Source organism: Syngnathus acus, chromosome 1 (assembly GCF_901709675.1).
Source record: "Syngnathus acus chromosome 1, fSynAcu1.2, whole genome shotgun sequence".
Classification (NCBI taxonomy): domain Eukaryota; kingdom Metazoa; phylum Chordata; class Actinopteri; order Syngnathiformes; family Syngnathidae; genus Syngnathus; species Syngnathus acus.
The window spans coordinates 15530757-15674935 of NC_051087.1; the positions used below are offsets into that span (position 1 = coordinate 15530757).

Below are 144179 nucleotides of genomic sequence, written 5' to 3' on the forward strand. Positions count from 1 at the left end.
CCCTCTTGCCTCCCCTTGCACTGGTCGGTCTCGTCGAACGGCCGTGAAGTTACAGAGCTCAGTGGTGTTGTCTTTCGGCATCAGTTTTGTTTCTTGGATACACACTAGGTCCGCATCTGTTGCTTCAAGGAGATCTTGTACCTGTCCAGGACCAGGAAACGCGCAAGTAACATCTCTACAGACCCTTCTCACCCAGTTTGCAGTCTGTTCGAACTACTCCCCTCCGGACGGCGTTACAGAGCTCTGTACGCCAAAACCAGCAGACACAGAGACAGCTTCTTCCCCCAGGCTGTCGCTCTGATGAACTCACACCACTCTTAGAGTCTCAGAGACATTGCTGTGCAATAACATCATGCTCCCGACGCTTTATTTTGAATTATCTGTATTATGTGTACTATGTGTCCACTCTGCATCCATTGCAGCCTGGTTATCCTAGAAAAGGAAGCCTCCCATCTGTGGTCTCTTCTCAAGGTTTCTCATTTCCCCTAGTAGGAGTTTTGAGTTTTTTTCTTGCCCTCCTGGGAGTTTAAGATCAGGGGATGTTTGAGAATATTTGTCAATTTTTGCACATGTCCTGAGTGTTGTTAGTCACCTAAATGTCGAACAGAGGCTGAGATGTACCGAAGTCAAATTCCTTGTTTGGCACGCTCAAACATGGCCAACAAAATTCTTGAAATTCTTGAATCTTCTAACAGGGGCAGCTCCCTGTGGATGCCATTGGCGTTCCACTGGAGGATACGGATCTGGGGTTGGCGTACCTCGCGGCTTTTGTTGTTTGATTCAGGGCTCGCTTGTTGCCCGTCATCAATCTGTCTTTGGCTTTTTGGTACAGTGGTTGCAGCGCCATTTCTTCAGCTCCTTCGTCTTCTCAGCTTGAAATCGGGTCCTCATCATACATCGGAAGTGATATAGGGTTCTGCAAAGGCAGCATACCAATCTCTGGGGCCCCCTTTCAGATCCAAGTGGTACACGCTGCGCACTTTGCTCCGCTGAGCAGCGGTTGGTGTATACTCATGGCCTGGTTGGTCTCATCTACTATTGCATTGTTAGTCATCTATTCTTCGTTCATCTGGGTCAGTGGCTTATCGGGTCCTTGTAGTTGATTTGCTTTAAGAGAGAGCATGGTTGCTTCTGCTCTGTTCGCTTAGTCTGGCACAATTGGGTCTTCTTCGTATTGGCTGGTTTGGTCCTCATCAACTTCGACACCTGCCTGCTGGGTCTGGACTACTGGGTCACTCTCTTGGCTTTGGCTGGTCGTCGATCGTCTACTATCTGAGGAATGATTGTGTCTGGGTTGAGCGTTTGAGGATGGAGGTGGGGCTGTGCCGCAGCAGAACCACTGTCCGCAGCCATCTCGAATGCTCTCGTACTCTCTTCGATGTAGGTGGGTACAGGCTAGGTGTTGTTGTTACATCGCACGCAGGTTGCTCTTGGACTAGACGTTTTGATTACTCTGCGGCACTACATCTGGGCTGGGATTATTGATGGGCACCACTAAGCCCGTCCTCTCTGGCAGCTGGTTGATTTACTTCAACGGGGTGATTAGTTTCGGTGGGCTAGTTTGTTTTGGGGTTGTTCAATGGCGGCGGGTTGCAGCAGGTCCATGTCCTATGGCCTTGTCTCAGCTTTTCTCGCTTCATTCGTGACAAGCCTGCACAGGCAAGGTGTGCATTGGCAATGCAGACCCGGCAGGCCGCCCTGCTATCGAAAAGGTGGAAACCTTTGCCACCTTGGCAGCACTGATTGGTATTCAATTGCCGCGGGCGTTAAATTGGACATTGAAAGGCGTCAGCAACAATCCAACAGTTCATCTTTCAGTCAATAAGGGTTCAAGGGTTTTCTTATTCAGCTCTTCAGAAACAAAAAAGGAGAAGAGTTCTCAGGGTTACATGTTTAAACATTTGCTTGGTAAAAGCAGTGAATGAAATAATTAGGTTGCTCTGTCTCCGTCCAGGACATACCGCTGCAGCTTTAATGGATTGACTTCGAGCAGGTGATGCACTTCAGTGCCTTCATCGTTGTGCGGACATCACAGGGCTGCGTTGGTCCGGGGTTACGTTCAACGTCTCCGGCTCATAGGATGGCAATCTGTAGAACTCTTTTTGGCATCTCGTGGGGGAAGGTGAGAAGGAGGGTGGGTAAGAGGGGGCGAGTTGGGTGGGCTCTATTGGTGGGTTGTCTGGAACTCAGAGCCGAGTCCCAGACCTTGGAAGAAACCCCTTATGCTTGCTTTGCTGTGGCCGAAGAATCTCCGTTGTGCCCAGCGTAAAGGTGTTCCTCGAAGTCGGGCTGCTACTACTGCTGCTGCTGCTGCTGCTGTTGTTGTTCGTCTTGCTCTGGGTCTGTAACCTCACTCACTGATCTTTTGTTCCTGCAAACTCTGCTCTCACTTTGCTGCATGAGTTGCATTTGGATTTTCTAGCAGGGCAAGTATCATTATATGCTTTTGCTTTCCCACATTTACCACACTGTCCTCTATTCCCCTCTCTTTGCTCAGCGCGTTGTTTGGTACGACAGTTGAACTCATATGTGACCTCACAAACCATCCCGGCAGTTTCCCCCTGCATGCTGATTTGAGACGCAACCCCCTCACACTGCCTGCCTGTCTCAATAGTCAGCGCCAGCGTCAGGTCGTTCGTCAGTTGCAGTTTACGCGACACTTCTTTGTCAGAGCCAAACTTAGCAAATGTAGTTCCTCGATGCGCAATGTCTACAGCATGTGTAACTAATGCAATACTGTACACTTGCTTGGTCACTTGAGGGAATACTCAGAGTTGTTTCTGATAACAATTTGCTTTCACCTTTGCAGAATAAATTGGTGCTTGACTTCCGATCTGTGGTCTTACTGATGCACCGTATTGCAGAGCCTGCTGGTTTTGAGTAAGACTTCTATCAAAATGTGTTCCCCTAGCTTTGTTAACATTGAAAAACTGAGGGACAAAAAAATTAATGTTAAATTACAATTTGTTTTAATTTTATTTAACTGAATGCAAAAACACTCTTTTGGGGAAAATATTCTTACGAAAATAATGGGTGATCAGTGATTGTGAGTATCAGTGACAATTATAGTGATCATGTCACGAAGGGCCATAGAGAAAGAAGTGAGGGAAGTGTTGCAGGAATGGAGGCAAGGCAGAGTGACAGATTGCCATGTCAAAGACGACAAGGAACATTGGAGACGGCTGTACTTTGCACCCTTTCTGTTCATCTAGCCATCCTCACCATCCTAATGTGAAAAATATGAATTAGACATTAGGTTCTGGGTATTACAGAGAAGCATGGTGAAACAACATTTGCTGTCAGCTGCCTACCACTCTATGCACCTGCTCTGATCCAGCTACACAAATTTTGCAAGGTCACTTGCAGCATGCACACTAATAAAATTATCAAGAATAAATTATATATTAGAAGATTTTTAGACTTGACATTTTAATCAACTATTCTGTGAGCTTTCTTAAAACATGCACTCTCTGTCTCTCCCGCACAATTTCCCTCTATACTTTGTGTGAATACAGTGTATATATACGTATACAGTATAGTATATGTATATACACACAGACAGACACACACACACACACACACACACACACACACACACACACACACACACACACGCGCGCGCACACACACACACACACGCACGCACACACACACACACACACACACACACACACACACACACGTCACACACCGGAGTCAAAAAGTGTGTTTTGTGTGTGTGGACTGTGAGTGTGTGTACTGCGAGTGGTGTGGTCACAATGCCATCAAAAGAAATGTATCCAGTGCTTTATAATCTCTATGGTTGAACAATACAAAACAATGTTGTGTTTGCTTTTGCCTTGTTTCCGGACAGGAAACACTCTTCATATGCCTCAAAATAGATAACTAAAATATTTTTAATCTAATAACATTATTTTCATATGCACACTTCAAATGGTTCCTGGTCCATATACAGGTGCACTGTAATACAGCATCATGTTACTGCACTGAGAGAAAGATAGGCACTATGGGACTATGGCACTCTTTGGGACTGAATATTAATTTACTGTTGTTTATACAATGCATGTATGCGAGATTCGTTTATCAAGAACAATTTTGATGTCAACCCAAATGACAGTTTTCCCCACTCCCTCACTGTTACTTAACTTGTTAGACAATCTGAGTTTTCTGAATGCTGTTTGAGATGTGATAGAAGTCACATTTGTCTTAACAAATAGGCCAGAGCCTCTTGTCAACAAACTTCCTTTTCCCTCATAGTACGCATCCTGAAGGACACAGAATATCACCCATGTCATTGCAATCTAGTGTCACTCTCCCTCTGCCAACCCCAAGGGAGAAGTCTCTGATGAGCTTTTTTCCTCTTAAAATATATGGATATTATGAGGACCAAACCTCTTTGCATATTTGCATGCTGACATTAGCATTTACCTCAAAGCAATGCTGTGCTCAGTCTCACACAGCCTCTAGCATGACTGTTGACTCTTACTAAGTCCTTTTAAAGCACTAAACAGTCAGATTATATTTTTTCATCTGACTGTGCATGGAACTGTGCCAAAATGTAGCCAAACTGAAGCGAGACTGCATGTTTTGGTTTTTGTGATGGGCAATTTCATAAATGCAACTAATATGAAATTTAGGCAGGCTTTTTATATGGATGTGTTCATAACTGATTTTTGGTAGTCACCACTGTGATATACATACTCCAGAATCTCAATTTGCCCCCATGCAATTTTGTAGAATGCAGCACCATGAATAAAGAGAAGAGACAGTCGTGCCAACTTGTGTGACAGCCTGCTTAACTCGTGGACATAAATAGCATGAAAGACGAAGGAGAGAGAAACAGAGGGAAAATGCATTATTAACTTAGTTCATTACAGCTCACGGTTAAACACCAGAATACAAGGCATAAAGACAACACTGAACAGTGGGAGTTATTTTGTACCATATTAATTGATTTATTTGGTATCTTGTATGTAATTTTGCATTTGTGGCAAATAAATACTATTCCTTCCTGTTCACTGAACTAACCTATTTACAAAGAATGGCAAAACCCTGCTATTTCAAATGAAGTAAAAGACTCAATGAGGCCTATTTATTGGAAAGTTAGAAGAAGCATCAAGCAAATACCCTTTGGTTGTATCAACAACAATCAGCATCAGTGCAAAGATGCATACAATGAGACCGGACATGAATTATGTTATCATCTGCATTTGTTTAATCTATCGAATAACAAGTCATCTCTGTAAAAGAAATGTCAGCAGAGACAAATGATATGACAGACGGCATTTACCCCAAACAGTAAATCCTTCATGCACACAGTGTAGTTAATAGAAGTGTACCTCTAAAGGTGACCTTCCTCTAAGGGCAGATGATCCTCATTCAAGCCATTCTGCAACTGACAGTGAAATGCAGAAAGATGTTATAAATATATGTTGCTCACACGCATGTACTTACAGACATGCAAAGACACAAGCACGCACGCATGCTCGCACGCACAAACGCACACACTTACAAACACACACATTCACATGCACACACACGCACACGCACACACTCAATCATGCGTGCACACACGCACGCACACGCGCACACACGCACACACACACACATGGACGCACACACACACACACACACACACACACACACACACACACACACACACACACACACACACACACACACACACACACACACACACAAAACAGCATTTTTTTCACTAATTACCTTATTATACGAGTACACCACACAGAACAAAACTGGGTGCTTCAACTGTCTGGCAGATTTATTAAAGTTTTTTTTTTTCCAAAGGAGCCAGTAGCCACAATGTACTTTATCATGAGTGACTTACTTCCACCGAAAGCTATCACAGTTTTTATTGATTGCTTTGACCTATCTGAAGAAACTGGGAACCTCTCCGTCTTCATCATCACCATCTCAGATGAGCAGGAGAAACCTCATGCAAATGTGTTCACACGTTCTCATTGGATTGACACAGTTTTCCCACCGTTTGGCAAAACAATTAACACAGATGTCATTCAAGAAGTCCAAACTCCATTGTTTTAGCTGGAGTTACCGAACAGAGACCATATGCTCCGAGCTTTTTGAAACTCCCTGATCACTATGCATTCACTAAAAGCACCTGTCTGACACTTCTTTACAAAATGTTTCATTTCTTTGCAAGCATGGATCGAGGAGGTCTAAAGCAGATGAGAGGTAGAGTGAGAGTAAGAGGTAAAATACAACAGATACAAGAGGTATAATACAACACCGATACTCCTTTAAAAACTACGTGCAATAACTATTTATTATCTACTTTCTGTACAAACCTCATTCATGTTAATACATATACCCACATTGAACATACTGTAAATAAGATTTTTTTTTAACTTTCATTCTTAGACTAATACTGCTATACTGTAAATAAGATCTTTCACTTTTATTCTCAGATTACCTTTTTTAAATTTTGTAATGTTTGCACGATGAAGGCAGCAGCTATCCGAATTTCGTTGTACAGCTAAGTTGTAAAATGACAATAAAGGGCATTCTACTCTATTCTATTCTAAAGGGGTCATAGGAAGAGGAGTCTGTGTGCGAAGTGGAGGTATAGCTGAAAGGGCTCAGAAGAAGAAATGGTATCACTTGTGGCTTTCTCTCATACTCTTATAGTATAGGCGTACTATAGATTTTTGTTCTTTACTGTAAAAGACACTTTTAAAATGTTCCTCATTTCTCACACAGTAATGGATTTTATTTTTATTTCCATGTATTCTATGTGTGAATATTTCATTTGTCAGCCACAGTCTGAAAAAATAACAATAAAAATAGAAAAATAATAAAAAATAATTTGCATCAAAGCTCATTTGATTCTTCATGCATTTTTTGCAAGAGGGCAAATCTGATTACAAACGGCACTGGCATGTAAGGTACGTACCGTCATAGGTTGGAATGGTGCACTGATTCGCACGAGTGCTGTGTTTTGTATTTTGTTGCACATTGTATAATGATTGATTGGTGCTCATACACTTGTGTCAAAATTTAGTTTAAAGGCAAAATTTCAATTTCAGTATTTTAAATGTTTTGGGACAGGTATTGCCTTTTGCAAACAAAATGTGTAATTTTGACCACTGTGGCATGTGTTTAGCCCTCTGCGTTAACTGTTTTGAAAATGTCAATTTTGACTTGACAGCTGTGTCAAAACAATCAATAAAAACTTTACTTCGTCAAAGATAAAGTGATTGCTAGTTATTTGTTGCTTGCCAAATCAGGAGAACTCCAAAGAACTTCCTATGGTCAAGGTGAAATCATAATCACTTCATCCAATGTGAATTTTCTCGAAATCATACAGCAGAAACAGTTGTACTTGTAGCTTAATTTATTTAGTAAAGACATGCTTTATCACTTGGAATGTTTTTCCAAGGATATATTTGGTCTTGTTCTTTCAGAGCTGACAAAGCATGTACAGAGGCAACTAAAACATTGAGTGATGAACTTTCAAAAGGTTTACTACATGTATTGTTTTTTAACCCTCACTGCTTTCCGATGCAATATAGGGGCTTCCTCATCCATGCGGAAGAGTTAATCATTTGCGGGATAGTATCATGCTTCTACTTGGTATTATGTTTCACAGATGTGCTTCCTGTGGAATTAACTATGATATGTCTTTGAGGCCAAACACAGAGGCTGGATGAATAGGTCACTAAAAAAATGGAAGCAAGGATGTCATATGGTAAAATGACCTCAATTGGAATATGAAAAGCTGCTGTCTAATCAAATTTGTCAATTAAGATTCCATGACACAGAAAAAGTCAATCTGTCAACAAGAGCCTGGGTAATTTATGAGAAATTAGTCTTTCTGGTTCAATGACCTCATGACCAATAGTGTAATTGTTATTGTCTTGTTCATGTAATGTAGGACACTGAAATTTCCTTGTTGTCCGAAGAGCCCATACTACAAATCATTGTGATCCTTATCAGGCTTTCCTGGCTTTTACCCAGGCTTTCAGTCAGCTGTGTAGGAGTATGGGGACACACCTATAACAGGCGGGATAGGGGCTCTTAAGGACCAGTTTCCTGAAAGGTTTGAGACATTTTCCATATTTTGACAATTTTTTTAATGTTTTTACTCTTGTAAATGTGTATTCTATAATGTCGGTTTGGATTGTATTTTCTTCATTTGTTTGGTTTTATATAAATATTTCACATTGTGTAAAATGTTTATACTCTTCAGGGTTGCAGGGGTCAGCAGCCAATCCCAACAACTAAGCAAAACAGGAAAACAATTTTGGTTATTTCCCAGTCAAAAAGAAAGTAAAATAAGGAAGAGAAAATTGATGAAAATAAATGTAAAATGCAGAGGAAAATTAGGAAAAAAACGTGATGAATATATGAAACATTTATTGTCTGTGTAATGTGTGTCTATTGTCAAATACTCTTGAACTCGTTCTATTTCCTTATCCTAAAAGCACACTTCCAGGTGAGGCTCATGTTACAAACATTCCTGGATATAGACACGCCCTTCTCTAAGAGGGAGGGAAAAAAGACTAAAGCAAGCTGCACAAGTCTTTATTGAATTCAAAGATCCGTAATAATGTTTTTGCTTTCTTGATGGATTCTCCCACGAAAACAGGGCAGGTTTACTTACAACCTCGCAAAGCTGGCAAAGTAAGTAGAAATTTGTGTGAAATGACGGGGTGGGTTTAGTGATTTTCAAGTGAAATTATGTTTTCGTTTTGACAAAATTAACCTGAAAATACTCTAAAGTTCTGTTTGTATTCATTTATTGAAACTATTCATATCCCACATACAATAGGAGGACCAGCTGTGCTTCATCAGAACCTTAGAGTTAATATAAAAGGTCATTTCATAAGCAGTGTAATTATACCGTAGTGCATGATGCAGTTTGTTCATTGGAATGATTGCTTGATTTAGAGAATTTAAATAGAATAATTTTCATTCTTTCCTCTTTATGGTTAAACACAACTGTACAACTGTTGTGCAAGTGAGCAAGCAGGAGCGGAGTCCAAACGAGGCATGTTGAAACACAACCAGTTTTTGTGATACAGATTTCTGTACAGCAGATACTGTCACACCACAGTGAGGGAAAACCTCATCTCAACTATGATTGGATACTACTTCTAAATGAAGTACTAACTAAACAAACGTAATCACAATGTATTTATTATCTATGTAGTACTTTTCTCTTTCCTTTTAGAAATGGAAGCCTGTGTTGTTGTCACTGGTTCCACCCAGCAACAATGGGGTTGGTCGATTGGAGATTCAGTTTATAGCAGGTACATTCATCTTACTTTTTATCTGCATTCGAGTACCAATAAGCACTCTGTAATTGTCTGGCTAATTCTCACTCAATGACAGTATTTATTTATTTATTTATTTATTTGTTTGTTTGTTTGTTTGTTTGTTTGTTTGTTTGTTTATTTATTTATTTATTTATTTAAATCGGGAGAACACACATTAATGAACATCGGTACCATCCAGCACACCTGCTACCCTAGTAAGGTTACATGAGTCAGGAAATGAATGGATGAGTACCAATACCGTAATTTTCGGACTATAAGTCGCTCCGGAGTACAAGTCGCATCAGCCATAAAATGCCCAAAAATGTGAAAAAAAACATATATAAGTCGCTCCGGAGTATAAGTCGCATTTTGGGGGGCAATTTATTTGACAAACAGTCATGAACGAGCAACAACAGGCTAAATGATAGGTATGCCAACGTGACATAAACACAAACGAAGAGCTGAGAACGGCCCTGACGTAAAATTCAGAGTTATTCAAAAAACTATTACATAAATAACACGTTTATAAAACCGTCTGTGTCACTCCAATTCATTAAATCCATCGATCGTCCTTTGTCAACAATGCGTGCGCGCCGCTGACGGCGCTTGCACTTCAAAATATTCCACAGGCCCATATAACGATATATAAATTAGATATCAAATAACTATTATATAGGCGGCTCGGTGTCGCACTGGGTAGCACGTCCGCCTCACAGTTAGGAGGGTGCGGGTTCGATTCCACCTCCGGCCCTCCCTGTGTGGAGTTTGCATGTTCTCCCCGGGCCCGCGTGGGTTTTCTCCGGGCGCTCCGGTTTCCTCCCACATCCCCAAAACATGCTTGGTAGGCCGATTGGAGACTCCAAATTGTCCCTAGGTGTGAGTGCGAGTGCAAATGGTTATTTGTCTCTGTGTGCCCTGCGATTGGCTGGCAACCGGTTCAGGGTGTCCCCCGCCTACTGCCCGATGACGGCTGGGATAGGCTCCAGCACACCCGCGACCCCCGTGGGGATTAAGCAGTTCAGAAAATGGATGGATGGATAACTATTATATAAGCAATAGTATTATCAAGCCATCTGTGCACTCTAAATCATTAAATCCATCGATCAAATTCCTCGTCCTTCGTCAACAACGCCGCGCGTGCGCCCTGACGTCAGCCTCGTCGTTATTCCACAGATCTACTATATAGTAACAAAGTTCAAGGAAAGACGTGGGTTTGGTAAACGGCTCTTTATTTAACAAAACAAACTTCCAGGCGTGTGGCGGCGTGGACTTCCAGCCACGGAAGTGGAAGAGAGCTCCATAGAATAGGACCGGGCGTGCGTAAAAGCCATGACCGAGCCCCATCCACCGTCCCCGGACAGCCACCCGGCCGAGCGCCGGCCCTCGACTTCCATCCACGGAGGTGAAAGACAGCTCGGTAGAGTAGGACCGGGCGTGCGTAAAAGCCATGTCCGAGCCCCATCCACCGTCCCTGGACAGCCACCCGGCCGAGCGCCGGCCCCCGACTTCAATCCACGGAGGTGAAAGAGAGCTCCGGAGAGTAGAACCGGGCGTGGGTAAAAGCCATAACAGTTTTTCAAACCTTCTGTGTCACTCCAAATCCTTCAAACTCTTCATCCGCCGTGTCACTTAGAAACAAAGCCGCTAATGATGCCGGTAGTACGTGGGGCCCTTCGTCATCTTCGTCATCCCGTGATCAATCTTTGTCCTTTATGTAAACAACCGCCGCGCCACGCCGCGTCGCGCTGCTGACGTCACTTGAAATTCAAATTACAGTAATCCCTTGCTACATCGCGGTTCGTTTATCGCGGTTTCACTTTTTTTTTTTTGGGGAAAATCTTTGAAAAAAATCACATATAAGTCGCTCCTTATTATAAGTCGGCCCCCCACCCAAACTATGAAAAAAAAAAAACGCGACTTATAGTCCGAAAATTACGGTACTTTTTATTTGGGATGTATTTGTCATCTATGGCTGTAGTATAAACTTTTGTATTGGAATTTAACTCCAGTATTTTCTGCACTATAAAACGCAGTGGATTATAAAGCACACCTTCATTGAATTTTTTATTTTAGAAATGTTTTCATATATAGGGTGCCCTGGATTAAAAGGCGCAGAAGCTACTGCATCAAACTGGGATTGACTAGGGTTGCGTTATGCATCCACTAGATGAAGCTGTGCTAAAGGGTATGTCAACCCAGTCAATGAGGTAAAAAAAAGTCCAACTCCCATTCCGTATGAAAGTGATACATGGCGCATGTCTGCCTCACAGTTCGGAGGGTGCGGGTTCTATTCCACCTCCGGCCCTCCCTGTGTGGAGCTTGCATGTTCTCCCCGTGCCTGCATGGGTTTTCTCTGGGCACTCCGGGCTCCTCCCACATCCCAAAAACATGCTCGGTAGGCTGATTGAGCACTCCAAATTGCCCCTAGGTGTGAGTGCGAGTGTGGATGGTTGTTCGTCTCTGTGTGCCCCAGTTCAGGGTGTACCCCGCCTCCTGCTTGATGACATCTGGGATAGGCTCCAACACGCCTGCGACCCCAGTTTTTGCCAATCTTCTAAATTGTGTTTTAAAAGGTATTTTTAATTGCTCTTAAATTGATGACGAGCGTTTTTACACATTCTTTTTGTAGATTTGTCTTTGTTAAAAATGTTCATGTCTCTACAGAGTAGAGTACAGAGAACACAGAGTATTTGTCTGTAGGGTCAAATTAATCCAAGTCATGGATTGGTCCACGCTGCTCTACTCTACTTGGCTCTACACCAAAAAACAGTTCGTCTCTACTGCCACTGTCACTACCCGGCAGCCCCTACTCATCTTGCTAGTTACGTCATGTTACAGGGACCATAACTCACGTGCACTGCGCACACTGACAAAAACAATGGTTTGTGTGGATGAACACCTTTTGGTCTCTCATGGATCTATCCAGCTGCCTCTTCCCATCTTCGTAAACTAATAATGTTAAAAAATCCAAGTATTTATTTACTATTTATTTAAGTAATTATTTTTCCTCTCTTCGTCTGTTAACGGCGTCTGTTTTACCTGGGTGGTGGTTTGCGTAGCCACACATTGATGACAGTTGTCTTGGACCAATCATTGGCCTCCAGAGTATTTCCGTCACGTTGTCACGTTTTAAAACCGGGCTAGTAGGTACCAAAAAAAGCTAGTCGAGTCGAGCCAAGTAGATTTGTAAATGAGACTGGGCTAAATGTTGAGTCGAGTCAGGGTCAGTCAGCACAATTGTCGTGATAAACAGGAATAGTAGTTGGGTTTTATTGGGAAGTGAGACTGCCCTGAACCACAAGTCAGTTATGGATGCATTATTGGATAATGGATGGATGGACGGCCGGCCAGACAGATGGATATTCTTTATGGATTTGTATACATGCCTTTAGGCTCAGTACATATACAGACACAGACATAGGTAGCTACTGGCTGGTGATTAGGTTTGTGTGTGCGTTTGCGTGTTTAAGTGTGTGCGTGTGTGTGTTGTGTGTGCATGCATGTATGTGTGTGTATGTGTTGTGTGTGCATGCATGCGTGTGTGTGTGTGTGTGTGTGTGTGTGTGCGTGCGTGCGCATGTGTGCTGTGCCTGTGTGTGTGTGAGCAACAAAAAACATGCATGCAACAGCAGGGTGAGCAGCAGAAGATGAAAAGTAAATTTGACAGCTTAAATAGACCCCAGGATTGTGGAGATGAAGTTATGTAAGCTCACCGGATGCACATTTTCTCTTGTTATCTGTTTACACTTGCATGCGTGCCTCGATGGTTTACACATTACATATGATGAATCCAATATTCCTGCAAATAACCACATAAGAATTAAAATGTTACTTAAAAATAGAACAAACAAATCAGCCTTGAATTAAAATGCTCCTTTGACATTTGCCAAAATGTGGGCAAAGAATAAAGAATGCTCAAGCTGCAAAAATAGAAGTAGCTCTGAGGCTGGTATATTCATTAGTAGAGTCATTTTGAAACACTCCACACTGAGTTGACCCAAAAAAGTCAAAATGGCTGCCATGATAAGAAATGTTTTATATTCAGTAGTGATGCAAATTATTTCACCTGTTAAGTCAAGTCAAGTCAAGTCAAGTTTATTTGTATAGCCCTAAATCACAAGCAGTCTCAAAGGGCTTCACATAGACAAAAATTGACAATTATTCTCAAAGCATCCCCTGATCTTAAGCTCCCAAAAGGGCAAGGAAAAACTCAAAACCCCTGCCCGGGGAAAATGAGAAACCTTGAGAAGGGACCACAGATGGAAGGATCCCCCTTTCAGGATCACCAGGTTGTAATGGATGCAGAGAGGGCACAAATAATACATAATATGAAAATCAAAAAAGTGGATGTCCAAGTCAGAGCGAAGGGCTGCCGGAGGAGCCCTCTACTATCCTGGCAGTGGAGGTTGAGCTGCAGTTCCCCCAACCTGAATTGGCCCACGAGAATCCAGATAGCCGCTGTCAGCTTGGGTGCCACCTAACCACCTCCCCGGCCGGGGAGGGGGGGGGGGAGAGAAAACAAAACAAACTCCGGCCGAATCGGCCACTACAAGTTAGTTAAAGGCCATGTCATAGAAATGTGTCTTTAAACGTGTCTTAAATGTTTCTACTGAGGTAGCAGTCCTAATATCCATTGGGAGGGCATTCCAAAGCTCTGGAGCCCGGATAGAAAATGCTCTAGACCCTGCAGACACTTTCTTGGCCCTCGGTGTCGCTAAAAGGGTAGCGTTTTGCGAACGAAGGTTACGAGACGGAACATAAGGAACAACTAGGTCGACGAGATACGAAGGCGCTAAGCCATGCAGTGATTTATAGGTTAATAGAAGAACCTTGAAGTCACATCTTAAATGGACCGGGAGCCAATGTAAATTGGCTAATATTGGGGTAATGTGATCAAATTTTCTTGTCCGTGAGAGCAGCCTTGCAGCAGCATTTTGTACTAACTGTAGACTTTTGATGCGGGACTTAGGAAGACCAGAGAATAGTACATTACAGTAGTCCAGGCGCGACGTGACGAACGCATGTATAATAGTTTCCGCATCACCGGTCGAGAGGATCGGACGAATCTTCGCAATATTACGAAGGTGAAAGAACGCAATTCTGGTTATATTCTTAATGTGCTTTTGAAAGGAGAGAGTTTGGTCAAACATTACCCCGAGATTAGTTACAGTATCGCTCTGAGTGATAGTACGGTTATCTATAGTTATAGCGGTTTCCTTGAACAAGTGTTGAAAACGAGTTGGACCAATTATCAACATCTCAGTTTTATCTGGGTTAAGACGAAGGAAGTTGAGAGACATCCATTGCTTGATCTCCGCAAGGCATGCCTCAAGATTACAACAATCCCGCGGATCTGTCATCGATAACGGCATATATAATTGGGTGTCATCCGCGTAGCATTGAAAACTAATATTATATTTACGTATTATGTCCCCAAGCGGAATCATATAAATATTAAATAAAATTGGTCCGAGAACCGATCCCTGTGGGACACCACACGTAACATTATAGAGCTCAGAGGACGCATTGCCATGGACCACTCGGTGCGTCCTATTTGATAGATAGGAATGGAACCAGCCTAGTGCTGACCCTGAAATACCAACACAACTTTTAAGACGCCCTAATAAAATATCAAAGTCTACAGTGTCGAAGGCAGCACTAAGATCGAGTAGTAACAGTACAGATGAAGTGTTTGAATCCATAGCTATGAGGAGACCGTTAGTCACTTTAGCAAGTGCTGTCTCAGTGGAATGATTAGCTCTAAAACCAGACTGAAAAGAGTCATATCGATTATTGGCGACCATGTAATCAATAAGCTGCTGTGCTACTACTTTTTCAAGAAGTTTTGCTATGAATGGGAGGTTTGAAACTGGCCTATAATTACTGAGACAGTCCGGGTCAAGATTTGGTCGCTTAAGTAACGGTTTAATGATAGCGGTTTTAAAGGCTGTTGGCACTATCCCAGAGGAGACAGACAGCTTGATTATATTTAAGAGAGACGGTCCTAAAATTTGAAATAATTCTTTAAGTGGTTTGGCTGGAAGAGGGTCGAGCAAACATGTTGTTTGTTTAGCCGCACTAACCATTTGTGTAAGCCTTTCAAGGGACACGCTATTAAAAGTTGAGAGGGTTGTTGCATGATCATCAGCGTTGGTAAACGGCGGGCTCGACCGAGCGATTGGAATGGTATTCTTGATCTCGTCCCTAATGGACTCAATCTTTTGAGCAAAAAATTTCATGAACTCGTCAGCTGAGTGGAAGGAATTATCGGGGGTCGGCTGGCGTAGAGTCAGCTTTGCCACTGTATCAAATAGGTGTTTCGGATTGTTTTTATTGAGATTAATAACTTGCGAAAAATACAGAGTTTTTGCTAAGATAAGCGCATCTTTATATTTCAGGAGGCTATCCTGCCATGCCTGATGGAAAACCTCAAGTTTGGTTAGACGCCATCTGCGCTCATGCTTTCTACATAATTGCTTAAGCGTACGCGTTTCATCTGTGAACCACGGAGTAGGCAATCTACGGCGAGTTTTCAGACATAACGGCGCCACAGAGTCAATGGCATTTAACAATGTCGCATTGAATTCATTTGTAAGATTATCAACAGAGCCGGTGTACGCGGGAAATATAGCGGACAGTAACTCAGATAGCGCAGTTGCAGTCATGGAGTTAAAATTACGGCTCCTATAATTCCGATTGCTCTCTTGTCTTTGACAAGAAACTAGAATTTCAAATTTTATTAAGTAATGATCAGACAAAACAGTAGTGTATGGCAGTACTGCTATATTTGAGGTTGCAAGTCCTCGGGATAATACCAGATCTATGGTATTTCCATTCTTATGCGTTGCTGCCTGTACGGCTTGCGTAAAACCAAACATATCAGTTAAAGTCTGAAACGCCGAAGTAAGTGGCTCTGACGGTAAATTCATGTGGATGTTGAAATCGCCCATGATAATTATATTATCCGCATTGGTTACTAGATCAGCCACGAATTCTGAAAATTCATCCAGGAAGCCAGAGTAAGCCCCGGGTTACAGGGAATTTGATGACTTGTTGACCAGCTCAGTGGCCTAGTGGTAGAGTGTCCGCCCTGAGACTGGAAGGTTGTGGGTTCAAACCCTGGCCGGGTCATACCAAAGACTATAAAAATGGGCTTCCCTGCTTGGCACTCAGCATTAAGGGTTGGAATTAGGGGGTTAGATCACCAAAAGATTCCCGGGCGCGGCACCGCTGCTGCACACTGCTCCCCTCTTCCCCAGGGGATGGATCAAATCAAAATCACATGGGGATGGGTTAAATGCAGAGGACACATTTCACCACACCCAGATGTGTGTGTGACGATGATCACTGGGACTTTAACTTTAACTTGTTGGATGCTGCTGGAGCCTGCCAAGGACACAAGCTCTGGTTAGATTTGCGCTAACTAGTAAATAGAACGACACAAGCGAATGGATTTATAATTGGACCAAAACAATGACCAGTTCAGGAATTGGATCGATGGTTGGAAGACCACCCTTAGTGTGAGCATATCTCAGGTCCAGGGATGTACATCGGCACACATGGACTATTCCGGTTGGACCTAAACTGAGGCTTTGAGTTCCAAAATCAAGTGAGTCAGATCTCACAAATGAGTAGCTGAAGAGTGTTGCAACCAAAATTGAAGCATAGACCCTCAAATAATGAGTGATGAATAATGTCTGGAAATGTGAAGGCATCATGGTGCTTACTTACATCATAGTGTAATGCAATTAAATTACAGTTTATTTACCAGTGTTTTATATCCATACATTTTCTGAAACACTTTTCACGGGAATTGTGAGCGTGCTGGAGCGTATCCCAGCTGACTCTGGGCAGTAGGCAGGGGACACCATGAACTGGTAGCCAGCTAATTTAGAGTGCTCAATCGACCTACCATGAGTACCCAGAGAAAACACACGACGGAGCCGGAATTGAACCCGCAACCTCTGCACTATGAACCCAACCAGTCGACCACCATGTTGTACAATTATTATAAATGTTCCATAATATACTGTTTTAAAAACATTTACTGCAATTTGTTGTAATGACCGTAGTGACAGCTATTTTTTTTGCCCAGTCATCTGTCTGGGGGTTCTGCGTTTATTTTTTAAAAGAAAACACTCCCTTCTAAGAAATGAGCCATGGTGTATACAGACGCCACTATATGATAATGGACACTATTGTGAAAATTTTCTGTTGCTCATATGTTGCAGGTGGCGGTGGAGCAAGGGAACATATTGGAGGGCTGAAGAGACACCACCAGTTGCAAGAAAGCAAGGTCAAAGTGGTCCGACTCTCTGAGCTTATAAGTGTCCAAAGACTCCCACCAAATGCTGAAGCCTGTCCCATGGTGCCTGTAATTATTATGTAGGATTTCTACATACTGTACATAAATAGCAATAGTTGATTAAAAATGATGTCTGTTTTTAGGAAAACATGTCCGCTTTTTGTGTGGAGTCGCAAGACAGAACAATGGTTTTTGCTACACAAAAAGATGATTGTGTGGACTGGGTAGAGAAACTTTGTCAAGGAACCTTTCAGGTTAGACCACAAATTATATTGTGTTTGATAACTGTCAATGCTTTTCTTTTGCATACACAGTTGTCTCTCTAAACCAAAATGTCTTCGGTCAAGTTAATTGGTGACGTTTCTCTCTCCTCAGAGGAGCACTGGCTCAGACACTAATGAGCTTCGTATGGAGGAAAATCAGATATATGCAACGACAAATGATGGTAATGTCTACTGTAGTGCTTTAATATTTCTCCACCACATGACCCCCCTACCCTTTTCAATAAATATTTTTTTATTCTGGTTTCAATGGGGGACAAAATAGAACAGTCTTTGGGTAAATTATGCTCATAAAGTTTAAAGTGTCATTCATCGAATATTAATACAACTAGCGTGGTAATACATTCCGTATACTCATCTTTTGTCCCCTCAGAGTTCAGTGTGGTGGTGCAAAGGACAGATGCAGCAATACGTTGTGGACTGCAGGGATCATATTGGCTACAGGTTGGACAAAAGACCCTGCTTTTGAAAGATACCCAGAAAGTCAACATTGTAAGACAATGGCCGTATGAACTGCTACGACGATATGGTAAAGATAAGGTAAGGGTTTTCAAATGTATTAATAATTAAAAACATTCAAAGCAAATTGCACATTTAATTGACATTTGAATTGGTTACAGGAACATGTGCAATCATATTCCTGCTTTGCATTTTACGTTCATACATCTGTTGAACTGCTCCTCACAAAAATTAAAAAGCCTTCAAATTCAGAACCGCTTCTGCAATAAACCATGTCGTTAGAGTCTTCTCAATGACGGTACTGACTCTAGATTTCCATCTGGTCCCGGAAATACGATGGAATAAAAGTGTAGATATACAATATAGGAATAAAGTTGTAATTTTATTTTTAAAGTCAGTCAGAGTAAAATAGTCATTTTATTGGGTGAATGGCAAACAGTAAATACAACAGTAAATGTCCAAGACCAGCACCTGCTGTCGCTCCACTGAGAGACCTGTAATTTAGTCATTATCTTAATAAAACTGTTTTAGTGTCATTTATTTTTTTAGTGATGCATTATTATTTATTATTATATTATTATTATTATACCATTTATTATTTATTATTATTATTATTGTTTTTTTATCCATCCTCTAGCGTTTCCTCTTGTCTGTTGTTCAGTGGTCTATTATTTGTGAGAGTAAATGTGCATGCAGGAATAGTTTTCTCTATGTGTGTCTTGAAGTATCAGTGGGATTGGGTTTCTTTAGTCTTCTGTGTTTTATTTGTGTAAAGATTTTTATATTATTGTTTGAAAAATGCTAAATAAATAAAGTCTAATATTAATACTTTTATATCTCCAAAAATACGTTTTCATCATGGCCCTTAATATGTATGAAATTAAAGAGTAACATGTTTGTGTGTGTGTGTGTGTGTGTGTGTGTGTGTGTGTGTGTGTGTGTGTGTGTGTGTGTGTGTGTGTGTGTGTGTGTGTGTGTGTGTGTTTTCTAGTTGGCCTTAACGATTGAAGCAGGAAGAAGATGTGACAGTGGTCCTGGAACATTCACCTTTGAAACACAACACTCTGAGAAAATATTCAACCTGATTCAGAGCACAATCAAGCAAAAGACTTTAGCTGTTACATCAAGTAACCTTCATCAGGAAGAAGATAAAGGTTTAGTTGCCAAGAAACAAGTTCATTCCCCTCTGCCTGAAATACCAGAGATGACCAGTGCGGCCTCCATTCCGGAAAACGCAAATTTACAGATAGACACATCTCCCGGCACAGAAGACAATATGGTATGTCAAGATTGTTCTGCTCACTTATCCGAAAATCAATTACAGCCACCTCCAATCACTCTCATGCCTCTCCCAATGGTTCCAATATTTGACAAACCCTGTCGAGACCTTCATGGTTGCCAACCTGAAGCGGAATATGCCAACCCAGCTGACTGCATCAAAAATTTACCAAAACCTCAAGCTACCATGTCTCATGTGTATGTGGACCCCGCAAGTATTCTTCCCCTTCATCCTCCAACTTCAAAAGAAACTATAAATCCAGGCTCCAAGTCATTCATACCACACCCTTGCTCCATCACCAGTCACCCAGATTCTGTTTATTCAGAAGTGTATGATAAAGTCAATGTGGGCAAGAATGAACAAAATGCCAGTTCAAGTGAGCAACATTTTAAGCATTTGACGGAGGATGAACCAATTTATGCTGTACCCGTGAGCAAGGAAGATGAAGTTTCTGATAAAGATGAAACCAAACCAGACCCTTTTGCCCATCTCTATGCTCAAGTGAACAAAACACCTCCATCATCTAGTCCCTCTTCAACACCACCTCCCCCCTCTTCATCATCTTTAGTTAGCAGCATCGCTGCTGCCAAAATCTCGGACAACCCTCTTGATGATGTAATCTATGAAAACCTGGGCATCATTTAGTAACTCAGTTGTTTGTTGCTGATTGTAAATTCTCAAAGCTGAACAACCTAGTTGTCCAAAATGTCAACTGTACGTTAAGAAATGTACCGTATTGGCCCGAATATAAGATGACCCCTATTATAAGACGACTCCCTCTTTTTCAAGACTCAAGTTTGAAAAAAGACTTTTCGAACACCAAATTTAATTTTTATACAGAAAATAATTACATCTGAAACAAATGATTATAACAATATATTCGAGAGAAAAACCTGGTGGTTTGTTGGGAACGTCTAGCAGTGTCCCCTGTCAGAAGGCATTTCAACTCCCACCTCCGACACACCTTCACTCACATCCCTGGGCAGGGACAGTGAGGCTCAATTATACTGTATTGGCCCAAATATAAGACGACCCTGATTATAAGACGACGCCCTCTTTTTCAAGACTCAAGTTTGAAAAAAAACTTTTTGAACACCAAATTAAATCTTTATACAGAAAATGATTACATCTGAAACAAATGATTATAACAATATATTCGAGAGAAAAAGCATGTTATTTTGCCTCGTTCAAATCATGCAAAAACGGTCTATCACATCTTAATGTCTGAACATTTAAATATGTAAACTAAAGTGCAATCACATTTGTAAATGAATGGCTTGTGGTTTTCGAAATGTAAATAAACCAATCTGTGATAAAACAACAAAATTGCAATAACTGCATTAACCATCAAAGTGAAGTCTAACTGTAGTCTCGAAACAAATCTGAATAAGGAAAAACATTGCAATAAAATAATGCAAACTGCTACCGTTATTGTTGGGGAGCCTGAGGACTGTATAGGGTGTTAGCTCGGATGGTTATGCTCTTTTCGCCCCAGGGTGTCGGGTTCAGCAGGGAAGACGTGGTTCAGTTTTGATTGCTTTACTGAATTATTGGCAAAAATGGATGGATGGATGGAAATACTCTCGGCAACACACCAAACATAAGTCATCGATCGAGACAACAAAATACATTTGCTGGCGACCGTTAGTCGCCGTGTCGCTGCGTAAAGATTCAAGATTCAAGATTCAAGAGTTTTTATTCGCCATGTTTGAGCGTGCCAAACAAGGAATTTGACTTCGGTAAAACACACCCTCTGTTCAACATTTAGGTGACTAACAACACTCAGGACATGTGAATAATGGCAAAAACAGTGTAGACAAATTCAAAAAGGTGTGAAGAGCAGGATGTTATTGCACAGTAATGACTCTGAGACTCTATGAGGCTACTCGTACGATGCGAGGCAAACTTAAATGAGCGCGCCGGAGCTGTCAATCAAACGGCGCGCACACGAAGCAAAACGCGATCGGACAAACGGCACAACAGTGGACAGTAGTAACAATGAAATGTACAGGACTGTCTCAGAAAATTAGAATATTGTGATAAAGTTCTTTATTTTCTGGAATCCAATTAAAAAAAAAAACTTTCATTCTGGATTCATTACAACCCAACTAAAATATTGCAAGCCTCTTATTATTTTAATATTACTGATTATGGCATACAGCTTAAGAAAACTCAAATATCCTATCTCAAAATATTAGAATATCATGAAAAAGTATACTAGTAGGGTATTCAACTAATCACTTGAATGGTCTAATTAACTTGAAACACCTGCAAGGGTTTCCTGAGCCTTGAAAAACACTCAGCTTGCTTCAGTAAACTAAATCGCAAGTATGGGGAAGACTGCTGATCTGACTGCTGTCCAGAGGACCATCATTGACACTCTCCATCAGGAGGGTAAGACACAAAAAGAAATTTCTCAAAGAGCAAGCTGTTTACAGAGTGCAGTTTCAGCACATCCACAAAAAGTCTGTTGGAAGGGGGAAATGTGGCAGGAAACGCTGCACAACCAAGAGAGATGACCGCAGCCTTAACAGCATTGTGAAGAAGAGTCGCTTCCAGAATTTGGGGGAGCTTTTTTATATAGAATGTCACTTTTTTTTAACCAGCCGAAATACCTCTACATTGCTGAAAGCCGTATGCAACGAAATTTCGTTTTGTACACACCTAGTGTTGACAAAATGACAATAAAGTTCTGTCTATGTCTAAGTCTAAGTCTAAGTTCAAAGACAGTGGACTGAAGCTGGAGTCCAGGTATCAAAAGCCACTGTTCACAGACGTGTCCGGGAAATGGGCTATAGCCTTATTCTCATGGTCAAGCCACTTCTGAACTCAAGACAACAGAAGAAGTGTCTGACTTGGGCTATGGAAAAGAAGCACTGGACAGTTCCAGAGTGGTCCAAAGTCCTCTTTTCAGACAAAAGCAAGTTTTGTATTTCATTTGGAAGTCAAGGCGCCAGAGTCTGGAGAAAGGCTGGAGAGGAGCAAAATCCAAGTTGCTTGAAATCCAGTGTGAAGTTCGTACAGTCAGCAATGGTTTGGGGAGCCATGTGAGCTGCTGGTGTTGGTCCACTGTGTTTCATCAAGTCCAGAGTAAATGCAGCTGTGTACCAAGAGATTTTAGAGCACTACATGCTTCCGTCTGCTGAAAAGCTCTATTGAGATGATTTCATTATCCAGCATGATCTGGCACTTGCCCACAGTGCCAAAACCACCAGTAAATGGTGTACTGACAATGGCATTACTGCCCTCGATTGGCCTGCAAATTCCCCTGACCTGAACCCCATAGAGAATTTGTGGGGTATTGTGAAGAAGAAGCTGAAAGACACCAGGCCCAACTATGCAAATGAGCTAAAGGCTGCTATTGAAGAATCCTGGGCATGCCACGCTGCATTGATGCAGTAATCCGTGCAAAAGGATTCCCAACCAAGTACTGAATGCATTAATGGACATTTTCAAATGTGTGATTTTGTTTTGCTGTTTTAAATCTTTTTTTTTACTTGGTCTGTGGAAATATTCTAATTTTTTTAGATAGAATTTGAGTTTTCTTAAGCTGTAAGCCATACTCAGCAATATTAAAATAATAAAAGGCTTGCAATATTTCAGTTGATTTGTAATGAATCCAGAATGTATGACATTTGTTTTTTTAATTGCAGAAAATAAAGAACTTTATCACAATATTCTAATTTTCTGAGACAGTCCTGTATGCAATCTATTTTAAGACCAGATAAAATGTGGATTGATATAAAAATAACAGCAGAGTGAACTTAAATTGACCTTGATTTTCCATTGGGAAGGGGTTGAGCATTGCGATATCTTGTCACACGCTTAAATGTCACGGATGAGTTGAGCCAGGGCGACCAAATGCAGCAGGGTTTATTGAGGCAAAAGGTAGTTGGAAGGCAGGATGAGGGCAACAAACCAACAGAACCGGCAAACTAACATAACTTAACGGAGACAGAGGTAATCGGCGGCATTCGGAGAATCCGGACCGCAATCGGCGGCATTCGGAAGGCGGAGCTGTGCGCAGCAGCAGGAGCCACCACGCGCCGCAGCAGTGGGAGCGGGGCCAGGGACGATCGCGGGTCCGGCGCAGCTGGCAAGAGGTCCGGCGAAGGCCGCGGGTCCGGCGTTGCTGGCAAGAATTCCGGCGACAGCCGCAGGTCCGGCGACGCCTGCAGGTCCGGCGACGCTGGGTTGGAGCCCGATGGCGGCCGCGAGTTTGATGGCGCCGGGAGGAACCCCGCAGGCGGCCGCGGGTCCGGCGTCGCTGGAGTGAAGTCCGATGGCGGCCGCGGAGCCGATGGCGCCAGGAAGAACTCCGATGGCGGCCGTGGGTCCAGCGTCACTGGAGCGAAGTCCGACGGCAGCCGCAGAGCTGGTGGCGCTGGAACAAGCTCCGATGACAGACGTGGATCAGGCGTCGCGGCGTGAGCTCGTGGAGGAGGTTGGTCCAGGCGCTGGTCGCTGAAGTGGTCGGATTGTTCTGTCATGGATGAGTTGAGCCAGGGCGACCAAATGCAGCTTGGACCAGGGTTTATTGAGGGAAAAGGTAGTAGGGAGGGTGAGGGGGAACAAACTAACAGAACCGGCAAACATAACTGAACGGACACAGAGGTAACCGACAGACCAACTTGGAGCGAAACTAACCAAACCGAAAGACAAACCGACGACACTACAGGCGAGAGACGAGAATAATCCGACAGGGGAGTGAGGGGCAGACAGGACTTAAATACACGACAGGTAACAAGAGGCAGGTGACTGTGATTACATTGATTGTGAGGTAACACAGGAGGGGAGGGGCGACGCGATCAGAAACCATGGTAACATACACATAATAAAACAACCGGGGACGAGTCGTGACATTAATAGTACATGTTTTGCACACAAACACATCTGAAAGAAAATATCAAAGGTTAAATGTACTGTAAATGTAAAAATGTACATGTATTATTTAAATGTGTTATTTGCAATTAGTTTCTTTCTATTGTGTGTTTTCAAATTTATTTGTGATAAATCAAATACCAATTTCTTTTCAATAAAATTACAATGAACAAAATTCCTGATTAATTACAGAACTATTAATTAACTATAGAAATTTGTAATTATTATAGAATTATTAGATTTGTTTTTTTAAATTATACTTCCAGGGTTAGGGTTGGCCATGGATTGTCAACGCTGACTTGAACCATGCTATTCATTGCTGGAACTTTCTTCCCTGAAAGAGTATAATTTGTCCTATTTACTGTTTGACAATGTGCCCACCCCTTCTCCCCCCAAAAAGGGTACTTTAAAAGAGAAAGAATTTGGCCCAAGTCATCTGCGCTTAAGAATTATTACAATTAACATAAGAGTAATAATAATAATAATACTGATAATGGATGGATGGGTTGTAATAATAATAATAATATTAATAATAATCATTAAAAACTGAGATGACACTTAAACTGTTTTATTAAGATACAATAATAACAATAATAATTATTTCATTCTTTTACAGTGTTTATTTTGTTACCAATTGTTATCTGAAATGACGAGAAGGCCCGGTTGTAGCCTATGGACGCATTTTGCAATCAGTAGTCGCCACCTGCTGGCCAGTAAAAAATACCACAGGCTGCTCAAAACTGTACGTGCTCCTCACAATATATGTGACTTGTTTCCCATATACAGACAGGACCTCATTTGTCGTTCTTCCTCTTTGCTACAGTACATTACATTTCCAGTTAAAGTAATTACTAATTATTATATACAAGAGTGGTTGATGTTTGTCTGGGTGTTTCAAAAAATTAAATAAAGTAGCTGCTTTTTGCGGATGTGGTACTGTCGTCTTCAAGCCGTTATCTTCAATTCTCACTGGAGCGGTCCGCAGCCGAGTGTGAAGTGGTTGACTTGAAAATCACCACCTCCAAATCTGAGACCATGGTCCTCAGTGGATAAAGGGTTCCAGTTTGGGGATGAGATCTTGCCCCAAGTGGAGATGTGCTTGAGGTATTGTTCACGGGTAAAGGCAGGACAGAGCAGGAAATCAACAGGTGGATCCGACCAGCGTCTGCTGTTCTGCGGACCCTGCATCGGTCCGTCGTGGTGAAGAAGCAACAGATCCGAAAGGCAAAGCTCTCAATTTACTGGTTGATCTACGTTGTTCCTACCCTCAAGTACGACCCGTGACCGAAAGAACGAGATCCCAGATACAAGCGGCTGAAATTAGTTCCCTGCGCAGGGTGTCCCTTAGAGATCAGATAGGTAATTCTAGAGCAGGGGTCACCAACTCCGGTCCTCAAGGGCGCCAATCCAGCCTGTTTTAGGTGCAGCCCTACAACAACACACCTGATTCAAATGATCAGCTCATCAGCAAGCTCTATTAAGGCTGATAGCGATCCTGATTATTTGAATCAGGTGTGTTGTTGTAGGGCTGCACCTAAAACAGGCTGGATTGGCGCCCTTGAGGACCGGAGTTGGTGACCCCTGTTCTAGAGGGACTCAGAATCGAGCTACTGCTCCTTCACGTTGAGAGGAACCAGAGAGGAGGCTTGGGCATCTGATTAGGATTGTTGGATTTTGTCCACAATTTAGGCGCTATCTGCGCCTCACGGCAAAAGCCATTGCCAATCACCTCTTCTCCAATTTACTCACTGCGTGCTCGTTTGATTTCTTCAGATTTAGGAAAATGCTAAGACACTGACGCAGAAATTAGACTTACACAGGTTGGTTGAGTTCAATCACAATTCTAGTTAAGAAAGCTCTGTTTTCAGGAAAGTACAATACAGCGCTGGGCCTTTCGTGCGACCATGCTCAAGAGCAGAAAGTCTCCATTCAGAAAAGGCAACGTTCAAGGTTCTTTGGTCATCTTATATTCAGTTGCACATGCCGGTGTGGGCCGAGTTTGATGGGTGATGAGTCTTTGGGGTGGGGCAAGTTCGCAGTAGAGTTTGATTCCATGGGAGTGGGTGCTGGTTCCGTGGGGTTGGGTGCTGATTATGGGCGATTCGATGTGTGTGGGGGCTGTTGTTTTCCTTTCCGTGTTTCAGCCTTGACGATCATCTTTGGCCGGGTTCTTGGCTGTCTCCCTCTGGCACCTGCTGGTTTTATCTCCAAGTGACCTTCCTGTAAACATTCTCCTCCATTCTTGCACATACACTGTCGCACCTCATCCATTCATCATTCTTTCAATTTTGTCATTTTGTACGGAATTATGTGAGCTTTTGGCTGTGACATCATCAATTTATTAATGTTCCCTGACTATGCAAAGTTTATACTCACCATTTACCATGTTTTTGTTTGTTTGTTCTTTTGATACTCCATGTACTTGCTTACGTCATCATATTCTTAGTTTAATCATGCTTTCAACCATATCTTTTCTTTGTTAGGCAAAATATTTCCCTCTGTCCAGAACGTTCAGTAGTAATCGAAAACTGATGTCTAGCATTAGTCAAAACACAAGATACAATCAAGTACTGAACATTTTTAGACGACTTTGGCAGTGTCCGTGATTTAGAAAATCATCAGGCATGCATTAAACAGTTCCTTAAGGGTCATTAAGCTATTCAGGCCATATATCAAAAAACATTTGTTATTTCAAAGTGCTCAGAAATATATATCAGATCATAAAGTTATAAAAACCTTTGTCATTACCACCTATCCAAAAATGTCTAGTTATGTCTTCTTTATTGATTTGGTGTGTAGGTATAATTATATGCTTAAAATGTTTCTTTTATTGATTTAATATGTGAATATACTTGTCTGCTTATGTACTTTATTCGATGAGGTTTGAGCATATCTGTTTTTGTAGCTAGGCAGGACTTTTTGTATTTCGACCCCATTCCTTCACTATGCTTTCTAGATGCCTCCCCTCCTGAACACCTCGCTGGGGCAGGAAGAATCCTACTAAGATGCCTGAGCCACCTCATCTGGCTCTCTACTGACTCAATACGCCCCAAGTTGAGGTCAGCAGCATCCCATTCACTTTGCAGTCACGTGGTTTTATCACGTGATTTTGTGTTATGCCGCCATCTTGGCGGTCAACTCGTCAGCTCGTTCCTACGTGTTTGTATAGATTGTTTGATTTCTGCGCTACATTTTCACCGATTTCATCCGAATTATGGCTGATTTGCTATCCAACGAAGTTGGGCATTTGGATGAAGAATCCAAGAAACGTTACAGAGAGAAGTTGAACCTTGTTGGCACAACGGATCCGTACCTTTTACCAAGAAGCATGCTAAAATCGCCCGAGCATTTTGCAACAGCCGACCTGCCTGAACTCTCATATCCAGATATTTATAATTACCTCGTCGATTCACCATCTCCGTACACTGAAAAGGACCTTAAGGCATACAAGTGTCTGGATGCCTACAAGTATTTTACAGCAGGTTTTGTGCATGATGGGCTGATATGGCAGATCCTAAACAAGAATCGATTTCTTCTCATGACCAAGGTAAGGAAAAAGCACGCACGTGGCAGTAACAGTGTGATTGTGAAAAAACTACTGAAGTGATTCTAATGAAAACTCACATTGTTAAGCTTTTTTTTATTACAAAAGGCCTCTTGTTCAAAAATGAATGATTCATGAGAAAACTTACCAAATGGCAGGTAAAATATGCATAAATGGACAGTAAGAGGTCTAGGCTTGTATATTATATCCAAATTAGGGACTGATAATAATATAAGGTATGTCATATTATCTGTTTCAGGTAAAACACTCAACGGATGAATGATCCTCCCCTCAGACCTTGGGTAGCAATAGCGAAAGATGGTCAGATCCTGCTGTGCTGCCACTGTACCTGCATGGCTGGATTGGGTGAAACATGTTCACATTCAGCACTCAGTAATTAATATATATATCATAAATAATTTATTGTTCTCCAACCTGTTACAAATCTAATCATAGTGAAAACAATTTTTATTAAAATGTTTTTCAGATATCTGCGGTTGAAGAAGAGTCCAGGGGCCAAGCAACATCAACAACTTGGTTTCAACAAAGAGCTGGGCGAATTACGGCCTCGAATTTTAAGGCAACGACCAGGACCAATGTCTCAAAGATTCTTCATTCCATGTACAGCGTTTCAAACTGTCCTTCAGTTCATCAAGTTCTGCACGCAGATTTTTACACTCTGCAGTGAGGGAATCCATTGCTTCCCCAGTGATAGCCGTCTGTGTGGCAGTAGTCACCATGCCTTCTTTTCGAATCTCAGCGTGCACCACATCTTCACCAGCGGGTAGTTGATCATTTTCACAAGGGACAGACTGGGAAATATTGACAAGTGCTGCTGCTGCTGCCAATGCCCTCTCGCGGTCTCTCTTGCGCTGCTTGAGATTTTGTCTTCTCTCAAAGATCTTCATTGAACATTTGAGTTTTCGTTTGTGAGGTGACTGGGTATGCTCAAATATATTTGGCACATAGTCTGGGGATAGTGGATCTTTGGTTTTTGCACCTGAAACAATTAAACAATCACATTATTCATCATGACTACCATAAATAATTAAGCACGTTGTTGAAGGGGATATACACAGTTCAATTTGTTTTGTAATGGCATTTCATAACTTGACATATTAAAAAACTGAATAGAGTGAAATCATTCAGATACTGTACCTGTCTGTTCAAGTTGCTACCATTTTTATTTTTTGTTTATTTTTGCATGATGCCACATCTGATTGGCTTGAAAACTTAACCAATAAAAATGTTAACCTTGTGCCAATGGCTTGAAAACTTTACCAATGTAGATTTTACCTTGTGCCAAATGAAGTAACAAAAACCCTCGTGTTAAAAAATGCTACATTAAAAAAAAATTGTTTCACAAGGTTCATAATAATTTTTTGGGAAATTTCCTAATGCATTCACTCGAGAATTAATTGTTCAATTCCAATATGAAGTTCAATATTTACATTGATAACGTTTTCAAGCCAATCCGATGAAGCATCATGAAAAAATAAACACAAAATAAAAACGGGGGGGTGAACTGAAGAAATCATCCCATTCCCTGCCTTGCTGCTCTTGCTGCCTTTCTAAAAATGCACCCAGCATTTTCAACAATCATATTTGTATCATCCCATATTGTATTATTTCACATTTTGTGAAACAAATCAGGGGTGAATAGTTAATAGTTTGTTTACATACCTGATATGAAGTCCTCATTGCATATCCTTGTGTAAATCGTAGGTTTCCATCGTTCACGACGAATATCCGCGATCCATTTATCACGTTTTTTCATGTTCGCCGGAAATCTATAGAAGCTAAGATTTGGTTTATCGCCTCGTCTATTGCTACATCCAACAGCACAGCAGGTATCCGGCATTTTTAAGCTCAAATAGCAGCAGATATAACAAGAAAGCGTGTGTGAGTCGTAGACCGGCACTGAAAAGTTGACCGCCAAGATGGCCGCCAAGCTAATGTGGGTAGCTTGATGACGTCAGCTGCAAAGCCTCTATACACAGTGTTAAAGGTGCGCTGCTCCACCCTCTTAAGATGCCAATTGTGAACCAGAATTTCCTCAAAGCTGTGTGGAAATCCTTTTTCTTGACCTCGCCCATTTCCAGTGGTGGGCCGTCAGGGACAGCAAGGCCTTCTTGCTGGCCTAACATAACCATAAATCATAATCATGATAAAGGTTTAATTCATTTTTTAATTTACTTTCCCTAAATATCTATAAGTATTCATAGTCTCTTCATGTTATATTATGGTCCTTCCAGTGCTATTGTTTCTAGGTTAGAGTTTTCATCCAATCAGATTTCAGCTATCTTATGTTGCCAGGCTGTATGAAAGCTGCCCGGGCCTTTAAAATCACCAGTGCGGGCATCTGTTCACTGTAAGTGAATGGACAAATACAGTTGATGGATAGTTGTGATGGCCAATCAGATCACGAGTTGTGTCAGTAAGGCCCTCGAGCTAGCCTCACGTTAAACGTAACATTTATGCGTGATTGGATATGGATACTTTCTAGTTTGAGCAACAGCAGTGCTATGCAGATCAACAGAGTCACACCCCTGGAACTGTTAACGGTTAAAAACATTTTTAACCTACAATGGCCAAAGGATAGCAAGATGTGGTTGTGATTGCTGATATACTGGCAAGGCCGTTTTCAAGACAATCTTTTCAACAAAACCTAGATCTCGTTAGAGGAGGATGGCTGACCCCTGAGCTAGCTAACCTGTCCCAGGCGGGCAAGGGGTTTGTTCACCATTCCCACGCAAGCAACTACGAGCGGTACCCCTGGCTTACGGTTTCTGATGGACGCCGCAAATTGTTCTGCTGGGAATCCCTTTTGTTTGCAAAGAATCAATTTGGTGTGAGAAGCTACACTGGATTTGCAAACCTAGATTTTTTTAGCCAAGGTAGTGAGACACCAAAACACGTCTGGACACTTGCAAGCTACGGTGCTTTTGAAAACTTTGGGCAACACCAGAGTGTACTCACAGCTCTTCGAACAGGTGCGCACACCAGGTATGTTTTAATTGCTGATGAGGGTTTGTTGATTCGGAAGCTTCGTAAACAGACAAGAGCGGGCACATTCACTTGGCCGTGAACCACCTCTGAGCAGGTCATGAGAAACTAGTCCATTTTGTACACAACTGAGATGATGCAATGCCTAGTATTGCTTAAGTGTGTTTCTAACTATTCTCCAGTCCTGGTGTTATAAATGCTGGCATGATGAAAGTTATCTATTGACCAAGTTGAACATCACTGAAGGCCTAGGTGTGAAATGCTTCACCCACCACTGCCCAACTCCTCACGTGCCCAAATTTCGGGTGGGTTTTGGGATTGCCATCTCGACAGGTACCAACCACCTTACGGCCACAGCTCCGATTGACCACCTCATCAATGGATCCATGGTCCACTCATACTCAATGTCCCCCGCCTGCTTCGGCTCGTTGGAAAGGTTCTGCCTGGGGTGGGAGTTGACACTCTATCTGACAGGGGACTCTGCTAGATGTTCCCAGCATGTTCCCAGCAAACTCTCCCAACACGTTTGGGTCTACCAGGTCGGACCGGCATCTTCCCCTACTGTCAGAGGCAACAGAGGGGGTGATCAGTTGACAGGTCCATCTCGTCCATCAAACCGTGGCCTTGGATATCTTGGTGCCAAGTGCATAACCGTGAGCAGTCAGCATTATACTTCACTGCATTATACCAACGTCCCACACTGAGCTTCCGTAAGTGCTAAATCTGACTGTGTGTACCTGAAAATGTTGGCAAAACAAAAACATGTACATCCTTTAAACAATTATACAAAGCTCCACTATTTTGGATTTATTAACTGATATATATTGGACCGAAGAGTTACTTTCTTATGCAAGTTGCCAAATTTGTTTGATGTTTGAAATTCAGCACATTGTGTCATGGCTCCGATGCTTCTGTATGATTAAATTGGGCAGTAGAGCAATGCTACTCATTCATTCAAGGAATAATTTTTTTGTCAGCTTGTTGCATTTGTTGTTACATTTTCTTATGAAATTAAGACACAAACACAATTGTTTCCTTATCAACAAGTACACAAGTGTAATATTTCATTTTATTTATATATGCAAGCAAGTTTATGTCTTTACAAATAAAAAAGCCACTGTCTGCCCAAGCTGTTGGCACAGATATGTACAAAAATGGGGGAGTGAATCAAAGAAAGCCTGCTACTAAGCAAATACAGTGGAGTACAAAAATTCTACTATGGAAATGAAGAAGAAAAAAAATCTCCCTACGTCCAAAATGTCTAATATTGTTGTTTATGTAGTATATAGCTGATAATCATTTTAAGGTTGCAGACTCAGACTCACTTCAACAAAGTTTTAAGTCCTGTGGTGGCACTCATGATGGTCAAGAGCTGAATTAATTCAGGAACAGAGGAGCCGATTTTTCATCTTGTAATTCAGAGTTGACGATTAGAGCTGCAGAACTCACACTGTAAAGTTCCAGTCTTAGATAAAAATAAAATGTCACAAAATGTTGTGAATCACATTTTATGTTTTGGAAGGTTTGCTTTATGCTGAACTGACACATAACCAAAGCTAGAGCTGTGGAAGTGTTGGGAGTGTGAGTCCAATTAAGCACCGGACAGCAGGTTGACAAGAAGGATGCAGGATTGGCATGAGTCAATATAAACATTTTCACAGGGAGTTTCAAACAAATGGGGAGCAAGCAGCTCATGTCCGCTCCTCTTTCTCACACCAGTTGTGACATTTTTGATTCACACAGAAGATTTCCAGTTCAGGAAATCTGTGATTGTTTCTTACATCATTTTGTAGCATGCTACCACAGCCAGCAAAAATCATGTCCCCTTTCAACTGTAGCTAATCAAGATTTTCCTTAATTTTATCTTTTTTTTTTAAAGAGTTGTTGTAGACTTGCTTTGGCTACACGAGCTGTGCAGCATGGGCTTGTTGCTAGGTAACATGTTGATTTAGTGACAACATGGTTTGAAGGACCAAGACTGAAAGTCCTCAGTGCAATTTCACGTTTGCAAAAAGGGAATTGCTCATTATAACTACAAGTGAGAGAAAGAGGCAAAGGGCGTGAGCTGAGGCTGGTTGGTGCATTATGGGTGACCAGAGCAATACATTACGTCATAGCTGCAAATCCAATGAATATGACTTGCAGTTTCATCATGCACGCCTATTCCAGAAATTCAAGGATAAAATGTTATATTTAATTGTAGTTTTGTTAAACTGGTACAATATATTGCTCTGGTGGTAAACAACTAAAGAAGCTAGCTAGCTTAGCAACACCATTAGCAACTAGGACTTCAATACCGCAAGCTAAAAAGTGAGGAACAAAACAAAAATAGCAGAACAGCGCTAGTGGAAATTATTTTTCATACTGTTTAATCATTAAAATTATGACCATTGAATGCATAACCATGCCACAAACAACAACTAGATTCACTGTCTTTTTTCATTAACCTAGAATAAGTTTTTCTTCATTTTTATGAATTAATTCATTGTCATCATTGTTACTTCTTCATGTTATACCAATGCTGCAAGACTATACACAGGTCCCACAAAGGGGACATCAATGCACATACACACCAATAATAAGAGATAGAGAGCTCACAATGGTCAATAAGTGCACAAAACATTTTTTTTATCCGAGGTTAAAAACACTGACAAGACATCCATTGTCAGGCAATGAAATGATATGAAATGAATACTGTTAATGCAAAACTAGACCCTTATAAATACTGACATGTATTCAGCCAAGACACACAAGCACACAGTCACAATCTGGTGAAGGTTGCCTATTGTGCCTCATCCAGGCTGCATTCACACACTGTCAGGACAGGACGCCTTGTCGATTCTAAGTTGGTTTAACTCGATTTCAATATATTCTTTCACAGTACCGTGGTTTTCCACATGATGCAATTCGATCTTTCAAAAGCTCTTAAATGTTGAGAAAACATTGTGTCTAACCTTGTGTTCATTTCCAATTCATAGTCAAGACAATGTCAAAGCGTTGCACCTTATATACTACAATTTGTGTAAGATGGTTGTTTAATTTTACCAAATCACAACATGTCAAAATCTCAACCTTTGTTTTATTAACCAGCCTAATTGTTTCAAAAATATATTTTACATGCTTTTGTCTTCCATCAATATTGTGTATGTGTTTGTGTTTGTGTGTGTGTAAATACACTTCTAAGGGTGAGAAGCTGTACAATGAGACTAAACTTCACCTTTCAGACTGTTACCTATCAGAAATCATTTTCTCGGCTGCTCCCCCCAACTGTTTCACATAAATGTAATCTTTACACAGAATATATGTAGGTGCCGTGCACAATATTTCTTACAAAAAACATGAATTTGCCTTTTTGGACACCCTTCCATAATTATGATTTGACAAAAAAGCATTAAAGGTTCTTACTAAAATAGTGGAATGTTGCTGTGAACAGTAAAAGAGCAGAATTATGGCTCAGAGTGATGGCAATAGTGGAGTTTGTGTGTGCGTGTGTGTATGTGTGTGTGCGTGTCTCTGCTGGTTGTCTCGTCATCAATCTATTAATCAGTCAATCAATCATCCTCATCTCAGCTATTTCACTTTCAACCATCTCTACTGGCAGATAGAGACTCACGTTCCCTCAGCGCTTATTACAATCATACAATCATTTTACTAATCAGTTTCTTGCCACTTAATGCGAACAAAACATGTATTTTCATAGAATTACAATTAAGATGCAATGTAGCTCTCAATCCATAAAAGGGTAATGTGGCATTCTCAAAGGAATAAGCACTAAACTCAAATAAAATGATTGCTGTTAAAGCTATCAAGTATTTCATTCCTGTATCTTCTGAAAAGACACAGTTAGGACTGGAAAAAACACGCACACTCACCCTTACATTGAAAGCTACACACAAAAAAAGCCACTATTAAACAGCCGAGATACCATTCACAGTTATCTCTCCTTGATGCCAATGACGTGTTGTCTGTTGTAATGAGGATCTGGATTAATTTCATTACAAAAAAGCAATTTTGGTCCAATTAAAGCCAGATACACAAAGACATAGCTACTACTGAACATGATAGCAAAACCATAGAATCAAAGTCTCACAATGGCTGGTGTTTATACGTGTACAGATGAATTTTTTAGTGTAGTTGTGTGTGCAGAATCACATGAAAATGTGAATGTGATACCAAGCCCCCACCCCCTACGCACTGCCCTTTATATGTACCCCTGTTAAAATTACACATGAACGATGCTGGTAAAAATGTGGCAAAAATTCCAAAAAGTGAGAAAAATGTAGTCTTAACAGACATGAAGACAATATGACATTGATATGACTTTGTAAAATATTTTGTGCTGCTAAGATGTGCTGTTTCTGGAGTACAAATCACAAGTTTACACAAACATTGTCAGAGAAAGGTAAAGAAGCCCAGTTTCAACAGTTATTTCAAATCATCAACCACCTTTAATGCTAATTGTGACCCAATCTAATCTGACATTACGAAAAGAGTATAAATAACACTAATTCACTATCAATTTACTGGTCCGTGATGCCACCTTATCTAGGCAATATGTTTGGATTAATATCACGATTAACTAGCATCAACATTTTTAAGTGCATTTTGTTTAAAAAAAAAAAAGCCACAGCCTGCTATGCTAATGAACATTGGTGGCATAGGCTACTTGTATTTATTGTAATTGGAAGTGAGTACTGTCAAGGAAGCAACCGATGAAACTGGGCTCCAGATGAGAGTTGAGAAAATATTTGGTCAGGGTTTATGTGAGTCAAGCTACCCATTTGCACTCATTTAAGTACAAACTTTCCCGTAAACCATATTTCTTTGCAATACCAGTCATCATAATGTGGATAAATGACATAGCACAGCATGACACCACCATACGACACTGCCTGCACAACACTGACCATTCATCCACAAATATATGTTTGTGTGTTTTTGTGCATGTGTGTGATCTGCGCGTTGTCGGTATCGCGGTTTTTAATGGCGATTTCTTGATATTACACACCCTCGATGAAAAGATGATCTTACATACAATGAAGTCTTCCGTGTGTCTTCGACTGACTGTTGCTTAGTGTCATGCTAGCAGCAGACATTTCTGATGATAGTTCTTTCATTTAATTCATCTGCAGTGCTTAGCATTTTTATTAAACCACTACCCAATTATATGGTTTATGACACAACCTTTAAATTTTTTTAACAATTAACACCCCAGTAGTTTTTTGAAATGCTAAATTGTAATTACAGTTATCCATGATTTTTCAAATGTACTGTTCTACAAAATATAGTATATACGTATATAGAGAGAGTAAACCACATTATCAGTCACATAGCTATTTACTTTCAATGGTTTCACTTGGTATTGTTAATTATTTTTTGAATTCTCAGACAAGCCCAGCAGACCAGTCGAGAGCTCAGTGAAATCAAAACTCTACATTTCATGCACTTCATGATGCTGAAAGGTATCTTCTCACTTTAATGACAGGTGGTCTACTAAAATTGTTAAGCACTGCACATTCATATTGCATAACTTTGAATCGTCAGTTTAAGTCTTCATAGTCTAGGTCAGCACACGGAGGATATCAATGTTTCTTTTCTTCATCATTTTTGCTGCTTACCACAGGTCTGTATATATATATTTTTTTCATACTGATGTATATTGATTAATATGTTATGTTCGTATGGATGACTGTGTGCTGCAGGTTTGTGTGTGTGAATAAATACTTTAGTGTGTCTGTTTGGTAAGTGCATGCATTGTTTCGCATCATATGTGTTTATGTGTAGGCATTGAGGCGTTCTTTGGAGCGTGTAGAGTGGATATCATGCAGCTCCTGCTCCTCCTTCGACTTGATATCTTCATATTTCTGCATCCGACTTGCATCTTTCAGGTATCCCCAGTTAGCAGCTAAGGCCATCAGAAAATGGACCTACAGGGACAAGAGGAAAGCAAGAAGGGAAGGAAGGAAGAAGTTATTTTCGTACTTTCATTGCTGAGATTACGGTGGAACCTGTTTTCATATGGGAATATAGACAACCATTCAAACTCACAATCATATCTATGGGCAATTTGGAGTGCTCAATCGGCCTACCATGCATGTTTTTGGAACGTGGGAGAAAACCGGAGTACCCAGAGGAAACCCACGCAGGCATGGGGAGAACATGCAAAGTCCACACAGGAAGGCTGCAGCCAGAATTGAACCCACAACCTCTGCACTGAGGCGAACGTGCTCACCAGTGATCCACTGTGCCGCCCATGACCCTATTTTCTTGCCTAGCACATTTTTTAAACTGCAATTCGTTCTTCTGAATTCAGCATGTGAGTGGGTGGAGTGTTTCTGGGATGAATACCAACTCCCTGTGAATCTAAGGAATAACAAAACAGGACTAGAAGGAGGTCTGTGACAAAATTTTGTTTTTTACGCAATGGCTGACAAAGACAAAGGTACTATGAGGTACTATCATTAACAGCAGTGATATTGGTAGATTTACTCACTATATACGGCATAGAGATAGATCTCTGAAAGAACTGAATCACGCCATCAGTGCAAATCTGCACAGTTTAGTGATTCACTTGCCAAGCACCCCCCTCCCTGTTGCCTTCAAAAGGAAGCTGAATTCAGTTATATGCTCAGTCGGCAATGTACCTAACTGAAAAAAAAAAAACATTTTGAAACAACTACCGTATTTTTCGGAGTATAAGTCGCACCTTTTTTCATAGTTTTGGTGGGGGTGCGACTTATTCTCAGGAGCGACTTATACGTGAAATTTTTAACATAATTTTTTTTTTTTTTGGTCACACACGTCATTACCGTCATTGTGAAGTAGATTCACTTCACATGTTTTTTTCAGACTAAACCGGATGAGGGCGCTCTAGGCCTGCTTTGATAAATTCACCACTCATATCAACTGAGAAGGGCTTAACAAAAATGGCACCGAAAAGAAAATCATATTCTGAAGATTACAAACTGCAAGTATATAGTAAAATATGCAGCTGAAAACGGTAATCGAGCAGCAGAAAGAAAGTTTGACAAACTTGTTATTTATGTTAGTTATTAGTAGTTTCACATTGTCTAGGGAGGCCGTGAAGGCAGCGGGGGGGTCACAGAAGACGAAGATTTCAATGGATTTAATGATTTCGAGTGACACGGATGGTTCGATAAAATTGTTGTTTATATTATAGTTTGATATACTATAGTTTATACATAGTTATATGGGCCTGTGCAACAAGTTGAACTGCAACTGATGTCAGCGTCGCACCGCACACGCGGCGTTGTTTACACAAAGGACGAATAATTCGATGGATTTAATGATTTGGAGTGACACAGATGGTTTGATAAACGTGTTCTTTATGTTATAGTTATATGAATCACTGTTAATGTTAAGTCAGGCCCGTTCTCAGCTCCTCATTTGTGTTTATGTCATGTTAGCATACCGTATCGTTTAACCTGTTGTTGCTGGTTCATGTCTGTTCTTGGTGTTGAATTTTGTCAAAACAAAATTCCCCCAAAAGTGCGACTTATACTCCAGTGCGACATATATATGTTTTCTTTTCCCTTTATTGTGCATTTTACGGCTGGTGCGACTTATACTCCGGTGTGACTTATAGTCCGAAAAATACGGTATATATGATCAATTGAATATCCATTGTATTGCTTATTCTCAATAGGGTCGTGGGTGAGATTGAGCCTCTTCCGGCTGACTTTGGCCAAGAGGTGGGGTACTGGTTGAAATTAAATATTGTTTTCTTTGCAATAAGTTGCATGCTCACCATTGCAATCACAGCAGCTCCTGCTCCAGCCAGTGCACACACAAACAGATGGAAGGTCAAGTCCAGCTGCAAGAGTCAAAAGAAGGCTTACAATTGTTCATGTGTGCTATTGTTATGCTTGTTTTATATTTATCATTTTAGTCAGATCAAATCATACTGTACTTGTTACCTCATTAGATTCACACATCTTGAAGAACTTCTCAGATCCCGTGCATACCTTCCTCTCCTCAGATATGGTCACGGCCCCTGATGAACAGAAACCTGATCAAGACTAAATGAAATTGTCATTTTTGTGTCTTTAATTTATATGTATAATGGAGCCTCCAAAGTTGATCACAATTCCTCCTGTGACGCCGGTTGGCGTTCACGTTGTAATTTCAAAATAGCTATGAAAGATTTTTCATTTTACTGTCAATGTTCATATTTTAACATTAATTGTCATACTAGTGTAAATCTAAATGAATTACTTTTAATAATAATATAAATAATACTTAGACTAACTTATTTGATGAAAGCACAAAATGCACTGACCTATATATAAAAAAAAAAATGAGGAGCTGCTGACTGATGATAATAGACAACTTGTTGCCCCCAATTGCTTACAGAAATGTTGGAAGTAAGGGGAGTGACACACATCATTTCTACAGAACTCCGGATGTTGCTGTAATGCATCCCACAGTGCACTGGGCCAGCCATTCTGGCAGGCTAAAAGGTTTGGTGCTAATTTCACTGCATTGTTTTCGCTGCCCCCCGATGTAGCTCTATGCTGATTTTGGACTTGCTGTATCGTGGGATAAATACTCACTTGTGTTGTGTTGTACTGTATAATAAGAGGCTGAGACGGCTTGCTGGGGTTCAATGGTCACTTTAGTGTTGCACTAACTCACAACCTATTGTCAACTACATTGCAACAGCGCCCCTTGGTGGTCTTAGTAGTAACAGTACACCACACCCACCATTGGTTAACCTGTGAGTATATCTTTTTCAAAACAACTACTTTAATTCCAATTTGCATAATAATTACAGATGTAGGTACAGGGATGAACAATTTTGATTATTGTGAGGAACACATGTTTTGCTGCAAGGGTGAAGGTCGAATTAGCTCATGCGGAACTACCCTTTGAAACATGGGTGCTATTCATTGATCCAAACATTAACAATATTTACATACCAAACTGGCGGAGGTCCAGACAGAGGTTGGCTCCCTCAACCACGCTGGTGTTCTTGCACATGGACCAAACATTGAAGTACATGAAGACTGGCAAGCTGGTGAATGCTGTGACACCCAGCCACACCAGGAAAAACAGGTAGGCCAGGAACATCAGCTGAACAGACAGAACGAACTCGGTAACACAAAACTAGAAATATAAATCGTGCTTTTCTAGTCTTTTAGTGAGACAATAGTCAATATATCCAAGGGCCATTATCCACTAGTTTAAATTTTTCAGAAAAAAAACCATATTTGTGAAAACTCTCGTATGTCGACAATGTTGCACGAGTAAATTGATCTATGAAAAAGAGTCCTCTCTGACCCCATCTTGTACTTCAAATTTTATTTCCAAGAAACCACCAAGCCAGATGGAAAACAACCAATTAGAGACACGGCCTGGCTAACAAGGTTTCAGTCATTTGCAGAGCACTCGACAGCACATTCTTAGTGGGCACACCCACGTGGCATCCTGCTGATTCGTTATGTTGGGCTTCAAGGGGTTGCTGAAACTGTGGTGGAAGATCCACCTCTGTAAAATGAGCAAATAATGCCCATCCCTCATTTGGCAACTGGGAATTAGATTGGCAGACATAAGCAGAGTGAAAAGGTCAGCTGAGAAGATTTAAAATGCAGAATTAGCAATATTCCTGCTCAACAAGTACTATAAGTTTATCACCTTTGTTAATTTTTTAGATAATCGTATGTTCCAAAAAAATAAAACTTCAAAAGAGGAACATCGAGGCCCCTATTTTGGTAGACATCATGGCCATGTGCTCTGCAAGGGGAGATTTTGCCGTTTACCTGCCAATGTCATGCACGGACCCCAGTTGGTCTATTTCTGTTTTCACGTAGTCATTGTGATTAGCGAAGTGAGACTACATTCAAGTTTTGCTACAAGTTTAACACTGTTTAACAAGTTTCCCCTTAAATGCAATTTTCACAATCAATATCTTGGCAAAGTAACATTTTCATTTTTCAATAGGGGAAAAACTTTAAAACACAGCTTAAAATATCCTGTTATGCCTCCCGTGCTAATTATTTGATGTCAAATTTGAAAAAAACATTCGTGTTTCAGAAATCAATGTATTATTCTGTTTTTCCTGGTTTGAAAATTCACAACAATAGAATATGGTTCCAGTTGATGACCATAAAGTGAGTCACCCATCTCTTAGGCGGCATGAGCTGAAACAAAATATAAAAAACTGTGAAATCCTGTTGTGTTTGGATATAAGATTTCTTACAAATGCAGTCAGGCAGCGTCCACAAGCAGTAATCTTGAACTCTCCATACAGATCTCTAATTGCTCCAGTGGTGAAAAATGCCTCCACCAGCAACAGCACTCCAAAGACAAAGAATCCAGCTGCAAGGCCGTAGATGATGTACTTCAGGATGTCAATGCTGCAGTGAAAATAAACATCACTCTTTCATTCCCAAGGTCCATTCTAAATTTTTACATTATGAATCATTTCATCATCAAATCATGAAATAATTACAGAGGTGGATTTTATTTTTCAAAGAAAGGAAATCAGATATAAAAGTGGAAATAATCCTGAAGTATGTCTATTGTGATAAAAGGTGATGATGTAACAATATTTTTTGGTGCATCGTGGAGAGCCTGTCTTTTTCATGTAATATAATGATCCAATGATCCAGAACATATATTGAATCATAGGTGTCCAAACTATAGACCGGGTGCCATTTGCGGCCTACCGTCCATTTTGGGTAGGCTGCGGCATACACTATAAATAACTGACATGGCCTGTAATGCTACTTAAATAAAAAAGTGGGGGTGGGCAGCATTAGAAACAGAGCTTTCAAAAATCCAAAGGGATGTGAATAATGAGGCCTTCCATTACAACTAACTACCAATTACACAAAAAAAATTCTAGATAGGCAAAGACAAATAAATTTACAGCTAAAATAGTAACACAATTTCTCTTCAAATCACTGTGGAGAATTCAGATAATTCCGTTTTAGAAACAAAAGTGGTTTCCTTTGCTTTGTGCTGGATGTCAAAGTCCGATATTAAATTAATGGTTTTCAAATCTGGTCATCTTACCACAGAATGTTCTTGATATGGTTTTAAATGTGGAGATGGGATTCAACTGTGACTCATTATAGGGGCTGATTTATTCTAGTTAGCTACCCCACCGCCTCCTAAATGATTTCCCTTATTGTCTTTAACACAAAATAGCGATATTATACAAAATAATTATAATTGCTTCACTGATTGATTGATTTTTTTCCATGTTTAGCAAGATAAATTAAAAATATTCAATGTAGCTCTAGCATCATTCTATTTTTCTGGATGTAGCCCTCAGAATAAAAAAGGATAGACACCCCAGTTAAGACTTAAATGAATGGCTTCATCATCAGCAGTGGCAGGTACTAATTCTGATTTTACCACTACTACAGTTGGGCATGTAAGGCAACTTAAGTGTCTCATTTAATAGAAATTGTTAGCCTAAACAAAAGTGCGATGTTCATATTTTCATCCAGTGATCCCAACCCCCCATCTCCTGTTTTTGTTTTGCAGGAACAATTCCAGAATTTAAGCTTTTAACTTTGTAATCCTGCATTCCACTTCAAAACCACCAAATATTTACTAAAGTCAGAGTAACGTAGCATCTTCCAAAGGAGTCGAAGGACCACATAGACTAACATGTTTTGTGAATATATGAATATATGCTTGCTCATCTCTGATTGATAGGGATTTTACTTAACACATGTTAAAAACTACATTATGATTCAAACTGTAACAAAAGCCAAAAGTATTGGTGCATTTTTTAAACAAGACATCATGACAGTTAGTCATTTAAATGTAAACAAAAGTTCCGGCTAATCATGATCAGATAACCAGATATGGTTTGGATTGTTGTTGTCACTCACATGGTGAACACATCCAGTGTTTCTCCAGGTGCTCGGATGACCTCAAAGTAGTTCTGGAGGATGGTGACGGTTCCACTCAAAGCCTCATGACCACATCCGCAGAACAAGGCCACGCCCATGTAGAGGATGATAGTGGCGATGAGGGATGCCCAGGGCAAACTACCCACACATCGCTCACAACATTCCTTACAACCTGAAAAAAAAAACATTATTGAGTCATGCAAGAATGCCTTTACAGTAAATTTATCATGTTGAAGATCGAGTTGACAATACAGGAATGACCTTTATTGACTTTATTTGTTTGTTTGTTTATTTGTTTGTTTGTTTATTGTAATGGAAGAAAAATATTAAAAACTAGACCACAAATTCACAACATGGTAAATGTTGGTAAAGGGCAAAGTGAGCACCCCTTTATTTAGTATTTTATTGTTGTGACATGTTATGAAATAAGCTGTTGAAATGGCTAGTGGGTGTGTCTATAGCATAGCAATTGAAGCTATTAAGGTCACTTCTGACACAGCGTACTTACAGTTTGTCCTTTGGGGATATTAATGTATTCATATACAATATGCAAGAGTCATTTTCAAAGACTTATTTATTGCTATATTTCTTTTAACAGGGGTCATATTTGACATTTGATGAAGCAGGTGGAACGGTGGAACACTGGTTAGCATGTCCGCCTCACAGTTCAGAGGCATGGGGTTGGATCCCGGCTCCGGGCTTCCTGTGTGGCGTTTGCATGTTCTCCCCATTCCTGTGTGGGTTTACACTGAGTGCTCCGGTTTCCTTCCACATTCCAAACACATGTATTGTAGGTTAATTGAGCACTCTAAATTGCCCTTTGGTATGATTGTGGTTGTGACTGTTGTCTATGTGTGTCCTGCAATTGGCTAACCAGTTCAGGGTGTCCCTTGCCTACTGCCCGAAGTCAGCTGGTGTAGCATGCCCGCAATCCTAGTGAAGATAAGCGGTTCGGATGGATGGATGGATGGATGGAATAGATTTCAGATTCAAACCTGAACAGGATAAGCATTAGAAAATTATTTCTATTATCAATCTTTTTTCATTTTCATTATTCATTATTTTCACAAATATATTACTATATTAACTTCATAGTGATGGTCAACATACTCCTCATATTTTTAGAATTATGTGGAGTTGATAACTATATAAGTCTCAATTAATCAGTGAGATCCAGAACAGATGGATATACAAAGCCAAGATACGATTTTATTTCATCCATCCATCCATCCATCCATCCATCCATCCATCCATCCATCCATCCATCCATCCATCCATCCATCCATCCATCCATCCATCTTCTTCCGCTTATCCGGGGTCGCATCGCGGGGGCAGCAGCTTCAGGAGGGACTCCCAGACTTCCCTCTCCCCAGCCACTTCATCCAGCTCATCCCGGGGGATCCCAAAGCGTTCCCAGGCCAGCTGAGAGACATAGTCTCTCCAGCACGTCCTGGGTCGTCCCCGGGGTCTCCTACCGGTGGGACATGCCCGGAACACCTCCCCAGGGAGGCGTCCAGGAGGCATCCTGATGAGATGCCCGAGCCACCTCATCTGGCTCCTCTCAACGTGGAGGAGTAGCGACTCTACTCCGAGTCTCTCCCGGATGACTGAGCTTCTCACCCTATCTCTAAGGGAGAGCCCGGACATCCTGCGGAGAAAACTCATTTCAGCCGCTTGTATCCGGGATCTCGTTCTTTCGGTCACGACCCATAGCTCGTGACCATAGGTGAGAGTAGGAGCGTAAATCGACCGGTAAATTGAGAGTTTTGCCTTTTAGCTCAGCTCTCTCTTTACCACGACGGACCGGTACAGAGTCCGCATTACTGCCGACACTGCACCGATCCACCTGTCGATCTCGCGCTCCATCCTCCCCACACTCGTGAACAAGACCCCAAGAAACTTAAACTCCTCCACTTGGGGCAGGATCTCATCCCCGATCCGGAGAGGGCATTCCACCCTTTTCCGATCGAGGACCATGGACTCGGATTTGGAGGTGCTGACCCTCATCCCGACCGCTTCACACTCGGCTGCGAACCGCTCCAGTGAGAGCTGGAGATCACGGCCTGAAGAAGCCAACAGCACCACGTCGTCTGCAAAAAGCAGAGACGCGATGCTGAGGTCCCCAAACCGGACCCCCTCAACGCCTCGGCTGCGCCTAGAAATTCTGTCCATAAAAATTATGAACAGAATCGGTGACAAAGGGCAGCCTTGGCGGAGTCCAACCCTCACTGGGAACGAATCCGACTTACTGCCGGAAATGCGGACCAAACTCTGGCATCGGTGATACAGGGACCGAACCGCCCTTATCAGTTGGCTCGGCGCCCCGTACTCCCGAAGCACCCTCCACAAAACCTCCCGAGGGACACGGTCGAACGCCTTCTCCAAGTCCACAAAACACATGTGGACTGGTTGGGCGAACTCCCATGCGCCCTCGAGGATCCTGCTGAGGGTGTAGAGCTGGTCCACTGTTCCACGGCCAGGACGAAAGCCACACTGCTCCTCCTGAATCCTAGGTTCGACCTCGCGACGGACCCTCCTCTCCAGCACCACTGAATAGACCTTACCAGGGAGGCTGAGGAGTGTGATTCCCCTGTAATTGGAACACACTCTCCGGTCCCCCTTCTTAAAGAGGGGAACCACCACCCCAGTCTGCCAATCCAGAGGCACTGTCCCCGATGTCCACGCAATGTTGTAGAGGCGTGTCAGCCATGACAGCCCCACAACATCCAGAGCCCTTAAGAACTCCGGGCGGATCTCATCCACGACATGATTTTATTTCAAGCAAACTAAATTTAATGACTGAATGGAAAGGAAGGAAATGACAAATTTGTCATCACTTGTGCTCATTTTCCTTATCATCCTGCAGGTTTTGGCAATCCATTTACCAATTGAAATTTGAATAAGGCCAGGACATCATTCTATTCAACTGTGAGTGTGAGCATGGTGAGTAGGTATCTATCCGTCTGTCAATGATATATGGTGGCTTGTCCTGAACTCCGGGACTTGTTATATATAGCAAAATGTATTTAATATTATAGTGAGCGGGGGTTGGGTCACTGAGTTTATTTGAGGGGCAAATGCTGCCTCTGAATTTACAGCATTTAATATAGCTTTGGATGGGTTTTAACCAGCTCAGTGGCCTAGTGGTAGCGTGTCCGCCCTGAGACTGGAAGGTTGTGGTTTCAAACCCCGGCCGGGTCATACCAAAGACTATAAAAATGGGACCCATTGCCTCCCTGCTTGGCACTCAGCATTAAGGGGTGGAATTGGGGGTTAGATCACCAAATGATTCCAGAGCGCGGCACCGCTGCTGCTCACTGCTGCTCACTGCTCCCCTCTCCCCCAGGGGATGGATCAAAATCACACGGGGATGAGTTAAATGCAGAGGACAAATTTCACCACACCCAGATGTGTGTGTGATGATCATGGGGACTTTAACTTAACTTTTAAAGCTCCATGCGCTGTCTTCTACTAGCCTTTATTTAGAAATTTCTTTAAAATGGTCACAGCTGTTTTAGCTCAAATTGTTATCTATTGTGTTTTTGTAATAATTTCAAAGTGTATACCTAAAGAACCACACGCACGCACGCGCGCGCACGCACGCACGCACGCACGCACGCACGCACGCACACACACACACACACACACACACACACACACACACACACACACACACACACACACACACACACACACACGCATAGATAAACAGCCCACATGCAAGTACATGCAAAAAACAAAATGTATTGAAAACAATAAAAGCATCTCCTTAGTTCTTAGAAAAGAGCTTGTGTGTTTCCATTTGTGTGAGTCATCCTACTGCTCATGTTTAATTGACCAGCCATGTTGCCATGCCAGCAGGGGTGTGGCAGGAGCCTGCTGACCCACTTTGCCTGTAGCGTTGTCATGGCAACAGTGCAGCTCGGCAAGCATCACAGCCATACTAATACACATTTTCCTGCATAGATTCACAGGCACAAATCATGTCAGTTTATTCCGTGATTTATTTTGCAGAGATCAATGTTTTATGTCAAAATGAGAGCCATAATGGTGGAAACATGGTATAAAATAATTTGCACTGAAGAGCTGAAATTTTGAAAATGTTAATTACAATTAAGATCATGTATACCAGGGGTGTCAAATTCATTTTTTTCGCGGGCCGCATAGCTTCTTTCGGAGGGCCATTATGACTGTCAACCCAAATAAATGTATGAGCACCTCATATTATATACAGTAAAAGCTACAAAACAAACTGACAAATAACTCGTTTTCAAATTAGACGAGTAAAATCTGGTCAAATATTTTAAAAAAAAGATATTAAAAGTGAAGACAATTTGCAATTCTAGTAATGACACATGAATTTGATGCACAATTTGTCTTCGCGGGCCACATAAAATGATGTGGCGGGCCGTATCTGGCCTCCGGGCCTTGAGTTTGACACCTGTGATGTATACTAAAGAGAGAGCAACAGCAATGTGTACATATTTTATTAGTTTAGACCAGGGGTGTCTAACTCAGTTTTTTCACGGGCCGCATTGTAGTCATAGCTTCTTTCGGAGGGCCATTATGACTGTCAACCCAAATAAATGTAGGAGCACCTCATATTATATACAGTAAAAGCTACAAAACAAACTGACAAATAACTCGTTTTCAAGTCAGACCAGTAAAAACTGGTCAAATATTTAAAAAAAAAAGATATTAAAAGTGAAGACAATTTGCAATTCTAGTAATGACACACGAATTTGATGCACAATTTGTCTTCGCGGGCCACATAAAATCATGTGGCGGGCCGTATCTGGCCCCCGGGCCTTGAGTTTGACACCTGTGGTTTAGACAATCTCATATTCATATATGTGCAAATCTTCTCATTATTTCATATAAACATAACTGCTCAATCAGAACACGAATATAACACACAGAACTGTATAAAGACACACAGATAGACACACACACACATGCACGCCCCCCCCCCCCACACACACACACACAGGGGGGGTGACGCCCCCACACTCACAGATACCAAATGGTCATGTGACATTTTCCCGCCTTTTCCGGACAGTATAAAACAAGCTGACCTGCTGCCATGCCATGTGTACTGACCGCCATAAACAGCCCAAGATCTTGCCAATAAAGAACCAACTCTGTACTCCGCACCTTTGTTTTTTTTCTGGCTCAACAACGGACATCGCTCACAATACGCAACAATACTTACTATATAAAAACACATTTGCATAAACAATAGCCATTCAGCCATTTTCTGATTAAAGATCATGATTATTTGTCACATTAGTGAGGCAGTTTTAAGCCAGATGGAGGAAATATGACACACTGTGTTATGCATGTGTGGAGAGGGACTGCTTTTTTTTTTTTGCTTGTGATTGCATGAATATGACATTACTCGAAATATGTAGAGCAGGGGTGGCCAACCAGTCAGAGACTAAGAGCCACATTTTTTTACTGTGTACCGCAAAGAGCCACATCCCCCCCGCCCCCCGAATGGGTTTGCCCCTCCTCCTTTGCGGGATTTCACCTCATGCGCATGCGCGTTTGACGAAAATACCATATTGAACTCAAGCGAAGCGAACACGCAGCGTTTGACGAAAATACCATATTGAACTCAAGCGAAGCAAACACGCACAAAAACAAACAAACAAACAAACAAATAAACCCACAAATGTTGATATGAACGTAAAGGAGCCGCATGAAACCCGGCAAGGAGCCGCATGCGGCTCGCGAGCCGAACGTAAAGGAGCCGCATGAAGATTCAAGAGTTCAAGATTCAAGAGTTTTTATTCGCCATGTTTGAGCGTGCCAAACAAGGAATTTGACTTCGGTAAAACCCGGCAAAGAGCCGCATGCGGCTCGCGAGCCGCGGGTTGGCCACCCCTGATGTAGAGGATGCATATTAATTAAGTTGTATTAGACAAAGTATGTGTGTAGCAGGTATTTATCCTTGTGTGTTCTATACTTCAGTCATATTATAATCCATCACATATTTCCTTATTTGGGTTTGATAAGCAGGCAAGACCCAGTGACCTGGTAAAAACTGGGGCACGATAAGCACAAATGGCTGTATGTGCTCCATAAACATGAGGGTAATTCCTTTTTCTGAGGAGGTACAGCATTGATAGTGCAGTCGTTTTTCTTCATTTTTGATGACCCTACACCAGTCACTTACACAAGGTAAGACCTGCTAAACGTCAGGCGGCGTATTCTGGACCTTTTTCTGTCACCAACTTTTACCAATCCCACAAAAGTTTGGGGGGATAATTACAGGGGTGCAGCTGCACTTTGTGGGGCCTCTTATCGACAAAGCAAATGAGGGAAGTGTGCTTGCGTCTTGGTGAATCTTCAAACTCAATCTCCTTTGATTTACCTAACAAATCTACACTCTCGGGCAATCAAAATGGACTTTGGGTATTTTGCCGCTCATTGTTGGAGTGAAATCTGGCTCAGTGCATTTCAGACGATGCACTTCAGTACAATACTTGCTTCGGGCCATCAGACCACAGTTAATGTCGAACCTTTTAAAATTTTTGTTTTTAGTTATTTAATCAGCCTATACATTTGAGTTTATAGATTCTATATTGTTATTGTGGTTAAACCAAGCTAACATTGCTGTTATTTGATTGCTCAGTTGTGTTAGTATTTAGTCATTTCATTTACTTGTTTACTTATTTTGCTTTGGTCAACAAAATATGTATGCAATTGCTAAACTCAAAAGCAAATGACAGCAGTAACTCAAATGTCCCATATACTGTAGATTCTTGAAATCCTCATCGTGCACACAGTCACACGCAATCACACACGCGTGCTCTGCTAGCATGGCCTTCTGAAATTATTCTAACTGTCAGTCAGAATGTTTATTCAACCTTAAATCCCTCCTTGCCTCTCCATTACTGTCCATGGCTCACACTCGTGCCTGCAATTTCTGCTTTTAAGACGTGACCAACACATTCACTTAGCACTGTTAGGCATTTAGTAATAAGAGTGATAACTACAATAATATCTGACCTACAGAGAATATAAAAAGTATACACACTCCTGTTTAAACACAAGGTTTTTGTGATCTCATCAAAAAATAGAAATAAATAAACTATTCCTAAAAATGTCATGTATAACTCCATTGAATAAAAGGAGGAGAAGTAAATATAAACAATTGAGATCATGGGCCCTATTATTGTGCTCAAGTCTAAAGCAAAACACAGTCTAACTGTCCACATTGGTGGAGTTTTTTTTTTTTTTAAGATTTTCCTGGACATTGTACAGCTAGAAATGGACAGTAGAGGGCATTTGGGATGGGACGTAGCAGACTCACGGGCAATTATCGTGGATCTCCTCATGAAAATTAGCAAAGTCTTACAGAAGCGAAAACAGACTTGCTGCGGTCTGTGCAAAAAATTGTGTTTATATCGGTAAACTGCAAGATCTCCCCTTGCAAATAATGTAGCCCAATGCACATGTGATGTGGCCAATTGGAGACCGCCTTGCACCCACTTCTGCCCCCCCTTCACCCCCACAATAGCTGTGTTGCGCTGTCGTTATGGGGCTAATTTGTTCAATGAATTCATTTCTAGAATGATTCAGAGGGGTTTTGCCACACTGTTGTCATATCTCTGGATGAAATACGATGGCATCCATCCCACAAGTACGCAAAGCGACAAAACTGTCTGCTTGCGCCTCATGAAAATACACCACCTGCGCTACCAATTAGACTGCTTTTTCTCACCAAATTAGCCAGCAGAGCAAGTGAAATAGAAATTGCTCTCAATCTGCGCAGGACTAAAAAAAAAGTTAAAGTCAAAAGTCCCAATAAGCGTCGTCACACACACATCTGGGTGTGGTGAAATTTGTCCTCTGCATTTAACCCATCCCCGTGTGATTTTGACCCAACCCCTGGGGGAGAGGGGATCAGTGAGCAGCAGCGGTGCCGCACTCAGGAATCATTTGGTGATCTAACCCCCCAATTCCAACCCTTAATGCTGAGTGCCAAGCAGGGAGGCAATGGGTCCCATTTTTATAGTCTTTGGTATAACCCGGCCGGTGGTTTTAGCCCACAACCTTCCAGTCTCAGGGCGGAAACTCTACCACTAGGCCACTGAGCTGAAACACACAAAACTAGCCCTTTTTATGCTGAAAGCAGGGACGCCTTCAAATGAAAATTGCGATTTTGAAGTTATGGCATGATGCTGCACCATCATGCTTCGCTGTAGGTTTGGTATTCTTCTGGTGATCAACAGTCATGTTTGTGCCAAACATACCTTTTGGAATTATGGTCAAAAAGTTGAAGTGTTTTTTTTTTTTGTAAGATGAGCATAGCCCAGACACATGAAGAGATTGCTGTCACATGAACTAAATAGTCAGTAGTTGTGACTCTTCCATGGTGCTGTCGATCCTTTGGTACACCTCCTGACCAGATTTCTCATCTTTTCATCAAGTTCCAAGGCACATCCAGCTTTTGGTAATGTCACTGTTTGATGATGACTCTCTTTACTGTTTATTCATGGTGGACAGTATTTACTGCCTTAAAAATGTATTTGTACAATGAGGTTGCTCTGTTGAAGCTAACTCTGGACCATGGCATGTACTGTTGAATGTAACTACAAAAAAATATCTACCAGAATAGCAACATTTTATTTGGGGTACCAGTGCTTCTCAATCATTCTCTGTTATGATCCCCCAGGAAAAAAGTCCCCCTCCCGCAACTCTTCCCAGTGACTATAATTAGTATTACAGTCAAACCTCGGTTTTGGACCACAATTCGTTCCGAAGGCGGTTCGAGAAGCGAGTCGTTCGAATTACGAATCTATTTTCCCATTACAAATAATGGAAAAAAAATTAATCCGTTCCAAGACTTAAAAAAACGCATTTTTTAAGCATTTTTTCATTTGCGCATTTTTGTCCGATCGCGCAACTGCAGCGCACCGCCAAACGCGCAACCGTAGCGCGCCGCCGACCGCGCAACTGCACCGCGCTGGTCGCATTATTGTGACAGAGCCGTCGCTGAAATTTAGAAAATATTTTCAAAGTCCTGATGTACTTTCCAAAATTTTAGTGGACCTCAGTGCGCAGGGAGCTTAATTTGGTCCGATCGCGCAACTGCAGCGCGCCGGGCGCTCACTGTCGCATTGCTTTAATTGTTCCATTGATCCATTGTTTTAGGATGGCTTTACTGCTCCTACTTGCTTTCTTTGGAGGCATGATTAGGGGTTAATACAATCCTCAAAGTAACGAAAGTACAATAACAACAAACGGAGTCAGTCGGCATATGGGTCGCGCGGTCGGGTTTTCTCGGGTCCTCTCGGCTCATCTCGCGAGGTTCGACCTCCGAATTTTTGTTCGACAACCGAAGCAAAAAAATCTTGAATTTTTCGTTCGTATTCCGATTTGTTCGAGAACCGGGACGTTCGAAAAGCGAGGTTTGACTGTATTTGTCTGTAAAATTGTAATAAATACACCTCTGCATCACATTGTATCCTAATTAACATGTTCCAAGGGGTCCCACGCACCACCCCTGCTATCGCATCAGCTGGACACATCCCATTACTCGAAAAAGGTTAAGCAGATGCACTGTGTGCGCTGATGTCCATTTAACATGAGTATGAATGTGATTGGTTGATTCTGAACACAGTCATATTTCCAGTGAGAAAAGGATGTACACATTTGTACAACCTTATTATTGCAGTTATTTATTTGTTATTCTCTTCTCTTATTAGTTTTCTTATTATCCGATTTAATTGTACAGGCTATTGGTCAATCAAAATGGTCAAAAGGTTTTAACTAATTTGACCACAAAAGCTGGCTTTAGAACAGGGGTGTGTAGAATTTTTATATCCACCGTAGCATTCTGTAACCATATTTGACAATTAAAAGAATTGCTGGACAAAATCCATCTCACAATTTACGCATTCTCTTTTGTTTTATTACTTTAATCTGAATGTAAATATAATAAAAACATGATGAGGATAAGCGGTGCCAGGGATGATGACAGATGGATGAACAAATAGTTGGACAGATGGACAAACAGATTGATGGATGGATACTAGTTGAAAGTCACTAGTCATTAGTTGAAAGTCAAGCGTTGTGTTAGGATACTCCCAGTATTCATAATTTTTGCTGTGGCTCTTCAATTTAAGACTGGTCCATATAGCTATTAAATATTACTAAAAGGAATTTGCAAGTATATGTACATTAGATTCTTTATTATTCACCTTGCACACAAGTTTATAAACATTAAGTTATAGTTTTTTTGAGTCTCCACTTACTGAAAATGTGCACAGTTTGAAAGATTTTACATGACTGAGTACCTTTTACACTGATATAAGAACAGCATCGGACATCATCAGAGATCATTTTGTCTGTATCATGAAAGCAAACTACATGTATTTCCTGGAACAATCCAATGGAATTAAATCTGATTTTGTTTGTTTGTTGGTGGATATGTTCTATTAATCCTCAATTTAAAACAATGTATTATTGAAACAATGTATTACTCTGATTTCATTCTCTGAAGGCAAATTCCATGTTCACTGTTGTTGTACATACTGTTGTGTGCATGAACATAACACAGGACCCAGAGGCGTAGCCAAGCCGGGGCGAGCCGGGGCGGCGCCCCGGTTAGGACTCCCTGCGCCCCGGTTGAAAAAAAAAAAAAAAAAAAAAAAAAATCTTAATTTTCATGCCGTTTTTTTCTTTCGGTCTTGCGCGAATGTGCTTGCGCTATTCTATGTGCGAGATGTTATCCATTCACCGTTTGCCTCCCGGACCCGGATGTTGTTTTAGCGATCAGCGAACGGCGTGGGTGATGTTCGATTTTTTTTCCTGTGGGCGTGCGCCCCTACTGGAAAAATTCCTGGCTACGCCTCTGACAGGACCCAAACCACTCATATGCAGAGAAGCAGATATATCAACCTGAAAAGAATTTGGTGCTTTGCCAGCCTGTCTCCAACAATCAGATGCATTCGATTTTCCCCTCTTGTATTTTGTTCCCGCTCTCACACCACTCTACTAACGCGCTCCCGCTATGAGTGTGCTAAGTCGATTTATATTGACTACTTCTTCTCTCCATTCAATTCTTCTCTATTAGTGGTCATAATAATGAAATGGATACGAGGCTTATATACAGGGTCTATTTTCATTTGTATGTCTCTTGTCAGCTTTCCTTCAGACTTAATTGAACACTTGTACAGACTAAAGAAAGTGAAATGACCACTCGCTGTTTCCTGTAAAGAGCAGCAGCCTTTCTGGCACCATCATATGCCACAACTCATTCTTGATTATTCCGAAAATCCCTAGACAGAGTGGCGTTAGGTCGTTAATGTCTTCCACTTTTGGTTTTCCAGCAACATGACATGTCTGACCTGTTTTATGTTTGTTCATTGGGTGATTAAACTATGGAGGATATGTAAACCAAAAATCTAGACTCAATGGACATCACCATATTCTGAGTTTGCTCTATGGAGATGCTTTGCCATAGACCCACTGCTACCAAATAATGCAAAGCACAATCATTTTGAGTAGCATCAATGAACACGTAACTGTTTCAATGACTGTCTCCACAACTGCTCTGGTAGATTTCCCAAGTGGCAGCAGAAAGAACTTCCTCTGCTGGACTCCCATTTTCAGTGCACAGAGATTGTAGTTTCCTGAAACTTGACAGTTTTGATTGTTGACACAGATAATTTGGACAATGTGAAGAACAGGCTTTGTGAAAGATGTCTCCTCCAGTCCACAACTTCTTGTGTCTTGAGCATGTTCAGCTCCAGGTTGTGCAGGTTGCACTAGTGCACCAGCTTCTCCAGTTACTGTTGATATGTACACTTAATTCCATCATTGAAGCAGACAATAACTTAAGTGACATCTGCTTAAAGCTGGAAGCACTGAGGTACACTCTTATATAGAGAACAAATAAGAGTGAAAAGAGGACTGGTGTTGATGGTGCATGTGGGTGAGTTTTCCATAGACACGTTGACACGGCTGTTAAGAAGTTGTTAATTCAGTGGCAGGTATAGAGTGGAGAACTTCAAGGATGATGGTTTGAAATGCATTGTCAAAGTGTTGGAAAGAAGTGCTGCCCCATGTTGACTGCATCAGCCAGTGAGCTATTTGCCCTGTTGGCAAACGGCAAAGAATCCAACATGGTGGTCAGATGCTCTTGAGGTAGTCTAAACAAGGTACTTAAAGGACTTTATGACCACAGATGTGAGATTGACAGACCTGTAAGCATTTAGTGCCAACTGCCACGTTTCTGGAGAACAGTGACAAAGTTGGAGCAGTTCAAGTGAGTGGTAATTCATTCTGTTCCAGAGAAGCCTTTACAGTGTTCACAGTGACTGAGTGAACACTGGCGCGATCAGCGCAGACATTCAGTAAAGGACGTGGAAACCCATCTGGAGAAGGAGCCTTCTTGCACAATATCCTGTTCTTGAATGGTTTCAGGCATTTTTTGAGCCACAACATTTGGTCGCCAGACGGTCGCCTGCACATGTAAAAGATTTCCTCGCAACAAGAAAAATCACTAAAACAGTTGGCAAACATCTGGCGAAGATTTGCGACCTTGAACAAGCCCTGACGAACTCTGACATGAAAACAGTATTCGTTCCTTTAGAAAAAACCCGCAATTGTTCGCCACTAGGGACTTTACTCATTGGCTACGTTTACATGGACGCGCATTTATTCAGATTAGAAGCCCGATCGGAATAAAAATTAACACACACCCATTCGGAATATTCTGATCGGATCAAGACAATTCAGATTATGATTTTATTTCAAACAAGAGGGGTGGTTCAGCGTACATGAAAACACTTATTCCAAAAGTCGGAACAAACCCTCTTTCCCGCGCATCTCTGTGTGGTCAGTTTATGCGATTCTTATTATGCAGAGCAACCAAAAGACTCGGCAGACGCAAGAATTGTCCTGGACGATACATTGCAGCTCCATTAAGAAGTGTTAATTCGGTATAACAGCGCAGATGGGAAAATACGCAGAATAATGCTAACGTTTAAAGTGGAAATAGATGGAGCAATGTTTTGTTGACACGCAAGTCGCAATGGCTTCTTCTTCTACTGCTATTTCCGGTATAATTTGTTGATCTGCGCATGTCAGAATGAATTGTTCCTCGTGAAAGTGTGGCGCATCAACATGCAAGTCCTAATCAATATTTTTAATATCCATGAAAACGTTGAATCAGATCAGATTGAAGAAATTTTGTCAAATGTTTTTCATTTACATTCAGTTAATCAATCTTCGACACAGTGCAGATAAACAACAGGAGTTAATAGATGGTCTCTCCTTTGCAGCATTTATTAATATGTTAAATAGTTTACTTGATTTTATGATCCTAATAACTATTAAGCAATTTGTTAATCACCACAATGTCATTCTCCATTGTATTAATTATGAATCTTATTTATAGCTCTATTGCTTGCATTTTCAAAGGATCAATAGAAGACACATTACATGACAGAATAGTGAGTCCGCAGACAGTCACACTACAGAAAGATAACAAAATGATGGAGAGGAGATGAAAAGAATACTAAACAAGGGAATGTTCAAACTTGCAATGGCAATGTATAGGGGAAAAAAAACATCTTCCGCCTCCCGCAGTCCACTTGAAGTTGTAACAGCCCATCAGAATAGGGGTTTTATACACCCAACAGACAAATAACTGTAAATTGTTTTAGAAGATGCAGTAGTTATGATTGTACATTTTCCTCCTCCACTTTAAATGACATAATGATAAGAATGAACCCTTAATAGATCATAATAAAAACAGGTGGAACATAAAATCTATGAAGACAAACATTATTAGGCTGGTACCACAAATGATTGAAACTCTCATTAAATTCTAATTACTCACAAATTATTTTCTTTACGAAAAAAATACTCGTGATGCCGTTAAATCTCATCTGCGTGCAATTATTGTGCTGTTAAGTATGATTCTGGCTGCCTTGCAGGAGGAGAGAGGGGGTCTCGTGGGCGTAGGCCAAACCACATATTAATTATCAGGTTTGAATCTTGTTCCTATTTTGACAAAAATGAATAATATCAAGGACAGGGAAGAGTGACTGAACAAACAGCGGCACGGATAAAAGATAATTACAATGAAAAACATGTTTGCATCAAATACCAACCCCAAATCCGATCGATCAAATCAAATATCTTCCAGACAAAAAAATGAATAAAAGAAATCAATGGAAGAAAATGACAATGTTTCTATGGATTCAGAAGTGGAATTCAATTTAATGTTAAATGCAATTCAAATAGTTATACTTATTCAAAGCAAAAATGATTTGTGTCATTGGTACAATTTGTGTGCCTGGAGTATGCATGTTTCACAGAATGCAAGGAAGAAAATGGACACGCCCATTTTGACAGACGACAAATAACATACTGTAAAAACACGGCTATCGTCTAAACATGATTGAAAAATGAAATACTCAGAGGGACTAATGATGAGCTAAATAAAGCATGTAATTAAAAAAATATAATAAGAACACAAAATGGTTGTTCGGTTGTAGAGAGGGGAAGCAATGATGGTGAGGAGCAGGGAGAGCGAGACAGTAAAAATGCAGCAACATTGTGATGGACAGACAATCCCGGCAAATCCCATTAAAAACTGATAAACGGTCACACCGACAAAAAAAAACAGCGCGGGGCTCTCATGAGATAGACAAAAAATGGAGGGTAGGCAGGGGAGAGGGGCACAGACAGCCGAAAACAGGAGACATGTAGAGAGGAGAGAAAAAAGCGCTCAGACAAGCGTGAAGCGGCAACAATAGAGGCTAACAAAGAAAATCCCAATAGAGGCATCAATCACTGCTCCACTTTAACGTTTTCCCCCCTTTCTACATAAACGTTCTTCATTCACCTATCCATCCAACAATTCCTTCCATCCATATCATCTGTCCATCCAGCCTTTCCTAAGCAAAACAACATCGTCTGCCATTTCATCTCATCCCCAATCTGCTTCATTATCCATTCATCAAAAGACCCAGAACAGAATATGGCCGTATGTTCTGCAAGACTAGTCACTCGATGAATGCGCTCACTGGTAAATAATGAGAAACAATGAGTCTGGGAGTGAAAATTACATTGAAAAATGTTATTTGGACCATGAGCAATACATATACAGTAAATATCGTGTTTTTCCTCTGGATGCAGCACATGCATAGTGTGTCTGCCTACAATATAAAAAGCCACTTGGAAGGATGTGTGAACAGAACAATGAAAGAATGCCAGAATGCACACAGATAATGAGATGAAAATAAATAACATATTTCCTTTATATCCTACCTTTCTGGCTTTGTGATTCATCCATGTTTTCTTCCATTGTTGCAGATTAGATTCCTTTTGTCTCAGTATCGGGTGAAACGTCTCAAAGCTCCTTGCTAGCGCTCAGCACAGTGTGCTTGTGCGTGTATGTGGGAGGCTGTCTGTGCACGCGCGTATGTGTTTTTCTCTCCCTGCAAATGATGGAGGATCAGGGAAGTCCTGCTTTTAGCGCCGTCTCTCCTCATTTGGGCTTCTTTTGCATCCTATTTTATAGGCGTTATAATCATATGGATCTCTCTAAGTAGATATAGTGCATGTGTATAGAATATTAGAATAGATCTTTATTGTCATTGTCACACATGTACAACGAAATTTAAAAAGTGCCAACCGATCAGTGCATAAAATAAAAAATAAATAGAATAAAAAGATTTAAAAAAATACAAGCTAAAAACCCACAGAAGAACATACACAGACATAATCATCCCTTTTTAGCGGCATTTAATGTGACTACCGCTGTAGGGTAAAAACTGTTGGCGAATCTGCTAGTCCTTGACCTAATTGATCTGTAGCGTCTGCCTGATGGCAACAGTTCGAAAAGGGAGTGGCCAGGGTGTATCCCTTTTGGAAAATTAATAATAATAATAATGTGACTACTTTTTAAGACAATATCAAATGTGGAAAAAAGTCAATGCTAATGAGCCTGCGGGTTAAAGATTTTATTCAATGCTCACAAACAAAGGGATGTTGACTAAATGTGTTGTGATAATTTCAAAATGGCATTTGCACTATAATATGTGAAGAAAATGGGCCTCAGCTAGGCTAAATAATACATGCTTTGTGCAACACTACTACACTAAAAACACTAAACATTTGTGATATCATGTTTTGCTTCTGAAATCAAACTACAAGGTTCAATATTCATTCATCCGCATTTCATGAGATTATCGGTGGCTTGGTTTTATTAAGTAGTTCATAGAAGTTGAAGCACAATTTCTAAATTTAGAAATCAAGTAGCAAATGTAATTTTATACACACTGTGATTGGCTGTAAAATATTCTTTCTCTGCTCAGCTTCTCTTCATCCAAAGTTTGCATTTTCATCTAAATATGTCTGTTTTTTGCAATAAAGTCTAATAAAAATACAATAACAATAATAATAAAATAAAAAACACAGTCCCTCAGCAAAGCTAAAATTGATGTCCATAATTCTGTGAACTATAATTGAGTAGATTTCAAAATCCAGTACTCTGTGGTGAGAAATATGTGCAAATATAAGCAAATAACACACTGACATTATTCATATTATTCATTCTCTTCCTCATGACTGACGTCGCCGTTAACAATTTCCGGTGTTAGCATGTGCTAAATTGCTAGCCATCGTCTTAGTTTGTCTAAAATACTTATTATACTTACCATACTGTAATACTGTGGCAGAAGTAAGAAAAAGATCTTTATTCTCTGACTGACTGCTAACAAGTCAGACAAGACACAAGTGAACAAAAGAACAAAGACAAGATGATGCAACAAAGAACATCCGTTAAACCCACTCCTAACTGCAGGTTTTACACATACAAGAATGGGGTGGTGTCATGGAGTGAGTGGAGCAGGGCGACCAAATGCAGCTTGGACCAGGGTTTATTGAAGGGAAGAGGGAAGATGAACAAAGGAACAGGCGGAAAGAGGCTCACGGACAGCGAGCGGGAAACGGAATTCCCCTCGGACCAAGAACAGACTAGGGAGAGGTTCTGACCGTGAGCCTCCCACATGAGACCTGGGGAAACAGATGAAGCCACAACAGACGCGGACATAAACGGGAAAAAACAGTAGACACCGACAGAGAGGAAACACACGGACAGGGTTTAAATAAATGAGGGAGCAGGTGACAGTCATTACGGTAATGAAGGGGTGTGGCTGAGGGAAGTTGCCGGCTGAGCGTCCCCTGGCACGGCACGAGACAGGTGGAGCTCATCCAATTGCAACACATTTGGTTTTATTTTATTGAAGGGGCGGTTTCTGTTAACATACAAACAAAAGAGGACTAAGTCAACAGGTATGTTGCTTCACATCTCATACAATGTATGGTTAACCACTTTTCTTCCATCGCTTGCGTTTTTTCACCTCCGTAATATTGCTAAGATTCGTCCGATTCTTTCAACTAGTGATGCGGAAACTATTATACGTGCATTTATTCCGTCGCGCCTTGATTACTGTAATGCAGTGCTTCTCAAATAGTGGGGCGTAAGTTGTAAGTTGGTCTTTCTTTTTTATTTATATTTTGTTTACTTTAATGTTAATAACATAGGGGCGGCAAAATGTTTTCTTCTCCCTAGGGGGGCATCACAGAAAATTATTGAGAAGCACTGCTGGAACACATTATTCTCTGGTCTTCCTAAATCCAGTATTAAAAGTCTACAGTTAGTACAAAATGCTGCGGCGAGACTGCTCACACGGATGACAAAATTTTATCATATTACCCCAATATTAGCCAATTTACATTGGCTCCCGGTCCATCAACCGGAGTCAAATTCCTTGTTTGGCATGCACAAACTTGGCCAATAAAGCTGATTCTGATTTAAGATGTGACTTCAAGGTTCTTCTATTAACCTAGAAATCACTGCATGGCTTAGCGCCTTCGTATCTCGTCGACCTAGTTGTTCCTTACGTTCCGTCCCGTTACCTCCGTGCGCAAAACGCTAGTCTTTTAGTGACCCCGAGGACCAAAAAGTAGTCTGCAGGGTCTAGAGCATTTTCTATTCGGGCTCCAGAGTTTTAGAATGCCTTACCGATAGATATCAGAACTGCTACCGCAGTAGAAACATTTAAGACACGATTAAAGACACATTTTTACGCCATGGCCTTTAATTAACCTGTGGTGGCCGATTCGGCTGTAGTTTGTGTTTTCGTCCCTCCCCAAACTGATAACGGCTGTCTGGATTTCTTGTCGACAATCGGGATGAGGGAACTGCGGCGGATTGCCACCTTCAAAGACACTGCCAGTTCAATAGAGGGCACCTCTTGCAGCTTTGAATTGGATAGCCACTTTTTCTTTGGATTGTTTTATATTATGTGTTCTATGTGCCCTCTCTGCATCCATTGCAGCCTGGTCATCCTGGAAGGGCGATCCTCCCATCTGTGGTCTCTTCTCAAGGTTTTTCATTTTTCCCCTAGTAGGGTTTTTGGGGTTTCTCCTTGCCCTCCTGGGAGTTTAAGATCAGGGGATGTTTGAGAATAATTGTCAATTTTTTGTACATGTGAAGCCATTCGAGACTTTCTTGTGATTTAGGGCTATACAAATAAACTTGACTTGACAAGATAGAGATAAGGCGTCTGAGAGGCTAACTTGTTTTCTGGGTGTTATGCTCCACATCAGGGGTGTCAAACTCATTTTTGTCACGGGCCGCATCATAGTCATAGATTTCTTCGGCGCGCCATTATGATTGTCAACGTATTCTATATACAGTAAAGGCTACAAAACAAACTGATGAATAACTAGTTTTGAAATCAGAGACTCATAAAAACTGTATTTTAAAAAGACAAATGGTCATAGAAATTACTAGCAATATCTAATTTTTTTTTTTTTTAAAGTGATGACACAAAGCCGATGCAAAATTTGTCTTCGCGGGCCAGATAAAATGATGTGGCGGGCCGTATCTGGCCCCCGGGCCTTGAGTTTGACACCTATGCTCCACATTGTTGCAATTACACCAGGACAGTGAGGACACCAGCCAGTGCACCTCCCTCCTGTAGGCTAACTCATCACCGTCTGAGATGAGGTGTTGAGGTTGGTGTTGTCCACCAACTTGATCTGTCTTACGGATGGATGGCTGGAGGCGCAGAAGTTGCTGTATGAGACGGTCCAGGGGGAAAGTACACACCCCTGAGGGGCTCCTCTGCTGATGATTCTTGTGTCCCAGACAGTCTTTCCCAGCAGCACGTGTTTCTTCTGGTCCATCAGGTACGTATGTGATCCACCTTCAGTGTCTCTGCTCCACCTGCACTCTGGTTGGTGAAAATCCCTGGTGCACATTGCCCACAGCCACACTTCCACTGACGCACATTGCTCACAGCCACACCCCACAATAATCAGCTCTCATTGCAGACACCTGTTTCCCATCACCCACTCATCACCTGTCATCCTGCTTCCTCAGCTCTGCTTCTTCGCTGCTGCTGCTGCCGCCGCCACCGCCGAAATTCCAACCACCCACTACCCTTTCCCCTTTCATCAATAAATTCGTGCTGCAACTGGTTGTCCAGTTTCGTCCGTCACAGAACAAACTGACCACAATGCAACCAGTGCGTCTGTCACCTGCAGAGGGAGTCGGGCAGGTAGAGCTTAGAGAGCTCCTGAAGTAGAGCTAGGAGGATAAAATTGAAGGCAGAACTGTTGTCCACAAATTGTTGACGAAAGTCTGAAGCTTTGTGCGTGCGTGTGTATGTGTGTGTGTGCGAAGGTGTGTGTGTGCGTGCGTTTGCGTGCGTGTGTGCGTATGTGTGTTTGCTTTATTTTCTGTATTTGGCAGCAATAGAACAAGAGCACAGATTTAACACAATCAGAACAGCCAGATAAAATTCTGAGTCTTTAGGAACTCCAAGGGGACCACTGCTACACCGTGATCAAGGATGCATACCACTCTGCGGCTCGTGCAACTTTAGGACTCTCGGACCACTGTCTAGTTCATCTGATCCCGGCCTACAGGCAGAAACTAAAAACTTCTAAGCCTGTGGTGAGGACTGTGAGGAAGTGGACAGTGGAGTCAAGGCAGGACCTCCAAGCCTGCTTTGACTGCACCGATTGGGGAGCTTTCGAAGCTGCAACTTCAGACTTGCATGAACTCACTGACACTGTCACATCATACATCAGTTTTTGTGAAGATCTGTGTGTGCAGACTAAGACCTTCTGCACGTACAACAACGACAAACCTTGGTTTACACCGAACCTCAGGAGGCTGCGCAAAGTCAAGGAGGAGGCCTACAGGAGCGGCGACCGCGACCTGTTCAGGCAGACCAGAAACACACTGAACCGAGAGGTCAGGAAAGCCAGGAGGTGTTACGCGGAGAACCTGAAGAGACACCTCTCTGCCAATCCTAATCCCTCAACAGTGTGGAAAGGTCTGCAGAGCATCACGGGCTACAAGAAACGAACCCCCCCCCCCGTCCTGTGGAGAGCCCAAGGCTTGCTAACCAGCTAAACAAGTTCTACTGCAGGTTTGATCGGTCCTCCCACACAACGGGACTTCCTGCAGCACAATCTACATACTCACCTCTCCCCACAACTGCTCTGTCCACACCTCTATCATCGTTGTCACCCACTCTCTCTCTTGCAGAGGCCGCGCCCGCACTCCAGGTCCGCGAGGAGCAAGTGCGCCAGATGTTCCGGAGACAAAAGACCAGGAAGGCACCGGGCCCAGACGGCGTGTCACCTTCCTGCTTGAAAGTCTGCGCTGAGCAGCTGGCGCCCACCTTTGCACGGATCTTCAACCGTTCTCTGGAGCGGTGTGAGGTGCCCTCGTGCTTCAAGAGCTCCACCATCGTTCCAGTGGCCAAGAAGCCCGCCATCACAGGTTTGAATGACTATAGACCCGTCGCACTGACATCTGTGGTCATGAAATCTTTCGAGAGGTTAGTGCTGAACCACCTGAAGGAGGTCACGGGCCCCCTGCTTGACCCCCTCCAGTTTGCCTACCGGGCAAACAGGTCAGTGGATGATGCGGTCAACATGGGACTGCACTACATCCTGCACCACCTGGACACCCCAGGAACGTACGCCAGGATCCTGTTCGTGGACTTCAGCTCGGCGTTCAACACCATCGCTCCTGACATCCTCCAACAGAAGCTCATCCAGCTTGCGGTGCCTGCCTCCACCTGTCAGTGGATCACCAGCTTCCTGACCAACAGGAGACAGCGTGTGAGGCTGGGGGGCATCACATCTGACACCCGGACCACCAATACTGGAGCCCCTCAGGGGTGCGTCCTCTCCCCACTGCTCTTCTCTCTCTACACCAATGATTTCTCCTCAGGTGACTCTCCTGTGAAGCTCCTGAAGTATGCAGACGACACCACTCTCATCGGACTGATCCAGGACGGTGATGAGACTGCGTACAGACAGGAGGTGGAGCGGCTGGTCCACTGGTGCAGCCAAAACCATCTGGAGCTGAACCCGCTCAAGACCGTGGAGATGACAGTGGATTTCAGGCGAGACCCTTCACCACTTTTACCCCTCACTATCCGCAGTAATACTATTCTCTCCACAGACACCTTCAAGTTCCTGGGAACCACAATCTCTCGGGACCTGAAATGGACCGGCCACATAGACTCTGTCCGGAAGAAGGCCCAGCAGAGGCTGTACTTCCTGAGACAGCTCAAGAAGTTCAACCTGCCACGAGAGCGTCTGGAGACCTTCTACACTGCCATCATCCAGTCTGTCCTCTGCACCTCCATCACTGTCTGGTTTGGATCAGCCTCCAAACAACACAAGCACAGACTGCAACGGACAATCAGGACTGCAGAAAAGATCATTGGAATCAACCTCCCATCTATCCAAGACTTGTACCTGTCCAGGACCAGGAAACGTGCAAGGAACATCTCTACAGACCCTTCTCACCCAGGTTGCAGTCTGTTTGAACTACTCCCCTCCGGACGGCGTTATAGAGCTCGGTACGCCAAAACCAGCAGACACAGAGACAGCTTCTTCCCCCAGGCTGTTGCTCTGATGAACTCACAGCACTCATAGAGTCTCAGAGTCATTACTGTGCAATAACATCCTGCTCTTCACACCTTTTCGAATTTGTCTACACTGTTTTTGCCATTATTCACATGTCCTGAGTGTTGTTAGTCACCTAAATGTTGAACAGAGGGTGTGTTTTACCGAAGTCAAATTCCTTGTTTGGCACGCTCAAACATGGCGAATAAAAACTCTTGAATCTTGAATCTCATTCACCGTTGAAGCCTTGCCACTAAGGAGCTTTATAACAAATACGGTGACTTCTACCCCAGAGATACAGGAGTCCACCTCAGAGTCGTCAGAACCTCCCTCCCCAAAGAAAGGCAAGTTGGTGTAATTCAGATGGTCTTCGAAGTACTCTCATCACTAACTAGAAATGTCCCGTCAGCACCACCACATCTCCACTAAATACACTGTTGATGCTGCTGTTTCCCCCTCATGAAACACAGGATGGTGGACCAGAAGAAGCCGTCTGGAATGTTTTTTCCTTGCTTCCTTTTCACAAAACTCCTCCCATGCTTGATTTGTTTCGCTCAGCGGCCGCTACAGCTGTATTCCACTTGGCCAATTGGTGTCAGTCAGCAGCCTCAGAAATCCCAGAGGTCAGAAAGCATTCCTAACCACTGGTATCCCCCAACAGGTTCAGGGGTTGTCGCCACGACAGGCAACTCTGCTCTAGTCGGCCACCTTGACAAGGGAGGAGAGAAACACAGACATGACCAATCTAATTCTTTCCTCTTAAGACTAAACCTTTGTCCCACCCTTATTTTTGCCTTTACTTTTGGAAAAACAAGGGTTAAAAATAATCCCCCCGGGAATTGGGATCATGCTAATCTTGTGTCATCATGACTTGGAGAAACGTGCTGGTTGTGTCGTAAGCAGAATATTTTGCTCCGACGCCATTTAAGATAGCTCTATTAGAGAGTGATTACCAAGAACTCAGAACACATGAGCACCAAAGTATGGAACATCAAATCTAACCACGAGATTCATTACCATAACAATCAATAAATATTACAAACATGTATGAGTTTCCACTTTCTTCTCATTTGCCAATGTTATTGTCACCTGTTGCTGAAGGGAAGGACTGTGTAGAAATCTTGTCGTCTAGGGAGGTTGGCGTCCATCCTGGTGTTTTAAGGACATACACTCCTTTTTTAGTTTAGTTTATGGAGAATTGAGAAACTTCTGGTTCTTGTGAACGCGCATTTCTAGGGGTATGGGACAAGACGAGACATAAGGGCTGGTTTTACCGTATTGGCCCGAATATAAGACGGTGTTTTGCATTGAAATAAGACTGAAAAAGTCTTTAACACAAAGTGAGTATATACATTTCATTGTTACTACTGTCCACTGTTGTGCCATTTGTCCGATCGCGGTTTGCTTTGTGTGTGCGCCGTTTGATTGACAGCTCCGACGCGCTCCTTTAAGTTTGCCTCGCATCGTACGAGTAGCTGTTACACAGCGGCACGGCGACTAACGGTCGCCAGCAAATGTATTTTGTTGTCTCAATGACTTATGTTTGGTGTGTTGCTAAGAGTATTTCATTTATGGTTATTTAGTATAGCGGAACCGTTACGCGCAGTTAGTTATGTAATGTGTGCCGTCTACTAGTGTTGTGTGACGTCAGAAGTTTAGCGTTGACTTACGTGCTGTATTTCTGTCTGCTGCAGAACCACACACACATATGCACACACACACGCACACACACACACACATCCCCCACACACCCTTCACACGATTCATACAATAATCACACACACAAGAATCACATTCACACATCCAAAGACTCACCCATGTACACTACACACACCTGCTCTCATATTCTTACGACCAAACGTGTGCCTATACCAGGGGTGGGCAAACTTTTTGACTTGCGGGCCGAATTGGATTCTAGATTTTGACCGGGGGGGCCGAACCAGGAGCAGATGGATGTAGTGTTTGTGTGAAGTAATATAAACGACACAAATGTCACGTCTCGTCCCCAGCCGTTCCACTATGTGTCTGTTGTCATGGTTTCTGTCTGTGTGCTCGCCCCTCCCCTCCTGTATGCCCATGATTAGTGTGATACTTCTCACCTGCCTCTTGTTACCTGTCGTGTATTTAAGTCCTGTCTGCCCCTCACTCCCGGTCGGATCATTGTTGTCGTTTAATGTCTTCTCGTCTCTCATCGTCGTTCCTGTCTTTATCTTGTCTTTTTGTTCAGTTAGTCTTTTACCAAGTCGAGCTTTTTATAGTCTGTCTTTGAGTTCTCCAATAAACCCTGGTCCAAGCTGCATTTGGTCGCCCTGCTCCATCCGTTCCGTGACAGTAAAGGTCATTGCATAAAAAGTGTTGGCCTTTAGTAGGTAGTAAAGCATGGATAATAAAAAAAAAAGCTTTTTGAAAACAAATGAAATTATTAACAGCATTAAAAAATATATATTTCACCAAAAAACTACTATCAGTGATTCTCATTAAATAAGACGCTGTTATTATGAATAACAGTTTCCATCACTTCAGCGCCTGCAGGTCAGATTTATGAAAGATGTTTATCTAATGAGGTGAAATCACATCAAACGGCAAACATTCTGACCAAATACATCATCTTGAAGAATCAGTGAAAGAATACATCTAAATAAAGTAATAAAGAAATCAAAACGGCAACACGGTGAAAGATACCTGAAAACCAGAGCAGAGCTTTAACTCACAAACACCTAGTGACCTTAAGAACTTTAAAAGTTAAGATTAGTCGCAAACAGACGTCAATGTCCTTGAGCATCCTGCATTGTTTGAAAATGAGAATGGTTGCTAGTTTCAATCCCTGCTATTTGTACAAATTATTTTCAATTTTTTTTTTTTTTTTACAACAAACTAGAGAAACTCCCCTTCATTTTCAGTGAGAATAGCATTGTTGGTCTCCCTTTTTTGCTAGTGCATCATAGTCTGGAGTAAAATTTGTTGTGGTAATTCTTAGGATAGAGCCGAAGTGTCTGTCCGATAACCTAGATCTATGACAGGCTTTGTTGACGTTCATGTGACTGATCGTCTGCCAGGTTCTTGCGCTTTTAAAAAAAACCTGCGATAGCAAAACTGACATTCAACTTTTTACAATATATCTTTTATCTTTCTTATATATCTTTTATATCTGTAGTGGCAAACATCCCATCTCTCCCCAGACTGAGTATTAAGTAGTATTAGTAGTAGTAGTATTAAGATCAGGGGATGCTTTGAGAATAATTGTCAAATTTTTGTCTATGTGAAGCCCTTTGAGACTGCTGGTGATTTAGGGCTATACAAATAAACTTGACTTGACTCACCCACGTAGGTCGAGCCAAATTGTCCACTCTTTTTAACACTCGGCACTTAGTGTCCACCTTTATTTTCCTCGGGCCACTCATTTTAACACTAGAAGGTTTGTGGGTGGCTTGAGCGTAAAATTATATCTGAAAGCTCAGCGCGTAAATTACGAGAATGCTGACGTCACAGCCCACACTCGAAATTCGGCACTGATAGAAATAGAACGTGGAGTGCACCGGTTCCGTACTACTGAGTACGTACACGCACTTGTGAGTGTGCACCGAGCTTTCTGACACGGCTTCCGGGAGTAAATGAGCGGGCGGGCGCTTCCCCTTCTACTGGGGAAACATAGTCATTGCAGGGAAAATGACCCCAAAAAAAGTTTAATAATACAATTTATTCAGGTTTGGCGGGCCGGATTAAACGGCCCCGTGGCCCGGATGTGGCCCGTGGGCCGTATTTTGCCCATGACTGGCCTATACCCTTTTGCCAGTTTGCCTGTATGCCCCTATGAGCCACAGTGCCTCTTACTTTTTTGCCAATAATTCAGTAAAGCAATCAAAACTGAACCACGTCTTCCCTCCTGTGTTCTGACCGACACCCGGGGGCGAAAAGAGCATAACCATCCGAGCCAACTTCCTATACAGTCCTCAGGCTCCCCAACAATAGCGGTAGCATTTTGCATTATTTTATTGCAATGTTTTTCCTTATCCAGATTTGTTTCAAGACAACAGTTAGACTTCACTTTGATGGTTAATGTAGTTATTGCAATTTTGTTTTTTTCATCACAGTAGATTGGTTTATTTACATTTCAAAAACCAGAAGCCATTCATTTACAAATGTGATTGTACTTTAGTTTACATATTTAAATGTTCAGATATTAGGATGTGATAGACAGTTTTTGCATGATTTGAAAAGAGCATAACCATCCGAGCCAACTTCCTATACAGTCCTCAGGCTCCCCAACAATAGCGGTAGCAGTTTGCATTATTTTATTGCAATGTTTTTCCTTATCCAGATTTGTTTCAAGACAACAGTTAGACTTCACTTTGATGGTTAATGCAGTTATTGCAATTTTGTTGTTTTATCACAGTAGATTGGTTTATTTACATTTCAAAAACCAGAAGCCATTCATTTACAAATGTGATTGCACTTTAGTTTACATATTTAAATGTTCAGATATTAGGATGTGATAGACAGTTTTTGCATGATTTGAATGAGGCAAAATAACATGCTTTTTCTCTCGAATATATTGTTATAATCATTTGTTTCAGATGTAATCATTTTCTGTATAAAGATTTAATTTGGTGTTCAAAAAGTTTTTTTTCAAACTTGAGTCTTGAAAAAGAGGGCGTCGTCTTATAATCAGGGTCGTCTTATATTTGGGCCAATACAGTATAATTGAGCCTCACTGTCCCTGCCCAGGGATGTGAGTGAAGGTGTGTCGGAGGTGGGAGTTGAAATGCCTTCTGACAGGGGACACTGCTAGACGTTCCCAACAAACCACCAGGTCAGACAACCATCTTACCCCACAGTCGAACCGGGTTGTAATTAGTTTACAGCTCGATGACACAACCACAAAGTCGGTCATTACATTACAGCCTAGGGCAGGGGTGGGCAGACTTTTTGACTCGCGGGCCAGATTGGGTTAAAAAATTTGACAGAGGGACCGGGCAAGGAGCATTTGAACACGCAATGTAATTTATTAAACCTGGGGATTGAAATGTGTAAAAAACAGACACAATTGAAGGTGCACATTTCAAGAAATCAACATTTACTGGAAAAAGATCAATGGAATCACTTTCAACATTCAGAACCCAATGAAAGAAAGGGGTCTTTAAATTGAGAGCGATGTGCAGCATGTTAATTAAGCTACTGTACCGCTGCTGTGCGTAAATGCGCAAATTGCTATTTTTTCACAACACAGTAGAGAAACTCACATTTCAATGGGAACAGTGTTGTTGTTCTCCCTTTTTTGCCAGTGCATCAAGGTTTGGAGTTAGTTTCGTTGTGGCAATTCTCAGAATGGATCTGAGGTGTTGGTCAGTTAACTGAGATCTGTAGCGGGCTTTGTTAATGTTCATGATGCTGAAAGTCTGCTCACACACATAAGTTGAGCCAAACAATGCCAGCATATTCTGTGCCGTTCTCCGGATGTTTGGAAATGTGGCTTCGTTAAGTGAAGCGTAAAAGTCATTCAATTTAAGAGATCTGAACTCTTTTGAGACGGAGTCAGACTGAAGATCGATCAGCTCCAATTGTAGCTCATGCGGTGCTGTTTCGGGGTCTTGTGACAGGGGACAGGGCACCAGCTGAAGTGACTTTTCAATTTTTTCAAAATCAGTGAACCGACGGCAGAATTCTCTGTCGTCCAGTGATTTGCAGTATTTCTTCACGTTTGGGATGGCCTTCTGCATGGCCAGTGTGGGAAAATGACCAAAAGATTTGTTTGACAATTGCCTGGAGAATAAAATCAGCTTGGATTTGAGGGCTCTCACATTTGTGTACACGACATGCACAAACTGATCTTTCCCCTGCAGCTTAACATTCAGCTCATTCATGTGTAACAATATATCCACGGCAAACGCAAAGTCACAAAGCCAGTCCTCATCACTCAGCTCAGGGAATTCGGCGGATTTCTCTATTAGCTCCAAAAACGAACCAATCTCCTCTATGAGCTCCCACACTCGTTGGCACACTTTCCCCAAACTTAACCAGCGGACACGAGAGTGGGAAAGTAAGTCCTGGTGATCCGCATCGGTTTCCTCTAGGAACACAATGAACTGACGGTGATTAAGTCCCCTTGCTCGTATTAAGTTAACAAGTTTTACAACTGGATCCACAACATGAACCGCTGCTCTTCACCCTCCTGACGCATGACTGCACTGCCACCTACAGCGACAACCGCATAGTGAAGTTTGCTGACGACACGACTCTGGTGGGTCTCATCACCAAGGGAGACGAGACTCAATACAGGCTGGAGGTTGACCTTCTGACCACGTGATGCAGGGACAACAACCTCCTGCTGAACGTCGACAAGACCAAGGAGATTGTTGTTGACTTCCGGAAGGGTCACGCCCAACACCTGCCGCTGACCATCGACGGTGCTGTGGTGGAGAGAGTGAGCAGCGCCAGGTTCCTGGGGGTGCACATCAGTGAGGATCTCTCCTGGTCCACCAACACCGCATCACTGGCGAAGAAGTCCCAGCGCCGCCTGTACTTCCTTCGGAAACTCAGGCGAGCGGGCGCTCCTCCGGCCGTCATGACTACATTTTACCGCGGCACCATTGAGAGCGTCCTCTCCAGCTGTATTGCTGTTTGGGGTGGCAGCTGCACTGACTACGACTTGAAGGCCCTGCAGCGCATAGTGAAAACGGCTGGTAAGACTATTGGTGCTTCTCTCCCCTCCTTGAAGGACATTTACACCTCCCATCTCACCCGCAAGGCGACCAAGATTGTGAGTGATGTGAGTCACCCCGCTCACTCTTTGTTTGATCTTCTGCCCTCTGGGAGGCGGTACAGGAGCCTGCGCTCCCGCACCACCAGACTCTCCAACAGCTTCATACTCAAGGCTGTTAGGATCCTGAACTCGCTCCCCCTTTCTGCGTAGCGTCCTGTTCTTTGCGCTATGCTTACTGTCTGCTGTATGCACACTGGCTCAGTTTTGCTCCTCTTATTTATTGGGTTGTTGGTTTATTATTTATTCATCGCTCATTTTATTTATTTATTATTTTTTTTATTTGTTATTTATTGTTTGTGCCTTCTTGTTTTTATTTTGTGTCGTCTACTTGTATGTCTCGTCACCGTGGGATAGAGGAAACGGAATTTCGGTTTCTTTGTGTGTCTTGACATATGAAGGGATTGACAATAAAGCTGACTTTGACTTTGACTATGATTAAGCTGCGATACAGACTTACACAGAGATTCTTGATGAATGATGCAGTGAAGAAAAATAACATCCTGGTCAGCGTTTTCTTCTTTCACTTTATCCTGGATTCTCTTCAGCAGCCCGACTTTTTTTCCTGTTAAATTTGGCGATCCATCCGTAGTGACACAGGCAAGTTTACTCCAAGGCAGCTTCATTCTTTCGATGAAAGCAGACACCTGTTCATATAAAGCCGCTCCTCGCGTTTTCCCCTTCAGCGATTCCATGCTCAAAAGCTCCTCCGTTATTTCAAAACTGTCATTAATCCCTCGGATAAAAATTAGGAGCTGGGCAGTGTCTTTCATGTCGTTGCTTTCATCCAATGCTAGTGGATATAAATGAAAGGACTCCACCTTTTTATTTAACTCGCTAACGATATCTTCGTCAATCAGTTCGACACGGCGAGTCACTGTCCTGCGTGATAAGCTGATTTTTTTTAAACTTGTCTTTGCTTTCCAGACACAGAAGATCTGCTGTCTCTACCATGCATTCTTTCAAAAACTTGCCTTCGGAGAAAGGCTTGCTAGCCTTTGCTAACTTGAATGCCAGCAAAAAAACTTGCCTTGGTACTTGACTCTTGAATCGCAATTTGTCGGTGAAAATAATTGTGCTGAGTCTGTAAATTAGCTGCCAACGTCTGAGCAGTAGCCGCCCGTTCTTGTGTTGATTGCTTGCTCGCGTAGTTAGCATGCTTTGAGGCAAAGTGACGGCTGAGATTGTACTCTTTGAAAACTGCAACCGTTTCTTGGCATATCAGACATACAGCCGTTGATCGAACATCAGTAAAAAAAATATTTTGTTGTCCACTCCTTTTGAAAAACTCGGCACTCAGCGTCCACTTTTCTTTTCTTTGGTCCGCTCATTATTACCGGAGGGGGGAAATGGCAGCTGTAATGCTACACTCCAACACTGTCATTGTGACTAGTGCGCCATCTATCGGGCAAACGATGGATTGCAGGTGAAAGGGAAATGAATGATAATTTGGAAAAGTTCGGCGGGCCGGATGAAAAAGCCCAACGGGCCGTATCCGGCCCGCAGGCCGGAGTTTGCTCATGTCTGGCCTAGGGTGTCCTGGTGCCAAATGCACATACAGGACTGTCTCAGAAAATTTGAATATTGTGATAAAGTTCTTTATTTTCCCCTCCGTGAGTCGTCACCTTATCGTGGTGGAGGGGTTTGCGTGCCGATATGATCCTAGGAGCCATGTTGTCTGGGGCTTCATGCCCCTGGTAGGGTCACCCATGGCAAAAGGGTGCTAGGTGAGGGATGAGAAAAAGCACGGCTCACCCAAGCCCCTTATGACAGAAAACACAAATGGACTTCGTTTTCCCTCGACCGGACGCGGGTCACCGGGGCCCCCCTCTGAGCCAGGCATGGAGGTGGGGCTCGAAGGCGAGCACCTGGTGTGGCCCGGCCGGGCATAGCCCGAAAAGAAAACGTGGGTCCCCCTTCCCATGGGCTCACCACCTGTAGGAGGGGCCAAAAGGGTCGGGTGCATAGTGAGCTGGGCGGCGGCCAAAGGCGCGGACCTTGGCGGTCCGATCCCCGGCTGCAGAGGCTGGCTCTTGGGACATGGAATGTCACCTCTCTGGCTGGAAAGGAGCCCGAGCTGGTGTGTGAGGCAGAAAAGTTCCGACTCGACTTGGACTTGCCTCCACACATAGTTTGGGCTCTGGTACAAGCCCTCTCGAGAGGGGCTGGACTCTCTTCCACTCTGGAGTTGCCCACGGTGAGAGGCGTCGAGCAGGTGTGGGCATACCTATTGCCCCCCGGCTGGGCGCTTGCATATTGGGGTTCATCCCGGTGAACGAGAGGGTAGCCTCCCTCCGCCTTCGGGTGGGGGGACGGGTCCTGACTGTTGTTTGTGTCTATGCACCAAACGACAGATCAGAGTACCCACCCTTCTTGGGGTCCCTGGAGGAAGTGCTGGAGAGCGCTCCTTCTGGGGACTCCATCGTTCTACTGGGTGACGTCAATGCTCACGTGGGCAATGACGGTGAGACCTGGAAGGGCGTGATTGGGAGGAACGGCCCCCCGATCTGAACCCGAGCGGTGTTCTATTATTGGACTTCTGTGCTCGACACGGATTTTCCATAATGAACACCATGTTCAAACATAAGGGTGTCCATGTGTGCACTTGGCACCAGGACACCCTAGGCCGCAGTTCGATGATCGACTTTGTAGTCGTGTCATCGGATTTGCGGCCGCATGTTTTGGCCACTCGGGTGAAGAGAGGGGCGGAGCTTTCGACTGATCACCAGCTGGTGGTGGGTTGGATCCGATGGTGGGGGAAGATGCCGGTCCGACCTGGCAGACCCAAAAGCTCTGTGAGGGTCTGCTGGTAAAGTCTGGCAGAATCCCCTGTCAGGAAGAGCTTCAACTCCCACCTCCGGCAGAACTTTTTCCACGTCCCGGGGGAGGCGGGGGACATTGAGTCCGAGTGGACCATGTTCCGCGCCTCCATTGTTGAGGTAGCCGACCGGAGCTGTGGCCGTAAGGTCGTTGGTGCCTGTCGTGGCGGCAATCCCCGAACCTGCTGGTGGACACCGGTGGTAAGGGATGCCGTCAAGCTGAAGAAGGAGTCCTATCGGGCCGTTTTGGCCTGCGGGACTACGGAGGCAGCTGACAGGTACCGGATGGCCAAGCGGAACGCGGCTTCGGCGGTTGCTGAGGCAAAAACCCGGGCGTAGGAGGAGTTTGGCGAGGCCATGGAGATTGACTTCCGGATGGCTTCGAGGAAATTCTGGTCCACCATCCGGCGTCTCAGGAGGGGGAAGCAGTGCACCGACAACACTGTTTACAGTGGGGATGGTGTGCTGCTGACCTCAACTCGGGACGTCGTGAGTCGGTGGGGAGAATACTTCAAAGACCTCCTCGATTCCACCTACACGCCTTCCATTGTGGAAGCATGGCCTGGAGACTCTGAGGCGGACTCTCCAATCTCTGGGGTCGAAGTCACTGAGGTAGTTAAAAAATCTCCTCGGTGGCAAGGCCTCAGGGGTGGATGAGATCCGTCCAGAGTTTTTAAAGGCTCTGGATGTTGTGGGGCTGTCATGGCTGACACGCCTCTAAATAATTGCGTGGACATCGGGGACGGTGCCTCTGGATTGGCAGACTGGGGTGGTGCTTCACCTCTTTAAGAGGGGGAACCGGAGGGTGTGTTCCAATTACAGGGGAATCACACTCCTCAGCCTCCCTGGTAAGGTCTATTCAGGGGTGCTGGAGAGGAGGGTCCGTCAGGAGGTCGAACCTCGGATTCAGGAGGAGCAGTGTGGCTTTCGTCCTGGCCGTGGAACAGTGGACCAGCTCTATACCCTCGGCAGGATCCTCGAGGGTGCATGGGAGTTCGCCCAACCAGTCCACATGTGTTTTGTGGACTTGGAGAAGACGTTCGACCGTGTCCCTCTGGAGGTTTTGTGGAAGGTGCTTCGGGAGTACGGGGTGCCGAGCCAACTGATAAGGGCGGTTCGGTCCCTGTATCACCGATGCCAGAGTTTGGTCCGCATTTCCGGCAGTAAGTCGGATTCGTTCCCAGTGAGGGTTGGACTCCGCCAAGGCTGCCCTTTGTCACCGATTCTGTTCATAATTTTTATGGACTGAATTTCTAGGCGCAGCCGAGGCGTTGAGGGGGTCCGGTTTGGGGACCTCAGCATCGCGTCTCTGCTTTTTGCAGACGACGTGGTGCTGTTGGCTTTTTCAAGTCGTGAGCTCCAGCTCTCACTGGAGCGGTTCGCAGCCGAGTGTGAAACGGTCGGGATGAGGGTCAGCACCTCCAAATCCGAGTCCATGATCCTCGGTCGGAAAAGGGTGGAATGCCCTCTCCGGATCGGGGATGAGATCCTGCCCCAAGTGGAGGAGTTCAAGTATCTTGGGGTCGTGTTCACGAGTGAGGGCAGGATGGAGCGCGAGCTCGACAAGCGGATCGGTGCCGTGTCGGCAGTAATACGGACTCTGTACCGGTCCGTCGTGGTGAAGAGAGAGCTGAGCCGAAAGGCAAAGCTCTCGATTTACCGGTCGATCTATCCGCCTACCCTCACCTATGGTCACGAGCTATGGGTCGTGACCGAAAGAACGAGATCCAGGATACAAGCGGCCGAAATGAGTTTCCTCCGCAGGGTGTCCGGGGTCTCCCTTAGAGATAAGGTCATCCGGGAGAGACTCGGAGTAGAGTCGCTGCTCCTCCACGTTGAGAGGAGCCAGATGAGGTGGCTCGGGCATCTCATCAGGATGCCTCCTGGACGCCTCCCTGGGGAGGTGTTCCGGGCATGTCCCACCCGGTAGGAGACCCCGGGGACGACCCAGGACGCGCTGGAGGCACTATGTCTCTCAGCTGGCCTGGGAACACCTTGGGATCCCCCGGGATGAGCTGGATGAAGTGGCTGGGGATAGGGAAGTCTGGGAGTCCCTCCAAAAGCTGCTGCCCCCGTGACCCGAACCCGGATAAGCGGAAGATGGATGGATGGATGGATGGATGGATGGATGGATGGATGGATGGATGGATGGATGGATGGATGGAAGTTCTTTATTTTCTGTAATGCAATTAAAAAACCAAAAATGTCATACATTCTGGATTCATTACAAATCAACTGAAGTATTGCAAGCCTTTTATTATTTTAATATTTCTGATTATGGCATACAGCTTAAGAAAACTCAAATATCCTATCTCAAAATATTAGAATATCATGAAAAAGTATACTAGTAGGGTATTCAACCAATCACTTGAATCGTCTAATTAACTCGAAACACCTGCAAGGGCTTCCTGAACCTTGAAAAACACTCAGCTTGGTTCAGTAAACTAAATCACAAGTATTGGGAAGACTGCTGATCTGACTGCTGTCCAGAGGACCATCATTGACACCCTCCATCAGGAGAGTAAGACACAAAAAGGAATTTCTCAAAGAGCAAGCTGCTCACAGAGTGCAGTTTCAAAGCACATCCACAAAAAGTCTGTTGGAAGGGGGAAATGTGGCAGGAAACGCTGCACAACCAATCGAGATGACCTTAACAGCATTGTGAAGAATAGTCGCTTCCAGAATTTGGGGGAGCTTCAAAGACAGTGGACTGAAGCTGGAGTCCAGGTATCAAAAGCCACTGTTCACAGACGTGTCCGGGAAATGGCCTACAATAGCCATATTCCCATGGTCAAGCCACTTCTGAACTCAAGACAACAGAAGAAGCGTCTGACTTGGGCTATGGAAAAGAAGCACTGGACAGTTGCAGAGTAGTCCAAAGTCCTCTTTTCAGACGAAAGTAAGTTTTGTATTTCATTTGGAAGTCAAGGCGCCAGAGTCTGGAGAAAGGCTGGGGAGGAGCAAAATCCAAGTTGCTTGAAATCCAGTGTGAAGTTCCCACAGTCAGCGATGGTTTGGGGAGCCATGTCAGCTGCTGGTGTTGGTCCACTGTGTTTCATCAAGTCCAGAGTAAATGCAGATTTTAGAGCATTACATGCTTCCGTCTGCTGAAAAGCTCTATGGAGATGATGATTTCATTTTCCAGCATGATCTGACACCTGCCCACAGTGCCAAAACCACCAGTAAATGGTGTACTGACCATGGCATTACTGTCCTCGATTGGCCTGCCAATTCCCTTGACCTGAACCCCATAGAGAATTTGTGGGCTATTGTGAATAAGAAGCTGAAAGACACCAGACCCAACAATGCAAATGAGCTAAAGGTCGCTATTGAAGCATCCTGGGCATCCATAACACCTCAGCAATGCCACAGGCTGATTGCCTCCATGCCATGCCGCATTGGTTGCAGTAATCCATTCAAAAGGATTCCCAACCAAGTACTGAGTGCATTAATCAAAGTCAAAGTCAGCTTTATTGTCAATCCTTCATATGTCAAGACACACAAAGAAACCGAAATTCCGTTTCCTCTATCCCACGGTGACGAGACATACAAGTAGACGACACAAAATAAAAACAAGAAGGCACAAACAATAAATAATAAACAAAAAATAATAAATAAATAAAATGAGCGATGAATAAATAATAAACCAATAACCCAATAAATAAGAGGAGCAAAACTGAGCCAGTGTGCATACAGCAGACAGTAAGCATAGCGCAAAGAACAGGACGCTACGCAGAAAGGGGGCGCGAGTTCAGGATCCTAACAGCCTGGAGTACGAAGCTGTTGGAGAGTCTGGTGGTGCGGGAGCGCAGGCTCCTGTACCGCCTCCCAGAGGGCAGAAGATCAAACAAAGAGTGAGCGGGGTGACTCACATCACTCACAATCTTGGTCGCCTTGCGGGTGAGATGGGAGGTGTAAATGTCCTTCAAGGAGGGGAGAGAAGCACCAATAGTCTTACCAGCCGTTTTCACTATGCGCTGCAGGGCCTTCAAGTCGTAGTCAGTGCAGCTGCCACCCCAAACAGCAATACAGCTGGAGAGGACGCTCTCAATGGTGCCGCGGTAAAATGTAGTCATGACGGCCGGAGGAGCGCCCGCTCGCCTGAGTTTCCGAAGGAAGTACAGGCGGCGCTGGGCCTTCTTCGCCAGTGATGCGGTGTTGGTGGACCAGGAGAGATCCTCACTGATGTGCACCCCCAGGAACCTGGCGCTGCTCACTCTCTCCACCACAGCACCGTCGATGGTCAGCGGCAGGTGTTGGGCGTGACCCTTCCGGAAGTCAACAACAATTTCCTTGGTCTTGTCGACGTTCAGCAGGAGGTTGTTGTCCCTGCACCACGTGGTCAGAAGGTCAACCTCCAGCCTGTATTGAGTCTCGTCTCCCTTGGTGATGAGACCCACCAGAGTCGTGTCGTCAGCAAACTTCACTATGCGGTTGTCGCTGTAGGTGGCAGTGCAGTCATGCGTCAGGAGGGTGAAGAGCAGCGGACTGAGCACGCAGCCTTGGGGGGCCCCTGTGCTCAGTGTGATGCTGGCGGAGATTTTGTCGCCAACACGTACCACCTGTGGCCTCTGACAGAGGAAGTCCAGTAGCCAGTTGCAGAGGCAGGTACTGAGGCCCAGCTCGTCAAGTTTGCTGATGAGACGTTGTGGCACAATGGTGTTGAAGGCAGAACTGAAGTCCACAAACAGCAACCTCACATACGAGTCCCTCCCCTCCAGGTGGGTGAGGGCCGAGTGGAGGGCAGAGCAGATGGCATCCTCAGAGGACCGTTTGGCTCGGTACGCAAACTGGAAGGGGTCAATGGTGGGGGGGAGAACGGATCGGATGTGCTCCATGACAAGCCGCTCAAAGCACTTCATGATGATGGGCGTAAGTGCCACGGGGCGGTAGTCATTGAAGCAGGACGGAGCAGGTTTCTTCGGCACAGGTACGATGGTGGCAGCCTTGAAACACGACGGGACGATGGCCTGCTGCAGGGAAGTGTTAAAGATGTCCGTGAAGACACCCGTCAGCTCACCAGCGCAGTCCTTCAGCGCTCGACCCGGGATGTTGTCCGGGCCCGCCGCCTTACGGATGTTGATAGCGGCAAGCGCCCTCCTCACGCTGTCGGCGGAGAGGCACAGGGGCAACTCGTGGGAAGGGGGAGTGGCCTTCAGCGGGCAAGTGCTGTTCTGAGCGTCGAAGCGAGCAAAGAAGCGGTTGAGGTCATTGAGCAGACGGACGTCGCCTTCACAGCTCTGCGGCGTGGGCTTGTAGTCCGGTCTGAATGCCCTGCCAAGGGCTCCGTGCGTCCCTGCTGTCCTTGAAGAGGGCGGTAATTTTGCACGAGAACGCCTTCTTCGCTTCTTTGATGCCCCGGGACAGGTCGGCCCTCGCAGTCCTCAAGCCAGCCTCATCCCCCGCTCTAAAGGCTTTGTCCCTGGCCCTCAGCAGCCTGAAGACAGCCCCTGTCAGCCAAGGCTTCCGGTTAGCCCGGGTGACGACGGATATTGAGTGTGTCACATCATCAATGCACTTCCTGATGTAGGAGGAAACAGAGTCAGTATACTCCTCAATGTCCGCCCGACCATCGCAAGTGGCAGCCCTCCTAAACACGTCCCAGTCAGTAGAGCCAAAGCAGTCACGAAGCGCATCAGAGGCACCCTCAGGCCACACCCGTACCCGCTTGCGAACCGGTCTGGATGTTCTCACCTTTTGTCTGTATGCGGGCAAAAGCATAACAGTGATATGGTCAGAAAGTCCAAGATGGGGGAGGGGGGCGGCTTTGAAAGCTCCTTTATGCGAAGAGTAGACCAGGTCCAGGAAGCTGTCGCCACGCGTAGGAAAATCAACATGCTGGTGAAGCCTCGGAAAAACAGACTTCAGGTTAGCATGATTAAAATCCCCAGCGAAGATGGTGAAACCGTCAGGGTGCGCTGTCTGTTGTTCACTGACAGCCTGGTACAGTTCACTAAGAGCCGCGACCCTGTCGCCTTCGATGTTGGAAGGCGGGATGTAAACCGCGACCAGCAGAATCGCGGTAAATTCCCTTAGCAGGTAAAAAGGACGTCACTTAATGATCACAAACTCCGCCAGTGGCGAGCAGTGCTTGCATACCACCACAGAGTCCCGGCACCACTCGTCACGGATGTAGACGCATATTCCACCTCCACGAGATTTTCCCCCTCGTACAATGGCCCGGTCCGCCCGATAGCACGCTAGCCGCTCCAGACGTACAGCTGAGTCCGGAATGTTGACGGTCAACCAAGTCTCAGTGAACACGAGCACACAGCAGTCACGCACCGTCCGGTTTGTAGATCTCAGCAAGCGAATGTAATCCATTTTGTTGTCCAGCGATCGAACATTCGCCAGAAGAATGGAAGGCACGGCCGGGCGAGCTGGGCTGGCCGCCAGCCTGGCCCGGACGCCCCCACGCTTGCCCCTCTTCAGCCTCCTCGCACACCGCTTTCGACGCTTCCCAACCGGGGGAGGAATAGCAGACGAGTCCGGCGACGCCTCAGGACGTAGCAGTCCGAGCTCCTTTAATGTCCCCGCATCAAAGTCCAGAACTCGACAAAACTCGCTTTCGCCGATGTCGAGCAGAACCTGCCTGCACTTGTAGCACGACTCAGTACGACGAGACGAACACACAAAACTGCCGGACAAACACTCATTAAACGAACAAAACACCGTTTTTTGGGCATTAATGGGCATTTTCAAATGTTTGATTTTGTTTTGCTGTTATAAATCTTTTTTTCTTTACTTTGTCTGAGGAAATATTCTAATATTTTGAGATGGGATATTTGAGTTTTCTTAGGCTGTATGCCATAATCAGCAAGATTAAAATATTAAAAGCCTTGCAATATTTCAGTTGATTTGTAATGAATCCAGAATGTATGACATTTTTGTTTTTTAATTGCATTACAGAAAATAAAGAACTTTATCACAATATTCTAATTTAAAATTCCAGCAGCTTCACCCTCACAGTGAAGGAGCACGAGGTGAGGCGCACGCTGCGGACCATCAACCCGAGGAAGGCTGCGGGTCCTGACGGCGTCACTGGGCGTGTCCTGAAGGACTGCGCAGATCAGCTGGCTGGAGTCTTCACAAAGATTTTCAACCAGTCCCTTACCGAGTCCACCGTCCCATCCTGTTTAGAATCCTCCACTATAGTCCCCCTGCCCAAGAAACGCCACATCACCAGCCTCAATGACTACCGGCCAGTCGCACTCACCCCGGTGGTCATGAAGTGCTTTGAAAAGCTGGTACGGGGTCACATCACAGCACTCCTGTTCAGAGGTTTTGACCCCCACCAGTTTGCCTACAGGGCAAATAGATCCACAGAGGATGCAGTAGCTACAGCCCTCCACGCTGCACTGTCCCACCTGGAGCAGCCGGGAGCTATGTGCGGATGCTCTTCGTGGACTTTAGCTCTGCTTTTAACACCATCCTCCCCCACAGACTGGTGGACATACTGGAGGGCCTGGGACTTCCACATAATACTTGCAGGTGGATTAAGAGCTTCCTGACGGGTCGCAGCCAGAGGGTGAAAGTGGGCCGTCATACATCCACACCTCTCAGTCTTGGTACCGGCTCCCCACAGGGCTGCGTACTGAGCCCACTGCTTTACACGCTCTACACACATGCATGCACCCCCGCCCACCGCAGCAACACCATCGTGAAATTTGCGGATGACACAACCGTGGTGGGGCTCATCTCAAAGGGGGATGAGTCTGCCTACAGGGACGAAGTGGTCCAGCTATCGGAGTGGTGCGGAGAAAACAATCTGCTCCTAAACACGGCTAAAACCCAAGAACTGGTCATTGATTTTAGGAGGAAAAATAAAACGGACATTCCACCACTCATCATCGACGGGGTCTGTGTGAAGAGGGTGTCCTCCTTCCGCTACCTGGGAGTCCACATCGAGGAGGACTTCACCTGGGGCGTGAACACCTCTGAGCTGCTTAAAAAGGCCCAACAGAGACTCTACTTTTTAAGGGTGCTGAGGAGGCACAGCATTACACGGAGACTGCTGGTGTCCTTCTATCGCTGCTCCATAGAAAGCACTTTAACGTACTGTATATGTGTTTGGTACTCCAGCTGCACTGCTGCTCAGAGGAAAAAGCTCCAAGGGGTCATCAACACAGCACAGAAGATCATTGGCTGCCCTCTCCCCACACTGGAAGACCAACACAGAACCCGCTGTCTCAAAAAAACACAGAACATTCTGAAGGACACTTCCCACCCTGGCCACTCCCTTTTCGAACTGTTGCCATGAGGCAGACGCTACAGATTAATTAGGTCGAGGACTAGCAGATTCGCCAACAGTTTTTACCCTACAGCGGTAGTCACATTGAATGCAGCTAAACGTAAATGATTATGTCTGTGTATGTTCTTCTGTGGGTTTTTAGCTTGTTTTTTTTATCTTTTTATTCTATTTATTCTATATATTTTTTATCGCATGCTCGGATCGGTTGGCACTTTTTAAATTTCGTTGTACATGTGACAATGACAATAAAGATCTATTCTATTCTATTCTATTCTATTCTATTCTATTCTGAGACAGTCCTGTACATTAGTGCTGTAGGTTGACCCGTCAGAATCACTCGACGGTGTTCTTCACAGTATCAATGTGGGACGGGACTGCTCCACTGTTATCTGCTTGGGAAAGGAGGGACAATAGTGTACATTACATCAAGCTGATTGGGCTATGTGGCAACTTGTGCAGCCTACTAATTTTTTGTTTTGCAACGGAAATTCTAAACAGGAAGTTACAGAAACATACTTTTACAACTCTTTTACAGGTAAAAATGCACAAAGTGCCTACAGAATTAATTTCAATGTCCATGTACTAGTTCACAGGTGTTACCAGTGAGGTCAGGGGCCGGGAACCTTTTTGGCGGACAGAGCCATAAATGCCCATTTTTAAAAAATAATTTTTCACGAGAGCCATACCATTTTAAAAAAACGATAGGCTAAACACAATTAAATGCATGTATTTTAATTAAGACCAATGATTTTTTGAGTGTACTAATGTATTCTTTTTAATAACGTTTTTATATTGAGGCCTAGAAAAAAAACTCACCATTAATGAGACTTCTGGGGGTGCATCGTTTTGGTGATGCCTTTGTAGTCCGGTTGATATGTGGTGAGGTTGAGCTTCATGCAGGCGTTGAGGGTCTCATCAGTCATAATGGCCAGATCGTGAACGGTTCTTGCTGACAGATGCATGTCTTTTATCCGTTTGAGTAGCTTTTCTTTATCCGTGAAGTCGTCAAAAAGTTCATTAGCCACATCAAGCAAAATGTTTTTGAAATACTCACCATCCGTGAATGGCTTTCCGTTCCTCACAATTGCTGATGCGCCAGCAAAACTAGCTGAATTAAAGTCACCTTGTCTGGTCCATACACGGAATTGCTGTTGACTAGCTTGGACCTTCCAGCTGGATATTTGATTGCAAATATAGCATGTCGTGTCTCAAAGTGCCACTTGATATTGGAGCATTTCATTGATGCAATTTTGTCATTACATATGAGACATGTAGCAGAGCCTCCTCTCTCCACAAATGCGAATTCTTCAGTCCACTCACTCTGAAATGTTCGGTAATCGTCATCTTTTTTTCTCTTCGACATCTTTCTTGCTTGCCTGGCACACACCAGCTAGCTAGCTGAAATTTTAAATAAAGCGGATGGAATTTACCTCTCACGTAGGCACCGTATTGTCCAATAAAAATCTCGCTTTTTTTGTCCGACCTGGCGTCACCTTTCTGTACACCGAAGGGCAGCTGGGATTGGCTGATATGACGCAACAGTGGATTTCAGCGGAAGAAAACAGATGGGATGGATTGCAAACGTGATCATATTTTATACTTTGAAAGCTAATTTAACATTTTGATTTGAGTAGGTCTATTTTTTACTTTGATAATATAACAAAATTATTTATAAATTCAATTGTGTAAACAAATGTCAGATTTGTCCGCGAGCCAGACGCAGTCACCAAAAGAGCCATATCTGGCTCGCGAGCCATAGGTTCCCGACCCCTGAGTTAGGTTGTTTGCTTGTTTCCCTTGGCCTTAGCGTTTCTTGCGCCTTGCTAAGGAGAGAAAACAAAGAGTGCCTCCCCCTACCCATTTTATGGTTGGCCTGGAGGTGTTATCAGTTCCTGGCTGGAGACGAAGGTAATTGCATTATATCTTGACCATTTGCCTCAAAGGGAGCATGATCCTAAAGAGGAATGTATGCTTAGTAAATTTGAATATTCAGGCTGTGCCCTTAACACAAGGACTTGCGGATGTCATATTGGGGAAGACTTCCTGACATCAGCATGTGAGCAGAATACAATCTTTGGCTCACAAAGATGGTTGTGTCAGAGAAGTTATTTTCCTTCACCACCCAGTCTTGCCTGGTGGCCACTCCAGAGGACCACTGGGATGGACCCACACCTTAAGGAAAATATACCACATTTGCATGGTAATTTTCTGTGATAGTTACAAACTTCAACCATGTGGGAAGGCCAGTTGATGCATCTTAAAGGATAGTGTGTATGAAGTCCATACACATGAAAACATAGTACCTGATGCTCTTTTGTAAATGCTCTTATTCCTTTCATGGCAACCTGCAAATCCTCTCCAGTTTAGGCTTAGGTTTGTAAAGAGAAGCTCACAGCGAGTCAAAAGCTGAGATGTAACTCTTTATTGACACACTGGCATTATTTATATATCGGTGAACCAGCGCAAGGGTCTCCCAGAGGACATAAGATAACTGGGTCTTTGAGCGATCCTATTAGTCAGGTTAATAATACCAGACATCAGAGAGAAATTACATTTGTGTTTGGATACAAGACATAAGAAAGAAATAGCATCCGTGTGTGGAGGAACAAATTATGCAGGGACAGTTTGGTGCTGCTACAATTTCAATAAATAAAGCTCTTTCCCTTAGGGCAAGGTTCACCAACTACATTTGTCAGAGGGCCAGAATGTCCCATCACCTTATGAGCCACACCCACTAATAACAATGAACTAAAAATCAAACTTTGATATAGCATTATTGTTAATATATTTTTCACATGATAAAACTGAAGGTATTCTTAGCCTTTATGGGTGAGGCTCCTACAACCTTGCTGTTTTTAGTTGCTTGAGTGTGGACTACATGATATTTTCTCTTTGGTCCTCGTGATTATGGCATCCAGTCACTGGCCGGATTGGACGGCTTGGCGGGCCGGATTTGGCCCACAGGCCGGCCTTGGGGGAGAGTCCTTCTGATTTATAAAAATTCTTCTTCCATTATCATAGAGAGAGAAAATGTTCTTCATGTTATGGTTAGAACAGTGGTTCTTAACCTGGGTTCGATCGAACCCTAGGGGTTTGGTGAGTCAGTCTCAGGGGTTCGGCAGAGCCTCCACTGTAGAGGTCCAAACACACCTGATTTATCATGTACATTTGTGATGATGCATATCTGAACTGGTCTCGCAAAAGGCAACAGCAGGAGTCACACTGATTTGCAGGTGTGTAATTTGTTGTGAGTTCATGCCAAAGTCAAAGTCAAAGTCTGCTTTATTGTCAATTTCTTCACATGTCAAGACACACAAAGAGATCGAAATTACGTTTCCCACTATCCCACGGTGACAAGACATATTACACAATATACATACAAGTAAACAGCACAAAAAGTAAAAACAAGAAGGCACAAACAATGAATAAATAAGAGCGAAGAATAAATAATAAATAAACAAATAACATAAATAACATAAATAAATAAGAGGAGCAAAAATGGAGCAAGTGTGCATACAGCAGACAGTCAGAATATAGCGCAAAAGTACAGGACGTTATGCAGCCGAGGGTGGAGGGGGGAGAGAGTTCAGGATCCTAACAGCCTGGAGTTTGAAGCTGTTGGTGAGTCTGGTGGTACGGGAGCGCAGGCTTCTGTACCTCTTCCCAGAGGGCAGAAGATCAAACAAAGAGTGAGCGGGGTGACTCACATCACACACAATCGTGGTCACCTTGTGGGTGAGATGGGAGGTGTAAATGTCCTTCAGGGAGGGGAGTGAAGCACCAATAATCTTACCAGCTGTGTTCACTATGCGCTGCACGGCCTTCATGTTGTATTCAGTGCAGCTACCACCCCACACAGCGATACAACTGGAAAGGACGCTCTCAATGGTGCCACGGTAGAATGTGGTCATGATGGCCGGAGGAGCACTTGCTCGCCTGAGTTTCCGCAGGAAGTACAGGCGGTACTGAGCTTTCTTCGCCAGTGATGCAGTGTTGGTGGTCCAGGAGAGGTCCTCACTGATGTGCACCCCCAGGAATCTGGTGCTGCTCACTCTCTCCACCACAGCACCGTTGATGGTCAGTGGCAGGTGTTGGGTGTGACCCTTCCGGAAGTCAACAACAATCTCCTTGGTCTTGTTGACGTTCAGCACTATGTTGGTTTTGTTCTTTGAACAAGGTGATGTTCATGCATGGCTCATTTTGTGCACCAGTAAAAAACATCGATGTCTTGAATTATTATTTTTTCTCTAAAGAGGGGTTCGGTGAATGCACATATGAAACTGGTGGGGTTCGGTACCTCCAACAAGGTTAAGAACCACTGGGTTAGAAGAAAAACTGGGGGGGCTAACGCAATGGAAGAGGAAAATTAACCTTGAAAGAAATTGGTTTTGGTTAGAAAAAGGAATAGGGTTGTAACTTAGAAAAATAATTAGTTGGTGTTAGGAAAAATATAAGATTTTAATCAAAAACGGAAACAAAAATGCCCCCAAGGGTTCAATTATATATAATTACTATACCATAACTATAGCAAAAAGAAGAAAAGCAGGAAAGAAACCAAAAAGCATAAACGAGGTAAAGAAACAGAAAAAGTAGAAAAGGGGTTGAGAAGGAGGGAGGGGGTGATGGAGCAAAAGAAAAGAGGGGAAAACATCCGAAAAATAAAAAAAAGTGGCGAGGTGGAAGAAATATTTTTTTTTCTGAACGCACTAGATTGCAGCAGAGATTCCTCCTCTCTAGGAGTTTTGTAGAGGCAGTTTGATGCAGCGTATGCCAGGTAAGTGTGATCATAATTGATTGAGAGAGAGAGAGAGAGAGAGAGAGAGACAGAGAGAGAGAGAGAGAGAGAGAGAGAGCGAGAGAGAGTGTCTGCACATTACCGCATTTAACACCATTAGAGCTGTGTGCAACATAATGTGAGCTAATGGGCTGACTGATAGAGGCACACACAGTGGGGGGTTGTGTGTTTGGATGGGATTAACATGGAGGACGCCATGAACAAGGCCATAAATTCAACTGGTGCAGGCAGAGCAGTTGGATGTTAAAATAACAAATGAAGCAAATGAAACCATTGTAGCTTAGATCACATTTGTTTGAAGAAAATATAGTTGAATTAATATTGATTAGTTAATTAATTCAATAATTCTCTGTCACTTTTCCGAGGATGGATCGTAAGGTGGCAATTTAAGAGGGGAAGTCCAGACTTCCCTCTCGTTAGCCAATTTACCCAGCTTCTCTTGGGGGATCTCGAGGTGTTCCCAAGCCAGCCGTGAGACATAGTCTCTGGGTCATTCTCCTTTCAGTGCGCCGATGTCCAAGCCACCCCATCTGGCTCCTCTCAACGTGGAGGAGCAGCGGCTCAAATCCCAGGCAGGCAGGCAGGCAGGCAGGCAGGCAGGCAGGCAGGCAGGCAGGCAGGCAGGCAGGCAGGCAGGCAGGCAGGCAGGCAGGCAGGCAGGCAGGCAGGCAGGCAGGCAGGCAGGCAGGCAGAACAGACAGACAGACAGACAGACAGACAGACCTGAGGTAAACCTATTAATTCTGTCTGAGAATGTTGTCGCCGAAGAGTTGATTTAAGTGTAGAGGGCTGAGAAAAATGGAAACAAGAGCTGACCTGATCCGGAGTTAGTTTTCTTTTTAAAAAATTCATCAACAGCATTTTTATTTTCAAAAACATCATCCTTACGCATCTGAAGAGGACACTGGGAGAATACAGATTTTATGTTGTTGTTTTTTCCCCCCCAAAACTCAATTATTTTAAGTGTGGCTTCATTTGCACGCCGTGGATAATGTTTACTATCCAATTTATGATTCCATTAGCCAGAGAATTCACACTTTGAATTATATATGTTCATCAAAAAACAAACCTGTGCATTGATTTGGCAAGACTAGTCGGTCGTCTCCCATCACTACATGCTATTTTTTTACATGCTCGTGACACTGTGCTTTGAAAACATTTGATAATTGGTATTTGACAGACACTTGAAGGTTAAGAGTTGAAAGTTGGAAAATACTTGTGTCTTGTGCATTCAGTATTTGACGTATTTCAATCTCTGCCAGATCAAAGTCCCTTTACTGGTCCACTCACGATGGTCCTGTTATAGACTGGTTGTTCCAGCAGAGGGTGGCAGAGAACCAGTGGTGGTTGCTGATCTTTCAAGGAAGGGGAGCTCAATTTCAGCCCACATACATCCGTTCCTTCAATCGCTGATTCGCTCATTTCGCTGTCAATCAAAAAGGGATTTAGCCCTAGACAGATCCTCCAATCATCATGCAGAAGCTGAACGTCGGGCTGGACGAGGCCAGCCCACTGCCCCATAGACCCCCAGAGATGGTGGGAATCCGACCGGCGGGACAAAGCCCAACATTTATCCAATGACTCGTATCGTTTCGCTGCACTCTTTGCTTCCCTATTGAACTAGGTGGACGCTCAACGTCTACACTGTTTAAAGCAGTGGTCGCCAACCTTTTTTGCGCCACGGACCGGTTACGTGTCAGAACTATTTTCGCGGACCGGCCTTTATATAAATAAATAATACATTTATTAAATAAATAATACATTTATAATAAATATATAAATACGATTAAATAAAATGATACGACTGGTATAAATACAAGTATATATAAACGACATAAAAATAAAACTCACCATTACGTTGAATTAGTGGGAGCACTGAGCTTGTTTCACAGAAACGACCCGGTCCCATCTAGGCGTAATCAGAGACAATGACACCCGAAGTGGTTAATAGTCGACACTATTTGTACTATGTGTCCTCTCTGCATCCATTGCAGCCTGGTCATCCTGGAAGAGGGATCCTCCCATCTGTGGTCTCTTCTCACGGCAAAAGCCATTGCCAATCACCTGTTATCCAATTTACTCACTGCGTGATTTGATTTCTTCAGATTTAGGAAAATGGAAGCAGATAAGAAGATACTGAAGCAGAAATTAGACTTACACAGGTTGGTTGAGTTCAATCACAATTCTTGTTAAGAAAGCTGTTTTCAGGAAAGTACAATACAGCGCTGGGCCTTTCTCAAGAGCAGAAAGTCTCCATTCAGAAAAGGCAACGTTCAAGGTTCTTTGGTCAGCTTATATTCAGTTGCACATGCCAGTGTGGGCCGAGTTTGATGGGTAATGAGTCTTTGGGGTGGGGCAAGCTCGCAGGAGATTTTGAGGGCGGCGAGGATGATGATGGCGGCGAGATGGAAGATGGCGGCGCACGCAGTTGCAGCGGCTCAGTGCTCTCCCGATCTACGCATTGTTTGTTTTTTGTTAGTGTTTGTACCCACTGTATGTCGATCATACACCACCTACAACCGACAGGAGCTCCTCAGGATAGGTGTTTGCTGCGAGTTGAGTGTCGCAGCGGAGTTTCACCGCTCGAAAAACATACCGGAGGATATCATCAGGCGCCCCGGCTCCCCTTGGATCACCATCCCCGCTGGGAGGAAGCGAAGGCAGCGCAGAGAGAGGAGGCAAAAACAAGGCTGCAGGGCCGGCGCGCTAACCAGGCTACGGAAGCAGCCGTTCAAACCACCGCTCCCTAGCCTGTTTCTTACCAACGCCAGGTCTCTTGCTAACAAAATGGATGAACTAAGGCTACAGATGTCTGCGAACCAGACCGTGAAGGACTGCTGCATGGTACTGATCACCGAAACCTGGCTTCATCCACTCATACCGGACTCTGCTATCGAGCTAGCAGGATACACCACACAGCGTCATGACAGGACTGAGAACTCCGGCAAGAGCAAGGGGGGGGGGGCTCTGTATGTACGTCAATAACAACTGGTGTACTAATATGGTGACTGTAGACAGTCACTGCTGCCCGGACCTGGAGTACGTGACTATTAAATGCAGGCCCTTTTACCTCCCTCGTGAATTTACCGTAGTCATGACGACTGTTGTTTACATACCTCCGGAGGCTAATGCTAAGGGCTTGGACTATTACATGGCAGTATTAGCAGCCAGCTGAGCAGATATCCTGACGCAGTCCACATCATGGCAGGGGACTTTAATCATGTAGATTTGAAAGCAGCACTCCCTAGTTTCCATCAGCATGTTAAATGTGCCACTAGAGGAGTTAACACTCTGGACAAGGTCTACTCCAACATCAAGCTAGGCTACAGGGCAAAACAGCTACCTCACCTGGGCCAGTCTGACCATATGTCACTGCTATTAATCCCGGCATATACCACCATCAGGAAATCAGCTCCTATCATCACTAAAACTGTTAAAACCTGGCCTGATGACGCCTCTCAGCAGTTGCAGGACTGCTTCGACAGGACTAACTGGGACATCTTCGAACACCGGGACTTGAACGTGTTCACAGACAGTGTTCTGTGTTATATCAAGCACTGCACAGACACTGTCACAGTGGACAAACCTATGCGGATATACCCCAACCAGAAGCCCTGGATGACCCGGGAGGTCCTTCGGCTGCTGGAGGAGAGGGACACCGCCCTGTCTCTCAGGTCTGAGGACGGGGCTCTCTACAGCACAGCCAGAGCCAACCTGAGGAGAGGCATCAGAGAGGCCCAGCTTGCCTACAAGAAGAGGATTGAGGATCACCTGGACAGCAACAACAGCAAGCAGGTGTGGCAGGGAGTCCAGCATCTCACCAACTACAGAACCACCATCGGAGCTGCTGAAGGGGACGCCTCACTGGCAGAGGTCCTCAATACCTTCTTTGCCCGGTTCGAGTCCGAGCCACCTGAAGCGGCCACATCACATCCCACAGACCGCAGCAGCTTCACCCTCACAGTGAAGGAGCACGAGGTGAGGCGCACGCTGCGGACCATCAACTCGAGGAAGGCTGCGGGTCCTGACGGCGTCACTGGGCGTGTCCTGAAGGACTGCGCAGATCAGCTGGCTGGAGTCTTCACAAAGATTTTCAACCAGTCCCTTACCGAGTCCACCGTCCCATCCTGTTTAAAATCCTCCACTATAGTCCCCCTGCCCAAGAAACGCCACATCACCAGCCTCAATGACTACCGGCCAGTCGCACTCACCCCGGTGGTCATGAAGTGCTTTGAAAAGCTGGTACGGGGTCACATCACAGCACTCCTGTTCAGAGGTTTTGACCCCCACCAGTTTGCCTACAGGGCAAATAAATCCACAGAGGACGCAGTAGCTACAGCCCTCCACGCTGCACTGTCCCACCTGGAGCAGCCGGGGAGCTATGTGCGGATGCTCTTCGTGGACTTTAGCTCTGCTTTTAACACCATCCTCCCCCACAGACTGGTGGACATTCTGGAGGGCCTGGGACTTCCACATAATACTTGCAGGTGGATTAAGAGCTTCCTGACGGGTCGCAGCCAGAGGGTGAAAGTGGGCCGTCATACAGCCACACCTCTCAGTCTTGGTACCGGCTCCCCACAGGGCTGCGTACTGAGCCCACTGCTTTACACGCTCTACACACATGCATGCACCCCCGCCCACCGCAGCAACACCATCGTGAAATTTGCGGATGACACAACCGTGGTGGGGCTCATCTCAAAGGGGGATGAGTCTGCCTACACTACAGGGACGAAGTGGTCCAGCTATCGGAGTGGTGCGGAGAGAACAATCTGCTCCTAAACACGGCTAAAACCCAAGAAATGGTCATTGATTTTAGGAGGAAAAATAAAACGGACGTTCCACCACTTATCATCGATGGGGTCTGTGTGAAGAGGGTGTCCTCCTTCCGCTACCTGGGAGTCCACATCGAGGAGGACTTCACCTGGGGCGTGAACACCTCTGAGCTGCTTAAAAAGGCCCAGCAGAGACTCTACTTTTTAAGGGTGCTGAGGAGGCACAGCATTACACAGAGACTGCTGGTGTCCTTCTATCGCTGCTCCATAGAAAGCATTTTAACGTACTGTATATGTGTTTGGTACTCCAGCTGCACTGCTGCTCAGAGGAAAAAGCTCCGAGGGGTCATCAACACAGCACAGAAGATCATTGGCTGCCCTCTCCCCACACTGGAAGACCTACACAGAACCCGCTGTCTCAAAAAAACACAGAACATTCTGAAGGACACTTCCCACCCTGGCCACTCCCTTTTCGAACTGTTGCCATCAGGCAGACGCTACAGATTAATTAGGTCGAGGACTAGCAGATTCGCCAACAGTTTTTACCCTACAGCGGTAGTCACATTGAATGCAGCTAAACGTAAATGATTATGTCTGTGTATGTTCTTCTGTGGGTTTTTAGTTTGTTTTTTTATCTTTTTATTCTATTTATTTTTTATCGCATGCGCGGATCGGTTGGCACTTTTTAAATTTCGTTGTACATGTGACAATGACAAATAAAGATCTATTCTATCTATTCTATGGGAGTGGGTGCTGGTTCAGTGAGAGCTGGTTCCGTGGGGGTGGGTGCTGATTATGGGCGATTCGGTGTGTGTGGGGGCTGTTGTCTTCCATCCCGTCTTTCGGCCTTGGCGATCATCTTTGGCCAGGTTCTTGGCTGTCTCCCTCTGGCACCTGCTGGTTTTATCTCCAAGTGACCTTCCTGTAAACATTCTCCTCCATTCTTGCACATATACACTGTCGCACCTCATCCATTCATCATTCTTTCAATTTTGTCATTTTGTACGGAATTATGTGAGCTTTTGTCTGTGACATCATCAATTTATTAATGTTCCCTGACTATGCAAAGTTTGTACTCACCACTTACCATGTTTTTGTTTGTTTGTTCTTTTGATACTCCATGTACTTGCTTACGTCATCATATTCTTAGTTTAATCATGCTTTCAACCATATCTTTTCTTTGTGAGGCAAAATATTTCCCTCTGTCCAGAACGTTCAGTAGTAATCGAAAACTGGTGTCTAACATTAGTCAAAACATAAGATACAATCAAGTACTGAACAATTTTAGATGACTTTGGCAGTGTCCGGGATTTAGAAAAGCATCAGGCATGCATTAAACAGTTCCTTAAGGGTCATTAAGCTATTCAGGCAATATATCAAAAAACATTTGTTATTTCAAAGTGCTCAGAAATATATCAGATCATAAAGTTATAAAAACCTTTGTCATTACCACCTATCGAAAATGTCTAGTTATGTCTTCTTTATTGATTTGGTGTGTAGGTATAATTATATGCTTAAAATGTTTCTTTTATTGATTTAATATGTGAATATACTTGTCTGCTTATGTACTTTATTCAATGAGGTTTGAGCATATCTGTTTTTGTAGCTAGGCAGGACTTTTTGTATTTCGACCCCATTCCTTCAACGTCCTGAGTGTTGTTAGTCATCTAAATGTTGAACAGAGGCTGTGATGTACCGAAGTCAAATTCCTTGTTTGGCACGCTCAAACATGGCGAATAAAATTCTTGAATAAAATTCTTGAATAAAATTCTTGAATATAGTTTGTCTTTTAATGCAGGATGCTTGGTCTCCATGTGCCGAAGCAGTTTTGAAGGCTTCATTGCCTCGTCAGCTAGCCTGTCGCCACATATTATGCAGAGCGGGCTTGGCGCGTAAGTCACCTGTGGCGATAGATCCGTATTTTAAGTAGGACTCCAGAAATTTTCTTTTAAATGCAACTTTCCTTTTCTTAAAAGTCGTAGCCTCTTCTTCCGTCTCCTCATTGGGCTTTTTTCCTTCCTTTTTCATCTCTGTTTCTTGCTCATTTTTGCTTGCCTCGTGGGCTCGACTGAGGTGACATGTCACGTGACCGAGACGAGCGTCTTGACCTGCACCGACGGATGTAATTGGGAGAGAATCGCCAGTTTTTTTAAAAATATTTCTCAAAATAAATTCGTACTCATTTTTGCTAGCTTTGCGGACTCGACTGGGGAAACATGTCACGTGATCGGGACGAGCGTCTTGACCTGAATTAATTGATCGTCGATACATTTATTTATTTTTTCCTGTGCGGCTTGGCGGCCCGGTACCAAGTGACCCACGGACCGGGAGAAAATTTGAGTGCGTTGTAGCACATATTTAGTCAATGACATGTACATACAACAGTATATATTTGATCACTTTTTTTTTACATTTTAGGGGAAGGTGAGCTTCCCTTGCAGTCTGAGAGCAATCGTCTCTTGTGTGCTGGAGCCTATCCCAGCAGTCTGGGAGGCTTACTGTGCGAGTTTTTGGAATGTGCAGGCACGGGGACATCATGCAAAGTCCACAGAGAAAGGCTGAGTTTGCTGTGTTTACAGAACTGTGAGCTTCAATTTTTTTTTAACATCACAGCAGATACATGACTTCCGTGTTTTCTTTCCTTCCCTTAAAACAGAACTGTGAGGCAGACGTGCGAAACAGTGTACCACTGTGTGCTACTTTGTCACCCTGGGTTATATCATAATTATTATATCTGGTAGTTAAAGATTTATTTTCAACAGCACCAAATGTCATGACCAAACATGCCATCTTCTTGCAGTTATATTTTTTTTAACAGAACACCTTTTAGATTTAAATGGCCAAGCATTCCACAAGGGTTGGCCGCCTGTCTCACCCTGGCCAGTTGCAAATCTCCCAGACGGCGCTCCAGACTGCGCTTGCCTGTGAGAATAATTTTCTGTTTTGAGAATAGCCATCAAGCATGTTGAGTATTTTCATGGTTTCCTGAGTGGCACCTACGTTTCTGCAGATGGGGAGCCATCCACTTGTATGTGGCGCAATGTTGCAATAATGTCAGTGAAAGCGAAAGGTAGAAAAGCAACTCGCAGCCTTACAGATCAAAACACACATAATCATAAAAAAATCATATAATGTCATAGTTAACCTTAAAATGGAATCCAATGTATCTGAGTGGAAAACCTTTGTTGCTTTGGCCGATGAGATGACTGGTGTAATAAGCCATGTTCCATACCATCCTCAGAAAGTTGAAAGGGATCTTTGCGACCCTTTGGCCAAAGGGTAAACTCCGGGCAAACACATGGAATCTAAAAATACACCAAAAGGGAAATAAATATGTTTCCATAATGTGCTAAATGTCAATTCAATTACTTCTCTGCTCGTAGTAGGGAGTGTTTAACCAGCCCTTTTATTAAGTCAAGGCTAAGAGAGGAAGTCACTATTTACCTTTCGAGTATAAAAATAGATTACGTACAATTGCCGTGGTGCTACTTATTGGAGTAAAAATAAATTCAACCACGTTGAAATATGACACCCGCATTCAAAAACATGTGAATTAAACTTGACAATAGTCGTTTGGGCTATGTCCTGACCTGAGTGCCTGGAGGAAAACCAATTCATAGATGTTTTTGTAGACTGCTGCTACCAAATTTGTCTGCACAGGAAAAAAAGTAATTTGATGATTCTGATAATGCAAAAATATAAATCAGATGGAATGTTAATACGGGGTAGGCAACAAAATGCCCATGGATCACGCAGGGCCTACGTGAGCATTGGCTAGCAAACATTTCACAGGAAGTGCCACAAACAAATTAATTCAGTGGCATTGTAAGCCAAAGTTACTTAAAATACAGGTCGATGTACCAAAAGCAAAGTATTAACATCATTCATGAGTGATCCCATTCCCATCCAGCTTTTATAACATGGAAACTTCAATGACTCGGTGACTGACTTTTAGGTCCAAGAACACGGGGTGGCACTTCAATCTGAGGATCTGCATCAATTTCATCCTCATTTGCTCCTGGGCTGAGGGTACAATGCCCAAAGTGAGGCTGTGGCGCAGAGACATGCCCGGGTATCTGTGACGCAAGGAGAGGAAAGAGTCAAAGACCAGCTGTAGACCAGCTTCAACACGCTGCCCTCTCCTGCTCAAATGTATTACTACATCTACAGATGTCAGGAAATTAAAATCCAGGTCATCTCGCTTTACGACAGTTTTGTTTCTTCGGTAGCAATGTGAGCCGAATTTGTGGTTCTTGAATTTGGGCATCTATCAAATGCACAATATGGATAAACCAAGTACAATGTAAAATATCTAGAGCAGGGGTGCCCAAACTTTTTCAGCTTGCGAGCTACTTTTGAAATGACCAAGTCACAAAGATCTACCCACTTTTTATATATATAGATGTCATCGTGAAAAAAAAGTCCTACTCCCATTCCCTATGAAAGTGATACTTCTTACTATGGCCAGCTGCCCCACTCATTTTTATACCCTTTCTTAAGTTTAAGAGAAAAAACAGGGTTCTGACAATTGGAGGGAACTCGCGAGCTAGCGTGTTTGTGTTGTGTTGTTAGCGCCGTTGTTTGTACACGCGTCAAGTGCGAAAAAAAATAAAAACATTTTAATATCACGCGATCGACCAATAGTGGCTTGGCGATCGACCGGTTGATCGCGATCGACGTATTGGGCACCCCTGATCTAGAGTGAGAGTTTACTTCAATAAAAACAATACAGTCAAACCTCGGTTTTCGACCACAATCCGTTCCAGAAGGCGGTTCGAGAAGTGAATCGGTCGAATTCCGAATTTATTTTTCCCACTACAAATTATGGAAAAAAAATTAGTCCTTTCCAAGACTAAAAAAACCCGCCATTTTTAAGCATTTTTTCATTTGCGCATTTTTGTCCGATCACGCAACTGCAACGCACCGCCGAACGCACAACCGTAGCGCGCTGGTCGCATTATTGTGACAGAGCCGTTGCTGAAATTTAGAAAATATTTTTAAAGTCCTGATGTACTTTCCAAAATTTAAGTGGACCTCAGTGCGCAGAGAGCTTAATTTGGTCCAATCGCGCAACCGCAGCACGCCGGGCGCTTATTGTCGCATTGCTTTAAGAGCGTCTTTGTGTTTTAGGATGACTTTACTGCTCCCACTTGCTTTCTTTGGAGGCATGATTAGGGGTTAATACAATCCTCAAAGTAACAAAAATACAATAACGAACGGAGTCAGTCAGCATCCGGGCCGCACGGTCGGGTTTTCTCGGGTCCTTTCGGCTCATCTCGCGAGGTTCGACCTCCGAATTTTGTTCGACAACCGAAGCAAAAAAATCGAGAATTTTTTGTTCGAATTCCGATTTGTTCGAGAACCGGGACGTTCGAAAACTGAGGTTTGACTGTATTCTCATTTTGAGTGCATTGTAATTTACAACTATTTTTAACTTTTCTGCAATAAATCGGTCAGGATAAATAACTTGCTTATTCTAAACTAGACTTTTTACCTGGTGGCAGCTCGGCGCTTGCTGAAGCTCGTTGTCGTAGCCGACGAAAATGATACTCATGAAGGATTTGAAGAGGTCCATGTGTGTGCTCACACAGAGAATGCATGAGGCCAAGAACCTGGAATCCATCCGCTGAAAACATTATTGCTTATCTGTACTGTTAGATTTTGTCCCAGTTCTTTATCTTTAATGCTCTCTATGCTAATAGTAATTCCTTCTCTGCGAGATTGCAGAAGGTCTAACCCCCACCTCCAAGGTTCTGCCTAGCCTGTGCGATAATGTGTGACCTTACAGTCTTAACTGAGATCAGCTACTACATATATGCAAAGAGTGTCATAAAGAAGGGATAAGCCAGTGAAAGCAAGAGAACAGTCACAGCAAGATAACGGCATAGCTCAAGCTATCAAGCTAACTGAAAACAGGGAACATGCATGGCTCACATGTGTGACTGTACTTGGGGGTATTGCAGGAAATAGGTTTAAAGACGTGGAGAACGATAACTCTGAGATGAAGTACAAATAAAATCCGACTCAGTCACCATGGTAACAGACTCTGCATCTAACTTGCTTACAAGTAGTTCTGATATACGAATTACCATTGTCGCCCTGCTGATTTTGCAAGTTATCACAGAGCAGGTCATCCAGTGACTGAAGGGTCGATCTGATTGAGGTTTTTGTGTTTTTTTCTCTGCTGGTCTTGCAGGTCACACATTAATATAAGCACGTAATTGTTCCGGGGACGCAATAGCATAAAGACTACCATGCCCTGATGAGCAAATTTCTGGTGGGACATTCGCGTCATATATTCACCTGGGTATTCACCGTACTTTGCACGTCGCTCCTCCTGGGTAATTACCGTATTTTCCAGACTATAAATTAATTTGTAAGATTATCAATTGAGCCAATATGTATACGCGGGAAGTACGACAGTTGCCAGCGGCAGTACCTCAAAGAGCGCAGTCGCAGTTACGGAGTTAATATTACGGCTGCTGTAACTTTGATTGCGCTCCTGTCGTAGACAGAGAGCTAAAATTTTGAATTTTATTAGGTAGTGATCGGACATAACAGTAGTGTATGGCAGTACTGTTATATTTGAGGTTGCCAATCCTCGGGATAGTACCATGTCTAAAGTATTTCCATTCTTATGCATTGCTGCCTGTATTGCTTGCATAAAACCGAACATATCAATTATTGTCTGAAACGCCAGAGTAAGTGGCTCTGACGGTAAATTTATATAGATATTGAAATCCCCCATAATTATTATAGCATCCACATTTGTCACTAGGTCAGCCACAAATTCTGAAAATTCACCCAGGAAACCAGAATAAGCCCCGGGTGGATGGTAAATAACAGTAAGATAAAACGACGGCAAGGCTGTGGATCAGACAACGAGAACTTAAATGCATTAATTGAATGAGGGCTAAGTCTAAGATAGGAATTGGATACAAGGGCTACACCCCCACCCTTTTTACAAGGACGCGCAACATGTGCGCTGACAACATTTTGATGAACAGCTGGCACCCACCTTTGCACGGATCTTCAACCAGTCCCTGGAGCTGTGTGACGTGCCCTCGTGCTTCAAAAGCTCCACCATCGTACTGGTGGCCAAAAAGCCCACTATCACAGGATTGAATGATTACAGACCTTTCGCCCTGACATCTGTGGTCATGAAATCCTTTGAGATGCGAGTGTTGAGCCACCTGAAGGACATCACGGGCCGCCTGCTCGACCCCCTGCAGTTTGCTTACCGGGCAAACAGGACGATGCAGTCAACATGGGGCTGCACTACATCCTGCGCCACCTAGACACCCCAGGGACGTACGCGAGGATCCTGTTTGTGGACTTCAGCTCGGCGTTCAACACCATCGCTCCTGACATCCTCCACCAGAAGCTCATCCAGCTCGCGGTGCCTGCCTCCACCTATCAGTGGATCACCAGCTGCCTGACCAACAGGAGACAGCATGTGAGGCTGGGGACCATCACATCCGACACCCGGACCACCAGCACCGGCGCCCCCCAGGGGTGCGTGCTCTCCCCACTGCTCTTCTCTCTCTACACCAACGATTGCTCCTCAGGCGACTCTTCTGTGAAGCTCCTGAAGTATGCGGACGACACCACTCTCATCGGATTGATCCGGGACGGTGATGAGACTGCGTACAGACAGGAGGTGGAGCGACTGGTCCACTGGTGCAGCCAAAACCACCTGGAGCTGAACCCGCTCAAGACCGTGGAGATGACAGTGGATTTTAGGAGAGACCCTTCACCACTTCCACCCCTCACTATCCTCAGTAATGCTATTCCCTCCACAGACACCTTCAAGTTCCCGGGATCCACAATCTCTCGGGACCTGAAATGTACGGGCTACATAGACTCTGTCCAGAAGAAGGCCCAGCAGAGGCTGTATTTTCTGAGAAGGCTCAGGAAGTTCAACCTCCCACAGTCGCTGCTGAAGACCTTCTACACTGCCATCATCCAGTCTATCCTCTACACCACCATCACTGTCTGGTTTGGATTGGCCACCAAACAAGACAAGAACAGACTACAATGGACAATCAGGACTGCGGAAATGATAATCGGGACCAACCTCCCATCTATCCTAGACTTGTACCTGTCCAGGACCAGGAAACGTGCTAGTAACATCTCTACAGACCAGGGGTGTCAAACTCGTTTTTTTCGCGGGCCGCATTGCAGTCATAGCTTCTTTCGGAGGGCCATTATGACTGTCAACCCAAATAAATGTATGAGCACCTCATATTATACACAGTAAAAGCTACAAAACAAACTGACAAATAACTCGTTTTCAAATCAGACGAGTAAAAATTGGTCAAATATTTAAAAAAACGAAGATATTAAAAGTGAAGACAATTTGCAATTCTAGTAATGACACACAAATTTGATGCACAATTTGTCTTCGCGGACCACATAGAATGATGTGGCGGGCCGTATCTGGCCCCCGGGCCTTGAGTTTGACACCTGTGCTACAGACCCTTCTCACCCAGGTCACAGTCTGTTCGAACTACTCCCCTCCGGACGGCGTTACAGATCGCTCTATGCCAGAACCAGCAGACACAGACACAGCTTCTTTCCCCAGGCTGTCGCTCTGATGAATTCACACCACTCATAGAGTCTCAGAGACATCACTGGGCAATAATATCCTGTTCTTGCCACTTAAATGTTGTTAGTCACCTGAATGTTGTTAGTCACTTAAATGTTGTACAGAGGCTGAGATCAATCGGAGTCAAATTCCTTGTTTGGCATGCACAAACATGGCCAATAAAAAGCTGATTCTGATCCTGGTTTTGTTGCACCATGTGTAATGTCCCCGGAGGAACACACGGTTGACAGTGACGTGCAGCCAAACAGAAAGTGAGGTGACGAGGCAGCGTATGGTGGGGGATCCAAAATCAAAACTGTCATGGCACAACAGCAAGTCCGGGCCCGCGCTCGCCACTTATTTCTTTTTATGACACTTTATGCTGCTAAAAACAACCAATCACCATTATTTATTTGTCCCCATATCTCAAGAGGTTTTGCAAGATTTCCCGTCTGATATGGGAATATTCTTGAATTAAATCAGTTGGTGTGCAATGTATTTGTAATGTAATGTGTGGTATTATCATGGTTCCAAACCACACACGATACGTTATTATCCAAGGCACTAAATTGTCTGGGGCTTTATACCCCTGGCAAGGTCACTCATGGCAAACAAGTCCTATGTAAGGAACCAGACCAGAGATGTCTCAGAGACCCGTTATGACGAACACAAACAATGGATTCAGTTTTCTCTTTCCCGGACATGACGTGGGTTACCAGGGCCTCACTCCCTGCCTCCCTCGTACCCTAGTGGCCAGTCCTACACCCATGCTGTCTGGTCCCACCTGTTTGAAGGGTTTGGATGCTAAAAGACTTGGGCAGCATCAAAAAGCAAGGAAGGACCATGGCGGTCTAATCCCTGGCTACAGAACCTGCTCTCTGGACGTGGAATATCACCTCTTTGCAAAGAAAGACCTCGAACTGGTGATAGATATAGTCAGACTTACCACCACACCCAGTTTGGGCTCTGGTACCAGTCTTCTCGAGACAGTGGTGGAAGATGCCGGTCTGATTTGGCAGACCCAAATGTACTGTGAGGTTTTGCTGGGAACGGCTGGCAAAATCCACTGTCAAAAAGAGTTTGCCACCTCTCGCAAAACTTCTCCCACGTGTCAGGGAGGTGGCCGACATTGAATGCGAGTGGACCATGTTCCGTGCCTCCCTTGATGAGACAGCTGATCGTAGCTGTAGCCTTAAATCCATCGTTGCTTGACCTGGCAGCAAACACTGAACCTGTCTGTGGACACCAGCAGGAAGGGGTGCAATGAGGCTGAAGGAGTCCTCTCTGACCTTTTTGATCAATGGGACATAGGCGGATACAGGGGGTGGCTACCTAGGCTTAAGCCCTGGATGTTTTCTCAAAAGTCCCGGATCTCGCTTCTAAGCAAGGTCTGCGTAAAATGAGCAGTGCCGAAATTCACCAGTGGGTGGCAGCATGCGTAGGAAAGCAGCCTATCGCCTGCCTGCCCAGAATAGAAGTGTTTCCCCTCGTCCACATCGTTGCAGCTGCCTGCTGAGGACTCGAGTGCCCCTGCGGCAAATTTTAAACTGATAGGCTACCAATCAAGGGATTATGGATATCAGAATATTTTTCAAAAAGTGGACAGCTACGCCACCACCAGCAACAGCTGCTGCTAAACAGACTGATGCGCCAGATTTGTGAAGTTTTGACTGATTTTGCAAGCTGGCTATCTGTAATGTGACTGTCCATTAATAAAACCATTTAGAGAAACAAACAAATAACAATACAGTAATCTCAACCTGCTGTGAAACATGTATAGTGTGTAAAATTATAAAATATAACTTAAATAGTAGAGGCTATTTGGCCTTAGTTTAGTCTTCTTAAGACTAAATAAAAAGGGTTCTACCTGCTGCAACAACCCATCTGAGAAAAAATAATTAACAAAACATTTACAATAAAAAATAACAAGAGGCAAACAATTTCTTCAAAATAAATGTATATATATATATATATATATATATATATATATATATATATATATATATATATAAATAAATAAATCTGGGCTAAGCCCCTGATCTCCTAGAATCCTAGATCCGCCCCTGGTTCTATCTGCTGCAACAACCCATTTGAGAATATAGAATTGACAAAAAACTTAACAAGAGGCAAACATCCATCCATCCATCCATTTTCGATACCGCTTGTCCCCACGGGGGTCGCGGGCGTGCTGGAGCCTATCCCAGCAGTCATCGGGCAGTCGGCAGGGGACACCCTGAACCGGTTGCCAGACAATTGCAGGGCACACAGAGACGAACAACCATCCGCACTTGCACCTAGGGGAAATTTGGAGTGCTCAATTGGCCGATCAAGCATGTTTTTTGGGATGTGCGAGGAAACCGGAGTTCCTGGAGAAAACCCACGCGGGCACCTGGGAGAACATGCAAACTCCACACAGGGAGTGCCAGAGGTGGAATCGAAACCACACCATCTGAACTGTGAGGCGGACGTGCTAACCAGTGCACTCATAGAAATAAATGTATATGAAAACAAACAAACAAACAAACAAACAAACAAACAAATAAATAAATAAATAAATAAATAAATAAATAAATAAATAAATAAATAAATACGACGTCCCGAGTCGAGGTCAGAAGCACGCCATCCCCACTGTAAACAGTGTTGACGTTTCACTGCTTCCCCCTCCTGAGACGCCGGTTGGTGGACCAGAATTTGCTCGAAGCTGTCCGGAAGTCATTCTCCATGGCCTCGCCAAACTCCTCCCACACCCGGGTTTTTGCCTCAGCAACCGCCGAAGCCGCGTTCTGCTTGGCCATCCGGTACCTGTCAGCTGCCTCCAGAGTCCCGCAGGCCAAAACAGCCCGATAGGACACCTTCTTCAGCTTGACGGCATCCCTTACCGCCGGTGTCCACCAGCGGGTTCGGGGATTGCCGCCACGACAGGCACCAACGACCTTACGGCCACAGCTCCGGTCGGCCGCCTCAACAATGGAGGCGCGGAACATGGTCCACTCGGACTCAATGTCCCCCACCTCCCCCGGGACGTGGGAAAAGCTCTGCCGGAGGTGGGAGTTGAAGCTCTTCCTGACAGGGGGTTCTGCCAGACGTTCCCAGCAGACCCTCACAGAGCGTTTGGGTCTGCCAGGTCGGACCGGCATCTTCCCCCACCATCGGAGCCAACCCACCACCAGCTGGTGATCAGTTGACAGCTCCGCCCCTCTCTTCGCCCGAGTGTCCAAAACATGCGGCCGCAAATCCGATGACACAACTACAAAGTCGATCATCAAACTGCGGCCTAGGGTGTCCTGGTGCCAAGTGCACACCCTTATGTTTGAACATGGTGTTCATTATAGAAAATCCGTGTCGAGCACAGAAGTCCAATAATAGAACACCACTCGGGCTCAGATCGGGGCGGCCGTTCCTCCCAATCACGCCCTTCCAGGTCTCACTGTCATTGTCCACATGAGCATTGACGTCACCCAGTAGAACAATGGAGTTCCCAGAAGGAGCGCTCTCCAGCACTTCCTCCAGGGACTCCAAGAAGGGTGGGTACTCTGAGCTACTGTTTGGTGCATAGACACAAACAACCGGCAGGACCCGTCCCCCCCCCCGAAGGCGGAGGGAGGCTACCCTCTCGTTCACCGGGGTTAACCCCAATGTGCAGGCGCCCAGCTGGGGGGCAATAAGTATACCCACACCTGCTCGACGCCTCTCACCGTGGGCAACTCCAGAGTGGAAGAGAGTCCAGCCCCTCTCGAGAGGGCTAGTACCGGAACCCAAACTGTGTGTGGAGGCAAGTCCGACTATATCTAGTCGGAACTTTTCTGCCTTGCACACCAGTTCGGGCTCCTTTCCAGCCAGAGAGGTGACATTGCATGTCCCAAGAGCCAGCTTCTGCAGCCGGGGATCGGACCGCTCAAGGTCCCTGCCTTTGGCCGCCGCCCAGCTCACAATGCACCCGACCCCTTTGGCCCCTCCCACAGGTGGTGAACCCATGGAAAGGGGGACCCACGTTTCCTTTTCGGGCTGTGCCCGGCCGGGCCCCATTGATTGAAAATTTTGATTTTAATCTTGACCTTGTTAAATATTTATTTTTTGCTGACCAATCATTTTGTTTTTTTAAAGCCTGATGTTAAGGGTGGCGTGCCTTCTCCAGCATAAAATCCTGCCCCAAGTGGGGGGAAATCAAGTAACTTGGGCTCATGTTCACGAGTGAAGGGAAGAAGGACGAGGAGACCAACAGTGCAGTAATGCAGACTGCATTGGTCTGTCATGGTGGAGGGACCTTTGCTTAAAGGCAAAGCTCTCAATTTACTGGTCAATCTATGTTCCTACCCTCACCCATAATCATGAGCTGTGGGTCGTGACGAAAAGAATAAGATCCCAGATATGAGCGGCCAGAATTTCCGCCGCAGTGTGTCCGGGCTCTCCCTTAAAGATAAAGTGAGAAGCTTGGTCATCATAGTGGGATTTGAGCCACTGCTCCTCCACATTGAAAGGAGCCAGATGGGGTGGCTTGGGCATCGGCGCACTGAAAGGAGAATGACCCAGAGACTATGTCTCACGGCTGGCTTGGGAACGCCTCGAGATCCCCCAAGAGAAGCTGGATAAATTGGCTAACGAGAGGGAAGTCTGGGCTTCCCCTCTTAAATTGCTGCCCTTACGATCCATCCTCGGAGAAGTGGCAGAGAATTATTGAATTAATTAACTAATCAATATTAATTCAACTATAGTTTCTTCAAACAAATGTGATCTAAGCTACAATGGTTTCATTTGCTTCATTTGTTATTTTAACATCCAACTGCTCTGCCTGCACCAGTTGAATTTATGGACTTGTTCATGGCGTCCTCCATGTTAATCCCATCCAAAAACACAACCCCCCACTGTGTGTGCCTCTATCAGTCAGCCCATTAGTTCACATTATGTTGCACACAGCTCTAATGGTGTTAAATGCGTAAATGTGCAGACACACTCTCTCTCTCTCTCTCTCTCTCTCTCTCTCTCTCTGTCCTTCTCGCTCTGTCAGTCTCTCTCGCACGCACGCACGCACGCACGCACGCAGGCAGACACACGCACACACACTCCTCAGTGCACTCAGTCATAAGAAAAAAAACATAAAAAAACAGGACTCTATTAGTCGCCATGTGTGTGACTCTGTGTGTGACAGTATTATAGCCTTGCATATATATCTGTGTTTGCCCACCTTTTACCAGGTTTTATGTGTGTTCCCAGACCTGCTGATCAAAAACATGCACCGTATACTGGGCAACCCGGTGGTCTGAATGGTCACGGGTGGTCTCAGGATTTACAACATGCTGGGTTCATGTGCGTGTACATGTGCTTTCTGGGTTGCAGACTGATGTTTGGTACCTGTCCAGTTGGACAATTTGTATGTCTTTACAAGGCACAGCCATTTTTTAATGTGGGCAATGCAAGTTTGTGTTGCAGATCACATTTTACATTGAGTTAAGAGACTTGAGATAAATGGAAGGTGTTATCTGTAGGACAGCTGTGATCCAAGATTATAGATCTTATACTGTATAGAACAGGGGTTCTCAAACTTTTTCCGCTCGCGAGCTACTTTTGAAATGACCAAGTCACAAAGATCTACCCACTAAAAAAAAAAATAATTATATATATGTCATCGTGAAAAAAAAGTCCTACTCCCATTCCCTATGAAAGTGATACTTCTTACTATGGCCAGCTGCCCCACTCATTTTTATACCCTTTCTTAAGTTTAAGAGAAAAAACAGGGTTCTGACAATTGGAGGGAACTCGCGAGCTAGCGTGTTTGTGTTGTGTTGTTACCGCCGTTGTTTGAACACGCGTCAAGTGCGAGAAAAAAAACAAAAACAAAAACATTTTAATATCACGCGATCGACCAATAGTGGCTTGGCGATCGACCGGTCGATCGCGATCGACGTATTGGCCACCCCTGGTATAGAATATATGCTTTATGGATGATATATTGATCATTGATCAAAAATATCTTCATTCTCATACAGTAATCCCTCTTTTATCGCGGATAATTGGTTCCAAACACCACCCCCGATAAGTGAAATCCGCAAAGTACGGTCACCAACAAGAAGTACTGGGCAGGCTAACGAGTTAGCGGAAAGATGCTAATTCGTGATCGTGCTAACACGCAAAAACGGACTTCTAAAGGAATGTAAACGAACATTTGGAGAAATACTACATTGTCCTAAAGATTAGACACGTTTCCTCAATTTAGAAGTTTTATTTTGACTTTTAAATGTTTTTTTAATTTAGAAAAAAATCTGCGATGTAGTGAAGCCGCAATAAACGAAACGTGAAGTAGCGAGGGATCACTGTATTTCCGGATACCTGCCTATGGATGAAAAAAAATAAAGATCTAACCCTGTTGCTAACCCTGCTGGCTTCAGTCTCCTTGTTTTTAGTTTCCCCAGGTAGAGGCAAGTTGTACTTACCTGAGATGGCACTATGCAATGGACACCAACTTATTCAAGTTCTCAACACTACTAACAGAAGTGGCTCTCAATTGTAATATAATAAATGAACAAATAAATAAATGACCCAAACTTAGATTGGCACAGTTGAAGGACCCGGTACATAAATGTGGTGGACTTTGCTAACATATGAATCAAATCATAGCCCAATGAATCAGGCCTGGCAGACAGATAATGAAACCACAAAGCATGTAGCCTACAAAAAAGCACAAATTAAAGAGTCCTGTTTTCATATTGTATTATGTCTATTGATACGTATTTAATTGATAAATAGATGAAAACTGTGGAAAGTTTCCATGAACAGGTGTTGACAATTTGACAAATCACGGAATTGTGACCTCAACTCGGGACGTCGTGAGTCGGTGGGGCGAATACCGTATTTTCCGGACTATAAGGCGCACCTAAAAACCTCAAATTTTGTCATAAGCCTACAGTGCGCCTTATAGTCCGGTGTGCCTTATATTAGGGGTGTAAATCGCGGGTTTTGTCACAATACGATATCATATCGATACAAAGAAACACGATACGATATTTGCCGATATCTTAAAGCAGGGGTCACCAACTCCGGTCCTCAAGGGCGCCAATCCAGCCTGTTTTAGGTGCAGCCCTACAACAACACACCTGATTCAAATGATCAGCTCATCAGCAAGCTCTATTAAGGCTGATAGCGATCCTGATTATTTGAATCAGGTGTGTTGTTGTAGGGCTGCACCTAAAACAGGCTGGATTGGCGCCCTTGAGGACCAGAGTTGGTGACCCCTGTCTTAAAGCCTTCTGTGATTCATTCACGATACATCACGATATAGTGCTCTACGATCGATATAGAACAATATCCTGATTTATAACAATTCATACGCAAAATCAACAAGGTACTGCAAACTATTTAGGAAATTACAAAGTGCTTCCAAACAAATGACTTGAAGCCCAAAGGGGAGCGGATTTCCTCGTCTTCTTGGACACTAGCCATAGCACCAGCCCAGGAGCCGCGTAGTTGTCGGCTCCCCTTTCACGTGCCTGCTCTGCTCACAACACAACACGCTGCGCACTGCTCCCGGAAAGAGGAAGGAAGCAACAATGAACTGGATTTCAAAATAAAGTCGCGTCTAATGTCCGAGGTCAAAAACGGGCGATATAGATCGATGTTTACTAGGGGTGTAACGATTCATCGATACACATCGATTATTCGATATAATGCTCTACGATTTGTTGGCATCGATGCTAAACGTAAACATCGATCTATATCGCCCGTTTTTGACCTCGGACATTAGACGCGACTTTACTTTGAAATCCAGTTCATTGTTGCTTGCTTCCTCTTTCCGGGAGCAGTGCGCTGCGCAGGGACGTGCACTCATAGGAGGCAGGTGAGGCAGTGCCTCACCTTGCCACCAGGGGCAGTAAAGGGCTCAACATGGTTTCCTCAGCTGTCACCATAAGTTGTTAAAAAATGAATAATATAATAAAACATAATATAATATCTGTCCTGTGGTCTATGCTTTTAATACAATTTTGGTGTGTTTCCTATACATTTGGATCATTTTCATAGTCAAAATAGCTGTATTTCTTGTTCAAATAACAACGGGAGACGAGAATCATGGAGGCTGCGGCAGTGACAGGTTGTGCCGCTCAGGGCGTGCGTGTGAGTGTGCACCACTCACACACTGTATTGAGCGCGTGCAAACGGCGCGTGCTTGCTTGCAGTCAGCGGGTGAAAATACGAGCCTTGAGGCAGCCAGCACCTTTGCCGCGAAGATGGGGCGATAGTGAGCCTCCGGCTAATAGTTCACGACACGAGTAAATGCGAGAGTAAATTAAGACGAAGAAAAAGAAAAGAAAAACAACCAACAACATTCGGTGCTAACGCGTTGCTATTTGGCTTTGTTTTCCCTGACAATGGAGGATATAATCTCGAAAATAAGACATTTTTTAAAACTTGACTTTCAGTCAAAGCAAGAAACCATCAGTAAGGGAAGACCAACGCCAGATTTGCGAGGATTAATTCAAACTACGGCCTCCCGGGACGGACTACAACACGTTCGTTTCAAAAGGGTTGGTACTCTAAAAAAGACTGGCTTTGTGGTTGTGCTGCCAAAAATCGACTTTATTGCTTTCCCTGTCATCGAGATCTTCGTCCAGAAGGACAGGAGAATGGACTTCATTTACAAGTAAAGGTAAGAATACTGCAGTGGTGTGTTTAAATGTACAGTGGTGTGTTTAAAATGTTATTACATTTAATCAAGAATGGGATAACAACCATGTATGCATGTAAATCTGACTTGTGAGTCAGTGCCTTAGCGTCATACAGTACGTTTGTAAATCTGACTCTGTCAGTGCCTCACCAACACCAACCCTCACCGCACGTCACTGGCGCTGCGTGTTGTGAGCAGAGCAGGCACGTGAAAGGGGAGCCGACAACTACGCGGCTCCTAGGCTGGTGCTATGGCTAGTGTCCAAGAAGACGAGGAAATTCGCTCCCCTTTGGGCTTCAAGTCATTCGTTTGGAAGCACTTTGTAATTTCCTAAATAAAGAGTTTGCAGTACCTTGTTGATTTTGTGTATGAATTGTTATAAATCAGGATATTGTTCTATATCGATCGTAGAGCACTATATCGTGATGTATCGTGAATGAATCACAGCAGGCTTTAAGATATCGGCAAATATCGTATCGTTGTTCTTTGTATCGATATGATATCGTATCGTGACAAAACCCGCGATTTACACCCCTAATGTTTACGTTTAGCATCGATGCCAACAAATCGTAGAGCATTATATCGATTAATCGATGTGTATCGATGAATCGTTATACCCCTACTTTATATATGGACCAAATCCCGGCCCGCGGGCCAAATGCGGCACGCGTCTAAATTTAAACTGGCCCGAAGCAGGGTGTCATAAAATCAATCATAAGTGGCCCGCTGAAGACTACTAATCATGAATCAAAAAGACTATGGATCATTATTTTGTGATTATAAAGTAATTTGTTGCGTCTGAAGTTGAAATAAAAAAGATAAAATGGAGAATGATTTGATTTGGATTATAAATCTGACATGGTGCAACCTGGCCTGTTTAGTGCAGTCACAAACACCAATATCACCCTTCTTATTCATACAACAATAACAACAATAAAACAAACTTAATACATCTAATAAAAAATTCATTCAACTTTCATAAAATTGTTAATTTGTTATTATTTTAATCTTTAGCTTTTCTGGTAGTGCAATTGACAACAGATTCTCATTTGCAATATCAACCTATCTGCAAAGGATATAGTAAAGGATATAGTTACATATTTACAAGGTCATTCACAATGGTAATGGTTCGTGGAATGTCGGTGCGAATGGTCGGCCCCTATACAGGACTGTCTCAGAAAATTAGAATATTGTGATAAAATTCTTTATTTTCTATAATGCAATTAAAAAACAAAAATTAAATTAATAAAAGGCTTGCAATAATTCAGTTGATTTGTCATGAATCCAGAATGTATCACTGTAAGGATCAGACAGTACAGCCATATGCAGAGCGACCAGGCTTTATTGTGAAAGGGAAGGGGATCGATGGAGTCTTGGGGCGGTGGACGAGCGAGGCTGTATTCGCTGGGCGTGGGTGGCTGGATGGCGATCTAGGGCAGTGGTTCTTAACCGAGGGTGCACCCTAGGGGTGCGAGAATGCTTCCTGGGTGGTGCGAGGATACCCTGGGGGAAATTTACAATTTTTCGGGGATAATGGTCGGTTAACCGAAAAAAGTGAAAAATTCAGGAAATCAAGAAGTCATTGTCTGAATTGGCATTAGAGATAATGCTAATTAAGTCTTATAGCTGAAAAGTAAACCAATTATTATAATAATAATTATTTAGGGTTAGGGTTAGGGGTGCGAGAACTGGTTGGTGAATTGAATGGGCTGCGAACAAGGAAAAAGGTTAAGAACCACTGATCTAGGGGAAGGAGCACTCGACTGGGCTTCTCGTGAGCGTGGGCGGGCTGCTGATAGGACGCTTCTGGAGCGGGCGACTGCTGCTGCAAAAGCGGGACAAGACTGACAAGACAAGGACCGAATCACCAGGAAACGGGGAGTCAAGCTTTCTAAGATCAATGTGGACAAGGACATGACGAGACAAGCTGACAACTGGAGTTGTGCTGGTCGCGCTAATATAGCCCTCCTGATGAGCCAGTGCCAGTTGCCAGTGATCACGGTGATAGGGGGGCGTGGCCGAGCGGCCGGCGGCGCCCACTCGTGACAATGACTTTTTTTTTTTAATTGCATTACAGAAAATAAAAAAACTTTATCACAATATTCCAATTTTCTGAGACAGTCCTGTACATTTTCATCAAACCAAATCTGGCCCACTTTGCAAAAAGTTTGGACACCCCTGCACGACAGATCTCGCAACTACGGCAAGCAACCGCCGACTTCATTTTCTTCCGGAGAAGAAGAAGCGTGCGGTGCATGCTGAGATATACACACTAGCATATATATTTCATTTCCATTTGTCTTTTATGTAAAGACCCCAAAATGGCTCCTACTAAGAGACATGACTACGACGAAGAGTTTAAACTCAAGGGGGGCCGTCACGCGGAAGAACACGGGAATCGAGCAGCAGCGAGAGAACTTAACATCAACAAGTCAATGGTGCGGAAGTGGAGGAAGCAACAAGACGAGCTACGCCAAGTCAAGAAGACTAAAAAGAGTTTCCGAGGGCACAAGGCACGATGGACAAAGTTGGAGAACAAACTCGAACAGTGGGTTGTCGAGCAAAGAGCCGCAAGTCGAAGTGTCAGTCCAACCACTATTCGAATTAAGGCGATAGCGCTAGCAAGCGAACTTGAAATCAATGACTTTAAAGGCGGTCCTTCGTGGTGCTTTCGCTTTATGAAGAGACGTACCGTAATTTTCGGACTATAAGTCGCGTTTTTTTTCATAGTTTGGGTGGCGGGGCGACTTATAATGAGGAGCGACTTATATGTGAATTTTTTCATAAATTTTAAAAAAAAAAAAAAAAAAGTGAAACCGCGATAAACGAACCGCGATGTAGCAAGGGATTACTGTAATTTGAATTTCAAGTGACGTCAGCAGCGCGGCGCGGCGGTTGTTTACAAAAAGGACAAAGATTGATCACGGGATGACGAAGATGACGAAGGGCCCCACGTACTACCAGCATCATTAGCGGCTTTGTTTCTAAGTGACACGGAGGACGAAGAGTTTGAAGGATTTAAGGATTTGGAGTGACACAGAAGGTTTGAAAAACTATTATGGCTTTTACGCACGGCCGGTCCTACTCTACGGAGCTCTCTTTCACCTCCGTGAATAGAAGTCGGGGGCCGGCACTCGGCCGGGTGGCTGTCCGGGGACGGTGGATGGGGCTCGGTCAGGGCTTTTACGCACGCCCGGTCCTATTCTATGGATCTCTCTTCCACTTCCGTGGCTGGAAGTCCACGCCGCCACACGCCTGGAAGTTTGTTTTGTTAAATAAAGAGCCGTTTACCAAACCCACGTCTTTCCTTCTACTTTGTTAACGCTACAATATAGTTATATACTAGATCTGTGGTATAACGACGAGGCTGACGTCAGGGCGCACGCGCGGCGTTGTTGACAAAGGACGAGGAATTTGATCGATGGATTTAATGATTTAGAGTGCACAGACGGTTTGATAATATTATTGCTTATATAATAGTTATTTGATATATAATTTATATATCGTTATATGGGCCTGTGGAATATTTTGAAGTGCAAGCGCCGTCATCGGCACGCACCCATTGTTGACAAAGGACGATCGATGGATTTAATGAATTGGAGAGACACAGATGGTTTTATAAACGTGTTATTTATGTCATAGTTTTTTTTAATAAACTCTCAGCTCTTCGTTTGTGTTTATGTCACGTTAGCATACCTATCGTTTAGCCTGTTGTTGCTCGTTCATGTCTGTTCTTGGTGTTGGATTTTGTCGAATAAATTTCCCCCCAAAATGCGACTTATACTCCGGAGCGACTTATATATGTTTTTTTTCACGTTATTGTGCATTTTATGGCTAATGCGACCTATATTCCGGAGCGACTTTTAGTCCGAAAATTACGGTAATCTCTCAATCCGCACACGAACGACTGTTTCACAGCAACTGCCAGAAGACTCCAAAGAAAAGCTGGCCACTTTTCGCGAATATTGCAAAAGCAAGATCACTGAAAAAAAAAATCCGGCCAGAGCACATCATCAACATGGACGAAGTTCCACTCACTTTTGACATTCCTGTGAACCGCACTGTGGATAAAACGGGAGCACGTACTTTAAATATTCGCACCACAGGGAATGAGAAATCAGCCTTCATGGTAGTTCTCGCTTGCCAGGCAGAAACTTCCCCCCATGGTTATTTTCAAGAGGAAGACCTTGCTAAAAGAAAACTTTCCAGCCGGCGTCGTCATCAAAGCCAACTCGAAAGGATGGATGGATGGAGAGAAGATGAGCAAGTGCTTGAGCGAAATATACGTGAAGAGACCAAGTGGCTTTTTTCACACGGCTCCGTCCCTGTTGATGCATGACTCCATGCGCGCCCACATCACAGATGGTGTCAAAAAACAAGTAAAGCCCACTAATTCAACACTCGCCGTCATTCCGGGTGGATTGACAAAAGAACTCCAGCCGCTAGATATCAGTGTCAACAGGGCTTTCAAAGCTAGGATGCGAACTGCGTGGGAATGGTTGATGACAGAAGGCGAACACACGTTCACCAAGACGGAGACAGCGCCGGACGACATACGCCACTATCTGCCAGTGGATTGTAAATGCATGGGCTGATATTTCTGTCTCAACCGTTGTCCGAGCTTTCAAGAAGGCAGGAATTGTCACTGAACTGCTAGACAGCAGCAGCGACACTGACAATGACGATTTCGAAGAGACGGAGCCGGGGCATGTTGGATGCCATATCCGCCCAACTGTTTAATTCGGACACTGAAGAAGAAGAATTTAAGGGATTCGTGGATGAAGACTAACTTACTGAAGTAAGCTTCACGTATTTTTTTTTTGTTTGTTGTGTGATATTAACGCTATTGATATACTGTTATTGTTTTCACTATTTCGAGTTATTATATTGTGATTGCATTAATGTTTGAGCAACGTTGAGTTATTGTTACATTGTTATTGTTATTATATTGTGATTGCATTTATGTTTAACGTTGAGTTATTGTTATATTCACTTCACTGGTTCTTTTATCTCAAACAAGATATTTTAGGTTGCATTACCTGACATGTTTCGGCTTGTACTTCCGCCTTCATCAGAGTGTCACTGGTGTGGTTGTGACGCGTCTTTATCAGCTGATGGATGAAGGCGTGGCTCACCTGTCAGATTTGACAGGTGAGTCACGCCCTCTGCTGTCTGTTCACCTCTCCAGAATGCTGCTCCAGGTGGTAGAGAGCATGTAGGCTCCCTCGTCCCTGTTGATGGTCCTCGGGCCCCGCTTGCGGATCTCAATGGCCTCCCTGATCCAACGCTGATGTTTGTTTTCTTCGTGACAGTGACCAGTGACACTCTGATGAAGGCGGAAGTACAAGCCGAAACATGTCAGGTAATGCAACCTAAAATATCTTGTTTGAGATAAAAGAACCAGTGAAGTGATTGACAAGTGAAAACAAAATGAACTTAGTACAATTATTGTTATATTGTTATTGTTATTACCGTAATTTTCGGACTATAAGTCGCGGTTTTTTTTCATAGTTTGGGTGGGGGGGCGACTTATACTCAGGAGCGATTTATATACATATATATGGGGTTTTTTCACTTTTTTGGGCATTTTATGGCTGGTGCGACTTATACTCCGGTGCGACTTATAGTCCGGAAATTACGGTATATTGTGATTGCATTAATGTTTGAGCAACGTTGAGTTATTGTTATATTGTTATTATTATATTGTGATTGCATTAATGTTTGAGCAACGTTGAGTTATTGTTATTGTTTTGTTATTTCGAGTGTTGTACTTGTATATTGTAATTGCATTAATGTTTGTTATTTATTAACAAGCCGTCGTCCCTTCGTGTTTCAAGGCTGCCACCATCGTACCTGAGCCGAAGAAACCTGCCCCGTCCTGCTTCAATGACTACCGCCCCGTGGCACTGACGCCCATCATCATGACAACGGACAATCAGGACTGCAGAAAAGATCATTGGAATCAACCTCCCATCTATCCAAGACTTGTACCTGTCCAGGACCAGGAAAGGTGCAACGAACATCTCTGCAGACCCTTCTCACCCAGGTTGCAGTCTGTTTGAACTACTCCCCTCCGGACGGCGTTATAGAGCTCGGTACGCCAAAACCAGCAGACACAGAGACAGCTTCTTCCCCCAGGCTGTTGCTCTGATGAACTCACACCACTCTTAGAGTCTCAGAGTCATTACTGTGCAATAACATCCTGCTCTTCACACCTTTTTTGAATTTGTCTACACTGTGTTTGCCATTTTTCACATGTCCTGAGTGTTGTTAGTCACCTAAATGTTGAACAGAGGGTGTGTTTTACCGAAGTCAAATTCCTTGTTTGGCACGCTCAAACATGGCGAATAAAAAACTCTTGAATCTTGAATGAAGTGCTTTGAGCGGCTTGTCATGGAGCACATCAGATCCATTCTACCCCCCACCATAGACCCCTTCCAGTTTGCGTACCGAGCCAAACGGTCCTCTGAGGATGCCATCTGCTCGGCCCTCCACTTGGCCCTCACCCACCTGGAGAGTAGGGACTCGTATGTGAGATTGCTGTTTGTGGACTTCAGTTCTGCCTTCAACACCATTGTGCCACAACGACTCATCTGCAAACTCGCCAAGCTGGGCCTCAGTACCTACCTCTGCAACTGGCTACTAGACTTCCTCAGTCAGAGACCTCAGGTGGTACGTGTTGGCGACAAGATCTCCGCCAGCATCACGCTGAGCACGGGGGCCCCCCAAGGCTGCGTGCTCAGTCCGCTGCTCTTCACCCTGCTGACGCATGACTGCGCTGCAACCTACAGCGCCAACCGCATGGTGAAATTTGCTGACGACACGACTCTGGTGGGTCTCATCACCAAGGGCGACGAGACTCAATACAGGTTGGAGGTTGACCTTCTGACCACGTGGTGCAAGGACAACAACCTCCTGCTGAACGTCAACAAGACCAAGGAGATTGTTGTTGACTTCCGGAAGGGTCACACCCGACACCTGCCGCTGACCATCGACGGTGCTGTGGTGGAGAGAGTGAGCAGCACCAGGTTCCTGGGGGTGCACATCAGTGAGGATCTCTCCTGGTCCACCAACACCGCATCACTGGCGAAGAAGGCCCAGCGCCGCCTGTACTTCCTGCGGAAACTCAGGCGAGCGTGTGCTCCTCCGGCCGTCATGACTACATTTTACCGTGGCACCATTGAGAGCGTCCTCTCCAGTTGTATTGCTGTTTGGGGTGGTAGCTGCACTGACTACAACATGAAGGCCCTCCAGCGCATAGTGAACACGGCTGGTAAGATTATTGGTGCTTCACTCCCCTCCTTGAAGGACATTTACACCTCCCATCTCACCCGCAAGGCGACCACGATTGTGAGTGATGTGAGTCACCCCGCTCACTCTTTGTTCGATCTTCTGCCCTCTGGGAAGAGGTACAGGAGCCTGCGCTCCCGCACCACCAGACTCACCAACAGCTTCGTACTCCAGGCTGTTAGGATCCTGAACTCTCTCCCCCCTTCTGCATAGCGTCCTGTACTTTTGCGCTATATTCTGACTGTCTGCTGTATGCACACTTGCTCCGTTTTGCTCCTCTTATTTATTTATTTATTGTATTATTTGTTTATTTATTTATTTATTCATCACTCTTATTATTCATTGTTTGTGCCTTCTTGTTTTTATTTTGTGTTGTTTGCTTGTATGTATGTCGTGTACTATGTCTTGTCACCGTGGGATAGTGGAAACGTAATTTCGATTTCTTTGTGTGTCTTGGCATGTGAAGAGGTTGACAATAAAGCAGACTTTGACTTTCACTTTTTAATGTTTATTAATAAAGTTTACTGATCTATCTGACTGTTTTGTTTTGTACATATGTACCGACATGCCTTCCATTAAGGAAGCAGGGCCTGGGGACTCCTGGAAGCAAGTGGGCACTCCCATCTCTGGGATCGAAGTCAGCGAGGTAGTTAAAAAGCTCCTCTGTGGGGAGGCCCCACGGGGTGGGTGAGATCCGCCCGGAGTTCTTAAAGCGTATGTAGAGGCACCTTTAACATGTTTTAAAAACCACTCAGAATGTTCGATTACATTCACCTGTATCCAAATAATATTATAGAATTTGAAATCAAATTGCATTTGTGAGCCAACCGCAGTCAATTTGTGTGTATTTCTCGATCTTTCCTGCCCCTGTCATGAACCGCGCCATTCTGGATCACATGGTACTGTGACGTAGATGATAGGACTTCCCCCATTGTTTGCCGATTGATAGCGTGAAAATCCATACAATTTCCTGGTGTTTTGTCTCCAATACTTCACATATAAGCCTAATTTTGTATACAAATTGGTGTTTAAACGTCTGTTCCACGAAGGTTTGTGTTGTCCAATTTTGTAGCAATACGCACAAAACCCACAGTTTACATCAGGGGTCACCAAACTACGGCCCGCGGGCCGGATACGGCCCACGGGACCGTTTAATCCGGCCCGCCAACCCTGAACAAATTGTATCATTAAACTTTTTTTTTTGGTCATTTTGCCTGCAATGACTGCGTTTCCCCAGTAGATGGGGAAGCGCTCGCCTGCGCATTCACTACCGGAAGCCGTGTCAGAAAGCTCGGTGCACACTCACAAGTGCGTGTACGTACTCAGTAGTACGGACATGGCGCACTCGCGCTCTATTTGTATCAGTCCCGAATTTAGAGCGTGGGCTGTGACGACAGCATTCTTGTAATTCGCGCGCTGAGCTTTCAGATGCAGTTTTGCGCTAAAGCCACCCACAAACCTTCCCCTGGAATCCTTCCATTAAAATGAGTCGCCCAAGGAAAAGCAAGGTGGACACAGTGCCGAGCGTTTAAAAGAGAGTGGCCAATTTGGCCCGACGTACGCGACGTGACGTTCAGCCACATGAACGTCAACATCAAACCGTCACAGATCGAGGTAAACGGACCAACACCTCGGATCTCGCCTAAGAATTGCCACAACAAATTTTACTCCAGACTATGACGCACTAGCAAACTTTAACAAAAAAGACAGCGGTGTCTACAAGCCTACTGGAACCTACAAAAGGATTATAAGGAAGGAACACAAGAACTTTAAGAGACTGCTCATATGTGTCAGAGAGATTCTGCTCTGACAACTGAGCTGAACTTTTATCTGTTAAGATTGTGCATGGCACAACAGAAAGTTAATGTTCCATGGCTTTTTTTTCTATGAGGAACCCAGAGAGAGTTATTTAGTTATTATTTATTTCCTGTTTTTTCTGTGAAGAACTCAGAGAGGGTTATTTAGTTATTATTTATTTCATTAATAGTGTTATTATTTGTTTCCTGACTTTTTTTCTGTAAAGAACCTGGAAAGGGTTATTAAATAACCGTTATTTGGTTATATGTGGCTTTCTGGAAAACAATAAATTTTTTAAGCTCCCCTACGATCGTCACACTTTTTCTGTTACAAACTGACACCGGCCCCCCATCAGAGAAGGGAAAAGTTATGTGGCCCTCACAGGAAAATGTTTGGGGACCCCTGGTTTACATCGTTTCCCTGCAACGGAATCTATACAACGACAATAGGTTCGTTTTGTCCAAACAAAACGAGCCGATTTTAAGACCCCACCACCAGACTCTCAAGCTGTCATTTGTGGAGCTCATTTAACTCCGGAATGTTATCAGGGGTCAATGATAGAGCATCTTAGCTTCAAAACTAAGGAACTTCTCAAGCCAGACATAGTCCCTACAGTCCAACCTGTGCCCACAGAAGAACAATTGGTTGCCATGGGGAAGAAGAGACAACGGAGCCCCCCCAAGTTCACCCCCACCCCCCCCGGAAAGTGCCAAGACAGAGCCGTGCAATTGCCAAAAGGGAGATTCTTGGGCTATGAAAATGTTACCTTTATGTTATTTGAAAAATAAAAAAGTTTAGGCGATAGGCTACAGGTATAACTATAGGTGTAACTTCGGTAGTAACATACTGTGTGCAAAGGGAAAATAAGAATTAGCACACCAAAGTAATAATCGTTCATGGGTTTTCCCAGTCCTAAAAATTAATTTTCCTACTGTTTTCTACCCTATAAAAAAATATGTTGCCGAATATATGATTAAAAGAAATTTTATTTGCAACTTTCCTAGAATTTATTAAATTGGACACCCAAAACAATATCAGTATATAGCCATTGAAAAGGCTTTCCAACGTGACATTTACAGAGCATTTTACTTCTGGACAAATATCATTGCATTTTTTTCCTTCAAACAAATTCGGCATTTTTCAAGTCATGTCAGTAAAGAACTTCGGTTTGATTTTCTCCCGATACGGCTGCACCTTCCACGCCTTCGTTTTGCGATGCTTCAGTCGCTGGGGTACTTCTTACTGGTTCAAATTGGTAGCCTTGTACCCCAAGAAAGAAATCATACTCTTCATTTTCGCCAGAAGGTGAAGAATCATAATCTGAGGGAGATTCGTCAGACGACATCGCTTCCACTTCTGTATCCGCCATTATGCTTACATGGGCTAAGTAACTCTGCAACGCTCGGCCTCCTATAATCTACGTCACAGTCGCTTCGGCAATTTCCGGGATGATCTTCAACGATCACATACAAACCGTTGATTTTCCCCGCAGCATCCTCGAGGGTGCATGGGAGTTCGCTCAACCAGTCCACGTGTTTTGTGGACCTAGAGAAGGTATTCAACCCTGTCTCTCGGGGAGTTCTGTTGAGGGTGCTTCGGGAGTATGAGGTGCCAAACCCACTGATAAGGGCGGTTCGGTCCCTATATCACCGATGTCAGAGTTTGGTCTGCATTTTCGGTAGTACGTTGGATTCGTTTGGACAATCCAAGGCTGCCTTTTTTCACCGATTCTGTTAATAATTTTTATGGACAGAATTTCTAGGCGCTGCTGAGGCGTTGAGAGTGTCCGGTTTAGTGACCTCAGCATCACATCTCTACTTTTGCAGATGATGTGGTGCTCTTGGATTCTTCAAACAGTGATCTCCGGCTCTCACTGGAGCGGTTTGCAGCCGAATGCAAAACGGTCGGAATGAAAATCAACACCCCACCAAACCTGGGACAGTCAGAAAAGGGTGGAATGCCCTCTCCGGATGAGATCCTGCCCCAAGTGGAGGAGTTCAATTATCTTGGGGTGTTGTTCAAGAGCAAGGGTAGGATGGAGCATGAGATTGACAGGCGGGTCGGTGTAGCATCTGCTGTGATGCGGACTCTGTACCAGTCCATTGTGATGAAGAGGAAGCTGAGCCGAAAGGCAAAACTCTGGATTTACCGGTCACTCTACGCTCCTACCCTCATCTATGGTCACAAGCTATGGGTCGTGACCGAAAGAACAAGATCCCGGATACAAGCGGCCTAGATCAGTTTCCTCCCCAGGGTTTCCGGAGTCTTCCTTAGGGATAATGTGAGAAGCTCCGTCATCCGTGAGGGACTCGGAGTCGAGCCACTGCTCCTCTACATTGAGAGGAGCCAGTTAAAGTGGCTTGGGCATCCCATTAGATGAGCTGGACGAAGTGAATGGGGAGAGGGAAGTCTGGGCGTCCCTCTTAAAGCTGCTGCCCCTGCGACCCGACCCCAGATAAGCGGTAGAAGCTGTATGGATGCATGACATCTATCTATCTATCTATCTATCTATCTATCTATCTATCTATCTATCTATCTATCTATCTATCTATCTATCTATCTATCTATCTATCTATCTATCTATCTATCTATCTATCTATCTATCTATCTATCTATCTGTAAGGGACAGATATGGGATGCAGGATTGAAGTTAACCCAGGAATTATCAGGATCCCAATGCGATTTAGCATCTGAGACTAATCATGCCACTTAGAGTGACAGTATTTTTTGCTCTCACGAGTACATTGTCAATTATCTAATCTGAACTCCAGGTTCTGTCTTAAGTTAACTGTGTGCAAAAGCAATACATCAGTTCAGTGGCTCATTTATGAATGGGATGGTTGAAACAAAATCCAATCTAGGGTTGCTGGTCATCTCTAATGAACAAATTTAAAAGGAATGCATTATAAAAGAATTGTGTTTTACATTTGACTCAAAAAGCCTGTCAGCAGAAGCAACGTGATATAAGTGTAAGGACAGTAGCATGTCGATTTTATTTTAGACCATATGATGCTAAATAACCCTACAACATCATACCAAAAAACTTGTCAATTGTAAATGTTGCAAAAAGATCAGAATTTGAATGGCTCTTTGAGATGATATGACAATATACAGAATGTCTGTATGTGTGTTTGTATATATACATACTGTACAAAAAATGCTACATAACATTGTTTGCCTAGAAGAGACAGAGGCGTTTCACTGATATGAGGATGAATACTATACTACTGTGCGTAACGGTTCCGCTATACTAAATAACCATAAATGAAATACTCTCGGCAACACACCAAACATAAGTCATCGAGACAACAAAATTCCTTTTATTGGCGACCGTTAGTCGCAGAGGCGTAGCCAGGAATTTTTCCAGTAGGGGCGCGCGCCCACAGGAAAAAAAAATCGAACATCACCCACGCCGTTCGCTGATCGCTAAAACAACATCCGGGTCCGGGAGGCAAACGGTGAATGGATAACATCGCGCACATAGAATAGCGCAAGCACATTCGCGCAAGACCGAAAGAAAAAAACGGCATGAAAATGAAGAATCGAAAAAGCTCGATTTTTTTTTTTTTTTTTCCAACCGGGGCGCAGGGAGTCCTAACCGGGGCGCCGCCCCGGCTCGCCCCGGCTTGGCTACGCCTCTGGTTAGTCGCCGTGCTGCTGCGTAACGGCTACTCGTATGATGCGAGGCAAACTTAAAGGAGCGTACAGAAGCTGTCAATCAAACGGCGCGCACACGAAGCAAATCGTGATCGGACAAACGGCACAACAGTGGACAGTAGTAACAATGAAATGTATATCACTTTGTATCAAAGACGCACACGATCACAGCAACATACTCAGTCGATACCAGCAACCTCTAACTTACCGCTGCGCACAAGTGAATGGGTATAATGTCGAGACCCCGAATGTAAGCCGACTCACACATATATGGCTCTGGAAGCCTCGCCGGGCATCGCTCGCATATATATATATATATATATGTGTATATATATATATATATAACAAGATATACAGGATATATATATATATATATACAGTGCCTTGCGAAAGTATTCGGCCCCCTTGAACCTTTCAACATTTTCGCCACATTTCAGGCTTCAAAACATAAAGATATAAAATTTTAATTTTTTGCCAAGAATCAACAACAAGTGGGACACAATCGTGAAGTGGAACGAAATTTATTGGATAATTTAAACTTTTTTAACAAATAAAAAACTGAAAAGTGGGGCGTGCAATATTATTCGGCCCCTTTACTTTCAGTGCAGCAAACTCACTCCAGAAGTTCAGTGAGGATCTTTGAATGATCCAATGTTGTCCTAAATGACTGATGATGATAAATAGAATGCACCTGTGTGTAATCAAGTCTCCGTATAAATGCACCTGCTCTTTGATAGTCTCAGGGTTCTGTTTAAAGCGCAGAGAGAACCATGAAGACAAAGGAACACACCAGGCAGGTCCGAGATACTGTTGTGGAGAAGTTTAAAGCCGGACTTGGATACAAAAAGATTTCCCAAGCTTTAAACATCTCAAGGAGCACTGTGCGAGCAATTATATTGAAATGGAAGGAGTATCAGACCACTGCAAATCTACCAAGACCCGGCCGTCCCTCCAAACTTTCATCTCAAACAAGGAGAAGACTGATCAGAGATGCAGCCAAGAGGCCCATGATCACTCTGGATGAACTGCAGATAACTACAGCTGAGGTGGGAGAGTCTGTCCATAGGACGACAATCAGTCGTGCACTGCACAAATCCGGCCTTTATGGAAGAGTGGCAAGAAGAAAGCCATTTCTCAAAGATATCCATAAAAAGTCTCGTTTAAAGTTTGCCACAAGCCACCTGGGAGACACACCAAACATGCGCACTTAGGTCCACTTAAATTTTGGAAAGTACATCAGGACTTTAAAAATATTTTCTAAATTTCAGCGACAGCTCTGTCACAATAATGCGACCAGCGCGGTGCAGTTGCGCGGTGCAGTTGCGCGGTGCAGTTGCGCGGTGGGCGACGCGCTACGGTTGCGCGTTCGGCGGTGCGCTGCAGTTGCGCGAGCGGACAAATATGCGCAAATGAAAAAAATGCTTTAAAAAGGCGGGCGTTTTTTTGTCTTGAAACGGATTAAAAAAAATTCCATTATTTGTAATGGGAAAAATAGATTCGTAATTCAACCGATTCGCTTCTTGAACCGCCTTCTGGAACGGATTGTGGTCAAAAACCAAGGTCTGACTGTATTTTTGCTATTCTTGTTAAAATCACTCTTACATGTGAACTGGAAATGACAATAATAACACATAGTGAAATCCAAATTGAGCAAATTGGCTATTTCAGAAGTGTGTGTGACACTGGTAGCCCTTTGCCTTAATCAGTACCCAGAAAGTAGCTCTCGGTTTAAGAAAGGTTGGTGACCCCTGCTTTAGACGATTCCGATCACTTTTATGGGAGAGAGTTTGAGAAACGTGATTGTTTACCGGAGGCTGCCACGACACTTTGCTGAGGCTCATGGGAGTCTGCGAGCTGAGACTCATGGGAGTTTGCGGGTGGCTACCGTTTTTTCCCATGTATAATGCGCAAAATTTAACTAATTTATTGTCCTAAAATCCGGGGTGCGCATTATACATGGGTACAATTTAAAAAATGTTTTTTTTTTTTTTTTTTTTTTTTTTTTTTTTGAAGAAAATCATGGTACAACAATTTTTGAAGAAAATCTTGTCACGGATGGAGTGTGGAAAGGAAGAGGGCGACCAAGTGCAGCTTGAACCAGGGTTCATTGGAGGAACTCAAAACACAGACTTGGTAAACTAACATAACTCTCTAACAAAACCAACAACAGGACTGACCGACAAAGACGTGGAACAAAAAGACAGGGGGACATTACCAAAGACAGGAACAGAAACCTGTGTTACTGTCAAATATTGTTTGTTTTTTAATCTCCATCGCGGACTGGACGTCATACGGAGGCAGTATCACTGCGCATGCGCACTATGGATCCGATGCGAATAGTCCTCTTCTCTTCTTGACTGACAATGAATGTGATAGTTTAATACATACAATCAGCAAATAACAAAATACGTATTACAGGTAATATTTTATTTCACAACACTTTGCCTTGTTCCTTTCGTCTCTGCTGTTCACTTCAAACACGCTCCATACGAACGCAATGCTCTCGTATCAGACGCTTGCTCGATCACCTGCTCGTTTGCTGTCACAATGTACCCTACACAAATCCGAAACATTTGTTGCGGCTCCGAGTCACGACGAGTGGCAAGTTTTGGTTTCCAAGGGTGTTTTTATTCCTCTTCAACTTCTCTCCCATACAGAGCCGCCTTTTTCACATGTCCGCACGTCACTTTCCTCTCTTTTCATTTTAACCTAACTGATCGCGGTGGTGCCTTTATGGGCAGTCGGAGAAATCAACGCCAACAAAAAAAATACATCCAGCCTAGTTAAGACCATACCAAAGACTATAAAAATGGGACCCATTGCCTCCCTGCTTGGCACTCAGCATTAAGGGTTGGAATTGGGGGGTTAGATCACCAAATGATTCCCGAGCGCGGCGCCGCTGCTGCTCACTGCTGCTCACTGCTCCCCTCTCCCCCAGGGGATGGATCAAAATCACACGGGGATGGGTTAAATGCAGAGGACAAATTTCACCACACCCAGATGCGTGTGTGACGATCATTGGGACTTAAAAAAAAAAAAAAAAAAGTCAAAATTTGGGTGCGTATTATACATGGGTACAGGCTTTTTTCCAGCATTGACATGCCATTTTTAGGGTGCGTATTATACATGGGGGCGCATTATACATGGAAAAAAACGGTAATGCTATAATGATAGCTGCTATACGCACAAGGCTATTTCATTTCAAAATAGGCTGCTCCGTTAATGTTTCGAGTACATTTATGGATCGATATGGAAGGGAAACATAAGTAAGCAGTACCAATGTGTTAGATCGAACTTTAGTCAGTTTTGATCATTTTGTAGGAGATAGTTTGAGAAACGCGATTGTTTACAGAGGGCTCATTGGTTATTGGCGAGTGGATGCATACCGCAATCCTCGTCAACCTCAGTGTGTTGCAGTATAGCTTCTATTTTATGTGCCTTTTAATCCGGTGCGCCCTACATATGAAATAATTTCTAAAATAAAAAATTCTATGAGGGTGCACCCTATAATCCAGTGCGCCTTATGGTGCTAAAAATACGGTATATATATATATATATATATACCGTAATTTTCGGACTATAAGTCGCGGTTTTTTTCATAGTTTGGGTGGGGGGGCGACTTATACTCAGGAGCGACTTATATGTGTATTCTTTCAAAGATTTTCAAAAAAAAAAATAATAAAAATAACAAAAGTGAAACCGCGATAAACGAACCGCAATGTAGCAAGGGATTACTGTAATTTGAATTTCAAGTGACGTCAGCAGCGCGACGTCGCGGTCAGCAGCGCGACGACAGCAGCGCGACGTCAGCAGCGCGACGCGGCGTTGTTTACATAAAGGACAAAGATTGACTCGACGGAGCGCTCTTTCACTTCCGTGGATTGAAGTCGGGGGCCGGCGCTCGGCCGGGTGGCTGTCCAGGGACGGTGGATGGGGCTCGGACAATGCTTTTACGCACGCCCGGTCCTACTCTACCGAGCTGCCTTTCACCTCCGTGGATGGAAGTCGAGGGCCGGCGCTCGGCCGGGTGGCTGTCCGGGGACGGTGGATGGGGCTCGGTCATGGCTTTTACGCACGCCCGGTCCTATTCTATGGAGCTCTCTTCCATTTCCGTGGCTGGAAGTCCACGCCGCCACACGCCTGGAAGTTTGTTTTGTTAAATAAAGAGCCGTTTACCAAACCCACGTCTTTCCTTGAACTTTGTTAACGCTACAATATAGTTATATAGTAGATCTGTGGAATAACGACGAGGCTGACGTCAGGGCGCACGCACGCGCGGCGTTGTTGACAAAGGACGAGGAATTTGATCAATGGATTTAATGATTTAGAGTGCACAGATGGTTTGATAACATTATTGCTTATATGCTTATTGCTTATTTGATATATAATTTATATATCGTTATATGGGCCTGTGGAATATTTTGAAGTGCAAGAGCCGTCAGCGGCGCGCACGCATTGTTGACAAAGGACGATTGATGGATTTAATGAATTGGAGTGACACAGATGGTTTTATTAACGTGTTATTTATGTAATAGTTTTTTGAATAACTCTGAATTTTACGTCAGGGCCGTTCTCAGCTCTTAGTTTGTGTTTATGTCACGTTAGCATACCTATCGTCTATGGAGCTCTCTTCCATTTCCGTGGCTGGAAGTCCACGCCGCCACACGCCTGGAAGTTTGTTTTGTTAAATAAAGAGCCGTTTACCAAACCCACGTCTTTCCTTGAACTTTGTTAACGCTACAATATAGTTATATAGTAGATCTGTGGAATAACGACGAGGCTGACGTCAGGGCGCACGCACGCGCGGCATTGTTGACAAAGGACGAGGAATTTGATCGATGGATTTAATGATTTAGAGTGCACAGATGGTTTGATAACATTATTGCTTATATAATAGTTATTTGATATATAATTTATATATCGTTATATGGGCCTGTGGAATATTTTGAAGTGCAAGAGCCGTCAGCGGCGCGCACGCATTGTTGACAAAGGACGATCGATGGATTTAATGAATTGGAGTGACACAGATGGTTTTATTAACGTGTTATTTATGTAATAGTTATTTTAATAACTCTGAATTTTACGTCAGGGCCGTTCTCAGCTCTTAGTTTGTGTTTATGTCACGTTAGCATACCTATCGTTTAGCCTGTTGTTGCTCGTTCATGACTGTTCTTGGTGTTGGATTTTGTCGAATAAATTGCCCCCCAAAATGCGACTTATACTCCGGAGCGACTTATATATGTTTTTTTTCAGTTTTTTGGGCATTTTATGGCTGGTGCGACTTATACTCCGGTGCGACTTATAGTCCGAAAATTACGGTATATATATATATATATCGAATCATGTTTTCCCATTACAAATAATGGAAAATAATTCAATCCGTTCCAAGCAAAAAAATGCTTTTTTAAAGCTTTTTGTCATTATTTTACACCATAAACTGCATAAATAAGTGAGTAGGTAATGTATAAATAAATAATATAAATAATAAACTGAATTAATAGAGTAGGCTAGGCTGGGGAATGTATTGCCGTATCTGTAGCAACTCGCTTGTGTGTTTCACTCTAATAGTAAAAAATATATTTTTAAATTGTGAGGGGAAAAAAAGCACATCAAAACATTTTTTTTTATTTTTACCAATGAAAGACAACATTTCAAAGATCATGTGAAAGAAAACAGCAAAAACGTTTCCTTAATTTCAAAAACAAAACAAAAAGAACTGCAGAAATACTAATGAAAGATAACATACAGTATACGTACTGTATCAAAGTTCGTGTGCAGCAAAAACAGCAAAAACCTTTTCTTTCTTAATTTAAAAAAAACAAAAAAAAGTGCAGAAATTCTCATGAAAGATAACATACAGTATACGTACTGTATCAAAGTTCGTGTGGAGCAAAAACAGCAAAAACATTTTCTTATGTACAGTACGTATTTTCACCAATAAAAAAAAAGTTTATTGGTCCACTCCCATAAAAACATCGGGAAACTCGTCTGTAGGTGTTGTCTCTCTCGCAAATCTCTTTAGTTGGGAAGACTCTTCCACTGGGTGTTCTTTCCTTTTTGCAAAGAACCTGTCAAGTGTAACTTCTTTCTGCCTTCTATTAAGAATGTAATAATGAACGGAGTCAGTTGGCATGCAGGTCCTCTCGGCTCATCTCCCGAGGTTCGAGAACCGAAATTTCGTCCGACATCCGAAGCAAAAAAATCTCAAATTCTTTGTTTGAATACCGATTCGTTCGAGAACTGGGACGTTCGAAAACCAAGGCTCCACTGTACTAGCTAAACCCACTAAGAAATCAAAGCAGTTTGCAGGGATGAGAACGGCAAATGAAAAAAAACACTGAAAAGTAGCCGGGGTTTGGGGGCCGCATGCCCCACTGGGGGTGCCAAAGGCCTCCCGGGGGGGCACAGGCCCCCCCAATGGGGTCCGCAGGGGGCCAGGGGCCGCAGGCCCCCCCTAATGGGGGCCACAGTGGTCCATAATAAATGAACCGTCTGTGCAACATTTGTTTTTACTGAAAGTTCCACTTCTACCATGGCATAACCATTTGTGAAATTTTGTGTTAGCACGCTACATTTGTTCACATCCTTCATCTCATGGGGGCTACGCCCACCACTAAAATCTCTGTGATGTCCCTGTTCTCCACTAGTTCCACACTAATACACGAGTCATACTTCAATTTTTTTTATTTTAAATGTACATCAAGTTTAATTTTGGTTCACTAGTTCGAAAGGAAGCCAAGGAGCAGAGGCGGCAACATCAGTGGCAACTTAGAGGAAGACCAAAAGGCAGAGGAAGAAGAAACAATCTCATGCTTTCGGCTGAAGAGCTACAATACTTTGGTGTCATCTGGAACATGTTTTGTTTTGTTTTTATTTTGCTTTGTTTTGTCATTTCTCCTTATAAACCCTTTTTTTTTTCGGATTTTTTGGCCTGATTGATCATTTCTAATTTACGTTTGGAATGCCATTTGGTTGTGTTCCTTCACTTTATTATTGCTTTAATGAAATAAATATAGTTTAAACCTGAAAGAAAAGAAACTTAAAATAACACATACGGGTGGAAATGGCACCCCTATATGAAGAAAAGGCCGCCACAAAAGGCGGGTAAGGAAGCAAAGGGTGGGGGCGGGGAGTTTAGTGGACAAAGTAATGGCTGCCAGATGTTTTGGTATTGTAAGGAGAAATTCTATTGCACCATCTCAGTCGAGTGCAGAGGGAGAAAAACAGTAAATGGGATTCGTGTGTCTGAAATGAGTATGTCGTGAGGAAGATACTTGCAAACACATAAGCAATTACATTCTACGTTCTTTGAACATTTAAACTTTATTTGGGCTGCATGCTATCCTGAACATTACTCGTAGTTAGATATTTCTTCTATTTATTTGAAACTTATTTAAAAAATGACAGTAGCGCATAAGTGAGTGTGTTTGTGTGGTGTGTCTGTATTAGTGCTGTGCACAAATATGCGGTAATTCAAATTGAGTGGCGAGTTGACTATAAAGAATGATGATGATGATGATGATAGAAGTTTATTCATTCCACAGCGGGGAAATTTACTTGTCACAGCAGCGCATACGAGTGCAAGAATACAAGTGCCAAAATTTCAAAAAAAGGATAAATAACAGACAAGGACAAAGACAAGTGCTGCTAGTAGAGATGAAACACAATTATATCAGGTGCCACGCATGTTGTAGAGTCTGACAGCAGAGGGAATGAAGGACCGGCGGAATCGTTCCTTCCTACACCATGGGTGTAATAGTCTGCCTCTAAAGGAGCTGCTCAGGGACCGCACAATGTCATGGAGGGGGTGAGAGGTGTTGTCCATGATGGATTTCAGCTTAATTAACGTCCTCCTCTCACCCACAACCTCAATGGAGTCCAGGGGACAGCCCAGGACAGAGCTCGCTCTCCCGACCATCTTATTCAGAAGGCAGGTTATTAATTGTTAGGGTCGTAAGGTCATTGGTGCCTGTCGTGGCGGCAATCCCCGAACCCGCTGGTGGACACCGGCGGTAAGGGATGCCGTCAAGCTGAAGAAGGAGTCCTATCGGGCCGTTTTGGCCTGCGGGACTCCGGAGGCAGCTGACAGGTACCGGGTGGCCAAGCGGAACGCGGCTTCGGCGGTTGCTGAGGCAAAAACCCGGGCGTGGGAGGAGTTTGGCGAGGCCATGGAGAATGACTTCCGGACGGCTTCGAGGAAATTCTGGTCCACCATCCGGCGTCTCAGGAGGGGAAAGCAGTGCAACGTCAACACTGTTTACAGTGGAGATGGCGTGCTGCTGACCTCGACTCGGGACGTCGTGTGTCGGTGGGGAGAATACTTCGAAGACCTCCTCAATTCCACCGACACGCCTTCCATTGTGGAAGCAGGGCCTGGGGACTCTGAGGCGGACTCTCCAATCTCTGGGGTTGAAGTCACTGAGGTAGTTAAAAAACTCCTCGGTGGCAAGGCCCCGGGGGTGGATGAGATCCGCCCGGATTTCTTAAGGGCTCTGGATGTTGTGGGGCTGTCATGGCTGACACGTCTCTACAGCATCGCGTGGACATCGGGGACAGTGCCTCTGGATTGGCAGACTGGGGTGGTGGTTCCCCTCTTTAAGAAGGGGGACCGGAGGGTGTGTTCCAATTACAGGGGAATTACACTCCTCAGCCTCCCTGGTAAGGTCTATTCAGGGGTGCTGGAGAGGAGGGTCCGTCGGGAGGTCGAACCTCGGATTCAGGAGGAACAGTGTGGCTTTCGTCCTGGCCGTGGAACAGTGGACCAGCTCTTCACCCTCAACAGGATCCTCGAGGGTGCATGGGAGTTCGCCCAACCAGTCCACATGTGTTTTGTGGACTTGGAGAAGGCGTTCGACCGTGTCCCTCGGGAGGTTCTGTGGGGGGTGCTTCGGGAGTACGGGGTACCGAGCCAACTGATAAGGGCGGTTCGGTCCCTGTATCACCGTTGCCAGAGTTTGGTCCGCATTTCCGGCAGTAAGTCGGATTCGTTCCCGGTGAGGGTTGGACTCCGCCAAGGCTGCCCTTTGTCACCGATTCTGTTCATAATTTTTATGGACAGAATTTCTAGGTGCAGCCGAGGCGTTGAGGGTGTCCGGTTTGGGGACCTCAGCATCGCGTCTCTGCTTTTTGCAGACGACGTTGTGCTGTTGGCTTCTTCAGGCCGTGATCTCCAGCTCTCACTGGAGCGGTTCGCAGCCGAGTGTGAAGCGGTCGGGATGAGGGTCAGCACCTCCAAATCCGAGTCCATGGTCCTCGATCGGAAAAGGGTGGAATGCCCTCTCCGGATCGGGGATGAGATCCTGCCCCAAGTGGAGGAGTTTAAGTATCTTGGGGTCTTGTTCACGAGTGAGGGGAGGATGGAGCGCGAGATCGACAGGCGGATCGGTGCAGCTTCGGCAGTAATGCGGACTCTGTACCGGTCCGTCGTGGTAAAGAGAGAGCTGAGCCAAAAGGCAAAGCTCTCAATTTACCGGTCGATTTACGCTCCTACCCTCACCTATGGTCACGAGCTATGGGTCGTGACCGAAAGAACGAGATCCCGGATACAAGCGGCCGAAATGAGTTTTCTCCGCAGGATGTCCGGGCTCTCCCTTAGAGATAGGGTGAGAAGTTCGGTCATCCGGGAGAGACTCGGAGTAGAGTCGCTACTCCTCCACGTTGAGAGGAGCCAGATGAGGTGGCTCGGGCATCTCATCAGGATGCCTCCTGGACGCCTCCCTGGGGAGGTGTTCCGGGCATGTCCCACCGGTAGGAGACCCCGGGGACGACCCAGGACGCGCTGGAGAGACTATGTCTCTCGGCTGGCCTGGGAACGCCTTGGGTTCCCCCGGGATGAGCTAGATGAAGTGGCTGGGGAGAGGGAAGTCTGGGAGTCCCTCCTGAAGCTGCTGCCCCCGCGACCCGACCCCGGATAAGCGGAAGAAGATGGATGGATGGATGGAGGGTCGAGTCAATGCAAAAGGAATAAACCGAGCAAAAAGATAATCTCATTTAGAAAACAAAAACATACTACAGAATGATTAGGCTAAACCAGTGGTTCTTAACCTTGTTGGCAGTACCGAACCCCACCAGTTTCATATGCGCATTCACCGAACCCCTCTTTGGTGAAAAATACTTTTCTATTTTATTCAAATTCAAGACATCAGTGTTTTCACTGGTGCACAAAATGAGCTGTGCATGAAAATCCCATTGTTCAAAGAACAAAACCAACACAATGCATGAACTAAAAAAAATACTACATACCTGCAAATCAGCATGACTTCTGCTGTTGCCTTTGCGAGGCCAGTTCAGATATGCATCATCACGAATTTACACGATAAATCAGGTGTGTTCGGTCCTCTGCAGAAGAGGCTCTGCCGAACCCCTGAGACTGACTCACCGAACCCTAAGGGTTCGATCGAACCCAGGTTAAGAACCACTGGGTTAAACATTCAACTGCTTCATTCTTACAAGACTTACAATTGTTGATACGAAGCATTTAAAAAAAACATTGCAAAATCCACTCTTGCGCCCCTCAATTGTGCTTTCCAGTTGAGGGTGCAAGTGCGTAGGGTGTCTAATTTAAAGTGCACCATCGCCCCGTACTTTTAAGTCCTTGTGCCACACCGGCTGACTCCGCATTGATGGCCCCTCAGCTAAAGTACAGTGATCCCTCGTTTATGGCGGGAGATACATTCTAGAACAGGGGTCACCTACACGATGTCCGTGGGCACCAGGTCGCCCGTGAGGACCGCATGAGTCGCCCGCAGGACTGTTCTAAAATTAGCTCAAATAGCAGCACTTGTCAGTGAGCTGCATCTATTTATTTTACAGTCAAACCTCGGTTTTCGAACGTCCTGGTTCTCGAACAAATCGGAATTCGAACCAAAAATTCGAGATGTTTTTTGCTTCGGTTGTCGAACAAAATTCGGAGGTCGAACCTCGCGAGATGAGCCGGGAGGACCCGAGAAAACCCGACCGCACGGCCCGGATGCGGACTGACTCCGTTGTTATTGTATTTTCGTTACTTTGAGGATTGTATTAACCTCAAATCATGCCTCTAAAGCAGGGGTGTCCAAACTACGGCCCGCGGGCCGCAGTTGGCCCGCGGTCCAGTTTTTATTGGCCCGCAGCAAAGAAGAAGTACTGGGCAGGCTAACGAGTTAGCGGAAATATGCTAATTCGCGATCGTGCTAACACGCGCAAACGGACCTCTAAAAGAAATTAAACGAACATTTGGAGCAATACTACATTGTCCTAAAGGTTAGTTTGTTGCCTTGTTTAAGGATTTCAACTTAAAGAGACACTATCAGACTAAACATGCGAACACAAACGACCAGCTAACAGGGAGTGACCGCGCTGATAAAGTGAAGCAGCTCCAAGCTGAACTGGCATCACAACAGCGATTCTTCACACGGGACTGTGAGTCAAAAATAAATATTACTAAAGCAAGCTATGAAGTGGCCATGTTAAGACTGTTGATGTTATGGACCTGTAGACCTGACACAAACTATTATTTTCTGAAAGATAATGTAAATGACAAGAGCAAAATTCACTAGTTTTAAGTTTTAATAATAACAGACAACTTTGCATTACTTATAACTCCCGTTTAAAATGTTCATGAGGCAAAAGTAATTTTAAACTCATGTAAATTTAAGGTATTTCATACAGTTTGTTCAATGTTATCTGACTCTTCAGATATGAATGAAAGGCAGAATTTGTGTTTTTAGAGTTGTTCACATCTGCCTGAGTGACTCATATTTGGTTATTTTGTCATTTGAAAAATAAAGACAATTGTGACAATGAAATTTGTTTTATAACAGTGTGTATTTGCATGACATTTTTGTAGTTAAAAAATGTCCGAAAAAACTATTGGCCCCCGGGCCTCTTCACTTTATCAAATCTGGCCCTCCTTGCAAAAAGTTTGGACACCCCTGCTCTAAAGAAAGCAAGTGGGAGCAGTAAAGCCATCCTAAAACACAAAGACGCTCTTAAAGCAATGCGACAGTGAGCGCCCCGCGCGCTGCGGTTGCGCAATCGGACCAAATTAAGCTCCCTGCGCACTGAGGTCCACTTACATTTTGGAAAGTACATCAGGACTTTAAAAATATTTTCTAAATTTTAGCGACGGTTTTGTCACAATAATGCGACCAGCACGGTGCAGTTGCGCGGTCAACGACGCGCTACTGTTGCGCGTTCGGCGGTGTGCTGCAGTTGCGTGATCGGACAAAATTAAGCTCCCTGCGCACTGAGGTCCACTTAAATTTTGGAAAGTACATCAGCACTTTAAAAATATTTTCTAAATTTCAGCGACGGCTCTGTCACAATAATGCGACCAGCGCGGTGCAGTTGCGCGGTGGGCGACGCGCTACGGTTGCGCGTTCGGCGGTGCGCTGCAGTTGCGCGATCGGACAAATATGCGCAAATGAAAAAATGCTTCAAAAAGGCGGGGTTTTTTTTGTCTTGAAACGGATTAAAAAATGTTCCATTATTTGTAATGGGAAAAATAGATTCGGAATTCGACCGATTCGCTTCTCGAACCGCCTTCTGGAACAGATTGTGGTCAAAAACCAAGGATTGACTGTATTTTTGCTATTCTTGTTAAAATCACACTTACATGTGAACTGGAAATGACAATAATAACATAGTGAAAGCCAAATTGAGCAAATAGGCTATTTCAGAAGTGTGTTTCAAACTGGAACCCAGGAAGTAGCTCTCGGTTTAAGAAAGGTTGGTGACCCCTGTTCTAGAACCACCCGCGATAATCAAAAATCCGCAAAATAGAATTGGTGTATTTATGTATGTATTTATACACTATATTTATAAACCCTCCCCGATACTTCTACACGCCATAAACCTTTCCCATTCCCTTCATAACCATTCCCACACTGTTCTGGGCATGTATTGTACTTTTACAGTAAATAAAACAACAAACACATAATATTGCCACGACTCCCCCGGTCGGTGCTTTTCCCTGACGCGTGGCCGGCTGCCGTGCCTCGTGCACTTGTCCTCAGTCATGTCCACAGTGACGCACATTGCTCGCAGTTATCAGCGCTCATCGCCGCAACCTATCCCTCATTACCCACTCATCAGAGCAGGTATTTAAACGCTGTTCTCCTGTCACTTATGGTCGAATATTCTCGCCTCCTGCAATTTTTTTCCCATTGATTTCTTATAAAATCCCACGATATAGTGAAGCCACTAAAGGTGAAGCGCAAAGTGGGATGACTGTATATTACCCACAATTCATTGCAGTTTGACCAATCTAGTGGGAAACTGGCGACTTTCAGTAAAATTCCTGCCCCTGTGCCAAAAACTATATCTTTTCAAGTGTAAGTATCAAATTTACGGAAGAGGATTAGGGCCAGTGAAGAAAAAAAAAAACGAGGGGTGACAGGATTCTGACTTTTTTTAGAATAAAGTCAGAATTCTGAGAATAAAGTCAGAGAACTTTAAAGTCAGAATTCTGAGAATAAAGTCAGTTAAAGTCAGAATTCTGACTTTATTCTCAGAATTCTGACTTCAGAATTCTGACTTTGAAGTCGGAATTCTGACTTTATTCTCAGAATTCTGACTTTAAATTCTGAGAAAAAAAGTCAGAATCCTGTCACCCCTCGTTTTTTTTTCTTCACTGGCCCTAATCCTCTTCCGTTATTCTACACCATTTACTTTATTATTATATTTTATTCTCCTCACTTTTTTGACGCGTTATTCCTTCCATGTAATTCATCCGATTCACTCCATTCCACTTTTGACGTATTCTAAATATTCACGCTTGCATTTTTCTCATTCCAAAAACTTTCCGTTTTCGCAAAATTCGCTAATTTAAGGCAAATTTTTCCCCATTCATTCTTAAAGGCACATTCATCATTTCACATTTACATCATTCCAGTTCGAAATTCACATCATTCAGCACATTCAGATAACATTGGGGAAGATTTTCAACATTCCCAAAATTGCCAAGTTAAAAAATTTCACGTTTTCACGTTTAAAATTTGCGCAAAAGTTCACAAAATGTCACGAACGGAGAGGAATGGAGCAGGGCGACCAAGTGCAGCTTGGACCAGGGTTTATTGCAGGAACTCAAAAGGACAGACTCGGCAAACTGACGTGGCTTAACAACAAACTAACAGGACTAACCGACCAAAACGTGAAACAAAAGACAGGAACCAAACAAACCGCGTGACAGTGAGACATGCATTGTCCACGTCTCGTGCAATGCTCCGACGGCGAGTGACACGCAAACAGAACTTAAATACGACACAGGTAACGAGAGGCAGGTGCGTGTGATTACACTAAATCAAGGGCACACAGGAAGGGAGGGGCGAGCACACAGACACAGAAACGATGACATCACAAAACTGTGGACGAGGCATGACAGAACCCCCCCCACAAGGGACGGCTCCCGACGTCCCAAAAACCCAACCCCCCACGGCGGCACGCGGGGGGGCGGGGGGGCAGCGCACTAGTCCAGACAACCCTACTGGTTTTCGGAATAGCTTGAACCGCGCACGGCGGCGACTGGGGAAACAACCGCACTCGGGCGGCGACTTGGGGCACAGAACCGCACTCGGGCGGCGACTTGGGGAACCGAATCGCACCGCACTCGGGCGGCGACTTGGGGAACCGAATCGCACCGCACTCGGGCGGCGACTTGGGGAACCGAATCGCACCGCACTCGGGCGGCGACTTGGGGAACCGAATCGCACCGCACTCGGGCGGCGACTTGGGGAACCGAATCGCACCGCACTCGGGCGGCGACTTGGGGAACCGAATCGCACCGCACTCGGGCGGCGACTTGGGGAACCGAATCGCACCGCACTCGGGCGGCGACTTGGGGAACCGAACCGCACCGCACTCGGGCGGCGACTTGGGGAACCGAACCGCACCGCACTCGGGCGGCGACGAGGGGAACCGAACCGCACCGCACTCGGGCGGCGACGAGGGGAACCGAACCGCACCGCACTCGGGCGGCGACGAGGGGAAACAGAACCGCACTCGGCGGCAACTCGGGGAAACAGAACCGCAATCGGCGGCAACTCGGGGAAACAGAACCGCAATCGGCGGCAACTCGGGGAAACAGAACCGCAATCGGCGGCAACTCAGGGACAGAACCGCAAACGGCGGCAACTCGGAAAGTCAGAGCCGCAATCGGCGGCAGTTTGAAGTCCGGACCGCAATCAGCGGCAATTGGAAGGCGGAGCTGTACGCAGCGGCAAGAGTCACCACGCGCTGCAGCAGTGGGGGTGGGGCCATGGACGATCGCGGGTCCGGCGCAGCTGGCTTGGAGTCGGGCGACGTCAAAGGGCCCTGCGACGCAGGGGTGGAGCCCGATGGCGACCGCGAGTCTGATGACGCCGGGAGGCACTCCGATGGCGGCCGCGTGTCCGGCGTCGCGGCAGCGAAGTCCGATGGCGACAGCGGAGCCGATCGCGCTGGTACCTGCTCGGCCGATGGGCGTGGATCGGGCGTCGCAGTGGGAGCTGATGGCGGAGGGTCCAAGCGCTGGTCGCTGTGATGGCCGGAGCATTCTGTCACGAACGGAGAGGAATGGAGCAGGGCGACCAAGTGCAGCTTGGACCAGGGTTTATTGCAGGAACTCAAAAGGACAGACTCGGCAAACTGACGTGGCTTAACAACAAACTAACAGGACTAACCGACCAAAACGTGAAACAAAAGACCGGAACCAAACAAACCGCGTGACAGTGAGACATGCATTGTCCACGTCTTGTGCAATGCTCCGACGGCGAGTGACACGCAAACAGAACTTAAATACGACACAGGTAACGAGAGGCAGGTGCGTGTGATTACACTAATCAAGGGCACACAGGAAAGGAGGGGCGAGCACACAGACACAGAAACGATGACACATCACAAAACTGTGGACGAGGCATGACACAAAATTTCCTTTTTCACTTCTAATTTCTACCTTTTTCAACCGATTCAACCCGTTCATCTTTTGCCTACCTATTCCACAACTTCCCACTTACCAAAAATTCAAAATTTTCAATTTTGAAAGTCAGGCCAAATTCTCCAAAATTTCGTTTTTCAACTCTAATTTCTACATTTTTCAACCGATTCAACCCGGTCCAATTTTCAACTGTTCATCTTTTGCCTACCTATTCCACAACTTCCCACTTACCAAAAATACAAAATTTTCAATTTTGAAATTCACGCCAAATTCTCCAAAATTTCGTTTTTCCCTTCTAATTTCTACATTTTTCAACTAATTCAACCCGTTCCAACTTTAAACTATAGCTATGCCCAAATATTTATTCAACCTCTTCACCTTCACACGCATTTTCCCCAGAAATTGCATTGTCTAGTTATTACATATTCTATCAAATTTGAAATTTAATTGAATTTACAAATTGTTACCTACTATTTAAAGTCACCTACATATTCTATTGTAGTTGGTTAATTAGCGAACTTGCGCGTCTGTGCCGTACATCACGCAGAGGCCGAAAATGCGAGCCCCAGCCCGGGTTTTTACTTTACTACTACTTTACTGAAGTTTTAAAATAATTTTAGGTCGCAAACTGCCAAAGGTAAGACCAGTTGCCACAATCTTTGATGACGGATTCCAACACAGTTGCGCAAGTCATGCACTATCCAAATCCTCCAGTTTTTGCACGCTTGTACCCTGTGCGCTCAAACACTGTGCACTTCTACTGGGTGTGCACATAACTGAGGACCGTAGGGTTTAGTGCAAGTACTGTACTTTGGACAGGGCCTGTGTTAGGGGCAGAAGCCATGTTTCTTCTACCCCTGTTTTATGGCGGTTGGCAAACAACATGAGGTGCATTACCGACACCTTCTGAAACTGAGTGTGGGTCTGGATAATCCTTTCATATGACAAGGTCCTATTGCACCATATCAACTCCTCTTTATAACGTCTCAAGCATTCATGGGATGGATGGATGGATGGATGGATGGATGGATGGATGGATGGATGGATGGATGGATGGATGGATGGATGGATGGATGGATGGATGGATGGATGGATGGATGGATGGATTTACCATCCGACGGACGGATTATAATCCATATTATATATAGATATATCTGATTTGGCACTCATTCGATGATGTCAGCGTGAAAGATTAGTTGAGATTTGGGGCATATCAGTCCAGGCATATCAGTGCCTGCGTGACAACCTCCATCAAGACACTGAAAATGAGTCTCACAGATGAGTCTTAAAGCATGACAATAACCCAAGTCATACAGCCACAGAAATAAAGGAGTGGGTCCATAAGAGGCATATGAAAGTCATGGATTGGCCGAGCCAATCTCCTGACCATCCATCCATCCACCCATCCATCCACCCATCCATCCACCCATCCATCCACCCATCCATCCATCCACCCATCCATCCACCCATCCAGCCAGCCAGCCAGCCAGCCAGCCAGCCAGCCAGCCAGCCATCTATTTTCTGTTCTATAAATAGAATGGTGATAGCCGATGCATCAGGTTTCCAAACATCATCCTCAAAATCTCCACGATTTGGAGATGGACAAAATTTATTCCCGTTGTGTGTGCCAACTCAGTAAGCAACTGCAAGAAATATCTGACTTCTGTGTTTGCCAGCAAGGTTTTTCCCACCAAATATTCAATCATGTTTTGTTAGGGGGTTGAATACTTACGTATTGCAAATTACGTACATAATGCAAATTCATTTTTATTTTTCATTCGATAATTTTTTCTCGTATGTGTTTTTATAATGTTTCTATCACAGTTAAGATGGAGCTGTCATAAAAAATCAGAAACTCTCCATTCATTTTTCAGTATAAAAATTTTGAAAAACAGTGTAGGGATCAAATATTTATATTTTCTACACTGTCATCCTCTAACCCTACTACATTGAGAAGCGGGATTGAGATGGTTTTAAGATGTTTTGTTTTAAGATGCAACAACAGATATATTTGTAGTATAGAAAAATAAATAAATCAGTTCTCTGTATTGGTCATACAAAACAAGAAATTATCTATTTTCTGTATCGATTGAAAATTTTCACATCATACATCATACAGTTTTCACATCACACATCACTAGTAATGACAATTTCTTGAGTACCAAAACTTTCACTGGGCATTCAAGACATGTCAAGGTACCAGTGTGCTAAATATAAACAAACAAACAAACAAACAAACAATAAATAATTAGTCTATTGTTATTCTGGAAATTGACTGTTTAACCTTTGACCTTTGACCTTTAACCTTTAACCCTGACTGGGGTTGGGTGGCAGGATATATTTTCCTTCCATTTTGGTGTCACTTCAGAATTCAGTTTCGCTGAAAACTTTCATGAACCTAAGCTATGATTGCTCATAAGGGACAACAATAAAAAAAAAACAAGGCCAACAACATTGCAAAAAAAAAAAAGGCAACTAGGGGGCTACAAAACATCATTCTGTGCTGCAAGTTTGAGACCCCTGGTTTAAATATTGAGGAGTAAGGACAACTGAGTTGTTATAAACAGAAATCCAATTTAAAACCCATTTTAAATGGATACAATACACCATTCCCGGCCAAAGACATTGATTCCCAACTTTTTTGCTGAGAAACTGAATAAAAATACCCCAAATAAAACAACACACTAGACAAGAGTGAAAATACTCATTTGTTTGTTTTCCATAATAATTGTGTAAATTATCCAAAGGCACAACCATCAAATGGAAAAATATTCTGCCAAAGGGGGTCATTCAAAGGTCATGCAAAGGTCCCTGATGCCAGTTCTTGCACCAATTTTCTGTTCTGCAGTCTAACTTTAGCCATTATGTCCCACGTCAGTCTTTGTCAGGATATGAAAAAGCCTCTCAAACTTTCCACTTTTTTTTTCTTGTCTCTCTCCATCAACATACCAACTCGATTGCCAGATAAGCCCTTATCAATAGGTGATTGATTGACAGCTCCATCAGATACAATGATGAGACAACCAGGAAGCAAATATGTTCTACTTCTAGGTATTCTTGTTGTTTTGAGAGACAGTAGGACATATTCTTAATCAATTCACAGAATATCCAGCAGTTTGGCCAAGAGAAGGTTATCAAAATGCCTGTCTTTGATTGAGATGCCATATAGTTTATCCAGATGCGCCTGTAAAAGCGAACGCAGCAGTAAATAAGAAATCAAAAACGTTGGTATAAGAACCACATGATTGGCAGACTATGAAAAAATACTAACCGTCATCCAGTCAAATAAACCTGTTCTTTAAATTACCAGCAGTTGGGCTATAAAATGAATATTCATCCGCTTCCTGAATTATCTCAGTTTTGATATAAAAATGGAATGCTAGCTCATTGTGTATAAAGTACTCACAATGCTTCAAACATGAGCCCATTCACAAATTTACACAACGTTATAATTTGACAAGTAAAGTAACCACTTCAGCCCCTGCACTGATGACACATCATCAGCGGCAAGATTCAAGAATTGAAGTTCTACAAATCAATGTATGCAATGCTGCAAAAGTACCGCTCGAGCTGTGCCAGATTTAGCTTCTTTTTTTCAGATTTTGACTGTCAGAACTAAAAAATCATACAATGTTATAGGATATTTAACATAAGGAGATTTCTTTAGCCCAATAAAATGTATCCGTTATCCATTGCCATTCAACAATCTGCTCAAAGACTTGCTATTGTTGCGCCATCACTGTGTTTATTCCACGTTTTGTTAGAAACAAATACCTTCTTTCAACCCACATTCTCACAAAGGACAACATGTGAAAACAAAATATAGCACTATAAAACATGAAAATGAAACCGTTTCTAAGCACTGTCTGATGGATGTATTCAAAGATGGTATTTCATTTTTTAAATTAATACTTATAAAATCCTACCACTAATTTGGCTAAGGACATTCATATAGGTATCATTATGCTGCATATTAACTTTGAACTAAAGATGATAAAGGGGTTCACAAAGCAACCAAACTTTCTAACAGATGTCGTTAAGACAGATGCTTTAGTTTGGGCGTCTCATTTTTATATTGAAAACAGATCAAGTGTTTTCCAAGATTAACACAAAATGTGAATGATCTTTTTAATCATGGTGAACCATGGTAATTCTTGACATTGTATAGCTTAATAGCAGCGTAATGAGAGCGCAGGGTTACAAAAGTATATAAAAACCAAAACTGTTATTTTATACTGATTCATTTCTGTTTCTACTGACCGACATTTGGCAAATTAGTTATTTTCTATAAGATTCTTTATTCGCCTTGTTTTTTGCAGAGCAAGAATATACTACAGCAGCAATTGCATACAAACAGCACTCTTTAAGACAAAAGGGCTGTATTTGTAATAGTGAATTTAAGACTAACATTTTTTACTGAGTAAGAGTATACTACAGCAGCAATTGCATGCCAACAGCACTCTTTAAGACAAAAGAGCTATATTTGTGATAGTGAATTTAAGACTTACATTTAAAATGGGAGATGATATCTAATAATGCAGTCATGTATGTTGTGTTAATTCAACTTTAAATAAACTGTCATTATAAGGTCTTTAATTCAGTGCTAGCCGTTTTCAGACCCTGCTTTACCCTAACGCATGGGTTGAGGATATATAGTACCTGGGATTACATTTCTGCACACTGAAAATACATATAGTAAACATCTTTAGAACTGAGTTTAATAAATACAACAACAACAGAAACTCTGCCTTGAAACGAGTAAATCACGGCTCTGGTTATCCTGGGGACGGGAGAAGTGGGTACACGTCATGTGCTCAACACTGCTAACACTATTATAAATTGAAACTTTCTTTGTCTGTGGAAATTAATAAATTTGGATTTATTTTCTTTTTTTCTTCTTTTTCTCTCTTTTTGCTAACACCTCGGGCGCGTTCAGAAATTCGCACCGACGCCAGTGCACGACACTGCGAGTTGGTGTGCTCTGAGAGGAAGACTGCACGGGCTCCGCTTCCATCAATTTCCTAAGGCACCAGCACCAGCACACCGTGTCTCCAGTCGGAGCGAGTGTACGCACTGGCAGTCAGTTTTTGGTGCACTCGGAATTTCCGAATGACAAAATCAAGCAACGCACTGGATTTCCGAACGGTCAAACTTGAAGGAGGGTTTACTCAATATAGTTAACGTGACGACCACATATCACGCTTGCTCCAAAGTTTTTTTTTTTAAAGCCTGGTTATAGTACGCACAGTAAAATGTACTTAATAAGAAGCCTTTTCGTGTCCTCACGGTGATGCAATTTTTATTGTTTTAAATCCAAATTTCCTATCTTTTTTCAAGGCAGGTTTTAACAGTCAAACGGCAGCTAAGGATAAAAAGAGCTCAGATTTCATCACTTTCCATGTAAACAGGTGGTGGTTTATTAAATTCAAAACACAGATTACATTTTATAATTAGCATTATTTACATTCCCACCACGTTCTTCACTTCACAACACGGACACCTTATCATCACAGTGACGTCTCAACATGTAAACTATATACACCCCAGCCCAGAAAGAGCCAGAGAGACAAAACATTTGCAGGTCGACACTACAACGACACAAACACTGCGGAGTGTACTAAGAAATATTATGTCTTTTGGCCTCAGTGGAGTGGCAGTTTGGCTCTTCCAAAAGGCCACATTGCACATAAATACGTATATCGAGTTAAATAAAGCTGCGAGCAAACTGACTTCTCATTTGTACAGAATGTGTGGGATTAAATTTGTGGCCCAAAGGACGAGTGGTTCTAATATCTTCAGGTAGTCTACTTGTGTTTATTTTCATTAATTAAAAGAGAACAAACCTCAAGGGTTTTTTTCTGGCATCCCATGCTGCTAATAAACCATCTATTAAAATTCAGAAAATCGATTGACATGCAGAAACGCTGTCCACGATTTAACCTCCACAAACCTGACGCGATAATGTAGCCTACTGACATTGGCAATGCAGTCAGTATTA

General features: G+C 43.9%; 5 protein-coding genes and 1 long non-coding RNA gene across 8 annotated transcripts in view; 2 read left to right on the top strand and 4 right to left on the bottom strand.

Annotated features, from left to right (window-relative positions):
• glra3 (glycine receptor, alpha 3) overlaps positions 1–13371 on the bottom strand; it is a 133279-nt gene extending 119908 nt beyond the window's left edge. The window contains exon 1 of the mRNA XM_037254726.1: positions 13010–13371. Coding sequence (XP_037110621.1) covers positions 13010–13020 — 11 coding nt within the window. The 5' untranslated portion in view covers positions 13021–13371. The remainder of the gene's footprint in view (positions 1–13009) is intronic.
• Positions 8506–20388, top strand: LOC119124572 (docking protein 3-like). Of its 3 annotated transcripts, none has more exons than XM_037254689.1 (7): positions 8506–8661; positions 9212–9290; positions 17528–17664; positions 17745–17855; positions 17977–18046; positions 18256–18422; positions 19333–20388. In XM_037254689.1, exons 1-7 carry the CDS (start codon positions 8605–8607, stop codon positions 20263–20265), a joined length of 1554 nt encoding a protein of 517 aa, XP_037110584.1. In that variant the 5' UTR covers positions 8506–8604; the 3' UTR covers positions 20266–20388. The 3 variants fall into 3 exon arrangements, with proteins under 3 accessions (XP_037110584.1, XP_037110602.1, XP_037110592.1); XM_037254697.1 differs by having other exon boundaries at positions 8514–8665; XM_037254707.1 differs by lacking the exon at positions 9212–9290 and having other exon boundaries at positions 8511–8661.
• Positions 20389–32082: 11694 nt separating this feature from the next.
• Positions 32083–58426, bottom strand: gpm6ab (glycoprotein M6Ab). The gene is made up of 7 exons (XM_037254965.1): positions 58234–58426; positions 42919–43111; positions 41271–41427; positions 39991–40144; positions 38989–39065; positions 38820–38885; positions 32083–36978 (listed from the first exon to the last, which is right to left on the bottom strand). Exons 1-7 carry the CDS (start codon positions 58268–58270, stop codon positions 36826–36828), a joined length of 837 nt encoding a protein of 278 aa, XP_037110860.1. The 5' UTR covers positions 58271–58426; the 3' UTR covers positions 32083–36825.
• Positions 58427–72114: 13688 nt separating this feature from the next.
• LOC119124993 lies at positions 72115–83429 on the top strand. Its single transcript, XR_005098391.1, has 3 exons — positions 72115–73053; positions 78849–78851; positions 83342–83429. It is a non-coding gene; the product is annotated as an uncharacterized LOC119124993 (long non-coding RNA).
• Positions 83430–84740: 1311 nt separating this feature from the next.
• LOC119122333 (telomerase reverse transcriptase-like) lies at positions 84741–97880 on the bottom strand. Its single transcript, XM_037250720.1, has 7 exons — positions 97800–97880; positions 96508–96572; positions 96255–96381; positions 95896–95957; positions 95451–95610; positions 95159–95243; positions 84741–84910 (listed from the first exon to the last, which is right to left on the bottom strand). Exons 1-7 carry the CDS (start codon positions 97878–97880, stop codon positions 84741–84743), a joined length of 750 nt encoding a protein of 249 aa, XP_037106615.1.
• Positions 97881–143574: 45694 nt separating this feature from the next.
• hand2 (heart and neural crest derivatives expressed 2) overlaps positions 143575–144179 on the bottom strand; it is a 4963-nt gene continuing 4358 nt past the window's right edge. The window contains exon 2 of the mRNA XM_037255023.1: positions 143575–144179. This exon is cut by the window's right edge and continues 436 nt beyond it. The gene's annotated coding sequence lies outside the window, so the exon portion shown is untranslated.

Bases quoted from the DNA above. Each gene is read 5' to 3' on its own strand.
- LOC119124572 (XM_037254689.1), top strand. From the start codon at position 8,605: ATGGATTCTCCCACGAAAACAGGGCAGGTTTACTTACAACCTCGCAAA. The intron at 18,047-18,255 runs GTAATGTCTACT...TTGTCCCCTCAG, and splicing joins ATATGCAACGACAAATGATG to AGTTCAGTGTGGTGGTGCAA. The intron at 18,423-19,332 runs GTAAGGGTTTTC...TGTGTTTTCTAG, and splicing joins GACGATATGGTAAAGATAAG to TTGGCCTTAACGATTGAAGC.
- gpm6ab (XM_037254965.1), bottom strand. From the start codon at position 58,270: ATGGAAGAAAACATGGATGAATCACAAAGCCAGAAAG. The intron at 39,066-39,990 runs GTATGTAAATAT...TCTGTTCATCAG, and splicing joins TCTGGACCTCCGCCAGTTTG to GGGCCGTGACCATATCTGAG. The intron at 38,886-38,988 runs GTAACAAGTACA...TGACTCTTGCAG, and splicing joins AGATGTGTGAATCTAATGAG to CTGGACTTGACCTTCCATCT.
- LOC119122333 (XM_037250720.1), bottom strand. From the start codon at position 97,880: ATGGACCTCTTCAAATCCTTCATGAGTATCATTTTCGTCGGCTACGAC. The intron at 95,958-96,254 runs GTCAGTCACCGA...TTTCCTGTGCAG, and splicing joins CCGTGTTCTTGGACCTAAAA to ACAAATTTGGTAGCAGCAGT. The intron at 84,911-95,158 runs GTGGAATGCTTG...ATTTTCCTTAAG, and splicing joins GAGACAGGCGGCCAACCCTT to GTGTGGGTCCATCCCAGTGG.